Genomic DNA, 123,922 nt, shown 5'->3' with positions numbered 1-123,922 from the left:
TAGGAAAAATATGTGGTTGGTATCCTCAAAAGCATTTTGGCAGACGGAGCAACTGTTGTCATCAATGTTAAAGCGTAGCCTGAATAATTCTTTGGAGGCATAGATATTATTCATAATTTTAAAATGTGTTTCTTATGCTTTTGGGGCAATAGAAAGTTTTTTAGCTCTAATCTTAGTTTTAACTAAGATTCATATAATCTTAGTTGTTATGCTTTCGGATCTTTAATTGTTGGTCTAGAGTGAATAGGAGAGTCAGGGATTAACCAGAATACCAGAATGATGGCGCATACTGACCTCCATCATTTGTAGATGAATGATTAACACTAATTGTAGCAGTGAATAAAGTGATTGTACACAAATTAAACACCAAATCAACTTAAGATATTAAAACACAGTGTTGTGAGATTTTTTGTTCAAAAGTAGTTTGTTAAATTACATATAAACATGTATGTGATTAAGGTAATAATCAGAGTAAGATAAAATGAAGTCTAACACAACAAGGTTACAAATGATGTCTCATAAAGATACGCTTTGTCCTGTTGAACAGTAGCGTTAGACTGTTTCCTACGTGTGTTGACATATTGACAGTTCATTGGGGTTCTTCAGGTTGTGATCAGCGGATCACAGAGACACTTGGGATTTGTTATCACCGCCAGGTTTCCTCCCAATGTCGCCTGAGTCACTGTCACTCCTGTGATGTGAAGAGTCTACACGTTGCCCAGCGTCAGCTACTCAAGGCTGCTTGTGTGTGTGTTTTCTCAGGAGCATGTGTGTAGATGTATGTTCTGATAGTGTGATTCACCGGCGCAGCAAACTCCAGGTTTGCCAACTCAGTGTAAGTCAACTCAGAGTTTAGTTTAAACTCAGAGTTTGTTAAACCTCCTTCTTGAAACGGGCCCCTGGTCTCAGATCAGAGACGCGAACTCAAACACCTCAAACAGTGCGTGCAAACCCCGCCCACATCTGACCTGGAAACTTTTGAATTTAGCATAATTGACCTTACAGCAGCTGGAAAGAAATCTTACTATAGCAGATGTTTATCTGACAACACTGTTGCCAGATACAACCAGATGATTCAATCATCTTTTGCCTCATTGTCTTGTAGCTACACAGAGGAGAACAGTCAACTTAATCCTTATGAACAGGTTGACTGTCTTGTAGATGATGCTGCAGCTTCTCTACGTACAATGTTAGACACAGTGGCTCTTCTGAAGAAGAAGGCAGTGAATCAGAGGAGGTTAGCTCCATGGTATAACTCAGAGATCCACAGCCTAAAGCACAGGATCCAACAATTAGAAAGGCAGTGGCGTTCCAACAAAATAAATGTAAACTCCATTGCATGGAAGGACAGTCTAATAATATTTAAAAAAGCACTTTGTGCTGCTAGGAAAACATATTATTCCTCCTTAATTGAGGAAAATAAAAACAACCCCAGGTTTCTTTTCAGCACTAAGTTTTGGGACATCCAGGATTTGATGAACAACTTTGAATTTTGACTAATTGATCCGTTTCTTTTAGTTCCAAAGACATATATAGCTGAGTATCATCTGCAGAACAATGAAAATGTATAGAATGCTACCTAATAATCTCACCTAGAGGAGACATGTATAGGCTGAACAGAATTGGACCAAGCACAGAACCCTGTGGTACTCCATATCTAGACCTTGTGCATATGGAAGATTTGTCGTTAACATGAACAAACTGGAATCTGTTCAACAAATAGGATTTAAACCATTCCAGTGCTGTTCCTTTAATTTTGATGCTATGTTCTAGTCTCTGTAATAGATTGTAGATAGAATGTTATGATTGTCACGATCTGGTTTCTTGTCTCTTGTTTCTCAGGTCATTTCCTGTTTTATGTTAAAAGGACTTCCTGTTTTTTCCTCAGCTGTTTTCCGTTATCCCGGTTCACCACGCACACCTGTCACTAATCAGTAATCACACCCAGGATTTAAGCACCACCTCAGCCAGCAGTCAGACGCCAGATTGTCGACTCATTATACCACTATCCAGCGTTCTAGTTGATTGTCTCATGTTGTTGATCCTGCCTGCTTCTGACCGCCGATTCCTGCCTGACCCGTTTCTCTACCTTCGCTTGGATCTCGACTTTTGCACGACCGTCTGACCAGTGAGTTTGTCTAGCCCTTACCTGTACCGTCACTGAGTTTCTCCGTGTATCGAACCATTGCCTGCCTCCTGGACCTGATCTTGTCTGTTCCTTTCCTGTACCTAATACTGAGCCATCCTGTGTATGACCTGGACTGATTGACAACGTGTGTGTAATAAAACCGTGATTCACTCCTCAATACTCCGGTGCGCTGTGCATTTGGGTCCTCAGCCGTGTGTTCCTGACAATGATCAATTGTATCAAATGCAGCACTAAGATCTTACAGGAAAAGGACAGAAACTAGACTGAAGCTAAGAGAAGATCATTAGTGACTCTGACCAGAGCTGTTTCTGTGCTATGATGTTTTCTAAATCCTATTATATATTATTATAGTTATTCCTACTTAGGTGGTCAGATAAGTGTTTAGCCACAATTTCTTCAAGAATCTTTTAAAAATAAAGGGTAAAGTTGAAATGGGCCAATAGTTGGCTAGTTCTCCAGGGTCCAAAGTTTGACTACAGCCATCTTGAAGTATTGTGATTATGTAAAATAATGCATAGGTGTATGTGTATTTATATGTATATGATATATGTGTATATATGTGTTTGTATGAGTGTGTTCACATACCCTAACACTATTACTAATATTAACTTAACAGTTAAACCACAGTACAGCAGTTATTTAGTTATGATTGTGTCTGCCTAAGGTAGATCCTTATTTATTTATTTTGTTGCTTCATTGATTAAAATAAAACAAAAGATAACCTTTTATTGAAGATGAGTATATTTCTTATATACTCCTCGTAAAAGTAAAACTGTCCATCACAATACGACATTTAGCCTAATACATGCACACTGGAGTCCATTGAGGAGGTGCTGACCTCCTCTGTTCATTACATGTATCAATGGCATGTGTTTGAACTTATTATCAGTATAAAAGACACCTGTCCACAACCTCACACAGTCACACTCCAAACTCTACTATGGTCAAGACAAAGCTGCTGCTGAAGGACAGAGGAAACAAAGTTGTCGACCAGCACCAGGCTGGGAAGACTGCTTCTGGAATAGGCAAGCAGCTTGGTGTGAAGAAATCAACCGTGGGAGCAACTATTAGAAAATGGAAGAAATACGGGACCACTGATAATCCTCCTCGATGCAAGATCTCACCCTATGGGGTCAAAATGGTGAGAATCCCAGAACCACAGGGAGAAACCTAGTGAATGACCCGCAGAGAGCTGGGACCAAAGGGGTAACAAAGGCTACCATCAGCAAAACACTACACCACCAAGCCCTGCCTGACTGCAAACTTTATTAAATCATCTGAAGGAGGTCAACTCAAGTCCTGCCTCTGTGCTGTGCATGTGGGTCTGTCACCTTGTCGTTTGTGACAGTCATGACAAATGGGTATATAACAAAGTATTGAGATGAACCTTTGGTATTGGTATATACCAAATACCTATTTTCCACCATAGCTTGCAAATAAATTCTTTCAAATTCAGACAATGTGATTTTCTGGATTTTTCATTTCATTTTGTTTTAGTAGAGGTATACCTATGATTAAAATTACAGGCCTCTCTTATCCTTTTAAGTGGGAGAACTAGCACAATTTGTGGCTGACTAAATACTTCTTTTGCCCTACTTTATCTAATTTTTCCACTATGTACTTTATATTTTATGCTGTGCAATACCTTGTACTTCACTTTGATTCTTCAACCATCCACCAGTCAACCCATAACACTGTAAATATGCACATGCACTCTTTCTAAACTTAAAATTATTAATAATTTACTTAAATTTATCCTATACCTTGTACTTTTTTCACCGTTAATACTTGTTTTTGTTCTTTCTTTTTTTTGTTTGATTTGTTTTTGTCTACTGTCTTTTGCTGGTGTAAATGAAAGAATTTCCTCATTGTGAGATTAATAAAGTCCTATCCTATCTTTTAAACATTAGGAAATAAACCAGAGTCCCACCAGAGGTTGTACTTCCTACGACAGTAAGTTTAATTAATTCCCCAGAAGCTGCTGACCATTTTCTACACTGCCACCATCCAATCTGTCCTCTGCACCTCCATCACTGAGTGCTTTGGTTCAAACACTGAGCAGGACAGACACATACTGCAGCGGTTGGTCCAGTCAGCAGAGAAGATCATTGAGACTGGGCTTCCTTCCATCAAACATCTGTATTGGTCCACACTCAGGAAATGGGCTGTCACTATCACTGCTGACCCCCAAACACCCGCACACAAACTATTTAAGTTCCTCCCATCTGCCAGGCGGCATAGAGCTATAGCCACCAGAACCATCAAGACCACCAGACACAGAGTCAGCTTCATCTCTGAGGCGCATGCGTGCAGGGGCTTCCCAGCGGAGGCTGACGTGTCATTCTTATTTTGGCGGTCGACGGGCATGTGATCTGGAGTCGTCATCAGCGGAGAGAAACAAACATGGCGGCAGATTCTGTTTACAAGGTAAAAACGTCGGACAAGTTACTGGTTAATGTTTACTTTCAAATTACTTAGGCTTGTTAACCACCTGTGGTCCATTAACCAGACGTTAGCCCGGCTTCACAGCACACATGTAGCGTTAGTGAGAGTTTAGCAGGTGCTAACTGAAGCTACAGCATCAGAGCCCGAGGATGCACAGGCCCTGCGGTCAGCGGTCAGCTCCGCTCTTATTAGCCGGTTGGTCGGACGGAGCGAACAACGACCAGATGAACACATTGAACCGGAGAGGGGGCGGGAATGAATTGGACACAAAGCGTGTAATTTTAGACAAGCGAGGGAAGAAAACACCAAACGCAGAGGCTGAAGTCTCAAAACGTTTTAATTCTACTACATGTGGAACGTACAGACCTCCTAACATTAGTTCTACCTGTTGTGACGCTGTCGCCAACGTTAAGGATAGGATAGAACTTTATTGATCCCACACCTAGGAAATTTCCTCAGGCAGCTGCGCTAGCGGCTCCATCCGACAGTGGCAGCAAGTTGCAATAATATAGAGAAACAGTAGAAGTGGAAACCTTGTTGGGATGTATTTTTCATGAATACATCAGGATGAAGTTCTGAGAGCACTGTAAGGCGGGTAGGGACAGAGTGTATCTACGTCAGTATAGTGAATGTTTATAGATACGTGACCAAGGCCGACCAAGATGTTTACAGGTCAGTCCAACAGTTGTCCTTGAAGGGAGACAAAATAAGGGAAAGAAGACAGAGGCACAGCTGGTAAGATAGATTGGACCCAGAAAGAGAGAAGGGACAGAACATTACACAGCCAATTCAGTAACATTTGAAAACGATCCATGACAAATTTGTTTAGTTCAGTAGTACACTTGATCAATACTCGGGGCTTCTTCCCCCCCTGTGGGTCTATGGGAAACCTGCGACATCTCCTCAAGCCTATCAGATAAGGCTGTTCACCAAGCATTCAGTCTGTCTGCACACAGCGTGCACTTGACGTGCCTCATAGAAACAATTTTGCTTTGAAACAGTGAATGGTCATTATGCATAACTGTAAAGATGTGTTTACCCCAACCCCTGCATGATGACCTAAACTAAGTTTACTACAACATCGTCATATATGTCACAGTTTTGAACTCGCATACAGCAACCCGTGAGAAGAACCTTACTGGTCTCAGAGGGAATTCACACAATTCACCAGCAGAAATTGCCAAAATATAAAAGCCAATAAATGAATGGGTAATAAATTTTGGGGTGTAATAGAAAATACAGCAACAGTAGACAAATAGAATAAAAGACTAATTGTGAATCATTTTATATTTTTAAAGAAAGGGCAAATGTTACTTCCAGAGAGTTGGATTATTTAATTGAAGCCTGTTGGCCGTGTGATGGGCTGCTAACTACTGACTGGACAGAAGAGCTACCATTTTAGCATTAGCTTTTACTTTAACCTAGCAGATATTGAAATGGTCATGGTCAGCTGTAATCATTTTTAGTCATAGCTCACCACTCTTAAACAGGGTTTGTAATGTGCTGGCAAGCAAAATGTAGGCCAGCCATGATGCAGGGGCACATTGTTCATTGGTCACTCAAAGTAAAAAATTCCCCAAAATAAACAGTGGCAGAAAAAATGAAGATTTTGTAATATAACAAGTATAACAATGCATTTTCATTTGAGGTTTGAAAGAGTTTCCTCTTTTGCTTAGACATACACTGAGATAGTGTAAATATCTATGTTTCTGACAACAAAACAGCGTTAAAATATTTAGACAGAGCTGATGGCACAGTGATCTGGCTCTGTGGTTCTGTCTTTCAGGATCATATACTTTGAGTCTTTAGACACAGAATAATGTGATGTAAAAAAAAGCTGACTTTAATGTCACATCCTTGCTGCAGGTCATATTTGAACATGAAGGAGTCTTCATACATCCGAGCAGTGATGAAGACGGCATCGAGCAGGATTTACTGGTCTCAGGGTCACTTCGGATCATTGATAAGGTCTGCTACTTATGTAGAGTGTGGTATTGTTATCATTATTCACACACTGTGGTGCAGCTTTTTAAAAGTCAGATATACTGGTAAGCTAAATGAAGCATCAATTTATTTTTGTCATGTTTCAACTAATAATAATTTGTCATCCACAATTTCTCTGTTCATGGTTTCTGATGTGGTCCCTGGTTTGCTGTGTATAAATACTAATATTTCGTACATCCCGTGCTAGGATGGTGAGATCTTTGTGGAGTACAAACCTCTGGAAGACGCTGTTGACCCATCCAACATGCTATGTGCTGGAAAGGTGGGTCCTTAAGTTCACCTAAACAAACTGCTTTATATTATCATTTGAGTAAGTGTGTGTTTTTTTTTAATTGGAGGTATAGAGTGAAATTAGGATCAGATTAGATTTATTCGTGCGTAACCAGATATGCGTCTGTGTAACCACATTTGTAACTGCAGACTTAGTGAGGCTATTCCATGCTTACACACATAAATTGGGATGTTAAATTTACGCACAAATCGTGGCTAAAAATTAAAACCATGTCACCCTAATAAACCGCTCTGATTGGCTAATGAACAAGGAAGTTGTCGCAGTCCTTTGTTGTGGCACAGCAGATTCTGAAAGCTCCACAAGCAGTACACAGAGACATGCTAGTCCACTGACTGATGACTTTAATCACAGTGAATGCTGCAAAGCGTTCGTAGTCATACTTTTCTTTTTTCTAATGATGTGTCTGGTCAAGCCCTCAGACCTATACTTTAATCTGTAGCTGCCAAAAAATAACCGAATTCCACACAGAGTCTAATGCATTTCAGACTTTTTTAGAGAAAAACAGAAGAATAACATAATAACAAATCGAGACTATGGCCGAAATGTTTAGTCTCCAAACCCACACCAGTTAATCATTAGTTAATGAGACTAGTTAATGAGACTCTATACAGTTTAGCTATTAAGCACACGCAGAACTCTTCCAAATCCTTTCAAAATAAAAGTCCCAATCCTGATCTTGAGCTAAAAATAGCAATATTTCTGCTAATTAGACTATTTTACTGTTTACCAATTACCTGGACAGGCTTCCTCCATATCCTTTCAAAATAAAAGCACCAATCCAGATCTTTAGCTTTAATTGCACTATTTTAATGGGTTATGACTAGTTCATGAAACTATTTTAGTTTTAAACACACACCCCTCCTCCAAATCATTAAAAAAAAGCACCAATGTAAAAAAAAAATTGTATTTTTAGCTAATGTCCACACACCTTGGTGTGTCAGTAAGTCTGCTTCATCTAAAGCAAAATGTTTAGCCTGGTGAAAGCATTAATTTTCAAAAAAACAAATCAAAATAATCAACCCACAGACATACAAAGATAACACCCAAACATTTTCTAACTGATCTTGACATAGTAGGAGCCACAAATTGGAGGAAAAGGTCTAAACAGGTTCCAAAACAGTCATTTGGTAGGCTATGCTAACCTAGCTAACTTAGCTCTCTTATACACCCAACTCACTTTCAAGACGAATGCAATACATTTGCCAGTGAAACAACCGGGGGAATACACATCATTACCAACCAGAAATTATTTTCACATGTACATCTCTGCTTTTTCGTACTTTTACAGACCTGTAAATGAATGTACATACACCATGGCCACACGACACAGTGCATCAAACTAACATGTAATGTCATAAGAACTAATTAAAGAAAACATAAACATAAGGAACATTAAAACACCAGAGCACAATGTAATGACAAGTTACCAAATTAGCTGTCATTTAATTAACTAGCTAATTAAATATTTAGCAGTTTCCTACACAATAGGAAAAAATACATATACCTGTACGAATAAATAGCGCCATACCTGTTGGCCTCATTAACCCATAGGGAGGAGACCCAAACACTGAAAGTACTTGCTTTTAGCCTTACCATTTTTTTGCTGAAGGCTCCGCCCCAACGGTTTCGACATAAAATGATCTAATGAAGGTCCCGTCACAATACACCAGCTTGATTGCAGTTACATATGTATTTAACAATAACGTCCTTGGCATAGTAAAGTACAACAGGTCAAAAATAAATGTTTCCCTTCCACACAAGGAAGTGCAGGAGAGACCCAGCTGGACGATAACTCTGTGTAACTTCAACATCAGTGCTGAACAGCTGTTTGACTACAGTCGAACATTGTAATTAGCTGTTTTAACACAGAGCCTGTTTCAGGTCTCTATCCAAGCACCAACCGTGTTGTTCGATCTCCAAGCAGCTGTAAATGGCAGCGCCGTTTCTACAAGACCCGTCTCCGATAAAATTCTTTGTTAAATAGCCCTTAATATTTTAATTGGCGCAGGATAGCCACGCTTTTGGCTCCCAGGGAAAAACAGGAAATGAAAATTAGACTGACTTAACTTGTGACCAATCGGAAACAAAACCTGGTCCCTACCCTTTCCGTAATGTTGAAATGTTGTCGTGTTTCCTGTTAATGTCGTTGTGTTTCATGTTAATGTCGTTGTATTTCGTCTTTTTGTTTGTTTGTGACTTGCACTTCAGGGCCGCCGTAATTTTTGCTTTTGAATGGGTAATTAAGACTAGATAATGAGACTATTTTGCAGTTTAGCTATAAAGCACACACGTCCTCTAAATAATTTAAAAATAAAAGCACCAAACCCAATTTTTAGCTTTTAATAGCATAACTTATTTTGGATGGTTAGTTGTGATATAGTGTTTAGCAATTACCTGCACAGGCTTCTTCCACATCCTTTCAAAATAGAAGCACAGATTTAATTAATAGCTTCTTTTTGACCATTTTCTGCCTCTGAATGGATAATGACTGTTAATTAATAAGCATGTTTTACAGTCTAGCAAAATTGCCCGAACCGCCAGATCATTTCAAAATAAAAGCAGCAATGTAAAACTTTAACTTTAAGATTTCTGATTTTAACTGGTTAAATATGACTACTTAATGAGACTAATTTATTCCCACACATACTTATAAACCAAATATTTTTAAAATAAAAGCAAAAATCCAAATCTTTAGCCTAAATAGCCTTTTTTGACTGGTTAATTATGATTAGCAATTTAGGACACATACCTCCTCAACACCCTTTCAAAACAAAAACACCAATCCAAATCTTTAGCTTTAATAGTACTATTTCTACTTATGACTCGTTAATTATGACTAACTAATGAGACTATTTTACTGTTTAGCAATTTCCTGCACACGTTTCCTCCAAAGCGCCAACTTTTCTCAATTTAAAATTCACTACTTCCTCTGACTATATTCAGCTATATTTAATATTTCCACAACTTTGAGCTATTGAACTTAAAACTATTTAATTATAATATTTTTTTGATATCTTAAGCTATATTCCATCAAATTAAGCAAACCTTTACACACTTCTTTCATTTTCAGCAATTCCTTAATTTCAGCAAATCTTAAGTTTCCTCCATTTGAAATTCAACTACTTTAGCTTCTTTTGCAAATATTCAGCTCTGTTTAAACAACTTCTAATTTTCTTCAGATACATTTATCTATGCTTTACATGCTTCAGCTATTTTCAGCTGTTTTAAACGTTACATATCAGGCTGCATTGTTAAAGTAAACGTGCTCACCTAAAGCAAACGTGTTCATTGTGGTCTGATAAGCAATCACACAAAGTTACAGCGGCAGCATCACTGGAACGTACACACCTCAATTCCAGCTGCACCAAAACATAGGATGGCATTGCTAATAGCCTGTCGGCTACCATACTGCATTAACGTATGATTGAAACACCAGTTTAACGTTTGCATAGCTGCATTGTCTCCGCCAATCACGAGAGTAACATCACACTTCATACAGAATCTTACCGTTCCTATTTATGTGTAAGCATGGTATCTCCACTAAGTGTACAGGTACAAATTTGGTTATGCACACATCTGTTTACGCACACAAAAATCTGGTTACACCACGCATGGATCGGTTTTTGCACACACAAATCTCATTTGACACTGGGCTGACGGTCCGCTGTGAGGCAAGCTGCTGTCTGTCCTCCTTCACTCCTCCCTCCCAGGCTCCAGTCTAGCTCACCAGCTGTGCCTCTTTCTTCTTTCCCTCATTGTGTCTCCCTTCAAGATCAAGTGTTGGAGTGACTTGTAAATATCTTGGTCGGCCTCGGTCATACATCTACAAACAACACTTCACTATACTGATGCAGATACAACCCCCCCCCCCCCCCTCCCCACCTTACAGTCTCACCGTCTGCTCTCCTACCTTATCTAACTGTCTTGATGTATCCAAGAAAAAGTTCCAGCAAGGTTTCCACTTGTACTTTGTGTTCCACTTGTACTGCAACATGCTTCCACTGTCAGAGGGGACGTGGCGCCGCATATGGCTGCCTGCGTGTGCTCTATAGAGGTACCTTTCTGGTAAAAGAGGTAGTTTTATGGGGTCTGTGTCAACAAAATGAGAATTTTAACTGCCATCCATTTATAAACAGAGCAATTGAGCACAGTTTAACTGTATGTGTTTTCCAACAGGATTCCAGTTCAGTAGTGGAGTGGACTCAGTGCCCTGGGGACAAGTCTCATCAGATGATAGAGACTCAGCAGAGCTATGAAACAGAGTGGGACATGATCAACACTGTATCATTCAGGAAGAGACCCTGCCCAAATGGAGAGGGTGAGTTGGTCTGGGGTTGAGGTGAAGTGAGAGGACGTGATTAGCTGACGTCTTACTTACTGCTCTCATTCACTTCAGTCAGTCCACTTTTCTGCATTTCTTTGAATCCTAATGTTGTATAAACAAAGAAAACCAGATAAAGCATTTCCAGAGAAAAATCCACAGTGAATGCTTCCTAGCTGAATGTATTTAAGAATTACTGAACATAGCTGAAACATTTAAGACATAGCTTAACCTAGCTGAAGCATTCAAAGCATAGATGAATTTATCTAAAGAGAATTAGGAGTTTTTTAAAGTTGAATATTTGCCGTCAAAGCTAAACCAGTTGAATTTAATATTGAGGAATCTCAAAAAGGATTTGCTAAAATTAAAGAACTGCTAAAAATGAAGACTGCTGAAAATGAAGGAAGTGTGTAAAGGTTTGCGTAATTTGATGAAATATAGATAAATATAAATATAAATCTATCAAAACGGCTAAATATTGTAGTTAAATAGTTTTAAATTCAACAGCTGAACAAATAGCTCAAACTTGTGGAAATATTTAACACAGGTGAATTTTTTTTGCAGAAGAAATGAATTGAATTTTAAATTGAGAAAAGTTGGAGCTTTAAAGGAAGCCTGTGCAGGTGACTGTTAGACAGTAAAATAGTCTCATGAACTAGTCATAATTACCTAGTCAAAAGCAGAAAAAGTGCTATTTAGGCTAAGGATTTGGATTGGTGTTTTTATTTGAAAGCATATCTAGGAATTGTGTGTTGGTAATTAGTAAACTATAAAATAGTCTCATTACGTAGTCATTTTTATCCAGTCAAAACCAAAAATCTTGCTATAAAATTAGTTTTAGATTGGTGCTTTTATTTTGAAAGTAGTTGGAGAAGGTGTGCGGACAATTGCTAAATTGTAAAACCGTCTACTAAAAAATTAGTAGTGATTACCTATTCAGAGGCATAAAAATGACTAAAAAGCTGATAAATTGAATTGATGCTTTTTATTTTGAAAGGAGTTGGAAGAACGCACTGTAGGTAATTATAAAATAGTCTCATAATATTAGAAAAGAACTCATAATAAACCAGTTATACAAATATTGCTATTTTTAGATAGCTAAGATCTGGATTGGTGCTTTCATTTTGAAAGGCTTTGGAGGACGCCTGTGTAGGTAATTGCTAAACAGTAAAATATTCTTATTAACTAGTCATAATAAACCAGTTAAAAGCAGAGATCTGAATTGGTGCTTTTTTTTTAACGGACTTCAATATTAATAATATTAACAATATTAAAAAAGCGAGAGTTAAAATCTTGATAGATATTGTTGTAAATGCAGTCCTATAACATTAGTAATTACGATAAAAGATAAACGTTTTAACAGTATACAAGGTGCAGACCTGATGTAAAGGTGCTTATTTGCTAATCTGTAAATATGTCTCTAACTATTAACTAGTTATAATACACTAGTCTGTTACGGTTCACCATCCAGGATGTTAGATCAAGGCTGTGGGAGTCCATTTGGACCGAGTCAGAGTCAGTGCGGGCCATGAATAAAAAAAACAGTTTATTCAGTCACAACTAACAACACAAAACAGTCCTTCAAAACTAAACAAAATACTCTAGAAGAAAAACACACAACAGAACAATGAATAGAGAACTAACAAACTAGCAAAAACGTTAAGGCATAGGACCGTTGAACATGAAACTTGGGCTCGGCCCCCTGTCTTGGGGGCCGCTTGGACCCAACGAGGCTAATGTCGTCTGAGGCGGGACCACGGAGGCGGCCAACGTCGTCTGAGGCGGGACCACCAGAAATCGAGGCGTCCGAACATGCATAGTACCCTCTGAACCACCAGGAATCGAGGCGGCCAAACGTGCATGGTCCCCTCTGGACCACCAGGAATTGAGGCGGCCAAACATGCATGGTCCCCTCTGGACCTCCAGGAATCGAGGCGTGCGTGGTCCCCTACGGACCATCAAAAGGCATGCGAAAAGTCTGGGCAAGCATAGACGGTAGCAGGGTTGTAGTCCAACAGTCCAGAGGAGTTGGATAGAAGGATGGCCACCTCACATTGCCACTTAGCCGCTGCCACCAATTCCCTCCTGCAGTGTCAGCGGGGTTGAGCAGGGGCCACCACACACATCGAATTGGATGATGCCATGGCAAACAATGAAGCTGGTGTGGTGGCTGGGCAGGACATGGATCCAATGCAGCGGCAAGCCGTTCAGCTGATGTTAACTGGAAGGCAGATGCAGGGACCAACTGAGGGAAGGGACGTCAAGCCGAGGTTGCCGAAGCCAGGCGTGAAGCCGAATGGGTGAGCTGTGTGGGGGCAGTGTCAGGAGCTGAGTGGCTGAAGAAAGGTAAGTAGTGTGGGGAGCCTTGGGCCTTCAACTTCTTACAGATAGCCCGAGCCTCTGAAGGGGACTGGGGTCTGCATCAGGGGAACAAGTCAGCCCTGGGGAACATTCCAGCCGTAACGACCCCCAACGTAGACCAACTGGAGACATGGATGGGTCCTGACGCAACCTATACAGAGTGTCTAAACATTGAGTCTGAGGGGGTCCATTTGCACAGAGTCAGAGCCAGTGTGGGCCATGAATCAAAGAAAACAGTTTATTCACACCTAATTCCTTCGAAACTAAACAAAATACTTCAGAAGGAAAAACACTTAATGAACGGAAAACTAAGAAAACTACCAAAAAACGACTGGAGCATGGCCTGGCATGAACAACGTAGCCAGAGCATGGCATGAACAGCGCGGCTAGAGCATGGCATGAACAACGTGGCTAAACAGAAAGCGAGGGGTGCCAATGCACATCTTAAATGCAACGTGTTGCTAACATAAGCAACCTGACTCAACAAACGATGGCTATGGCATATGAGGAGGCAAAACATGAACTAAAGATGGATGCCTTTGCACGTCTGACAGGCAAAGCAGCGCATGACTGACACTGATTTACTGCAGCTGCAATGTTGTCATGGAGAAACCTGCACAGTTCGGCTCAATCAGTTGTAGTGAAGTTGATTTGCACCTCTGCTTATCAGGCGTGTTACAGCAAAACCATAATGGCTATCACAAAAATAATTTTACTTCACGAATGCCAAGGCTTCAGTGTGAAAATGGTGTGAGTTGTTAGTATGTTTGAGGAGTGCAAAGTGTGGTCACAGTCGTGATTTAAAAATGCCAGCCCTGTGCGTTTCTCCCCAAAGTCAGCAAAACATTTCCTTTGGAGTCTAAAGGGGGAAATACTGCAACTCTCGCAACGCTTTGATGCAGCTACAGACTAAAGTAAAGGTGTGAGGGCTTAACCAGACACATCATTAGAAAGAAGAAGTAAAAGAAATATGTTCATAGAGTGAAATCTGTGGCTGTAATGACAAGAAAAAGAAAAAAGTTCTGTCTTAAAAAAAGAACATGTCCTCACACTCTAGCTGTGACATCCCGCACTCTAGCTCACACTATAATGGAATATAATACACACTAATGGAAAAGCTGGAAATTTCTTTAAAAGCCACTGTATACTTGTATTGCTATAAATATTAAAAGGCTGAACAATAGATTGATAGTTGAATAGTTGATAGTTGATTGTTTTGTCGTTTAAATGGTGTCTGTAGTATGCTGCAGTAGTTAAAGCTGAAATTAGACAATGCTAAAGAGTAGTTAAAAAATGTTTTTTTTTGGGGGGGAAAAAAAGTTGTAAAAAGCTTAAAGGTCCATGCACACACTTTTTTCATGCTACATAATGCTATAGAATTGGACATTGATGTCTCAATTAGGTGTCTGTAACTTTTCATACTAAAAAAACCCTGTAGATTGCCCACACGGACCGCCTGAAAACGTGTGTTTTAAGCTCTCGTTCACAACGCTCTGTTTTAGGGATGTGTCTCAAGCGAAACTATCGCCACACCCCTTTTGAGAAAGCGCATATCCGTGATCTGCCGCGGGGATCAAATTCAAATCCATTGTAACAGCGAAACTGGCTACCTCGTCCTCATAGTGGAATTCAACCATATGTTTGATCAAAAATCTGACTCTTAAGTCGAATGGGAGGCTGTTGAAGTGGTTGCACTTTGACTCGCGCAAGGTACATCTAACTGGCAATTTTCACGTTTAATTATATTTATTGATTTATATATTACACAACTTGATTAGCGGCTGCTAACGCTAATACTAATGGTTGCCAATATGCAGCCTGAATTAATTAACAGAATATTTAAAACACGACTACAGCTTGTTTGGGAGCATAGCTCGATAAGCTATAAACTATTTTTCTACGTTTTTTTCTTTCTTGTGCTGCTGCTGTGTCAAAATAATTTCTCCATAATGGGGTCTTTAGCTGCAGCTTATATTTTAATGTATTTGTCTGCAATTAAGTGCCAATGTGGGAACAGTGAATGCCTACAGTGGCATGTTGTGTGACAGCAACTGTTGCTGTCAAGATATTGCATGTGTTTATTACTTTTATTAATGTGACATGGTATTTGAAATTAAAATTTCAATAAACTTTACCTCAAGACGCCTTGACAACGAGTTGCCAAACCTACTGTCATGTATGGTTGATGATCCAGGACTGCAGTCAGTATGTTTGAATGTGTATTCATTACAGAACACATTCAATATACAGTATATCCGACAAACTATGGACAATTACGCATGCATGGAATAAATAGCGTGAAGAGTCCAAGTTGTCTTCCCATCTTCCCTGGTCTTGTGGATTAGGGCAGTGTTACCTGAGGGACAAGGCACCTATGTTGGACTTAGACCACCTGTGAAATAACCAAATTACTGTTTTCACTGCAAAACCTGAATAAAAGTTGAAATATTATAAAACATTGGTCTGTTTTCCCTCATAAAAAATAGTTCAGTGAAACAGCAATAGTCAAAGCCAACTTTATTGTCAACCAATGCACCAGCACTATAATGCTGGATAAGTTACCTTCAAAGCTCAATGTGCAGACCACAAAATGAATGGGTAGGATTCATAGTTATGTTGAAAGCATAGTTTCTGGACTGGAACAGGTACAGTCATGGGCAGTTGGCTGGGGAGATGTGAGATGCGAAAGCAGTGCAGCTGCTGTACAGATGGAGGATGCAGCTGTTTTTTTGACACCACTCTAGAAGGTATAGAGAATAGTAGATGTATGTATCTATGTATCCCACAACCTTCACAAATGTAATCAATATGTAGAGGTAGATGGATCAGTTCTAATGGCGTTTGGAGCAAACACGTTTTTAACTTAGCTTTTATAGTAATGGTTTGTTAAATCTTTGCCTGGCATTAATGACCTCCTTTCTGTCAGGCTGCTCAAATTCTGCTCAGAGGGCCAGTGGGACAGGGATGTTCACAAGGTCCTCCATATAATATATATATTATATATATAATATATAGAAAATAATATAGATCAGATTATGAATACTACAACTACTCAAATGTGAAATCCAAAATCTCAAATAAAACTGCCTATTGGCCAACAAATGATCATACTGCTGTTAAATGTACCTACCTTTGCTCCTGAGGTGAGCAACAACTCTTCAACAAGGTAGAACACTTACTAGAAGACAGCAACAATTTACTATTACTATTGCAGCCAAACCCAAGTTGTACTTAACGTCATGTGGAGGGCTAGCGCTAGCATCGCGCTAGCAGCTAAAATGTGAGCTGAGTGAATAAAAATTATTCCATAAAGTTCTCCTTTCTTGCTCCGCTGGCAAAATGAAAAGGCTGCGATGCTGGTTGGAACAACCAACAACGGAGCGTCTTGTTCTTCTTGTCTTTTAAATGTCAGGTAGCAACCAACTGAAAGGTGCATTACTGCCACCTGCTAGAGTGACTGAAACACAATGTTGCAGGTACATTTAGGGGTCCAAGTTTGTCTGGGCAGGCCAAGCTGGTTCCTTGAGTGGTTAATAGAATGCATACGTACATAGTCTTGGAAATTTGAAACCGATTGTTCCTGAACCAGATTGGATAAACTCACAAATTGTGAAATAAGTAGGGAGTGTACTTCTAACACACCAGGAGTGTCTTAACATGAACCAGGGAGTCATATAAATGTATCAAAATGTTCTAAAAGTGAATTTTGCATGTGCAGGGACCTTTAATAGCTTAAAAATATGAAAGATATGAATGAGGAAAAATAATAGCAGTCGCCCCCTCAAAAAGCTGAATATTTTGATATTCAAATGTGTTCTGTAGCTTAAAGCATGCGGGACTGGTTACGCGCTGCAAAACAAACGGAATAAAAATAATAAAGAAAGATGGCAGACAAGAAAAACTAGTGATAAAGATTACAACAACTAAACGGTGAAGGCTGGAAGCCGTAGGTCGTTTCTACTTGATGCTGTAAGACTTTAAATCTCTGTTATTATAATTGTTGCTACAATTGTCAACTCATACTGCAGTCAAATTTTACCTTGTGCAATATCCGGTCAATCCATGGTGGAATTACACATCACCTTGGTGTGCATGTGTGTAAATATAGGATACATTTTTTATTTATACAGCCTTTCTCCTGCTCCCTCTTGGTTTGTTTTCTCTACACTATTTTGCCGTTGCACTGTGCTGTAAAATGAGCAGCCCGACTAATCGATAATGGAAAATTATTATCGATAAATTTCTGTCATCGATTATTATCTATTCGTTGTTGCAGCCCTAGTTTAAAGAATGTGTCTGCAAATGCAGGAAATGTTTTGTTCAAAGTTGTGTTCAATTTTGAGTTTTTTGTCCAGGCTATAGAAATGTATGTTTTCATTTTACATCCACAGTGGTTAGATTTACAGAACTACAGAAACATTTCACGTGTCTGTCCGAGCATCAAACCTCTGACTTGTGTTTTCTGATTCTTGCTCATGTCTGTCAGGCTTCCTGAACCACAGTCACGAGAGGAGCAGGTGGACACTGACCTTCAGTGTCTGTGAGCTCAAGTCCATCACAGTGAAGGAAGAAGGCTGGACCTTCCTGCTCTGTAAGCTGAAGGAGGCTACCACCACTATCCCGGCACTGCACTTTCACCATGGGGGCAGCAACGAGTTCCTGGATAGCCTGAGGCATTTTGTGCTGCTCACAGAGTCAGTATCCACAGCAGCAGCTTCATGATGCAGCAATATTTTTATTTTATTTCCCAAATGTGCGAGTCTTTGCTGTGAGGCAGAGTAACCAAAAAGATTCACTCGAAACTAAGACATTTACATGAGCAGCTGAAGAAACAACTGAAGTTAGTGTGGATTTGAGTATTTTAACAGTGCTCTGCATATGTCATTACTATGGTAATATCTGTGTTCCAGCTCAAAGCCTTTTCCTCTCGACGCGCTGCTCCATCTCAGATAGCTGTTATTAAAGTTCTTATCAAAGCCTTTCATAATGAAATTGTCCAAACTAAGTGCCGGATATTTTCAGTCGCTCAGAAACAGCAGCTCCAGTGATGTACAGTCAACTCCTGATTAGGCCTGTTGACTTTTATTAGTCAGTGCAAAGCAACAAAGCAAAAAAAGAAGAACTGGAAATAGTCTTGATGTAAAAGGCTAATGGAAACACAGGCCACCATTTGTAACGACACCTGTAAGTAATTAGTGTAATTAATGTTTGCAGGTCTCCAGATGACACAACCTGTCTCTTGGTTACCTCCCCCAACAAAGCTCTGTCCCAGTCCTTCGAGAATCTCCTGGACGACAACAGCTTTGGCCTCGTTCATGTGAGATACCAGCATTGAGCAGTTAATATCTGATCAAATAAATTGAAATTTTGCAGAGTTCAGGTTTTAAACCCGCTTTTACTGTGAAGCCAAATGAACACTGTTGCTAAGTCCAACGATTTATAGACTTTATTTTTTCTTCAACAGAAATTCAAGAAGGACCCGTACGTGACCACTCTGGGTGGCTTCTCCAAAGTCACCAACTACATATATGATGCTTTGCGGGGGACAGAGGAGCAGCACCAGCGTCCCCCACAGGAGGTGGCCGACCTACTGGGGGAAATTATCCCGGGCCTGGAGATCAACCAGCAAGAAGAGCCGGGCTTCGAAGTCATCACCAGGGTGAGGCCTCCCTGCAGTGCGTAGAGTTAATAATACCTGGTGTAGCTGTACGAGTATGAGTCACAATTAACACTTCAGTGGTTACAGGGAACTATAGCATTACTCAGAATCACTTCTCCACTCTAAGCTCTCTGCCTGTTCCTCTGTTGTTTTTAGATCGACCTAGGGATGAGGCCTCAGGTTACGAGGAGGCATCCTCTGTCTGCAGAGGACTGGACCAAACACCAGCATCCAGAGGGGAGGATGGTCAACGTCCCACACCTGAAACACAGCATCTTTAAAGGGGCAGGTTTAAAGGAGTTTATTTTTACTGGTACAGAGGAATCAGCAGCACGGAGCACAGGCTATAAAACCTCAGCTTCTGTTCAGCCTCTAAAAGAGGTTCACTCCGTTAGCCACATTCTCATGTACTGTAGAAGTGAGACATTAGTCTTGTGAGACTATAGGCGCATCAGTTTATTTGAAGGGAAGAGAAGAGTTTGGGTGTTATAGTCATTGTGAAAAGAGAATGAATCTGGTTCCTCATGATCGAAGTTCATTTTATGTTGTAAATATTGCTCTGATTGTCATGTTCTCATCTGCAGGGACTGTGTCATGCTGTGAGAAAGGAGGCCTGGAAGTTTTTGCTGGGCTATTTCCCTTGGGAGAGCACATTGGAGGAGAGGAAAGCTCTGCAGAGGAATAAAACGTAGGACAGCTGACACACAGCACCTACATGTAATATCATCATATCAGTTCATATGTGCATACGTGAAAGGAAGACGTGAAGAGTTTAATAAATGCAAGGAGGCTGAAAGGTGCCGTTTTCCTTTAACGACGCTCCAGCTAATGCAGGTTTGACAATCTTTTATGCTGTCTGTGACTGTACGGACAGTGATGAGTACTTCAGGATGAAGCTGCAGTGGAAATCAGTGAGTGAGGAGCAGGAGAGAAGAAACTCCCGCCTCAGAGACTACAGGAGTCTGATCGGTGAGACAAGACGCTATCAGGGTTTATGATGATGATTCCCTGCTATATCTTTCTTCTCCTGTATCACACTCTGTGTTGTTGTGAGACGAAATTTCCCCATTGTGTGACTATTAAAGGTTTTCTTATTCTTATTCTTATGTCTGCAAACTGGCTAAAATCCTTTTAGTGCAAGTCTATGTCCATCCTTTGACCACACACAAGCCAGTGACAAACATCCTTCATTACACAACCTGAGCTTCATATCGTGTGTCCTTAGAGAAAGACGTAAACCGAACGGACAGGACAAACAGGTTCTACGAAGGCATTGACAACCCCGGCCTGGCTCTGTTGCATGACATCCTGATGACCTACTGCATGTACGACTTCGACCTGGGTGAGCATAGAGCACCACTATTACCTGAACCTGCAGAATGAATAGAAATGTTAACATTATGAACAGCAGGTTACAACTCTGAACAAAATCTGCTGTGTGTCACACATTAGTAACTTTATGCCCTGCGCAGGTTATGTCCAGGGGATGAGTGACCTGCTGTCGCCAATCCTCTACGTGATGGAGAACGAGGTGGACGCTTTTTGGTGTTTCGTCTCCTTCATGGACCAAATGGTGGGAAGGACATTTGAGTTTAATTAGATGAATTGAAAACAGATTAGCTTACACTGAGTTCCTCTGCTGTGGTCCAGTCTGGATTTAAACCTGTAGCTCTATAGTTATAATGAAATCTGAGCTAATCTTGTGTGTGTCTTGTTATTAGCACCAGAACTTTGAGGAGCAAATGCAGGGCATGAAGACTCAGCTGATCCAGCTCAGTACTCTGTTGCGACTGCTGGACCTGGCCTTCTGGAACTACCTTGGTAAATGAAGGTCACCTGGAGGTTCTTCCTCAAACCTTTGCAAAGCCCTGCTCACAGCATGTGTCTGTGTACAGGTTTCTAGCTGTCACAGTGATATTAGCTGCCCTTCTGTGTCTATTTGACTTTCAGAGTCTCAGGATTCGGGTTATCTGTATTTCTGCTTCCGCTGGCTGTTGATCAGATTTAAGAGAGAACTGAGTTTCCAGGACGTTCTGCGACTGTGGGAGGTCAGTGTTTTCAGCAGCACCAATACAATGTACTGACTTGTTAATCTACGAAGATATCACACCCCGCTCTGCCATTCTCCTTAGGTCATGTGGACCGGTCTGCCCTGTCAGAACTTCCACCTGCTGGTCTGCTGCGCCATCCTGGACTCAGAAAAACAGAAAATCGTGGAGGAAAATTACGGCTTCAATGAAATCCTAAAGGTGGAGACAGTTGTGTCCTACAGTTCAACAGCAAAAACTAGAAGAAACAGTTCAGACCTTGAACCTGTGCTGTGACCCTTCCATACTTAATTGACACATCTTTTTGTTTCAGCACATTAATGAGCTTTCCATGAAACTGGACATTGAAGAGATCCTTCAGAAAGCAGAGAGCCTTTGTCTGCAGATAAAGACCTGTAAGGTACTGTTTTCTTCACTTTAATCCTTTCATTACAGGGTTTGTCTCTGAACCATGAGGCTAGTCTAAGAACTGAGACTAAAACTGCCTCAAAGTGAACTGCTCATTCATACTGTTCTTCTTTAGGACCTGCCTCATTCTGTCAGTGTCATTCTGGGCTTAGACACCCTTGATCCCTGTGGCTCCCCTGCTCCTAGACCCACTCAGTGCTTGGACACCTGCTGCAAAGGACACCTCAGAGAAACCAGCCACAACTCCTGCAAAGTTGCCTTCATGTCCTAGGGAACAGCAGAAAAAGACTGGGCCTCTCCTCACAAAGAGAAGAATGTAAAAAGGATTTCACATGATTCAGAATCTTATTTTTGTAATTTTTTTGCTGCATATAGTCTCTGATTTCTGATCTCTCGCTAATATGAACTGTGTGGATGGGATGGAACTAAGGACAGCTCATGGTTGTTTGTACATGTGTCCACAACGTTGTGGTTCAACTGCACATATGAGAATTTGACCTGGAGTACGTTCCTTCAGTGATGGTCTAAACCTCTGTGACTTGCTGCTGTAATGGGACACTTAGACTGAGCAGAAGAATGAAGCATGATCAGTCGTCTACAGACAGAATCCAGTGTGAAAAGACTGCAGGCTCCGACCTCTGACTTGTTACCTCAGGTTCCTGTAATGAAGCTGCCCGAACCAAAGCTTCTACTCTGGCTCTTCTCAGTATTTATAGTCTAATATGAAACGGCTGCTAAAGGAACTGGTTTCCACTGGTGTTGATCGGTGCTTTTCTATTGCTAGTTTGGTAGGTGAAGGCTTTCATGTACAATGTATGAAATGTACAGACCACTGAAATTAAAGGATGCTTTTGGTTTCCTGCTTCCTCTGCCTCCCTACACTGTGTCTATTGGGAGAACTTGTGTTTCCATAGCTCCACATTACTGTCACACCTCTAATTCCAGGATTCACCTTCTTCACCACATCGGGTTCACAGTCTGACCAGAGCTCGCACACTGGTGTGGAACCTGTTGCTCGATAATGAGCTACATTCTGGCTACAGTCTGGCAGATGAGATCCCATCAGCTGCCTTAACATTGTTTTGTGTTCAATGTTTTGTGATGTTTTGAGACTCATTCACCTCAGTTCTACAATGTGCCCAAACAGTTCCTCCATTTGTCACAGCTCATCATCACGGTCTCATTGTGTCTTGTTACAGAGCACCTGTGGTAAAATCTGCAGTAGAACATGCATGGCCAGTTAACATATTGATGTCTGGTCTAGTCATTGTCCCCTGAAGCAAACCGGTGGTTGTCTGACTTGTCGGCTTTGGAGCAGGACTGAGACGCATCTTGTCTTATGACAGACCGTGGGAAGCTTGCGGGCAGCGGCTAGTCTCTGCATGGGAGAGGCACCCAGTATTGTGCCTTTCAGTAACTATCACACAATAAACATAACATGTTGAAAGTATTTGTCTAAATTTTAATGCTGCGTTTGCTTGAATTCTTGGTTTATTTTAGCCTAACAACGACTCTCCACAGCTTCACAGGTAGGTGGTATAATGGGAAGATCCGACGCACCATCCGGGGAGCAATCCAACCATCAGACAACAGTCGGTTTCCAGATGATGGGTTAGACCCAATGAGGACGTGACCATGGTACTTCCAGCCTGTCCTGTTCCCTTCAGATGTCACTTAAGCTGCTTTCATGTGTGTGATGGACATCCGCTTCCCCCTTCCTCCCTGGCTTCCTTTGATGGGAGACATTTGGGAGACGGGGGGAGGTATCACCTGGGATCAGCTCATAAAGCAGCGTCAGAGTCAGAACAAAGCTGCTGCCACATCTCTGCTCTTTCATTTCCTGTGCTGCAGGAAATTACGGAGCAGGCAGCTGATATCGGCTCGGGGCTTATCGCTGTGCGTCTCAGGGTTTATTGGCCAGAGGCCTGGCTGTCATTCACTGCTCCAGCTGTACTCAGACAGACACAGCTGCTCACAGCTGTGGAGACAGCGAGTCTGAACCAGATTTAATCGTGTATCCATCCTTCAGGTCACCACGTGTTTGTTCCTCTGTGGGGGTAGCTGCAGCTGGAGGAGGAGCACCGGGAGCCTCCCTCCCCTGCTGCTCTGCTATATGAGTGGAGGCGTGCTGGCTGCGAGCAGACGGACCTGCTCAGTGACAGTGATCTGGAGTGGCACAGCAGAGAAGCAGGCTGGACACCTGGTACTCCTACACCCACTGGTTCCCCATGGCCTCCCCCCACATCCTGAAGGAGCCAGTTCCCCGGATGCAGCCAGCCATGATGATGTTCTCCAGCAAGTACTGGGCTCGGAGGGGTTTGTCGCTGGACTCGGCCATGTTTGACCACCACCACCAGCAACAGCGCCACACAGGGGGACAGATGGTGAGAACTCTTCCTCACCATCCTCTTACTGCAGTGGGGTATATTTAAGGAGCCCGGGACAGAAACCAGGCTAGTAAGGTTCCTGTTGGAGCTTACTATAAAGGAGAGTGTAATCCATGTACAATGCTAAAATGGACCCAGCACTGGGTCACTGGTCCAACTCTGTTGCAGTCTCGGCGTCCGTCCTTCTGCCCCATCTCGGAGAAGCCGGACACAGAGAGCAGTGAGGATTTCGGGAAAACAGCTGTGGTGTTTTCTCTTAAGAACGAGGTCGGCTGCTTGGTCAAAGCTCTCAGACTGTTCCAGGTAAGATTATCCTCCTTACGCCCCATCACATCAGGCCCTTTTCTCTCCTTAGTTACTTTCCTCATCCTCTTCTTCCTGCAGGAGAGGCGAGTGAACCTGAATCACATTGAGTCCAGGATTTCCAAGCGGGTCCCTAACGAGGTTGAGATCTTTGCCGACTGCAGCTGTAGTAAGAAGGAGTTTAACGAGCTGCTGCAGCATCTCAAGGACCACGTCAACATCCTGTCCTTCAACACGCCTGCTCACGTGTGGTCCACAGAGGCAGGTACAGGTGTTAGAGTTAAACCCAGAACCACATCAGAACAGAACCAGCTTCCCCTTAAAGCTAACATTAGTCCAGAATCAGCTGTGACATCCTAAAGGCCTGATTCCTTTTTATTATACATATAAAATTTTTCCCCCGCTGTGGGACTAATAAAGGCATTCTAATTTATATTAAGTGAAGTCATGAACTAGTGAAGTACAGTACCACCAGTCAAACATAGAAGTCGTAGTAGCTGCAGTCAGTCTTTGGGTGGGTGGGTTCCTGGCTCCGCTGGACTCCTGCTGAGGCATAGCCTGGCAGACCTCTGACCACCGCCATTTTACAGGAGTGAGTGTGACAAAGAACCTTTAGTTTAATCCCTTACACATAAACAACAAAACAAATGTGGGCCCTTCAAAGTAAAAAAACAAAAGCGAAACAGGTAGAAGAGACACATCTTAATGTGAAGTAAGTGTTTTTTTAATTAATTTTTCTACCACATTCCACAGAACGCGGTTCTCACTCGCTCTCTTGAGCCTAATGTTCCATTTGTAACGTTACTATTTATTTGTTTGCAAAGCAGAGAAGTGCAATGCATGCTGGGTATTTCTGCATACTTTTAACATAAATCAAATTGTTCAATTCATCTGTGACAAGTAAATAAACTAGACACGTATTCTAAGCTGATAGAACACAGTGGAGTCACCTGTTTCCTGATACAAGGACAAAGCTGCAGCTTGTTCTCCTTAGATGAAGAAGACGTTCCCTGGTTTCCCATGAAGATCTCAGAGCTTGACCAGTGTTCTCACCGGGTGCTGATGTATGGATCCGAGTTGGACGCCGACCATCCTGTGAGTGTCTAAAGGTGACTGTCTGCACCCTAGGAACCTGGCCTCACTCAGGAACCTGCTTTCTTCTCCTCAGGGGTTTAAAGACAACGTCTATCGGCAGCGGAGGAAGTACTTTGTGGAGGTGGCCATGAGCTACAAGTAGTAAGTGTTACTGTGTCATCTAACGGCAGCTGCTGCACTGAACCACTGAGAGGTAAAGTGTGACCCCCCACCCCCCCGCAGCGGGCAGCCCATCCCCCGGGTGCAGTACACGGTGGAGGAGGTCCAGACGTGGGGAGTGGTGTTCCGAGAGCTGAGCAAACTGTACCCGAGCCACGCCTGCAGGGAATACCTGAAGAACTGGCCCCTGCTCATCCGACACTGCGGCTACAGGGAGGACAACATCCCCCAGCTGGAGGACGTCGCGCTCTTCCTCAGAGGTTTGACTGACAGTTCTGCCCAGCTGGAAAATCAGCACCGGCTGGTTGTTTAGTGCGGGCTCCGGGTCATATCCTGAACCAGTGTGTGTATGTCTTTCAGAGCGCTCCGGCTTCACGGTCCGGCCCGTAGCAGGTTACCTGTCTCCCAGAGACTTTCTGGCAGGACTGGCCTACAGAGTGTTTAACTGCACGCAGTATGTTCGACACAGCACCGACCCGCTCTACACACCTGAGCCGTGAGTCCGACATAAACCTTGAGCTCTGTCGTAGTCCGACTCTGCGAACCCCTCATAAAGCAGTTGGTGTCGCTCTTTGATTTCAGAGACACTTGCCATGAGCTGCTGGGCCATGTTCCCCTGCTGGCAGACCCCAAGTTTGCCCAGTTCTCCCAGGAGATTGGCCTGGCGTCTCTGGGAGCTTCTGATGAGGACGTGCAGAAACTGGCCACAGTGAGTGTGAAACTAGCTTCACCATAATCCAAAAGCACAGAACCAAAACATTGTACCAGCTGTAAGAAACCGTTTAAGGTTCTGCCAGATTTACTCTAAAAGCAGAAACTGGGATTCTGTTAATATTTAAGCTCATTTCCTTCCTCTCCTCCCCTCTTTTCTCTTTTCCTCTCGCCTCCTACGCTCTCGTCTCCTACCCTCTCATCTCCTCTCCTAAAATGGTGTCAAATCTAAAGAGTTTTTTGGGGGGGATACAAGGGTGGTATGTGTTCAGTGACTCATGGCCTTCTTGTCCTTAATTTTTGAGTGTGTATGAATGAGTAAGCAAGTGTTTATTATTGTTATTATTTTTGTTTTATTTTATTCTTATTACATTTTAACCTTTTAACGTTTTCCTGTAAATATTTTGTGTGAATTAAACGTCCACAATATAGGTCAAGGTTTCCTTCCCTCTTCTCACTAACTGTGCTGTGTCCATTTCGACAGTGTTATTTCTTCACTATTGAGTTTGGGCTGTGCAAACAGGACGGTCAGCTGAGAGCATATGGAGCTGGTTTACTGTCATCAATCGGAGAGTTGAGGGTAAAACTGAAACTTGTCTGTAAAATGTGAAAGTGAAAAGAAGATTTTTTGTTTTTATTGTAGACAAAGTTAATTCAAAGTAAGATTGAGCGATGATTCTGAGGTCCAGTCTGTTTTCCAGCACGCCCTGTCTAATGTAGCCTGCGTGAAGATGTTTGACCCAAAGACCACCTGTAACCAGGAGTGTCTCATCACCACCTTCCAGGAGGTTTATTTTGTGTCTGAGAGCTTTGAAGATGCCAAAGAAAAGATGAGGTAATGCGCAGACTATACACAACAAAATCTGGATGACCCGGTCTCTGAGGGTGGTGGGGATGATGGGTCCAGCCCAGACCATTGACCTGGATTCTACGTTTCTCACAGGGAATTTGCAAAGACGATAAAAAGGCCATTCTCGGTGTATTACAACCCGTACACCCAGAGTGTTGACCTGCTCAAAGACACGCGCAGCATCGAGAACGTGGTGCAGGATCTGCGGAGTGACCTCACCACAGTCTGTGACGCTCTGGGCAAGATGAACACCTACATGGGGATCTGAACCGCTAACAACTAGCCCATCACATTCGTGGACTCAGTCATCACTATTATCACCATGCAGAAAACACAACACCGGAAATTATTAAAGAAAAGGTTATAAGTGGTTTTATACATTGAGGTTGCTGGTTCAGTCAGAAACTCACTATCATTATGTCCAAACAGACAAACAAAAACATCATTGGGTTTCATTCCCTGAGCACAGATGTAGTAGAGTAGATTAACATCATCATATATCTAGTTCATTAAAAAAAGCAACCACATCATTTACAGGTCTGATGTTTAATAATTACAAGAGGGAAACAAACACCAGCTCATACTTTTAACAGTGTTGCCTTGGACACAAGCAACACGTCCATTTCAGGGATCAGTGTAAGGGACAAAGCCACAAAACGGAAATAAAAAGGGTACAATCAGGTTGAAAGAATCATTTAAAGCACGTCTGATCAGCAAAGCTCTGAAACAAATGAACTTGTCTTTGTGTAACTAACCATCATCTTTCTGTAGTGTAGTGTTTTTGCTTCTGTGTAGTGCAGAAATATCAGAATAAAATAAAAGCAGCATAAAAACCTGTGAATCGGTGTTTGTCACTAAAGCTGACAAGACTAAAAAACTGCCTAACAACGGAACACTTGTTTTTTTCTGAATGCATATCTTGTTACTGCTGCTGTTGGGTAATTTACAACAGGTTCTGATAGAAACCAGCTGTACCAGCAGCTCGGGTCAGATCTGTAGGACCGGTAGACATCCAGAGCATGAACACCGTCAGCTGAAGCTGAGCTGTCCATGCCAGCGGCTGCTCTGCAGGACGGGGTCAAAAGAGCACATTGTGACAAATGTGACATATGACGATAAAAAAGATGTGGTGTAATAAAAGGGTTGGTTTCCTGGAGGTGAGGAAGTTAAACTTCCACCGCCTGCTGGTTCAGTCCCGCACTTCTGTCTACAGATGCACAGCCCCAGCAAGACAGGAAGAACAGGCCTCACAGTGAGGTTCGGAGCAACTGAATGGACAGGACCAGCTACTCCCCCCAGGGTTTTGGTTCACATCATGACAGAAGCAGGTTCTGCTTGATGCTGCAGTAAGGCACATGGAAACACTGGACTGGACAAAGTGATCAGGAGGGCTGGTTCTGTTCTGGGGTGGAGCTGAACCCCCTACATGCTGTATGTGAGAGGAGGATGCGGGTCCAACTACTCTCTATTCTAGACCCAACCTTTATGTGTGTACCTCTACGTCTGGACCTCTACATCTTGAATCTTAAAACTAAGTTTAAGTGATTTCGATGCTCATCTGCAGAACGATTTATTTTGAAGGTGCAGGCTTCCGGGACGTTTTCGCTTCGTCTTCGTGAGCTTGACGCCATCTTGTGTCCCACCTCACCCCGTGTCTGTTCCGTTCAGTCCGGTCCTGCCGCGAGTTTGACCGTTCTCTTCTGCTGCTCCCTGATTCGCAGCCTCCTCGGAAGCAGGTAAAATCGACGCGTAAACTCACGTGGTCGTGTCGCTCCCTGTTCGTTAACGTGGAAAACCGGGGCTGAACAGAATCTAGAGTGTTTTGCGTATCGGTGAACTCCGCCGACATCCTCCATGTTGAGCGGGGCGCAGGTGAGCGGGAGCGGGCCGGAGCTCGCGCTTGGCTGCGCGTCAGATGCTGGTTTAACACCGCTACGAAAATAGTTCAGCTCCAGCGTAACTTGCTCTTTTAAATTTCACAACAGTTTGTTAACGTTAAGTGCCTCGTGGTGCTTTCAGCTAAATTTACCACCACGGACAGTGTAAGAAAGTTCTAAGGAAAGGCATTCTGACAAGATAAATAATCAAAGGTTTCATCGTAACATTGATGGTTAAAAATCCGGGCTAAAAGACTTTGTAGCGCATTTACACACGAAGCGGATGTTTTAGGTCAGATTTTCATTAAAATAGCCCAAAGATCATAATATCACATCACATAATAAGTTTTAAACTAAGTTTGAATTTGTGCGCAACATTTATCAGATGTGAATTCAGATGTAGTTCTTCAGACACTGAAGCACATACAGGCAAAGTTCAGATAGAGGCTGGTGATGGTTGAATGGCTGCAGGGAAGGTGACCTGCGGTGCAGTAACACAAACTCAGACACTCACTGTTTGTGTTTCCATTAGAAATTACCTTTGGAAACATTGCAGCCAAGTCCTCGTTCGCTCAGTGAGACACATGCATGGATCAGCAGTCAGCGACCCACATCTCTAGGGCTGGGTGTAGACGCATATGCAGAACCACTTCTACAGAGCTCCAGCTGTCTCCTCATCATCAGCTCAGGTTGTGCTACAGCATGTGATAAGCATTCCAAGTGGGTCAGTACTTTACAGACACGATACATGTCTAAAGGAACTTGCACTGACAGTTGCAGCGCATTAACAAAGGCTGTTCTCTCTTTTCATCTTCCTGCTGTATTTAACTGAAGGTTCTGTTGATGTCTGGGCTGGGTGCAGATCTCTGACCAGTCTGTCGTACTGAGCAGCAGCAGCAGCAGGAGGATTAACTCATCGAGCTGCTCTGTGATAGCTCTGAATTATTTCTCTCCTCACTGCCAAAAATAGACAAAAACCTGAGAACCTCAAACACGCAGCATGTACCCGGCAGAACCCTCAGGGACGTTATCCACTCCCCAAAACATAGGCCTGGTTCCTGTAACACTAAAAGGATAAAATCAGATTTGTTTATTACCCTGAGCCTCTGAATCATGCAAACACATGAGTAAAGACACACACAGTTTTGGTTGAGTCTAGTAACATGAAGTTACTAATTAACACACACTGAAAGATAATAAGCTGTGTTTTTTTATAATTCAGTGTTCTTGTCCTGGGTTTAAGAAACATTCGAAGGTACGAGAAGATGGGCAGCGGAGCAGAGATTCTGGCTCAGTGATGTTAGCTGTTAGCTGCTGTAATAATTAAAGGTCCATGCACACGCTTTTTTCATGCTCCACATTGCTATAGAATTGGACCTTGATGTCTCAGTAAGGTGTCTGTAACTTTTCATGCCAAAAAGCGCTGTAGATCGCCCACACGGCCCGTCTGAAAATGTGTGTTTTAAGCTCTCGTCCACAACACTCTATTTTCGGAGTGTGTCGGAAGCTAAACTGATCGCCGCACCCCTTTGAGGAAGCGCTTAGCCGTGATCCGCCGTGGGAATCAAACGTCACGGTCACTGAATCCAACAGCGAAACTGGCTAACTCGCACTCGTAGTGGAGTTCAACCGTATGTTTGATCCAAAATCTGACTCTGAAGTCGAATGGGAGGCTGTCGAAGTGGTTACACTTTGACTGGCGCAAGGTACAGTACGTCTAACTGGCAGATTCACGTTTAATTTAATTTGATTTATATAATACTCAACTTGATTAGCTGCTAACGCTAATACTAATGGTTGCAAATTAGCAGCCTGAATTAATACAACAGAATGGTTGTATTAATTACACGACTACAGCTTGTTTGGGAGCATAGCTTGATAAACTAATATAAACTCATTTTTACATGTTTTTTATTTCTCGTTCTGCTGCTGTGTAAAAACAATTTTTCTATAATGGGATCTTCAGCTGCAGCTTATATTTTGCCGTATTTGTCTGTAATTAAGTGCCAATGTAGGAACATTGAATGCCTACAGAGGCGTGGTGTGACAGCAACTATTGCTTTCAAGATATTGCATATGTTTATTACTTATTAATAAATTAAAATTTCCATAAATCTTACTTCAAGACGCCTGAACTAGTTGCAAAACCTACTGTCATGTATGGTTGATGATCCAGGACTGGGGCCAGTATGATTGAATGTGTATTCATAACAGAACACATTTAATATACAGTATATCAGACAATTACACATGCATGGAATAAATCAGTATCTCAGAAATTCATAAACTTTAGAACATTTTACTATTTACAGATTAATCATAATGTACCTGGGAACTCTGGTTTACAAACATAGTTTTGTTTCTAAATATATATTGACCTAATATTTTTTAATTGCTTTTAGTAAGGTGTATGATATATCAAGTGCTAATATATAACTAATAGAAATGTAGTTATTGTTTTTTTCAGTACTATGTCTGTGTGTATCTCAAGTTGTTGCAGGTATCTAGCCTAGAAGTCTTGTCAGCTGGTGCTGGGGACTTCTAGGGCGAAGAGTCCAAGTCATCCTACCTTCCCTGGTCTGGATCAGGGCAGTGTTTCCTGAGGGACAAGGCACCTATGTTGGACTCAGACCACCTGTGAAATACCTAAATTTTTCTTTTTTTGGCAATACCTCAATAAAATCTGAAATATTATAAAACATTTGTCTGTTTTCCCTCATTAGGTATATACATACAAAAATAGTTCAGTGAAACAGCAATAGTCAAAGCCAACTTTATTTTTAACCAAATTACCGTCACAGTTCACTTTGCAGACCACAAAATGAATGGGTAGGATTCATAGTTATGTTGAAAGCATAGTTTCTGAAGTGGAACAGGTACAGTCATGGGCAGTTGGCTGGGGAGATGTGAGGATCTTTTTTGTCTTCACGTGTTGGAAGACATCGGAAGCAGTGCAGCTGCTGTACAGATGGAGGATGCAGCTGTTTTCCTTCACACCACTCTAGAAGGTATAAAGAATAGAATAGCAGATTAATGAAATGACCAGTATTTCCTATGTATCTCACAACCTTTACAGATCTAAACAATAAATAGAGGTAGTTAGATCATAATCTGCACCATAACACTAGAGTTACAAATTACCCGTCAACAGACTAAAATATCAAAATAAGTTGACCAACTGCATACAGAGTAAATACATAGACAATAATATAGATCATTTGCTCCTGAGGTGAGCAACAACTCTTCTACAAGGTAGCCGCGTGTCCACAGCCTGCAGTGGAGTCAGTTTGAGAAGGAACCTCCTCACATTTCGGTAGCTGGCATGCGTCAGCCTGTATAAAAAAACACGTCACGTTTACAGCTAAAGTAGCTGACTAGATAAGCAACAACACACATGTTAGACTTAGTTCCGGGACCGACTTAATTCACGGGTCTACTCGGGCTACAACATACACACGACAGGCTCGGTAGTAATTATAAAACACAGCTGACTCTCACATCTTACTAGCGCTAGCCGCTAACGCTGCACTACCATCACGGTAGCAGCTAAAATTTGAGCTGAGTGAATGACCTCAGTACCATATATCACACGATTCGAACCGGACAAATGCTAAAGAGGCTTGGATTCATCCAAATTGCGTGTCAGCACCTTGCAACACTGTCTCTCTCTCTGTCGTTGTAGCTGTTAGATTCAACTGTTCTAGCAATTAGCATTCCTTACACAGGAGGGAAGCTACATTATAAACAGAGAAACTTCTGGAGTACATACATCAAATAAGACTCAAGCATGTACTTACGTTTAGGGAAGCAGCAGGTGGATAACGTCTTAAGGAACAGGGCTTCTTCAACCTGAGTGACTTCTTCTTTTGTCTTTTAAATGGCGGGTGGCAACCAACTGAAAAGTGCATTAGCGCCACCTCCTATAGTAGACTGCGCAGTGAGTGACTTCTTCTTTTGTCTGTGTCTGGAGTGACTGAAACGAAATGTTTCAGGTACATTTAGGGGTCCAGGTTTGTCTGGGGGGGCGAAGCTGGTTCTGTGATTGGTCAGCGTGAATGCGTATCCAGTCCGTCAAATTTGAAATGATGGTTCTTAAACCGGATTGGATAAACTCTCAAAAATGTGAAATAAGTAGGGGGCGTACACACCAGGAGTGTCTTAACGTGACCCAGGGAGTCAAATAAACATACCAGAATACCCAAAAAGTGAATTTTGCATGTGTAGGCACCTTTAAATGTCAGATCTAGGATTTCTGTGGGACGTTCAGAACAAGCTGCGAACGGTGGAGCTGTTATTTCAGGGGGTGGGACAAAGCTGTGATGTCAGATTCTCCACAGTATAAAGGGAAGGAGCTGCTTACTAAATTTTGTCATATGTGCAAAAGTGAGCATGACACGCTTTCTGGTTATTATTATTGTGAAAAGAAGCACTTAATAGCAATAGCTGATCAATCATTGCATATGAGCAAGGAATCGTACCTTCTCACTGGGATGAAATGAACAGGAGGAGTCTCACACAGCAGCTGCCACGGTAAAGATGAACTCATGATAATATGACGTGAAATGGATCAGAGACCCTCTCGGCACCAGTGATGTGGATCTGTCCTTGCATTTAACTGAAGGAAATGAATCAGCCTGAGTGAAGCGGTATCACCTTACTGACCCATTTGTCTTTTCTTGAGTGCATGGTTCACATTCTGGACAAGTAGAAAAGTGTGCTTAAGTGTCAAAAATAAGATGTGTGTAATAAGTATGAGGCGTGTGGTGCTGAGTAGCATCTGTCTGAACTCAGGATTTAATTGTCGTAAGCATCTTTAATTCAAACACGGCCTTTCAGAGGGAACACTATCCCCCAGATCAACCACACATACACAAAGGCAGTTATTTCTGGGATTGGACACATTAATGATACATTAAGACACCTGTGCTCAGCGCAACCAGCTGTTTCTGTATGGGTTTTGTCTGCTGATGCATGTTTGTATCTCTGTTTCACTAATGGATGCTGAGCTTCATCAGAGCAGAACTTCCACACACCGGTTTGGTCACCTGGAGTTAATTACCTGGAGGAGCAAACCACGCGGTATAGGGTTCCCTACCAAAAGTTGTTGGAACCCTCCACCAAAAACATAGTGGATGTGATGAGTTCCAACATTCCAGAGTCTGCTCATCTTGGAAAATGGCTGCAGATATGGGTACAGCATGGCCCCCGAAACCTTTAAGTGGCCCCTTCAGATGCTTTCAAGAACGCTGGGCTCCATCTCAGGACCAACCCTACTCCAGGGCTCCTTATATTTGTAGACACAGAGTTCATGTTTAGCTGGTGTGAAATAAAGATTAGCAGCGGACTGTGTCTGTTTCCTTCTCCTCAGTCTGAAGCCCGCCGCTGTGAGCAGACAACAAGTATTGATTGAGGTGGATGTAATTAGGTGATTGAATATGAATTTAAAAAAGTAGATCAAATATTAACTTGCAGCAGTCTCAACCACTAATGTAAAAAATATTGCACTGATCAAACACTGCTCAAAATAATTTCAAGGCACAGGTATGGCGTTAGGTAATGTCATGATGATCTGGTCAGATAAGAGAGCTTTTAGTTGGTGTCAGCCTCCGAAAGCAGGAGAGGTTCACTGTCATGGCCCCACCTCTGAGGATGCTGCCAGGTTGCACCTGATCCATGCCCTGCTCCATATCTGGGAGGAGATGCTCAGGACGCCATGCGTGGTCTCTTGAGGGGCATTGGAGTGTTCTGATCTCTGCCCTTTTGCTCCAAAACACATTACCCGTTTATTCTATTCACTGTGCAGCAATAAATAGTATGGTATGAGGAAGAACAATGGTTCCATTCGCTGCAGACGTCATTTGAGGGATTCAAGTGGAGGCCAAGTACGCTTTCTTTGAAGCCTGAGGAGCCAACAGGACGACTGCTTCCAAGCTCAGTAATGAGTCCTTGCTCATGGACACAAACATCATTGTCCCTGATTGAAGGTGACCTAAGCTTAACTTTGAAGCTTAATGCCTCTTATTCCAAACCACATATTAATACTGTGAGCTTGGTGTTTTAGTGCCTTTCCTAAAGAGAACTTTGTAATTTTGTTAACAAAGTAATGAGGTACTTCTTGGCACAGTTCAATTTTCAATTCAATTCCATTTTATTTATATAGCGCCAAATCAAAACAAAGTTATCTCAAGGCACTTTATAAAGTAAGGTTTAAGACCTTACACAACTAAACCCAACAGATCCCACATACAGCAAGCATTTAATTTGACAGCAACAGTGGAGAGGAAAAACTCCCTCTCTAACGAGGAAGAAACCTCCAGCAGAACCAGACTGGATGTGGGCGGCCATCTGCCTCGACCGGTTGGGGTGAGAGGATAGAGAGATAGAAAAGCACAGCAACAGCAACAAGCAACAACAAGCAACAACAGAGCACAGGCAGGATGGTAGGACCAGGGACTGGATGCAGGCAGGATGGTTGGATCCGCAGCTGCCCATCACAGACACCAAACTTTGAGTCCAATGATACCTGTGGGTGAGGACAGAGAGGGAGAAAGAGTGGGGGTGGGGGGGGAGAGAGGAGAGAAGCACAACTACTGGGCAGAAAGAGACAAGGTTAGTTAAACATGGGACAATGATGGGAGGTTATGGGACAGGGGAGGTAGAAGGAAACAGAGGAGCTCAGTGTATAAATTAAGTCCCCCAGCAGTCTATGTCTATTGCAGCTTAACTAAGAGATGGTTCCTGTGACTAACAATAATTGCCAGTGACCTGAACCATCTCTAACTATAAGCTTTATCAAAAAGGAAGGTTTTAAGCCTAATCTTAAAGGTGGAGAGTGTGTCAGCTTCTCGAACCTGAAGAGGGAGCTGGTTCCAGAGGAGAGGAGCTTGGTAGCTAAAAGCTCTGCCCCCTGTTCTACATTTAAACACTCTAGGAACCGCAAGTAGCCCAGCGCTCTGAGAACGAAGTGTTCTGCTGGGAGCATAAGGAACTATAAGGTCTTTAAGATAAGAAGGAGCTTTATCATTGAGTACTTTGTATGTGAGTAGGAGAATTTTAAATTCTATCCTACATTTTACAGGCAGCCAGTGCAGAGAAGCTAATGTAGGAGAAATGTGATCTCTCTTTCTAAGTCCTGTCAGAACTCTGGCTGCAGCATTTTGAATGAGCTGTAGGCTTTTTAAGGAGCTGTTAGGACATCCTATGAGTAAGGAGTTACAGTAGTCCAGCCTAGAGGTAACAAATGCATGGATCAGTTTCTCTGCATCGCTCTGAGAGAGGATGCTTCTGATTTTAACTATATTTCTAAGGTGGAAGTAGGCGGTTCTGGAGATTTGTTTAATGTATGATGTAAAAGAGAGATCCTGGTCAAACATGACACCAAGGTTCCTCACAGTAGAATCTGAAGCTAATGTTATGCCATCCAGGGTGGCTATCTGACTCAATAGTGTCTCTCTCAGATTTTTAGGCCCAACAATAAGAATCTCGGTTTTATCTGAGTTTAGTTGAAGGAAGTTTTGGGACATCCAGGATTTGATGTCTTTTAAACAACCCTGAATTTTGACTAGTTGATCTGTTTCATTTGGTTCCAAGGACATGTATAGCTGAGTATCATCTGCGTAAAAATGAAAATTAATAGAATGCTTTCTAATAATCTCACCTAGAGGAGACATGTATAAGCTAAACAGAATTGGACCCAGCACAGAACCCTGTGGAACTCCATAGCTAATCCTTGTGCGTGTGGAGAATTTATCATTAACATGAACAAACTGGAATCTGTTCAACAAATAGGATTTAAACCATCCCAATGCTGTTCCATTAATCCCGATTATATGTTCTAGTGTCTGTAATAGAATGTGATGATCAATTGTATCAAATGCAGCACTAAGATCTAACAGGACAAGGACAGAAACTAGACCATTGTCCGAAGCTAATAGAAGATCATTAGTGACTCTAACCACAGCTGTTTCTGTGCTATGATGTTTTCTAAATCCTGACTGAAAATCTTCATACAGGTTATTCCCACTAAGGTGGTCAGATAATTGTTTAGCCACGATTTTTTCCAGAATCTTGGAAATAAAGGGTAAATTTGAAATGGGCCTACAGTTGGCTAGTTGTCCAGGGTCAAGGGTTGGTTTTTTCAATAGAGGTTTGACCACAGCCACCTTAAAAGCCTGTGGTACATAGCCTAGTTGTAAAGATTGGTTGATTTGATTTAATATGGATGAGCTGATTAAAGGTAGATCTTCTTTGAGTAATCTGGTTGGGATTGGATCTAAAAGACAAGTGGACGACTTGGAAGAGTTAATTATTGAGGTTCACTCCATATGAGTTATGGGGGAGAAGCTGTCTAGGTAAGACAGAGGATTTAATAAATTTAAAGTTGATGGATCTAGACAGTGCTTTCTGTCATTTGGAAGAAGTCGCTGCTGAATGTTTTTTCTAATGATGATAATTTTATTAGTAAAGTAGTTCATAAAGTCATTACTGCTGAGATTTAAGGGGATAGTAGACTCAATACAGCTATGACTCTTTGTCAGCCTGGCTACAGTGCTGAAAAGAAACCTGGGGTTGTTTTTGTTTTCCTCAATTAGGGAGGAATAATATGTTTTTCTAGCAGCACAAAGTGCTTTTTTATATTTCATTAGACTGTCCTTCCATGCAATGCAGTTTACATTTATTTTGTTGGAACGCCACTGTCTTTCTAGTTGTCTGGTCCTGTGCTTTAGGCTGCGGATCTCTTGAGTTATACCATGGAGTTAACCCCCTCTTTTAATTCACTGCCTTCTTCTTCAGAGGAGCCACTGTGTCTAACATTGTACGTAGAGAAGCTGCAGCATCATCTACAAGACAGTCAACCTGTTCATAAGGATTAAGGTGACTGTTCTCTGTGTATCTGCAAGACATTGAGGCAAAAGATGATGGAATCATCTGCTTGAATCTGGCAACAGCATTGTCAGATAAACATCTGCTATAGTAACATTTCTTTCCAGCTGTTATAGGGTCAGTTGTGCTAAATTCAAAAGTTAATAAGAAATGGTCAGATAACAGAGGGTTTTGGGAAGAACTATTAAATTATCAGTTTCAACTCCATATGTCAGGACAAGATCTAGGGTGTGGTTAAAACGATGAGTGGGTTCATTTACCTGCTGTGTAAAACCAATAGTGTCTATTAAGGAGTTAAAAGCAGTGCTGAGACAGTTGCTGTCAACATCTACATGAATGTTAAAGTCTCCCACTACAATGACTTTATCTGTGCTAAGAACTAAGTCAGATAAGAATTCAGAGAATTCAGTTAAGAACTCAGAATATGGAGCAGGAGGACGGTAAACAATACAAAACACAACTGGTTTCTGAGTTTTAGAGTCTGGGTGAGAAAGGCTCAGAGTGAGGCTCTCAAATGAGTTATAACTATGTTTAGGTTTAGGAGTAATTAATAAATCTGATTTATAAATTGCTGCTACTCCTCCACCTCTACCTGTACTTCTTGGAACATGATAGTTGATGTGACTCATTGGAGTCGACTCATTTAAAGTAACATATTCATCCTGCTGCAGCCAGGTTTCAGTGAGACAGAACAGATCTATGTGATGGTCACTTATCAAGTCATTTATTAAAAAGGATTTAGATGAGAGAGATCTGATATTTAATAAACCACACTTTATTAGCTTACTATTACTTTGTTCCGTAAGAGGAACTGTTTTGATGTTTATTAAATTCTGGTAAGTCACTCCTCTTTGATTTGTTTGTGACTTGTATAGTTTAGGTGGTCGAGAAGCAGACACAGTCTCTATGCGATAACTAAGACTAAGAGTGGGTCGCGGCTGTAGAGAACATGCAGAGAGGCGTGTAAGACTGCGACTCTGCGTCCTGGGCTCCACTCTGAGTTGTCAAGCAGTGGGGGGACTAAGCAAATGGCCATGTTACTAGAGAGCAGAGAGGCTCCGTTCAACGTGGGATGGACGCCGTCTCTTCTAATCAGCCCAGGTTTTCCCCAAAAAGTGCTCCAATTAGCCACAAAGCCCACATCGTTTGCAGGACACCACCTAGACAACCAGCGGTGGAGCGATGACAGCCGGCTATACATGTCATCGCTGGTCACATTGGGGAGGGGTCCAGAGAAAACTACGGAGTCCGACATTGTTTTGGCGAATGAACACACCGACTCAATGTTAGTTTTAGTGACTTCCGATTGGCGTAACCGGGCGTCATTAGCTCCTGCGTGTATTACGATCTTAGCGTACTTACGTTTATCCTTAGACAGGAGCTTAAGATAAGACTCAATGTCGCCCGCTCTGGCCCCAGGCAAACACCTAACTATGACCGCTGGATTCTCTAACTTCACGTTTCGGACTATGGAGTCACCAATGATCAGAGTGGGTTTCTCAGCGGGTGTGTCGCTGAGTGGGGAAAATCTGTTTGAAACGTGAAGCGGTTGGTGGTGCACCGTGGGCGCCTGCCTAAAGCTACGTTTCTTACGAGCCGTGACCCAGTCGTTGCCCAGCTGCCTGGGACCTGCCGGGGGACTGGTAGCAGCTAAGCTAGGAGGCTCCGCACCGGCTAAAGGGACCTGGCTAGCTGGCCTGTTTTCTAAAGTGCGAAGCCGAGACTCTAAGTCTAACAACCTCGCCTCCAACCCTGCAACTAGCGTACACCTATTACAGATACCATTACCATCACTAAAGGAGGCGGAGGATAAGCTAAACATAAGACACACCGAGCACCGAACAGAGCGAGAGGGAGAGGAAAAGGGGGAAGCCATAGCAGGATTCAATTCATAGTTCAATTCAATGTTATTTATATAGCGCCAAATCACAACAAAGTTATCTTAAGGCACTTTACAAGGTAAGGTTTAAGACCTTACGTAACTAAACCCATCAGATCCCACATACAGCAAGCCTTTAATTGTAATAATTACAATTTAACAGTAATAGTGGAGAGAAAAGACTCCCTGTCTAACGAGGACGAAACCTCCAGCAGAACCAGGAGACTGGTCACAGGCAGGATGGTTGGATCCGCAGCTGCCCATCACAGACACAAATCTCTGAGTCCGATGACACCTGTAGGTAAGGACAAAGGTGGTGGTGGTGGTGGGGGGGGGGATGCAGCTGTCTATCTAAACAAAACAATGTCATGAAACGGAAGATGTAACTTCACAAACAGTTCACATTTCTCACAAATCTCAGTAACCAGAAGTGCATTGCTGCTTTAAATTTGCATATGTTGCTTAATGCTGAAATGTTGAATTTATACAAGTTTAAAAAATAGCTGAAAGTGGTTAATACAATACATTTACAGCATGAGGAGTTTGACGTGTCAGTCAAACTGTTCTGAGCTCAATTACTCATCTACTGCAGCTGTGCCGTTGTCATGGAGATGGTTCTCCAAAGGCAGAAACCTCCACAGATCAGCTCAATCAGTCGTAGTGAAGCTGATTTGCACCCCTGCTTAACAGGGTTGTTACAGCAAAATCATAAGGGTTATCACAAAAATAACTTCTCTTTATGAATCCCAAGGCTTCAATAAACAAGTGGTTTGACTTTTATGTTTGAGGAGTGAAAACTGTACAGTCGCGTTTTAAAAATACCAGTCCTCTGCAACTCTCGCCAGAAGTCAGCGAAACATTTCCATTAAAGTCTATGGGAGGATTTCTGGAACTCTCTGCGCTTTGAGGCAGATACAGACTAACGTAAAGGTGTGAGGGCTTAACCAAACACATCATTAGAAAGAAGACAGTGTGACTACGACTAAGTGAAAGAAACATGTTCATAGAGTAAAAGTTGTGGCTACTGTGCGAGTTAAAGAGAAAAGTTCTGGCTTAAAAAACGTGTCTTCACACTCTCTAAACCATAGATTAATAGTTGAATAGATTATAGTACAAATAGTCTCTGTACTGTAGCTTAAAGTATGGTGAAGTAGTTAAAGCTGGAAGAAGACAAAGCTAAATTTGAAAACACATTTCAGTGTCTAAAAAAGTTGAAGAAAATTGAAAATTATCAATAGTGGGAGAGCTGTTGCTAGCTCCCATACTAATGAGACTATTTTAAAGTTTAGTAATTAGGCACTTGTGCTTCCTCCAAGTCCTTTCAAAGTAAAAGCACCAATTCAGATATTCAGCTTTAATAGCACTACATAAAACGACTATTGTACAATATCCACACACCTCCTCCAAATCCTTTTCAAAATAATAGCCGCAACGCAATTAATTACCTAGCAAAATTTCTGGTTCTAACTAAATAATTTCAAATAGGTAGTAAGACCTTTTTACAATTTAGTAAACAAACACATAATCCTTCCACATTCTTTCAAAATAAAAGCACACATTCAATTTATTAGCGCCATTAGCAAAGTTTTTGCTCCCGACTGGTTAATTGTGACTTGCTAGCTAGCTAGTGTTAAGACTATTTTATAGTTTAGCAATTTACCACACATACGTCCTGTAAATCCTTTCAAAATAAAAGCTTAGTCAGCTTTTTGTGATTGTCAATGATGTCTCTTGGTCAATTTTGTAATTTAGTATTAGAGTGGCTGCCAGCCAAGCTAATACACAGGCTAACATTAGCAACCTAAGCTAACGCTATCTCCGACAGTCCAAAACACGCAGCTCATAACTTCAGTCAAACTTCACAGTGTAGGCTATAACAATAAACAGTAGAATATATTACTTATTCAGTGTCCCCACCCCTGCCTAAGTCATCTGGGCTGAATCATACAAGTAACCCTGAATATCAGACTGTTCAAGGCACTTTCAAGGTAAGGTTTAAGACTGTCAGACTTGGGCAGGTGTCGGACCCACATGCACGGCGCAGAAGCACGATGGTGATTAGACACAGGTTTATTAGACAAAGCAGGGTCAGACGATCCAGGTCATACACAAGGCGTTCAATGAAGTAGTACACAAGGGAGCAGGCAATCTCTGATCCAATGTCCAGGCAGGGTTCGGTACACAAACAGGCTCGGCAAAAGTACAGGCAAGGATAAGACAAACTCACGGTCAGATTATCAGGCACGGTTCTCTCACAGGTAGCGGGATACACAGGGTTCAGGCAAGGAGCAAGGGTCAAGGCGATCAGGGTCAAAACACGAGTAGCTAAACAAGAGATGCTGGAAAGAGTACGGAAACTAACAATCTGGCAACTGGAGTCTGTGAGAGGTGGAGGCTATATACAGGTACTGATTACTGATGGGTAACAGGTGTGGATACTGGGAACCGGAGAGTGACAGGAAGTTAACAAAATAAAACAGGATGTGACAGATGGCGTGAAACATGACAGTACCCCCCCCCCATGGCGTCTTCCACGGCGCCAACGAGCCCCTCCCCCCTCCGCCCAGGGCGGGTGGAGGGAGGTCGTAGGAGGAGGGCTTGAATCCCCTCCCTCGGCCGGATGACGAAGCAGGGTGGGCGGAGGGAGGACATCAGGAGGAGGGACCAGCGCCGGAGTCCTCCTCGTCTGCTGAGCCTCGGTCGCGTTGCCCCATCCCGTCCGGGGACGGGGCCTCAGGATGCGCTGCATGGAAGTCTCTGATGAGGGCCTTGTCTAATATGTCCCGGGCCGGTACCCAAGAGCGTTCATCCGGCCTGTAGCCCTCCCAGTCAACCAGGTACTGGAAGCCCCGACCCCGGCGTCTGCAGTCGCGGAGATCCCGAACCGTGTAGGCAGGACCTCCGTCCACGATCCGAGGAGGGGGAGGCGGTTGGTGAGGAGGGATCATGGGACATGATCTATAGGGCTTGAGACGGCTGATGTGAAAGGTGGAGTGTATCTTCATCGTCCTGGGCAATGAGAGCCTCACAGAAACAGGGTTAATGATGCGTGATATTGTGTATGGACCAATGAATTTAGGAGTTAACTTACGGGTCTGGGCCTGTAACCTGAGGTCCCTGGTGGATAACCAGACCTGGTCGCCCACCTTGTACTCCGGGCCCGGTGTCCGCTTACGGTCGGCCGCCCGCTTGTATCGGTCCCGTGCCTGCAGCATGGTGCGCCGTGCCTGCAACCACGTGAGGCGGCAGCGCCGAACCAGAGCGTGTGCCGACGGGACGTGGACCTCCTCCTCCAAGGCCGGAAACAACGGTGGCTGGAACCCATAGGCGCACTGAAACGGGGTTAGTCCGGTGGAGGCGCAGGGCAGTGTGTTATGGGCAAACTCTACCCATACTAGTTTGCTGGCCCATGACCCCGGGTTTCTGGAGGCGAGGAGCCGCAGTCCCACCTCCAGCTGCTGATTGGCCCGTTCGGCCTGTCCATTGGACTCGGGGTGGTACCCTGACGATAAACTGACCTCTGCCCCTAGGAGAGTACAGAACTCCCGCCAAAATCGCGAAACGAATTGGGGCCCCCGGTCTGATACAATGTCGGTAGGGAAGCCATGGAGCCTAAATACATATTCGAGCATGGCTTGGGCCGTAGCCTTGGCTGACGGCAACTTGGGTAATGAGATAAAATGCGCTAACCTGGAGAAGCGATCTACCACCGTCATGACGACTGTCTTCCCCTGGGAGGGTGGTAAACCGGTGACGAAGTCTAGGGCTATGTGCGACCATGGGCGGTGGGGTACCGGCAGGGGATGCAGCAGGCCGGCCGGTTGCTGGTGCGAAGCCTTGCCCATGGCGCATGTGGGGCAGGCCGCGACGTACTCCTGGACGTCCTTCTTCATCGTCGGCCACCAGAACCGTTCTCCCAGCCTAAACAGGGTGCTAGAGACTCCTGGATGCCCACTTACCAGTGAGGCGTGAGCCCACTGGATCACCTCCCCCCTGAGGTCGGGTGGCACGAACAGCCGGTTGGGCGGGACGCCGCGTGGAGCTGGACGGTCACGGGTGGCCTCCCGTACTCGACGCTCCACAGACCATGCGACTGCCCCCACCAGGCATCCGGGTGGTAGGATGGACTCTGGTTCCGCTGGATCCTGCTGCGCGTCATGCAGGCGAGACAGAACGTCAGGTTTCACATTTTTTGACCCAGGGCGATATGACAAATGAAAATTAAAACGACTGAAGAACAGTGCCCATCGGGCCTGGCGTGAATTCAGCCGCTTCGCCGTTCTGAGGTACTCGAGGTTTTTATGGTCCGTGTACACTAGGAAGGGCTGGTCTGCCCCCTCCAGCCAGTGTCTCCATTCCTCTAGGGACACTTTCACAGCGAGCAGTTCTCGGTCCCCGATGTCGTAATTACGTTCGGCCGGGGATAGCTTGTGGGACATGAACGCGCATGGGTGGATCCTACCGTCTGTGGAATCCCTCTGGGATAGCACGGCCCCTACTCCTGAGTTGGACGCGTCGACCTCCACCACGAACTGCTGCTGTGGGTCGGGCATCCGTAACACGGGTGCTGTGATGAAACTGCGTTTCAGACGCTGAAACGCCTCCTCTGCTTCGTCCGTCCACTGAAAAGCAGTCTTACACGAGGTTAGTGCATGCAGTGGGGCGGCAATACTGCTGAACCTCCTAATGAATTTCCGATAAAAGTTGGCGAATCCTAAAAAGCGTTGCACCTCCCTGCGGCTCTGGGGGACCGGCCACTCCTGGACTGCCTGGGTCTTGGCCGGATCCATCTCGATCCTGTCCCTGCTAACAATGAATCCTAGGAAGGAGACCTGGTCTGCGTGAAATTCACACTTCTCTGCCTTTACGTACAACCGGTGTTCTAGTAATTTCCTGAGGACCTGGCGGACATGTGCAATGTGCTCCTCCTTGGAGCGAGAAAAGACCAGGATGTCATCAAGGTACACGAAAACAAAGTCATTAATCATGGGGCCGAGTACCTCGTTTACGAAGGCCTGGAAGACGGCTGGCGCGTTGGTAAGGTCAAAGGGCATGACGAGGTACTCGTAGTGTCCATTCGGGGTATTGAAGGCCGTCTTCCATTCGTCCCCCTCTCGGATCCGTACCAGATGGTAGGCGTTACGGAGATCCAATTTTGTGAAATGAGTGGCTCCTGCTAGCAACTCAAAGGCGGAGGAAAGAAATGGAAGAGGGTAGGAGTCTCTAATGGTAATGTCATTGAGGCCCCGGTAGTCAATGCAGGGACGCAGTGAGCCATCCTTCTTCCCTACGAAGAAGAACCCTGCGCCCGCAGGCGAGGATGAAGGGCGAATAATACCTGAGGCCAACGCAGAGTCCAGATACTCCCTCATAGCCCGGTTCTCCTTGGGGGAGAGCTGATACAACCTCCCCTTGGGTGGTGTGGTCCCTGGACGCAGGTTGACCGCGCAGTCGTGTTTCCGATGGGGGGGTAGAGAGGTCGCTCGAGCCTTGCTGAACACCGTGCGAAGGTCATGGTAACAATCAGGAACTCCAGTTACATCGACGTCCGTCCAGCGCTGCCGTCTCCACGGGAGAAGCCAAGGGGAGCGCTACGATGCCCAGCCGTTCCGCGAGTCCCGCGTCCATCAGGCTAGCATCGGCTCCGGAATCGATGAGAACCGCCTGCTGGATGGACCGGGTGCTGGAAACTAAGGTCACTGTTGGTAGTGAACGAGCGGAGGCGCTACCTAAAACCATTCGGCTCACCGCTACCCTCCGTGCTAGCGATGAGCCATGTCTTTTAGCGGGCAGTGCAAGGCGAAATGTCCAGCCTGGCCGCAATACATGCACAGTTTCTGGGAGCGTCGACGCCGTTTCTCCTCCTCCGTAAGCCGAGCGCGTCCGATCTGCATCGGCTCCTCTGGCGTCGGTCCAACTTCCGGGTTCCGGGAGACGGTCTGGCCGCCGGGCTCACGATACCCCCTCCTGGGGCTCGTAGTGCGGTGTCGACGATCCTCCCGCAGCCTCTCCTCTCGATGGTGCTCCCGTTCGGTGCTCCCCAGTCTGCGGTCAATTTGGATCGCCAGGGCGATCATGGCGTCCAAATCGCTGGGCAGATCCCTCGCCGCTAAACAGTCCTTGACCCGCCGAGAGAGTCCGCGGATGAATACGTCACCCAATGCGGTGGCGTCCCAGCCGGCCTCCGCCGCTAGCGTACGGAACTCGATCGCGTATTTCGCCGTCGGTCTCCCGCCCTGACGGATGTTCACCAGCCGCTGAGCCGCCTCGCGTCCCGGGGTGACTTCCTGGAAGATCTGTTTCAGCGCTGTAGCGAAAGCAGCGAATGTGCACACGCAGGGAGAGCCGTTTTGCCACTCCGCTGTCGCCCATGCTTCCGCGTCCCCTCAGATGTGAAATAGCGTACGCCACTCGAGCTCGTTCCGATGGGAACGCGGGTGAATGTAACTCAAAGTGAATCTCACACTGCGTGAGAAATGCTCGACAGTCTCCTGACTCACCCAAGAACCGTATCGGGGCGCCCAGCCTGGCGTCCGGAGCGACGGCCAAGGGAACCGCTGCGGCCAAGGGTGCAGTCGCGGCAGCGGCGCTCGGAGTCAGCCTCGTCTCTCCCGCCGAGCTCTGAGTCAGGCGATTCATCGCCTCAGTCAATCCTGCCATCGCCGTCTCCTGTCGAAGGACACACTCGGCCAATCTCTGGAGAGCGGCGTTGGTTTTCTCCTCCTGTTCTGCTGCTCGTTGCTCCTGAGCCATGAGCTGTGCTCGGAAGCTCTCTGCACCGGCGGAGTCCATTTCTGGCCAGATTGTTCTGTCAGACTTGGGCAGGTGTCGGACCCACATGCACGGCGCAGAAGCACGATGGTGATTAGACACAGGTTTATTAGACAAAGCAGGGTCAGACGATCCAGGTCATACACAAGGCGTTCAATGAAGTAGTACACAAGGGAGCAGGCAATCTCTGATCCAATGTCCAGGCAGGGTTCGGTACACAAACAGGCTCGGCAAAAGTACAGGCAAGGATAAGACAAACTCACGGTCAGATTATCAGGCACGGTTCTCTCACAGGCAGCGGGATACACAGGGTTCAGGCAAGAAGCAAGGGTCAAGGCGATCAGGGTCAAAACACGAGTAGCTAAACAAGAGATGCTGGAAAGAGTACGGAAACTAACAATCTGGCAACTGGAGTCTGTGAGAGGTGGAGGCTATATACAGGTACTGATTACTGATGGGTAACAGGTGTGGATACTGGGAACCGGAGAGTGACAGGAAGTTAACAAAATAAAACAGGATGTGACAGATGGCGTGAAACATGACAAAGACCTTACACAACTAAACCTAACAAATCTCACATACAGCAAGCTTTTAGTTACAGGTTGACAGTGGAGAGGAAAAACTCCCTCTCTAACGAGGAAGAAACCTCCAGCAGAACCAGGCTGGATGTGGGCGACCATCTGCCTTGACTGATTGGGCTGAGGGGAGAGGGAGAGAAAAGCAAAGCAACAACAACAAGCAACAGCAGAACGCAGACAGGATGGTTGGACCAGAGACTGAACACAGACAGGATGGTCGGACCAGAGACTGGACACAGGCAGGATGGTCGGACCAGGGAATGGACACAGGCAGGACGGTTGGACCTGCAGCTGCTCTGATATCTGTAGGTATCATTGGACATATGCGAGAAAAGACAATGGTGGACAGAGCAGTATCATTCAGCGGGCTGGCTCCGCTCCCTCTTAGTCTGACTGTAGTTGTAGTAGTGTCTTAGAGGAGAAATGAATTTCACTGCATAGAAATTATGGAGGAATCTAAGCGTCCCTTCATTCTTAAATATTACCCTAGGTCGTTTTGGTCAACCAAAAATAGGTGTATTGTCCATTCAAAAAAATCAAGCTTTACTGGTGGTCTGAAGCCTTTCTTTATTGTGGAGGTCCCTTCAAACCTGCCGTAAGAGCTAGGCAATAACACAATACAATAAATGAAATACGACAACCATAAAGCTAGCTTAGCAGACACCAAATATTTTAAACTTATAATTTCAATAATGAACTTCACCTCGTTGCCACTTTGACCGGAGCTAAACAAACCAAACCAAAAAATACCGTCTCCGTAATTTGCCTCTTCCTTCCCCCAGGCTGCATCTGTATTGACCCTCATCTGTCATGTTAATCCACGCCGCCACTGATCAGAAATTCAGTCAGTGTGAGATATGTTTGACCTAGTGAGGATCAAATCGTTACTGCTGTCCCTCAGTAACGACAGTACAGTAATGTGCAGCAATAGATGACTTTTGTTTGCAGTAATCCAGTTGTAGTAGGTTACACCGTTCTACACTGATGAGACAAGACCTCATTAAAAAGGTATTTTATTGAAGCAGCTCATGCACCTGCTGTTGGTTCAACCTGTGAACTCACCACTTTGGTCTGTGAGCTGGGCTGGATTGCTGCTTCCTATGTTGAAGTGTCCCTGAGCATAACACTGGATGAGAAACCTGGGCTTCGCGGCTCATCCAGAAGTGTGACTTGTTGGTGAATTTAATATTAAAATGTGCTGTAGTCCTGCATTTACCATTAGTGCAGAGAGTGAGTCAGTTTTTATTTCCTGCACGTAGGTGAAGAGCATCGCTGCAGCAGCTGGAGTTCTGCTCTGCCCTTGGTGCCGACTCATCAAAAGTCAGCAGAAGATTCTCATTTAGAAAAATGACTCTGGGCTGTTTTCATACCGCATTTGTTGTCTGGACCTGTGCAGGTCATATGACATGTTAATGCAGAATCAGGTTTTCTGGCTTAACGCGGTCTGTTTCTGAGGGGTGACATGAATGTGCTGAGAGAGCTGACCTTTTAGGATTTTATTCAGGTGGAAGGAGACTCGAGTAGCGTGTTGAGAATCTGCATCTCAATAGTTAATTTAATTTAAATAGGGACAAACTGTCAGAGTTTAGTTTGAGAGGTGGACACACATTCAAGGTTCAAAACAAACTCTGCTTGGAGCCTGCACCTAAAGGAGCTACAGGTGGAGGAACGCTGGGAGCAGTTACCTCGAGGTGTGAGCTGATACTTCGTCCTTGTTCTGACGTCCACCCAGATGAACCAGCTGACTTTTGATTTTAAATGTATTGAGTTAAGTTTAGGAGAAGCGTCTGTCAGACAGAGGGGACTGTCTGAATCGACTGGGTCAGTCACTAAACCAGGGTCTGCTGGTTTAGTGACTGTCCGGTTTGGGTCGGGAGTTGATGCAGAGAAGTGATTGCTCAGTGAGGTAAATCAGACCTAATGTTCTTCTAATGGTGTTTATTTTAGAAGTGCTAGATTGCAGACAGCAGAACCAGGCAGGGTTACTGGTTTGTTATCATTGATGGAGATCTAATTAAATCAATGTCTCAAACTGAAGTTCCCTCCTAAAGCCTTCATATAAAAGAAACAAAAAAACAGCCCTTCAGGTGCCAGGACCCAGCTTCCAGACTGCTACTGGATCAGAACCTTTACTGCTATGGTCATAAAAAATGTGTCCTCTGAGCTCCAGTTGTTGATAGATTTGTAAGGTTGACCTGTGATCTCTATGAAATGCTTGGCTTGGTCCTGACTCTTGCTGTGATTAGGTTGTGTGGTCATGGCTGATGTGGGCTGAGCCTGGATTTCAGGCTGCTGGACGTGGGTCATCATGAAGTTTCCCTGCTCTCTCTGCTGCTCCCTGTGGTTCCTGCTGCTGATTGGAGTCGGATCCCTGCTGCTGCTCGCTTGCCTTCAGAACCTCACAGAGATGCTCCTGCAGCAGACACCAGGTCAGTGAATGCTTCAGGTTAAAAACTGTTCTGACCATAGACTAACATCACACTGGAGGCTGCATTTAAAGTGTAAAAGCTGCAAACAGATCCTCACACGCAAAGTATTCTCAAGTAAAAGAATAACGTGAATGAAACCCCTGCTGCTGGGCAGATTCTGCTCCTTCATTGATTCTTTGCAGCAGCTCTGCGGTTTAGTGTAGACTTGACTAGTCACCAGGTTTTAATTCCTGAAGTGTCTTGTGTAGCTGAGCTTGATAAGTAGAAGGAGCAGCTGCCAACAGTGACTGTGTTGTCTCAGCTGACAGGAGGCGAAGACCTGATCTGCAGAGTGACGCACGCAATCTGTGGCATCCACAGACCTGCTCTGTGGTTCTTTAACAATTCTCCAGAAGAATACAGAGAAAAATGTCTGAATGTAAAAATGTGTCAAAACAGAAGAACAGAGCTCTTAATGTCAGGATGTTAACAGAGGCATAAACAAGCAGTCGCTGCCGGTTCTCCCAGAGAACCTAAATTAATTAACTAATAAGTCTGTGCATGGACAGAAATGGGCCACACGTTAGTTCACAGTTCAATTCAATTCAATTCAATTTTATTTATATAGCGCCAAATCACAACAAAGTTATTTCAAGACACTTTACAAAGTAAGGTTTAAAACCTCACACAACTAAACCCAACAAATCCCACATACAGCAAGCATTTAATTTGACAGCAACAGTGGAGAGGAAAAACTCCCTCTCTAACGAGGAAGAAACCTCCAGCAGAACCAGACTGGATGTGGGCGGCCATCTGCCTTGACCGGTTGGGGTGAGAGGATAGAGAGATAGAAAAGCACAGCAACAGCAACAACAAGCAACAACAGAGCACAGGCAGGATGGTTGGATCCGCAGCTGCCCATCACAGACACCAAACTTTGAGTCCAATGATACCTGTAGGTCAGTCAGTTAACAAGGGAGCGAGTAAAGTTCCATTCACTGATCTGAGTTTGTGGAGGTTTTAAAACAAACAGCAAGCCAGTAAAGGACAAACAGGAGTCTTGCCTGGTTCCACTCAGAACCGGTCACACTGAACAAGGACGCCACCTTCAGCAGCAGTTTGTAAAGTCACGGTTTCATTTAGTGGGAGCTGTTGGCGGTTTAACTCTTTCAGGTTTTCTTCATTGTGAATTGAGAAAGGTTGGCCTTTATACACGCTCCACTCTGATCATTTGATTAATGATCGTCTAAGCTTACTTCACAGGGTCTTATTTTTGCCTTCATTCTCATCACTAATATTAAAATTATTTCCTTATCTTACCATTACTGCCATGCGACAGTCACAGTTAACCATGTAGTATTGTACAACACAGTTTAGCTAGTGCTGGTCTGGTGACCTGGAAACCAGAGCAGAGCTGGACATGATTAGTTCATCACATCTTGGTTTAACTACCCAGGAAACACTGTGATCTGACTGTCCAGTAATGGGTGAGCTGCTAATCATCGTCAAGTGTTTGAGGAGATGTCCATCTGGAGTTTTAGCTTCTGGAGATGAAGCTGAAGATGACATTGGTGTGATATCTAACATATTTATAAGAAAAGCCAATAGCTGGAAAGACACTGGATTCACATCCTGCAAACAAATGCTCTTTGTCAATTTCATTCGTGAGGTCGTCTGTCCAACTCCTCACAGTAGGCTCCCACTGGCAAATTTATTGGCTACACCTGTACAGTCTAGTGCAGTTATAAAGTCAGATATGTATAGGTCTGTCAGGAAGGTACTGTTTAGGTGTAAATAAATGTTATGAGTCAAACCTGAGACTCGATAAAGGTGGAGAGTCCATAAAGGTTGATCCAATGTAAGAAAGCGTCAGCTCATCTTGTCTCTCAGATGGCGCAGGACCATGTCTTTCTGACCTCATTTGGATGAGGTGGACGTGATGGAACAGGGACACGTCCTGCTGAATCACAAGTACCAAACAGAATGTGAATCATCTAACTCTGTTATCATGGAAAGATGTAAAGACGCTGCAGGTCACAGACACAAGAGCTAAAGCCTCGACATAAGAGGAGCCCTGGTGCTCAGCAGCTGCTAACCAGACACAAATCATTGAATGTTAGACATAAAAGCAGACAGCAGACTCGAAGCTAAGGATGCTAACCAGCCTCCACGTTGGGTCTCCAGGTCCAGAACAGCAGTAGCTGCTTTTTCATGGCTCCACATCAATGAAGGAGGAGTTGGATGCCTACAGTAGCTAATGAGGAAGCAGCAGGGTTTATTTTAATGACTGAATCTGAAATCTGAATCTCACATGTACAGGGAGATGAGGTTAAGGAGGTTCTATGCAGGATTCGGGGAGCTGGTGAGGAAGAAACAGGATTTCTCAACTGATTCTAGTCAGATGCTGGTGTTTAGCAATGAGGCCGAGGCCACGCAGAGTGGAACCTCAAGCTACATTAAGTCGTCTAGAGATTTTTGGGCCCAGTTCTAATAACCTCCATGTAATCTGAGTGAAGAATTTTACAGGCCATTCTGGCATGATTTGTTTCGTATGGTTTCATGGATGTATGTTTCCTAAAGCCTATTCAAGCTAGTTAATTTTAACATGACCAAAAAATGGAATTTCTTCAATAAATAAGATAGGATTTAAAGCATCCACGTGCTTTTCCTTCAGTCCTGATCTCCGTAATAGGATGCCAATTTAGGGCCAGTCTAGAACCTGCGTGTTTCACAAGTTATTAAACCTGCATGGTGTTTTCAGTTGGACCTCAGGCCTGTGGCTCAGGCTTCGCTCTCTGCAGTTGTTACGCTAACCTCTGCATATTCACATTGAGTCACGGCTGCCAGGCACTGACACACTGAGACACTGTCAGACTGAATGTGGGGGGGTTTTATGTCAGCACCAGGCTGAGATGACAGGGCATCAGTGGAGCCACTCACTTACATGTAGTGTGTTATGTTCTGAGGTTTAGCTGGATTCTGTCATATGTCAATAAAACACACATAACAGGAAAAATGTCTGATGTGTCTGACAAAAAACCTGTTGGAAGAAAGGCCAGACCAAATCACAACATACTTATAAATCAGAGGAGTTATGTCTGGATGAAGAACCGGATCTCACCTGGTGCTGGCTGAACCATGACCTGATTAGAGCCATGGGACCAGCTAAAGTAAAGAAGAGGTATAGTTTTTTGCTGCTGAGACAGGAACCTCTGACCCAGGACCAGATTCACCAGCTCAACCATTAAAGCTGTAATGTTTGGAATAAAAGAAAGCAGGAGCTGTTTGTAGCATCGACTCGGGGAGAGATAAAACTCTGTCCTGGGTAGGAGAATTGCCATATGCAGGTTTGACATACTCACTATCTGTATTGTGAGCAAGGGAGCTGCTGAGGTGCAAGCTAGGTAATAAATAACCAGGAGTTGCTGAGATGCCACGTGGACCGTCAATCATCAGGAATAGCGTGCTGTCACCCCCACAGAGCATGAACCGAGTGAGTCTAGCATTGATGTGCACACTCAGACAAGCTCCACTGAGAACTAGCAGCTGTGTGTATTGTTCTGGATGCTGATCAGACAAACTGCTTTGTGTTTCACACATCTGATCAGACTTGTTTTGCTTGTTTCTGTGCAGGTGCTAATGTGCTGGTGGCTCCCAGGTGGCCTCTGGACAAGGTATGCTCAACTGAATGTCCGCCACCTAGTGGGCAATAGCTGTAACTGGACCGGGATTACTCACCAATTCAATTTCAATTTAATTTTATTTATATAGCACCAAATCACAACAAGGTTATCTCAAAGCACTTACAATGTAAGTTTTAAGACCTTACATAACTAAACCTAACAAATCCCACATACAGCAAGCCTTTAATTGTAATAATTACAATTTAACAGCATCAGTGGAGAGGAAAAACTCCAGCAGAACCAGGCTGGATGTGGGCGGCCATCTGCCTTGAACAGTTGAGGTGAGGGGATAGAGAGAGAAAAAAGCACAGCAACAACAAACAAGCAACAACAGAGCACAGGCAGGATGGTTGGACCAGAGACTGGACATGGGCAGGATGGTTGGACCAGAGACCGGATACAGCTAGGATGGTTTGATCGGCAGCTGCCCATCACAGACACAGCTCCAATGATACCTGTAGGTGAGGACAGAGTGGGAGAAAGAGAGGGAAAGAGAGAGCACAACTACTGTAAAGAAAAAACAAGGTTAGTTAAACATGGAACAATGAGGTTATTGGAGAGAAGAGTTAGAAGGAAACAGAGGAGCTCAGAGTATAAATTAAGTCCCCCAGCAGTCTATGTCTATTGCAGCTTAACTAAGAAATCGTTCCTGTGACTAACAATCACTGCCAGTGACTGGAACCATCTCTAACTATAAGCTTTATCAAAAAGGAAGGGTTTAAGCCTAATCTTAAAGGTGGAGAGTGTGTCAGCTTCGCGAACCTGAAGAGGGAGCTGGTTCCAGAGGAGAGGCGCTTGGTAGCTAAAAGCTCTGCCTCCTGTTCTACATTTAAAGACTCTAGGAACCACAAGTAGCCCAGCGCTCTGAGAACGAAGTGTTCTGCTGGGAGCATTAAGAACTATGAGGTCTTTAAGATAAGAAGAAGCTTTATCATTGAGTACTTTGAAGGTGGGGAGAATTTTAAATTCTATCCTGTGTTTTACAGGCAGCCAGTGCTGAAAAAATAATGCAGGAGAAATTTGATCTCTCTTTCTAAGTCCCATCAGAACTCTGGCTGCAGCATTTTGAATAAGCTGTAGGCTTTTTAAGAGCTGTTAGGACATCCTATGAGTAAGCAGTTACAGTAGTCCATCCTAGATGTAACAAATGCATGGATCAGTTTCTCTGCATCGCTCTGAGAGAGGATGCTTCTAATTTTAGCTGTATTTCTGAGATGAAAGTAGGTGGTTTTGGAGATTTGTTTAATATACGATGTAAAAGAGTCTGACTCAACATTGTCTCTCTGATTTTAGGGCCAATAATAAGAACCTAAATTTTATCTAAATTTAGTTAAAGTTAAAGTTTTGGGACATCCAGGATTTGGTGTCTTTTAAACAGCTTTAAATTTTGACTAGTTCATCTGTTTCATTTGGTTCCAAAGACATATATAGCTGAGTATCATCTGCAGAAAAATAAAACTTTTTAGAATGCTTCCTAATAATCTCATCTAGAGGAGACATCTATAGACTGAATAGTATTAAACCACGCACAGAACCCTGTGGTACTCCAAAGCTAATCCTTGTGCATATGGAGCGTTTGTCGTTAACATGAAGAAACTAGAATCTGTTTAACAAATAGGATTTGAACTATCCTAGTGCCGTGCCTTTAATTGCAATGTTATCTTCTAATCTCTTTAATAGAATGCTATGATCAATTGTATCAAATGCAGCACTAAGATCTAACAGGACAAAGACAGAAACTAGACCGTTGTCTAAATGAGCCTATAGTTGGCTAGTTCTCCAGGGTCCAGAGTAGGTTTTTTCAATAGAGGTTTGACCATAGCCACCTTAAAAGCCTGTGGTACATGGCCTATATGTAAAGATTGGTTGATTTGATTTAATATGGATGAGCTGATTAAATGTAAAACTTTTTTGAGTAATCTGGTTGGGATTGGGTCTAAAAGACAGGTGGACAACTTGGAAGGCCACTGCCTTTCTAGTTGTCGGGTCCTGTGCTTTAGGCTGCGGATGTCTGAGTTATACCACGGAGCTAACCTCCTCTGATTCACTGACTTCTTCAGAGGAGCCACTGTGTCTAACATTGTACGTAATGAAGCTGCAGCATCATCTACAAGACAATCAAACTGTTCGTAAGTATTAAGGTGACTGTTCTCCTCTGCGTAGCTAATCAGATATTAAAGAAAACCACAGCTGGATATTTCCTTTTTTTACTCTTATGATCATGTGACATCCCTCCCAGGTTCTGACCCAGTAGGGACCCTGAAGGCTTCCGTCCACACTGGAACTGACTCGATGGTCTGTGTTTGTGTCTGTGCTGCAGGAGCCGGTGACAGACAGCCCCATCCTGTTCATGATTGCTCACCCTCTAGTCGGCTCCAGCCGTCTGTTCACTAAACGCCAGCGGAAGCTGCTGCTGAGGAGCAGCTTGGCCCCTGGGACCGAGGTGGAGCGGCGGGTGGAGCAGCGGGTGGAGCTAAGGAGGACGCAAGCGACCCGCCTGCACCTGCTTAGAGAGGTCTGTGCCAAATACCAGGCAGGCTCCTCGGAGCAGCCCTTGTCTCAGCAGCAGGTGTCGCGGGTTTACGTGGAGGATAGGTTTGGCCTTCTGTACTGTGAGGTTCCTAAAGCCGGCTGCTCCAACTGGAAGCGAGTACTGATGGTGTTGGGCGGCAGCGCCACGTCCACACAAGATATTCCTCATGACGCAGCACATTACACTAATCACCTGCGGCGCTTGGACAGTTACGACCGTGCCGGCATCACCAAGAGGCTCCGCTCCTATAGCAAGGTTCTGTTTGTCAGGGAGCCGTTTGAGCGCCTGGTGTCGGCCTTTCGGGACAAGTTTGAGAGTCCAAACTCGTACTACCACCCGGTGTTCGGACGCCCCATCATCTCCAAGTACCGTGTGAATGCCACACGGCGTGCGCTGCGCACTGGCACTGGCGTAACCTTCAGGGAGTTCGTCCAGTACTTGCTAGACGTGCATCGGCCCGTGGGCATGGACATCCACTGGCAGCCGGTCAGCCAGCTGTGCAACCCCTGCCTCTTCCGTTACAACTTCATCGGAAAGTTTGAGAACCTGGAGGAAGAGGCCAACTTCTTACTCCAGAGAATCAGGGCTCCTACAAACCTCACCTTCCCTCGTTTCAAGGACAGGAACCCACTGGCGGAACGAACTTCCTCCTCCATCACCCAGATGTATTTCTCCCAGCTGAACTCCACAGAGAGGCAGAAGGCCTTTGACTTTTACTACATGGACTACCAGATGTTTAACTACCCAAAACCCTTTAAAGAGCTGCACTGAGGGTCTCAGTGCCAGAGGGAGGCGCTGGGAACCTGACGTACAGAACCTTACAGCTGTTGTTCCCCTTCCTTCATTCCCTGGTCACTTTATTATGAACATGTAGCTCAAACCGTGAGAGCAGGTGTCTCTAACAAACTGACCCCAGGTGACAAGAGGCATCTGTGCCTCGATCTCACTGCCTTTCCTCATTGTTCTGACTTCCAATGGCTTCTGTGAAGTTTCTACTGAACCACTCTGTCGCTGTAAAGGCTTTTTAGTCATATTTGTGTAGGCCCACGGCACCACAGACTGGACCCACCTGTATTGTGCTGCTGTCTGACAGGTGTGTGGCGGACAGAGGTTCAGACAGGCTAATGAATAATATTGTGTTGTCAGTAGTGTTGTGTTTGTCAGATCAGACACACCACTCTCAGTTTTAACACTGCCCTTTCCCATGATGCATCACAGGAGCTGACTAATAAATGTGGTAGCTTGTTAATGTGTGCATCTGCAGGTTCCTGTGGCCACTTTATTAGGAACAGCTGTCGCTGGCCGTGGATGATCAGCAGGCCTGTGTCTACAGGACTGGATCTACTTTCATTTGTGTTTCAGTGCCTCACGTTTGTCTTTTTATGAATCATTTACCAAATAAGGTGTTAAGAAATGGAGCCAGGTCCAGAGGACTGTTGCACAAAAGTAGCATTAATAAAGCCGGGATAAAAGAGGCGTGTCCTGTCTTAATCCGTTGCACGTTTGCTGAGCCAGGATGAGAAACCGCAGCTAGATCAAGCCAGGTGTAGATAATTGGGATAACTGTGCGCTCATGGCAGTCTTAAAAAGAACACAAGATCAATCACAGAATTATGTATCCGAAAGCGGAAAAAGCTGTGCGACATACTTCTCGCAAGCTGAGCAACAGCTGCTAATGGAAGCCTACAATCAAGTCGAAGACATCATTTGTAAGAAGGGAACTACCACTGCCATAATGAAACAAAGAGAAAAAGCATGGCAAACTATATCAGCCCAATTAAATGCGCAAGGATTCCAAATTACTAATTCTACAGTCATAAGTAAAATCAGTATGTTGCTAGTCATTTGCACAAATTAACAGTTGAACTCTGTAATTTTTCTTGTTTGTCTAAGAACAAACGTGTGACCAAAAGCAAACCTGGCAGCAAGTAAAAATCAAGTACAACATTTTGCAGGCTGGTAAGTGACTCCTCAAATAACAAATTAGGTGATTAGTGTTTGCTGATGTATTTTATTGTGTATGTGTCATCTGATTTTAGCATGTAAAAAAAAAGTGTGTATCTGGTACGGGGGGTTGCCCTAGATCCCAGGACTTCACCACAGCAGAAGAGCTGGCCCTGCAGTTGAACAAAGGGAAGCCGGTAATGGAAGGGCTCCAGGGAGGGACACCTACCGATTCCTGCCAGCAAGAGAAAGTGGCCTCTTCATACGAGGTACATTATTATCATACTGCACATGGAAAAATAGGACCATTTAAACTTCATGTGGATTGTCTGACTTTGCCTTGCAGCATTCATCCAGCTTTTCTAATTAATGTTTTACAGAATTCACAAACAGATGTCTCTATGCCACACATCTGAAGAGATAGATACAGCCGACTGAACTGCAGATCAGGGAGAAGAAGAGAAAGCTGGAAGAAATGGACCTTGATGTGTCAATTGACACTAACCATGACTGTAACACAATGCATTTACTCACTGTTATTGTTTTCTCTCCAAAGCTCAAAGATGAAAAGTCACCACAAATGCAACTAGAAAAAGTAATTTCTTGAGAAATTACGTGGGAGAGCTGATCTGCTGCCGCAAAGATGCCAAACGCTGATTAAGCTGCTTACGTCAAAAAGTTGACTACGTCCAAAAGTTGACTACGGCAAAACGATGAAAACAAGAAAATGTTGACAAAGATTAAAACAATGACAAAAGATGGCGATTAAAAAGATGATGATTAAAACGATGACCAAGCTCATACTAAGACAAGATTAAAAATATGACAATGATTCAAAAGTTGACCAAAGTAAAAAGATGTCAAAGATTAAAAAGTTGACCAAGGTGCATTGTTGACAATCATAAATAAGCTGACTAGCTTTTTGATTTGAAGAAAGTATTTGTAAGTAAATACCTAAATGTGTAATCGTTTAATAGCTAGTAAAAATTTACCAGTCAGAAACAAAAATCTTGCCATTTAAGATAATAAATAACATTGGTGCTTTTATTTTGAAAGGATTTGGAGTCGTGTGTGAGTGATTGCTAAACTATAAATAGTCATTAGATAGTCATAATTTATCATTAAATAGCAAGAATAGACCTATTAAAGCAAAAGATTTAGATTAAGCCCTTTCAGAATAAAATCACCCTAATAAGTGTGAGTGGTTATTTACTGAACTCTAAAATAGTCTCATTAACGATTGGTAAGTATTCAGAACCAGAAAATTTCTAATCAATCTTGCCATTAAAGGTAATAAATTGTAATTGGTGCTTTCATTTTGAAAGGATTTAGAGGAAATGTGTGGGGGTAATAGCGTAACTGTCATTTAGTCTTTAAATAATCATAATTACCCATTAAAAGGCAAAAACAGTGCAGGTATAGCTAATAAATTGCATTGGTGCTTTTATTTTGAAAGGATGTAGAGAAGCATGTGTGGGTATTTACTAAACTGTTAATCTATCTTTAAATAATCATAATTACCCATCTAAAAGCAGAAATATTGCTATTAAAGCTAATCATTTGGCTTGGTGCTTTTATTTTGAAAGGATTTAGAGGAAGTGTGTGCTTAATTACTACACAATCCAATAGTGTACTGGACTAATCAGTAATAAGGATGGAACTGCTCTGTACACTGAGCATCAGCAGTTTGACCTGTCAGTCAAATCTGCAGCTGCACGGTCACCATGGAGACGAAAGGCGGGAAAATCAGGCTCACTCTGCTCTGTGGAAGCAGACTTTCAACCTTGATAAATAGGCTTATTCCAGCAAAACCATAATAGTTATTACAAAAATATTTTCATTTTATGAATCCCAAGGCTTCCCTGAACATGTGGAGTTAATTTTATGTTTGAGGGCTAAAGTTTGTAGCCACAGTCGCAATTTCAAAATACGTCTACTCTTGTTTTTCTCGCCAGACGTCTGCCATAAATTATCATTAGAGTCTATGGGAGAATTTCTGGATCTCTCTGCGCTTTGAGGTTGATAGCGACTGAAGTATAGGTTTGACGGTATAGCCAGACACATCATTAGAAAGAAGACAAGTATGACTACGATTTAGTGAAATAATTACGTTGATAGAGTAAAAATTGTGGCTGTAGTGACGAGTTAAAGACAGAAGTTCTGTCTTAAAAAAGCGCACCTTCTCACTGTAGCTGTGACATCACGCACTCTAGCAGACGCAATACACACTAATGGAAAAGCTGAAAATGTAACAAAAAACACACTAAATTTAAACGCTCACAAGTTGAAAAGTATAGAAGATACGAAGACGCTGATTTACACTGATAAAGTTGAAAGACGATAGACGGTTTTGAAGTTGAAATGACGTTTCTACGCCAAAGTATGACGATGATAGACGCTGATGAAAAGAGGGAAGTTGACAAAAAGTTGAACGATGATTCCCATAGACGACCATTATAAAAAAAATGACGGAAAAAGCTGAAAACGTGAAAGGTAATAGCCCCCATCTCCTAAAGACGACACTGTCAGGTTCTGGTTTTGTTTTCAGTTTTATTTTGAAAGAACTTAGTTGTCATGTTGTTGGTTCCAGTATCATTTCCTGTTTTAGTTTGAAAGGACTTCCTGTTTACCGTAGGTCACAGCTGTCCCCGTTTCCACCGGTCATTATCCACACCTGCACTTCATTAGTAATCAGTTCACCAGGCATTTAAGCATCACCTCTCACCCCAGTACATCGCCAGATTGTCGAGTCCTAGTACCCCATTCCAGCGTTCGTGTCGAGTTGTCTTGTTTTCTGATTGCGCCTGTCTTTGACCCCCGATTCCTGCCTGAACCTCGTCTGTACCTTCGCTGTGGATTTTGTGGTAAACCGTACGACTCTCTGACATGGAGTTCTGTCTAGCCCTTGCCTGTACCTCTGCCGAGTTTATCCGTGTAGCGAACTCCTGCATGTTTCCCGGACCTGATCTTGCCTGCTCCCTTTGTACCTGAAGAACTGAGACACCCCGTGTACGACCTGGGCTGTTTAACTACGCCGATACAATAAACACAGTTTATTTCATCAAGCTCTCGAGTGCGCTGTGCATTTGAGTCCTCCTCCGTGTGTTCCTGACAGACACACGTTTAGAAAGTTGAACGACGATTCTACGATGAAGCGTTGAGACGATGAAAGCGACCGAAAAACGGGTGAAATAAAAAGAATAATAAAGATCGAAGATATCAATAGTGTGAGAGCTGTTCAGCTCTCACACTAATAAATGATTGAAACCTGAAACTGATGTGCTCTGTCTTTTATTATGGATGTATTGTACACTAGTGTATATACATATTGATTTAAAGTGAAAAAAGTGTTTTCAGTCTAACATTTCTGTCATCTGGATAAATGGCTACATTTCAGGAGCACAAAGGTCATTTGGATCCGACCCTTGTTCTGGCGTGGGCATGGTTATAGGCCTGTTGTGCTGGGGTTCAGGGATCTGCCAGGCGTGTCAGCAGGAATGTGTCACAGGCATAGCCTTTGTCACCTTGCAGCACACCAGAGAACTCACCTGTGAATATGAAATCATTCTTAGAACTAGCTGGGAAAATCTTCTGACACACTTCTGATGTGTGCTTAAAAATTGGAGGTGGCGGATTACCTAGTGAGTCTCTGGTAGAGTCTATTTGACCGAAAGATTCTGGAGTCATGGACTGAGACACTTTGCCTCAAAATTTGTAATGAGGCAATCCGCATCACAGATTATCTGTACAACATGTAGGCAATTATTAAAGCCATAAAATGCACAGATTTAATTTATGTAGAGCTGAGACTAACCATCATTTGTTCTTACCTGAACATTGATACTATGGAAGGGTTTCCTGTTGATGTAATCTCCCTCATGTGCCCTGTGGTGGAAATTTTCCATAAAGAAGCAGATGAGAGAGTTGTCCTTTTGTGCGATTTATTGAAATAATAAAGAAAATAAAAATAATGGGGAAAGCAAACAAAAAGCATGGATGTTGATCGTGCACATCAACAAACCAAAAACCAGCTGAGATCAGTGCACACACCACGAAGGTGTGATGCAAAGAGCCCACGATCCTCACGTTGCTTCTGCCTTTTAACCCCTTTCTCTGGCTCTGGTATAAATGTCTCTCTGCAGCAATGGAATTGTTTGCGCCACCTTATCTCGCTGTGAGTGAGAATGTTTGCTTTCTCACTTCTGCATCGTCATGTCTTGTTATCCAAAGGAAGGAACACCGAGCTTCCAAGACAAGATGCATTGGCTTTAACAGCCTTGGGTCTGGTGGGGAGTCAGATAGGATGGAGCCAGAGTCCGGGTGTAAAAGACAAACACATATCATAAATTATTAGTCAGTCAAATGGAACATCAGATGTTTAGACTTGATGTACGACAGCACAAGAGATTAGTTGTTTGTGTGAGAATGTTTAGTGTTGCACCTAACCAGCACATGACGACTGTGTTGGATAAGAAACAGCACAAAGGCAAAATCTTTCCATTACAGCCCCTAAAGGCCGTGTTATAAGGACATGGGTGCAATCTAATGCACCAATGACATTAGGGAAAGCTGTAACAGAATAACGAGTGTCCAACTGTGTAACTTTAATGTAATATGTATTCATGACATTTACCTGCAATCTTGTGGAACTCCTATTGCCTTTATTAAGTTCTCTGTGTCTCCAACTGAATGAAGAAACATGCCACTTGCAAAGAATCCCAGTGCTACACACACCATCTGTGTGACAGTTTGGGGCATGCTAGTAAATGATGTACAATATTTACAGAAGTGCATGGAATTGTGACACACATTGATTTCTAGTAGAATTAACAGCGGAGCTGACTGATCAGCTCTAGGATTAATCTTAGCCTGGTTGTCAGCCTGCCCCGCAGCAGGCCCGTCACAAAGCATAAATTTCCATGGTAACTTTACTTGTCTTAATTTAGCCTGCTTTCATGCAACTGAGTCAGGGCTAAATTCAACCAGAATAACTCTGAGAGAATAAATCCTAGCTTAATCTCTTATCCTACTTTTGTGCAACAGCTCCCAGGAGTTTTACTCCTGTGTAAACATTTTGGTAAACTGTTGTGTCCGACCACCGGTCTGCAGTCCGATGAAATACAGCTCGCCAGCGCCCCCTCGTGGCAGCGACCGCTACAATAGGTGAGATGTGTTTAAATGTTCTCAGCTAAAACTATCTGCTTCACCTGCTAGAATCTATCAAAACTAAGCTCAAACTAGTTTTGACCTGACTTGAGTTTAAGGACTGTAACGTCCACATCCTGAGGTCTCAGAGGACCCAGCTGGGGTCAGAAACAAGTTCACATGCTAAGAATCCCTTTGAGGTGAAGGGAGTCCCAAGCTCTTCCTGGATGTGGTTTGTCTCCCAGAACCTGATGAGCCCCAATAACCGTCACAGCTTTAAATCCCCCAGTGTCACGATTGCTGTTGATTCTGTATTTCAGAACAAAGAGAGGCGTCTGCCACCTCTTTACCTCCAGGGTGTGGAGGAGGGGCAGTCTGAACCCCCCCCCCCATCCAAATTAGGCCCTAGGGTCAGAACAACCATCACCGCGATCTCTGCACCCACAAAGCTGCGCTGGTTCAGGTTGGGTCCGTTCAGGTCTGTTCATGACCCCAACTTGACGCCTCAACAAACCTGAATGTAGTGAAACGTGTTAGACAGACTGACCTCCGTCCTCCTCGTCTCCTAATCACAACAATGACATTATCAGATAAAATCTGGAGGAGCCCTCAGAGGAGTCAAGTGCGCTGGTTGCTCAGAGCATCCAGGAAACGGTCGGTTCTGACATGAAGGGCTGTGCAGGCCTTACCCAGACCATTACCGAGCCGCCCCTGGATCTCCTGCAAGCTGCAGTAAAGCTTGGGGTGACTGGAAGCGCCAACCTAGAGAAACTGCAAACTATTTAATTCACTAACAAATATTAACTGTCCTGAAAATATGAAATACTTGTAGTCATTTATATTTGCATGAACTTCATTGTAATTGTTGATCATGTGATGGATGTTATCGTCATCAGCCACTTGTCTGCGTAAAACCGCGCGCACAGAAACAAAATGGTTTCTGCCGGTGCTGCAGACAAATCAGGGCTCGGTTCGGAGCTCGGCATCAAGCTTTTTCTATTTCTGAACCCGAAGCTGCGTGAAGCTTTTAATTCTTCACCAAGGCAAACGAGGAAAATAACGCAGATCTGTATGCGCAGCCTTCCGGCGCTCGTCTCCATCCACCAGTGCGCAATAATTGAAATGGCGCATTTGGCCGCGGGCAGCTGCAGCCGAATAATGCGTGACGACCCACGTCATTTGACTCCAGAGCCATGGGGATGTTTGATGTTGGTAAAACACCAAAGCTGTGGACGTGGAGGAGGCTGAAAGCAGCGGTTCTGCAACAACGAACGGCACCGACCGGTTTTCAATGGACGCACCAGGATCCGCTCCGTTCGGTTGAGTCTAATCTCCCATGACAGACCGAGGCTCGGTTCACGAACGGGGTGAGGGAAAAGCAGAACAACCCCCCGAGTCACTGCCTGTCGCCTAATCCCGGCCCCGGGGCGTGTGGGGCCGCGGGCGGAACTGAGCCTCCTCCTCTTTCTTCTTCTTGGTTCGCTCAGCTCCGTGAGAACAGACACAGAGACGCAGACGAAGCGGAGCGCAGCCGCGACCCGACGTGACGAACCCGGACGGAGCAGACAGACGCCGTTCTTCATGTCCTCTGTGTCGGTGTCGTCCCAGGTAAGAGCGGAACCCGCAGCCTTTGCCCTCAACTTTCTAAGTTTCCAAGTGGAAAGTCTGCGTTTCGTCAACACGCGCTGTGATTCACACGAAAGCTCGTTTCATCTGTGCTTTTAAATTAGCGACACCAGAACTCGTCGATTTCCTGTCTGCGTAGAACCGGCGGCTCAGTTCGGTCCCGTGGAATTGTTCAAAAACTAAACTGGAGCTTTGCCTTCATTTAGCGCATTTCACTGCGTGAAGTGTGCCACGAGCAAAGCTGGCCGAACCGGACCGAACCGGGTCACTGTGGCAGACGTTAGTGATATGCAGGTTGTGAACACGGCAGAGAATATGATCCAGTTCATTATTGACTCGATTGTTTTTTGGCCTCTTCAAACTTCAACGCACCGAGTCCCGCCCAGCAGCCAGATAGCGGGGGGAGCTGTCAGTTTGGCCCCGGGCCGCGCGTCCGCCGCGGGCCTACACCTTTCATGCTCCACGGCTCCTGTGGGGCTGTGGGGGCGGAGGCTGCAGCCACAGGCTCCAGGGCGTCTCCATCCCTCCGCCCCCGTGGACCTTCCATCCAGTGGTACCGAGGAAAAAGCTGAGAACAGCTTCAGCCACGTCCTGGGACAGAAGGGTTCTTTAATGTACAGACGTGTCAGGTTTACAATAAAGTACCTGAATGTGATGTGTAACAGCATCAAAAACAGTAAACTTTTAAAGTCAGTAGGAACAGCGTGCAGCTATTGAGCGCCCAGCAGACCCTCAGCCTGGGAAGAAGGTGGTCCCTGGTTCAAATCTCACCGCTGGCACTAGATGTGTCCTTGAGCAAGACACTAGCTCCCCAGGTGCTGCACTGTGACGGCCCACTGCTCCCCAGGGGATGGGTTCGAGGCGCAGATAGCTGTCTGTACAGTACTTGTCTAATGAAATAAGGAGGAGGTTTGTGTAACACTCAAAAACGGAGTCAAACCTGACTGTCCCAGGTGTGTCTGACCTGCTGTCCTCTTACAGGAGGGGCGGAGCATGTCCAGGATGTCGCTGAGCCACTCACCTGTGTCCCCGCTGACGGCCCAGGGCATCCCATCTGCCGCCCAGCTCACCAAGGCAAACGCCCCCGTGCACATCGACGTGGGCGGGCACATGTACACCAGCAGCCTGGCCACGCTCACCAAATTCCCAGAGTCCAGGTGAGGACGTGCGTGTGATGGCACCAGGGACGAGTTGCACTTTGATACCTCTAATCGTTCTGTTGGTATCACAGGATCGGTCGTCTGTTCAACGGAACCGAGCCCATCGTGCTGGACAGTCTGAAACAGCACTACTTCATTGACAGGGATGGAGACATCTTCCGCTACATCCTGAGCTTCTTGCGCACTTGCAGACTGCTGCTGCCTGAAGACTTCCAGGTACTGGAACAACACAACCATCAGAATCAACCTAAATGGGCCAGATAGTACACTGACTGGACACAGGAACAAAGCAGCGACTGAACCTCTGATACCAGTATTGTCGTTTTCTGGTCCAGTGCTGGAGAGTATGAGAAAATGATTACGGGGTGGTTCTGGTCTGGGTTGGTTGTTCTACTGCTGTCTTAGGTCTTGGTTCTTGGATTTAGCCTTAGTCCTCTTGTCTTGTGTTGGTTCTGATCCGGTCTTGTGGGATACATGTTGGATCATCTGCGGGTCAGGAACAGTGAGCAAACGGTTTAGAATGCAAAAATGGATCCAGGAGCCCCTCGTTATCTGGGCCGTCAGAGCAAATAGCATTTTTACGCTAGTTGGCGTCGAGCCGCCGGCTGCACACACCACTGTGTGTTTTACTGAAGCGCTGTTTGTCAGCAGCCATATTGAATCTGTGCAGTGAGCAAGTGCTGCCTGCGTTTCTGCTGCTCTGCTCAGATCGACGAAAACGCCTCGCGGACACGACCCGCTTTCTAAAACACATCTATCCCAGGGAGGGGGGAGGAGGGGAGGAGGCTTTGATGCAGCAAGGCCTGGGGCCAACAGCAGCTTCTCATCAGCCGTCTGTGTATCTCAGCAGGTTCTACAGAACTTGCAGGCCATGAACCATTAAAACAGACACAGATTGGATCTACCTGAACCTGTGGTTTTCAGCAGGAATCGTTACAGCTGTGCTTACTTTGGTCCCGTTTCCCTACAGGATTTCCCCCAGCTCTACGAGGAGGCCCGGTACTACCAGCTGACCCCTATGATCCGGGAGTTGGAGCGTTGGCAGGTGGAGCGTGAGGCCCAGCGGGTGGCACCTTGTGAGTGTCTGGTGGTTCGAGTCACACCCGACCTGGGCGAGAGGATCGCTCTGAGCGGGGAGAAAGTGCTAATCGAGGAGATCTTCCCTGAGACTGGAGACATCATGTGTAACTCTATGAATGCCGGGTGGAACCAGGACCCAACCCACGTCATTCGCTTCCCCCTCAACGGATACTGCAGACTCAACTCGGTGCAGGTCAGTGCCATCTTTACTCCTGCTGTGGCACAGATCAGATTCTATCGTGAACAGACAGATCCATCGTCTGCGTCTGCAGGTTCTGGAGCGTCTGTTCCAGAAGGGCTTCTGCATCAAGGCATCCAGTGGAGGCGGAGTCGACTCATCGCAGTTCAGCGAGTACGTCCTGGGCCGCGACCTCAGGCACAGCCAGTCTATCACCAGCACCCCGATCCGAATCAAACAAGAGCCTCTGGACTAAGAAGCACAAACTTTATCGAGGACCTGGAAACTTTCCACTAACTCTCTAGGTCCTTGACGCGCAGACGGACACAGAGCTTCTCATTTGGAGCCTGACAATGATGCACCTGAAAACCCCTCAGAGCTGGACACGAGGGGCAGATCGTCATTAATTAGCGTGTGGAACGCCACCACTTTTTTATATGAAGCTGCCATCTTGAAAATGTTTATTTAACAATTTGTTACTTTGTGTTACCCTTGGGTTTTTTTTGTTGACGCAGATGATCAAATTAGTTACATGATAAAATCACATCAAAACCACTTCACTTTATTTCTTGCATTTTTTTAGCAAAGGTACAAACAACTGTAAAATTGCATTTCCTGAAAGGCTTCAGGATTAATACAGAATGTAGGAAATATAAATAATCGCAAAAATTGTCCTTTTAACCGATGAGACCTAGCTGGGCGCTGAGGACCCAGATGGACTGAATATACAGTACGAACACCACAGCTTCAGTGAGCAGGTACCGCTATAGACTAGAGAAACCAAATGCCCGGTACCAGGGAGAAAATATTTCAAGCCTTAAAAAGCTCCATTTCCCAACTTGTCGACACCAAACTGCATCTTAACTACTGACAATGGTTCATGAGTACGGCTGAGCTGAAAGTGAAAGCACATAATGGAGATGAGAAGAAACTGCGGGAATGTTAGCGTTCATGAAGTAGCCTGAGTGAGTACATTGTCTGTAGGAGAACCAGCTCCTGTGGCGAGAAGGTTGTGTTAAAAGGAACAGTTCAACATTTAGGGAAAGTCTAAGAAGACAATATGAACCTACAGCTGTTAGCTTAGCATGAAGACAGTGATAGTATGGAGCTATGGCCGCTTAGCATAAAGACTCTGAGACAGTATGAAGCTACAGCTGTTTAGCAAGAACATAAAACAGCTGATTTACAGGAGCTAAGTCCAGCTACATTAAAAACAGAAGAATAAAAGCCCTAAAATGATTTTATTTATGGGCAAACTTAATAAAAATGAACTCCTGGTTTGAGATCTGCACATTTTTCTGTTTAGGAGGTTCAACTCCACCTCAGTGTTTCTGGTGGACCACGCCGTCAGAGTCCAGCTGAACTATAAATGCCATTTGCTTTGGACTCTTCTCAGTTTAAAAAAGCTTTAGTGAGTGTCAGCGTGATGGCTCGGTAACACCAAAGGGGCCCATTAAAGCTACCACCAACCTGTCAGAGCAGCACCGAGAACCGCGCCACATAGTTCCTCTGTGTAAAACGTTAAGCATTAGGCTTCCCTCTGCTGGAGCAGCAGGAGCCACACGTCCTACGAGCCGAAGCCAATGAAGCTGTATTCAATCAGCAATAATCAACAGAATTAAAATGAGTTGAAAGAGCAGCTGAACCCTTTGTGTCCAAGACCAAACGTGAACGCCACAAATTATTTAAATCATCATTAGCGGAAACGGCTTCACGACGTGACCACATACCATCACACAGTGTTTAAAAACATGATTCCAGCTTAGAGAAGCCGAGTTAACTCATCGTTCTTATGCGACCAGGGTCGTTAGAGGGAAATTGGGTCAGAGGAGTTGTCTTAAATGTGGAGCAGCTGAAACGGAGTCTCTGTTTCAAAGACGTGAAAGAGTCCAAAAGACAAACAGCAGGTTAAAGGTGCTGCAGAGACTGAAGAGGGGAACCCAGTCTGTGATTTGGACCCTCACTTCAGCAGAGCCTTGTAGAGCATGAGAGAGCGGGTTGTGGTGTGGTCCTGCTCCAGACAGAAGATGAAGTCCCTGAGGTTAACTCGTGTGATCCGCTGGCGGAGCTGCTGGCGAGAGGAGGTCGGCATGACCGAACCCGATCCCGAACCCGACGGAACCTGAAGGGGACAGAGAAGACAGTTAGATACAACCATAAACCTTCATAGACGACCCAGCAGCCACTGCATGGAACCGTTCACACCCGCAGCTGCAGTCTGATGGACAGTTGGACAAACTCAGAACCAGGTTCTTTGCTGAGCACGGACGGGTCACAACAAAAACAAACAAACACACAGAAGGATACTTGATTAAACCGGGCCAGAACTTCAATAAAGGGCAGGATGTATTTGAACTGTGAAGCTGTCTATCAGAACTTCATGTTTTCAATAGTGGGAACTTGTATCACCATGGCAACATTGTCATTATGTTACATCTCTCCCAGAGTAGCTCCAGGCCTGCAGGGGCATTGCCACACCTGTGGAACAGCGGTGCTGCAGGGTTGGGCGGCGCCGCTGCTGCTGCTCCGGCACGAGTATACACACAGTTCAGAGCAGGTTCACTGACCCCGGAACGGGACGTTACTTGGACTCTGGTGTGGATCGTGTCCACCTACTGTGAAAAAACAGCTCACAGGACAGTGAATGAGTCCTGGTTCCAGGAGCCGAGCAGATACAGACAGATGAGAGGCACAGCTGTGATTCTGCCAGTTCCTCCTATTCGTCCTCCAACTGCTGTGCAACTGTGGGTTTTACTGAATGCAGCACCGACCAGGCGTATGGTGATCCTGCACAGGAGGGAACCTGACCCCAAGGTAGCTGGAGCTGAGCTGGTTCCCTCACACTATGACACTGAACCAGGAACCAGTGACTTCCTCTGTCTTGACCCTGTAGAACCCTGCTAGTCTCCCCCAGCGTTACTGGTTGTTCTTGGAGTCTTTAAAAAGCTCTTGGTTGTGTTTCTACATAACAAGGCGAGGCCTGTGACCGCGGGGGAGGACGCGACTCTGAGCCTGATCAGGCCTGTAGTCAGGAGCCAGAAGGCAGATTAGACAAAAAAGGAGCCACTGAAGTTAGTAGGAGGGATGTTTGTAGCATCTGACTGTGGCAGCGCTAGGTTCACACTAGGACACTGCCCTTGTTAGCTTAGCATGTCCCTAACCTGAGTGTTTGTGGCGATCTGTGCACTTAGTAGTTGTTACACTTGTACTGTTTGAGATGGACCTGCAGCAGCTGGATCAGCTCCAGATACACTGAAATCCCTTTGGTGCTGATGCAGCACAATTTAAGTGTTCCCCTTCATTTGACGTCCTGACCAATCCAGTGCATCTGCAGGTTCTGCTGATTGACTCTGGCTAATTATTTGTGCCGATAGGGAGGGGCTGAACACTAAAAAGCAGCCCTTACCTCAGCACCAGCTGCAGATCCTCCCAGTGACTCCAGCTTGCGTTTCTTGCGAGGCCCAATGGCTGCAAGGGCTGTGAGGTTTGCGTCTCGTTGTCTCATCTGAGCCAGCTCCTGTTGCTGCATCTGTGCAGGAGGAACAGTGTTGAACAGGATCAATGGTGGGTCACCGGGACTAGTTTTCCGCTCATTATAACATGCACTTGAAAACCAGTGTTTCATTCATCGTTTCAGAACCCACACACCACAGTAGAACTTGCCCTGGGGTTCAGGCTCAGCTGGTGGAGTTCATACACAGCGATATGACGCCCACGTTTCCTATTTCAGCATACTGGCACTGGTTACACTCTCCTGGTGTCTCAGTCTGTCTTAATCCGTGTGGCTCCACACAGAAAAACACTTTAAGCCTGTAACTGTTAATTGTCACATTCTAGTTAAACAGCTAACTGGACCCAATGAGGAGACAGGTCCTAAACAGGAAGGAGACAGACAGTAGTGGCACCTCAGCTGTGAAACCTGTGCAGAGCCTCAGAGTCTTGTTCATATTGGAGCTGCATGTGGAGGTAACATTTATACCAAAGCCAAACAGGAACAATGGACTCGACAGAATGAAAAATTCTCCAGTGTGTTTGTAGGCAGGCTGTCACTACCACCTTTAACCCAGAGAACAAGGCTACTCCACTACTGGGGCGGTCTGGAACCTCACCTCCTTGGCCTTCTGCTTCAGACGAGCCTGTTCTGGATCTTCTTGTCTAGCACGACTCTGGAAGACAAAGGTTCTTGTGTGAGAACCTTCGGTTAATTAAGTTCACCTAACAAAATAATGATGTCTTTCAATAAATACGGGTTTTGGCACCTTGGCCGCCTTCAGCAGGATCTCTCTTTCTTGCTCATCTTTCCTTTGCTTCTCCATTCGCTCGAGCTGCTCGAAGAAACGAAGCTGAGAGCGAACGTCTGACGACTGTTCATAATGTTCTTCATCCTGCAGCAGAACAGTTTGATAGTAAAATCCAGCTGCATTTGCATCAGCCCCAGACTTCATGAATGGATCATGGGATGCTTGGCCCTACCCTCCCGCCGTCTGTCCGATGCTGGGCCACAGCTGAAACCTTCTCCAGTAGGGAGCGCAACCTGGACTGGGTTGCGTGAGAAATGAAGTTCACCACATCCAGCGGCACCTCAGTCACACCATACTTCTTAGCTGAGGAAAGAAACAAGCAGCTCAAGTGTCAAACCAAGTCGTTCATGCCATAAGGATGTGGTTCTGGGAGCATTGCTCAGCGTGAGCCGCTACCTGTGTCCAGGACACGGCGGTGCAGCAGGCCAGGGGGCAGAAAGGACTCGTCTTTACATGAGCGAATCTTTGTGCCAACAAGCTCTGAACTGGTTGCAAGGATTCTGGCGTTTTCTTCATTGAGGTTGACACCAGCCATGGACGCTACATCATTAATGTCGTCGTCGTCTCTGAGGTCAACACAAACAGGCATTCATTCATTTCACACATAAAGAACACCAAAAACATCATTATGCACTGAGCTTCATCATTTTGTATTTTTCCCCAATTTCACTCATGATTTAGGCTAAAACGCAGAGCTGTGAGCCTGTGCTGCCCCCTGGTGGCTTGTTGCACAAACCACATGTTCCCAATTGAGGCAAAATGGAATAGTGTGACATGTCAGAATATTATTGAGGTTGCTTAAGTAATAATGACTTTAAAGTCATCTAGTCATGTTTACAGGAACAGTGTGAGCTGCAGCTCATAGTATTACCTTTTATGACTGTAGCTTTACAGCTTTACAAGAGAGTCTTAAATAGTCAGAAAGTTCAGACCATAAAACAGAATAAAGTGTGAATATTTTGAGACTGTTAAATAAATGAATGCAGAATTTATTTACCCATCTGCTTATATTTAAAGTAATATTATGGCTGCATAATTTAAAAAGCTGAACAATAAGTAAAAGGACAGTCACATTGTGGTTTTGTTCTACATAGTGTGGTCACTTTTAAATGAGCAGATGGATGAAAAAGTTACAAAAACCGCATTAAAAGTTCTATATTGGATCTTTGGATCTTGTAACAAAGGAATTTGCATTTTTAGTGTGTATTTCTAATTAATGTTTGTAGCACTAGAGCATTTATTCATATTTACTAAACAAAAATTGTGGTTTTATGAGGTGATACGTCACCTGAATGTCCCGCCCCCCGGGTCACTGAGTTTCTTCTGATTGGCTGAAGCTGCCAGGTGAAGTGGAGTTTTGCTAATAATGGTTGTGGGTGCCCTCACCAGTGTGGCTGGGGAAAAAAAAGATTTATCAGAAATTAACTAGATTCAGATCAGTGTGTCAAAATTCATATTTCAAACTGAGATAAGCTCATCCTAATCACAACCGACAGTTTGAGTTGAAGCAACTCTCAAAAATGAGAATAGGATTTATTTTATTTATTTTGGGAAATCAAAGACATTTTGCATGTTTTATAACTGGAGCTGTGTTTCAGACACATTGTAATAAACTAATACTACAGAAGCAGGACAGGTATAAGTGCGGAAACACCTGGACTCACCTTGAGCTCTGACAGCTGGGCCGATCACAACAGGGGTACGAGGCTGCACAGTCTGAAGCCCAGTTCTGCCCACAGCCTGGAGGAGAGAAGACACGAACAGAACCCAGAGTTCACCTTTAAGACTGCTGCTGTTTCACGTTTTGGTTCTGAGTACCTGATCAACTGTCATTTACATAAAGAGTAGATTACTCTTTATTTTTCTTTGAGATATTATGTGGTTACATTTTTTTGCTGAAACTTACCAGAGCCGTTGTGTTGGTGACTGGAGCAGTCAGTCTGACGGCGCCACCAGCTGGACTGACCGGCAGTCGTTGTCTGATGGTGGTGGTGACAGAGCCGGGGGCAGCAGGGGGAGGCACAGAGGTGCTGGGGGCAGGTGTGACCAGAGACTGCTGGCTGCTTAGGAGAGACTGGCGCAGGGCGGGGAGGCTTTTCTGTGGAGAAGAAACGTCTGTGAGTGTTCATGGGTCCACCTGTCAGGATTCCAGGGGCCGTGATGGTTTGACAGTGCAGGTGGTACCTTGAGGAAGGGAATGAGGTAGGGCTGTGGAGAAGACTTAAGCTCAGCCTGCAGCCGTGTGGTGAACTCCTCTGGCTCGATCTTAGCATCCTGGACACAAAGAGGCACACGGCTCATGACACTGACTGTTAAATAGCGTTTGCAGGGAAACTCACTAGGGCAGCTCACTCACGAGCAGGTCTTGCACCAGGGCCTTCACGTTCTTGGAGGTTTCTGGTGAGGGGGAGTTGTGGGATGCCAGCTTGATAAGCGTGGAAAGGAAGTTCTTGCATTTCTTCACATTTTCCTGCATTTCCTGTCAGGACCAACAATTCACAAAGTTAAAACCACGAGAGACAGAGATCCAACCACCTCAACTGTGCAGTGTGTCCGACGGTCTCTCCACCTGCGACACCACGGTGACTCTGGCAGGTGGCGTGGCGGCCAGAGTGGGGGTCGTGCTGTTCACCGGTGTGGACGGGACCCCCGCCGGTTTGGCTGCAGATGTCCCCCCAGCTGTTATCACAGTCTGGGCATTCTGAGGGGTGGTCATCTTGACAGCTGCTCCACTTGGAGCCACGGTGATGGCCTTCAGAAACCACAAAACAGGCCAGATTAAAATATGAGTAAACTTTATTTTACAAGCCAGGCAACAGAAACTTACCTGTACAGTGGTGGTGGCGGGAGCCTGAACCATCCTGGTCTGAGCTGGGGAGGCCAGGCGAATGGTCTGAGGTGTCCCAGGAGCCTGCAGATGGAACACAGCTTTGAGGATCACTTTTAGCGTTTACTGTTTACCAGGACCAGATGCTGAGGTGACTGCTGGGATTTGGACACGGTTGGGTTCTGCTCACAATGTGGTCTTAGCTCCTGTCCTAATGGACTGTGGCTCTGAAACATTCCTTTACTGTTTACTGTGTGAAAGATGAACAGCTGCATTTTAAACATCAGTAATTAAAATAAATTAATTAGAAAATAAAAAAAGTAAAAACAAACCCCATTGAAAGAGGTCAAGTTATGATTCCAGTGTTCCATGTGACTGTGTCACCAACATGATATAGTCAGAGGCCATTATTATGGCTGCCGGCTTGATTTTGGCTAAACCACCTGCTTAACATCTCACACATCAAACTTCATGCAGCACAAAACTGGACCTGTTTACATCTGTCAGTGTTCTGACTAGTTCTACACCACACCCACCGTGGTGGCGGTGCTGACCCTTATGGTGGCTCCGGCCGTGGGTGTTGCTGGTCTCTGGGTGACCACTGCTTGGGCCTGCTGTGTTTTGGCCTGGGCCTGGGCCAGGACCTGATGAGGGACCATCACTAGCTGACCCGTCTCTGTACGGACCAGAACCATTCCTGGAGGAGAAGGAAATGTTTGTCAGTTCATTCCTATGACAGAACTGAAGAGAAATGAGCTGCTGAACCCTAACAAGGCTGACAGCGTTACCCTGACCACAGAGCAGCGAAGTTACAGGTGAAATGAGAAGCTTCCGTTTGCGTCTGCTATGCAGGTCTGTGTTTCATTTAGAGTTTTTTTTTTTAATTTTGTTTACCACTAAGTGACAAGAAGACGGGTCCCTAGGCTTAGTCTCCATCATCTACATTGGCCCAACCCAAGCCTGGTTCCAAATGGGTTTTGTGCTTCAATGTTTCCTGGTGCTGCTCAGTGAGATTTGCTGGGTTTGTTTTGTCAGTTTATGGATTTCCTTTGTGATTCTAGTGTCTAAAACCTCTCTTTGTCATACTTCAGACCATAAAGACACACCAGACAGATCAGTGACTATAGATATCAACAGGTAAGCCCTCAGGTGCATCTATGTTCCATGTGCGATCTTACCAGGAGGCATGGTGAAGCCGGGGGGCAGCTGGATGGTGGTCTGCTGCTGCGGCCGAACAGCCAGCGGAGGCTGAGGGGCAGCCGCCCGTGTGGGGTTCCCCACCAGTCCAGGTCTCTGCTGCTGGATGGAGGTGGCCACGGTAGCAGTCCCGGGCGGCCTGACCACAGCCAGTGTAGGCTGGGCCACGCCGTTGACCGAGAGCTTCACCCCAGCAGTACTGGTACCAGTCTGAGCCTGGCTGATGGAGGACTGGACTGATGGAGGAGGGGTGCTGGTCAGGATGACAGAGCTCCCAGACACGGGCAGGCTGGGCACCAGCATCTTGGTGTGCATCAGAGGGTTGCTGTGGTTCAGGACCTGAGAGGTGGAGACGGATGGGGCACCCTGGGTCACCAATGGGCCGGCCTTGGGGTCCACCCCGTTCTGGGCTACACTGGCACCCGGGCTGGGGTGCTTCTGCAAACCCACAGCGGAAGATGCCGCTGAAGACGGAGGTACCGAGAAACCAAGCTGTGAAGCCATGGGCGCGAGAATCGCGGCCCCCCCCGGAGTCACAGAACTTATAACCGTGCTGGTCCCGGCGGGCGAGTTCACCAACTTCACAGCTCCGCCGTTTAAACTTTGCAGTCCAGGAGAAACGGTCCCGAGAGGCTCCACCACCGGAGCCACAGTGGAGCTGGGAGCCACGCTCGGACCCACGGCAGGCGCCCGGTGGAAGCTAGCAGCTCCGGGCTGATTGGGCAAAGTTACGGGTCCCGGTCCTGAAGGAGCTGCTCCAACTATCTGCAGCCCGGCTCCGACGGGAATCGCGGCAGTGACAGAGGAGGTAGAGACGGAGAGGCTTTTACCGGAGAGGGACTCATTGGCGCCCGGCTCCTGGGTTAACCCCACGGCTGGATGCCCTTGTTGCGGCTGCTCTAGAGACCCCACTGGATCGCGCACTTTCTCAGAGAACTGCACTGCGGAGGCTGGAGCTGCCTCCCGTTTTCCGTCGGAATATGGAGCAGCGGGAGACTTTCGGTCGCCCAGTTGTGACTCCAGGGAACCGACCAGGTCGCTAACCGCCTTCTCATCCACCTCAGTGAAGAGCATGTCCTCCAGTGGGTCGGAGGCTCCCGCCATCTTTGATGCTCGACCGTTGTGCAAATCGTATCATAGAATGTACGCATGCGCCGAGGATCCGGCTGATTTTTGAGCACAGAAACAGAACAAATAGATTATCTATAATATAACGCCATTAAATGGAAGTGAAACAAAACAGTACACATAAACCGACAAGTGCATACTGTAAAATATTAGTTTATATATATATATATATATATATATATATATATATATATATATATATATATATATATATATATATATATATATATATATATATATATATATATATATATATGTGTGTGTGTGTGTGTGTGTGTGTATATGTACATGTATATATGTGTGTGTGTGTGTGTGTGTATGTATGAAATATATTAAATATTAGCCACGTTATATGTATACACACACACATATATATATATATATGCGTACATGCATGTAGAGTAGCGCAGTGTTTTTCTGTTGTGCAAAGCGCTACAGTTGACTGAGGACTGTGACCTCGCGATACTGTGTGTTCGCGTTAGCCCCCGCGCTTACAGCTCTTCGATGGAGGAGGTGGTAGCCATGTTGTAGCAGGGAGAACAGTGCGTAAACAAACCGTGGACGTCTTACCAACAATTAGTTGGTCTTAATCGACGCAAAGTTTGTTCAACGCGTCAGTTTTGTTGTCTAGTAACTCTTCTAAGTTTTAGGAGACACCATGAGCGGTGGGACGCCTTATCTTGGCAGCAAAATCAGCCTAATTTCGAAGGCCGAGATTCGCTATGAAGGAATCCTGTACACCATCGACACCGAGAACTCCACCGTCGCTCTAGCGAAAGGTAACGTGGCTAATGTTGCTACATCGGCGGTCGATTATTGTTGTCGTAATCGTCGTCTGTGTGTTGCACATATTCACGTTGAAATGAACCTACCGGGCTGAGTTTGTAATTTCCGAGTCAAATGGCGTCAGACATGGCTAAGGTTAGCCCACGAACAAAAACAAGTCAGAGTGACAGATGCTGCGTTCCAATTTGAGGCAGCAACTTTGCGAGCATACTAATCTTAATACAATATTTACCACGAACAGTCAATTAACATATTACCTTGTAGACTATAACTAAAACTGTGCAAAGTCAGTATTGGCAGCATTCTAATGCAGTTCTTCCCAGATTTAGTGGAAACGGTGTACGTAACATGAGTCAGCTTTTCAACTTTTAGCTAACCTTAGCATGAGGGTGTTAAGCGGCAACATGGACGGTTAAGATTATGAAAACGTCGGGACATACACGCTCAGTTTTCAGACTACTTCTCTTTCAGCCAAACGTCACAGTTCGCTCACCTGTTCCTCATCTACGGATAGCGGCCAAGAATTAACGAATGTGCTTTTGTTTTGGCCAATTGACAGTAGGGCTGCAACTAACGATTATTTTGATAATCGATTAATCTGTCGATTTGTTTTTGATTGATCGCATAAAAAAATAAAAAGTATTTTGATGTTTTGCTAATTTTTTTATCAGGGTTTTTTTAACAGAATTTTGATTTTGACTCTTTAAATCTAAAAGAAAACACAACATCCAGCATTTGAATAATAAAACTTTAATATACAAAATATAAATAAACAAAGCAAGCACAGAGTTTTGTTCCAATGTGAAGGTCTGCAGCAGCTCAAGGCAATGTGACAGGAGAACGTGTAAACTCCACAGAGACTCCTGGGCTCCTTCTGGCTCCGAGGCAACAGTGACAACCACTAAAACCATGTCGTCATATTTTAACACTGCTGTTACTTTTAGTGTCTGCACCGTTGAAAGGAAAACCTCAACGATTTTCAATAGGGTTGACCTAAAGTACCTCGGGTAATATTTTTAAGAACGAAGGGACAGATTGCTCCATAAGTTCTATGCAAGTTATGATTTATTCCTGCCATAAGACGCCTTCGGCAGATGGTTTGCCGTGGGCTCAAAAAGTACAACTAGTGCTTCCTGGTTTCTTCTATACCTGCCCCAACAATGGTCAAACTGAGAGGAGGGCGAGGCCAACCTGCTGGAGTGCAACTGCTCGGTCCACCATTGTTTTTCTCGCATACCCGTACAGCTCTAATATTCAGTGGTCAAAGGTCCCGCTGTAGATTATTTAGACAGCGAGTTCTACAGTACAGTCTGATATTCGTGGTTAGTTGTATGAGCCAGAGTACAGCGCCGATGAGTTACGCCGTGTGGAGGAGGGCGAGGCTGCACTGGCATCCTGAAGCAGAGAGCCCAGACCTGGCGTTGGGCAGAGCCAAAGGCCGAATGCATTGCGTCTCCGAACTGCTGGACAGACCAAATAAAGGAGCTGCGAAAGGTCAAATGAGCATCGAGTAAGTAATATATTCAACCTTTTATTGTTACTTGCGCTGTGAAGTTTGAGTAAAGTTGCGAGCTGCTGTTTATGGTGTTTTAGACTGTCTGAAGAAGTGTTAGCTTATGTTGCTCACACTAGCTTGTATATTAGCTCTGACTGGCTGGCAGCAACTAATTAAATATTACTACTTCATTTTGTAGGCAATTATGGCTTCACCACTGCCGATTTCTCTGGGATGAAGTGCCAGTACTGCTGACGGGGGAACGTGTGTTAGGGACCATTTGTTTTGTACTTCTTGTAAACATAGTAGTAGTCCAAACAAGGCCAAGGACAAACTAGAAAAAAACAACCGGGACAGAACGGTGGAATGAGCACTGAGTAAGTAATATATTCGACCGTTTATTGTTTTAGCTTGCGCTGTAAAGTTTGAGTACAGTTAAGAGCTGCTGCTTGTGTTTTGGACTGTCAGGAGTAGCGATAGCTTACATTGCTAACGTTAGCCTGTGCATTAGCCTGGCTGGTAGCAACTCGAATACTAATTTATTTCATCCTTTTGTAGGCAATATGGACTGGTCGTGTATCGTCACAGGCTCTTGGAAGGGACAAGCGTCTTGTTTTTTCCAGCCACTAACAGCAGATAAAGAAAAGAAGAGGGTTTCTGCTAAATGAAGAATCTGTGGCTTTCTAACAACTTTGTGCTTTGAGTCATAATAAAAAGCTGCGACTTACAATGTCTTTTATTCAAACACACACTCAAATATATAATTTTGTTAAAAATGTAACGCAGTGTCTGAATGTTTGTCTGTTAAATTCATTTGTGCTTCTTTCAGCGCAGAGACATGGTGCATCTGGCTCTCGGCTGTCTTTTACAGGGCAGCTTCGTCCTCCTCCAAATGGTGTAACTCGTCACGCTGTACTCTGGCTCATACAACTAACCACGAATATCAGACTGTGCTGTAGAATTCGCTGTCTAAATAATCTACAGCGGGACCTTTGACCACTGAATATTAGTGCTGTACGGGTATGCGAAAAAAACAATGGCGGACCGAGCAGTTGCGCTCCAGCAGGCTGGCTCCGCCCCTCTCAGTCTGACCATTGTTGGGACGCAGGTGCAGAGGAAACCATGAAAGCACAAGTTGTAGGCTGTGAGCCCGATGCAAAAAGTCTTCTGAGGTGTGTCAGAAGACTTTGGCAGGGGAATGAATGATAATTTCTGTGCATAGATAATATGGAGGAATCTGAGTGTCTCTTCATTCTTACATACTACCCAAAATCGTTTTGGTCAGCCCCCATTAAAAATCTGTGACATTTTTCTTTGTTGCGCTGTTTTGTGGTTGACAGGTTAACGTTGTCTTTTGTTTGATATTCAATGCTCATATGAAGAAATTGGGGCACAGCCTTTCTCCTGGTTCTGCTTGGTTTGTTTTTTACGGCATTTCACCAGCCGGTATGTTATTTTACAGTCGCGCTGCACCAGATAATTAACAGCCCGACTAATAACAGCAAATCATTATCGACAAAATTCCGTCATCAATTATTATTGATTCATTGTTGCAGCCCTAGTTGAAAGGCAAGAAATTTATTCCAGTCACATGTCAGAAGTTTGTCTTGGTAACCATTTGATTTACAAAATTAAATCCAACAAAATTGGAAAAAAGTTTGCATATAAACAGTAAGAGAGACAACTTTCTAACAGAGGGGCATTTGTTTTCACACTAAGAAGAAAGTGAGTTTTTAGGAAAAGCTACTGTGATCTAGAAATTATTGGGTTAATAAATGCTAAATTAACTTCGTTCTTCAGTGATTTAAAGTTATATTTTAATCTGTGGTTGTGACATCAAACAAAAAATTCTGTAAAAAAGTTGGGCAATAAATTCTATATGATGTAAAGCAGATCTTCAGTAAAATTAAATGACCATTTGAAGCGAACGAGAGTAGTAAACATGTGGTGTATAACGTTGGTTGCATCAGTAACACTTTACTCATTCAAAGTATTTACATTGTAATGCTTGATAATACAGTGTGTAAATGCAGAATGTGAAAAATCACCTCCAATAATTTCAGTTTTACTCAAAATAGCACTTGAACTGAACTAAAGCCTGTTCCCTCAGTTCGTTCTTTTGGCACTGAGGACCGACCCACTGACAGACCCATCCCTCCCCGAGATGACACGTTTGAGTACATCATCTTCAGAGGCAGTGACATCAAGGATCTGACTGTGTGTGAGCCACCAAAACCAACATGCTCCCTGCCTCAGGACCCTGCTATTGTCCAGGTACTTTTCCATCTGGGAAGCGAGTAAAACTGTTGATTCTGTACAGAACCAATAACCATCTTGTTTCCTTCTCAGTCGTCCATGGGCTCCAGTTCTTCTGCTGCCCCTACCCCCTTTCAGTCTGCTGGCTCATATGGACTCTTTAACCGTGCTGCAGCTCCTGCCTACAACCAGTTCACCACCAGTCCCCTGGTTTCCCCTCAGTTTGGAGCTGTTAGTATCGGTAAGCACATTGACTTTCTAATAAAACTGCTTCTGTTTTTGTGGTTCATAACTATGAAAGCGAAAGTATTTCAGTGTTTTATGGGGCAGTGGTGCCACAGAAAACAGGGGTAGATGTTGTCAGTGTGATTTTAACCAGTTGAGGCTTTGCCTTTCTACTGCTAGTCTATAAATGGTTGTGAATGTGGTTGTGTCTTTTTATTTTTACATCTGCTAAATCTCTGTCACTTAACACAACTTTTGCTCTTGTTTGTACGTTTGTTGTGGGTCTGAATGCCTGCAGTTTTATGTTTGTGTTTTTTTTTGTTTTTTTTTTTGAGTAATGATACTCATCACAGCTTGGTTCCCAGCTAGTTTGTTGCAATGAAAGGCAAAATGGTGCCTTTAAAGGACCTGGTGTGGCTGTTGCCCTCTCTGCTCTCTCTCCCTGATGTGCCTCCCCATGCAGGACGATCAGCTTCCTTGTTGGTGAATAACACAAACGCTGCCTAGTGTCACAGCAGTGCCATAGGTCCTGGTCTTCCCTCTGATTCATGGTCTCTAGTTACCCTTGTAACCAAAGGCTAAAGTGTCTACTCACCACACTTGGTGGGACCAAATTACATTTGACACAGCCATGTACACACAATGTTGTCCACCTGTGTAAATGATACTATAAAAAATTACTTTGTTCAAATAGATGGGTTATTGATTGTAACCTGAGGTTTTTATAAGAATATTTCTGCCAAAGATGTCTGCTATAAATAATGCATACACAGTTCTGTAGACCTACTAGGCACAGCTGCCAGCAGACTGACTGCATGGTGGTTAAAGCTTTAAGTTAATAGTCTGGATGTTCTGATTCAAACCGTTAATTTCATTTAAGCAGCACAGGTGTGAAAGCATCTCACTGTTTTGCTTCTCATAAAATAAGATAAAGTTTATTCATCCCACAGAGGGGAAATTAAATTGCCAGAGCAGCCACGATGAAACGGCAAGATACAAAACAGCAGGCAATACAAAATGTGCAGAATTAAAAAATAACATGTATCAAATCAAAGTTTATTTATATAGCACTTTCCAATAACCAACAGGTTAACCAAAGTACTTCCCAGTTAAAATAGAAGGTTTGAAATAATTTAAATGCAAAAGTAATCAACACGATACCTAGCTTAGGAAACCAATTTAAAACCAATACATTGAATAAATCATATTGTTAAAATACTGTAAAACAGTGCAACATAAACCAAATAACATCTATTTTTCTAAATAGAATCTATTCAGTTTTAGCTTCATTTAATAAAAGAAAAGTTTGAGTCATCCAGGATTTGATGTCACTCAAATAGAGAAGTGATTTAAATGAACCATGTTTCGTGCCAAGTGGGAGAGATATTTGAATAACATCTGCATAACAATGATACGAAAGCCCATGCTTATCCAGAATAGAGCCCAGCGGAAGAAGGTATCGCAAAAATAACATTGGAACTAGTACTAGAACCTTGAGGCACGCCATATTTCAATGGAGAGTAAGAGAGTAAGATGATGAGCTATCTCCCATTGTAACAGAAATGGATCTACCAGTCAGGTAAGATTCAAACCATTTAAGTACACTTCCCTGGAAGCCCATCGTCTGAGCAAAGCGAGAAATCAGAATTCTATGATCAACTGTATCGAATGCAGCAATGAGGTCCAGCAATACTAAAATAACTGAATTTTTGTTGTCCAGGGATAACATGATATCATTGTGGACTTTCAAAAGGGCAGATTCAGTGCTGTGCCTTGATCTAAACCCTAACTGAAATTTTTCAAGGATATTACTCACAAATTACACAACTTTCTCAAGAACCTTACATAAAAAGGTCTAAAATTTGACGTTTCTATAGGACTAAGATTTGGTTTCTTGAGAAGTGGACGAAATAGTAGCATGATTAAGAGAGACTGGGCATACCCCTAAATCTAGACAAGAGTTAAAAATATGGTTAGCCAGGGGCCGATAGCACTGAGCACTTTCATAAGTAGCGTGGTCAGAAGGACATCCAGGGAGAAGACATTTTTGATTTAAGCCTGTGAATATCAGATGTGAAGGTCCATGCGCAAACTGAGAAGATAAATGAATCAAGTAAATCCTTAAAATCTTTGGCCAGGTTATTATCTGAGCAGAAGACATGGATATTAAGGTCCCCAAAAAATTAAAAGGCAGTCATATTTTGTTTTGATTGTTGGTAAGAATTCAGAAAATTCAGTTAAAAAGTCCATATTATATACATGCAGCTCTAATATACAGTACTTAACTGAAGTTTAAAGCTGCAAAACGTATGCGAAGATTTGGCGGCAGCGGACAGTTTTTTGTGATCACAGCCAATCCTCCACCACGGCCCAATTGTCTGGGAGAATTAAGGTATGAACAGCCAGGTGGAAGGAGTTCAGAGAACGCGTCATCGCCTACTCTCGCCCAGTTCTCTGTCAGCAGCAGAATGTCCAGATAACGTGACAAGAAGAAGTCATTCAATAAAAGCGTCTTCTTGGACAGAGATCTTGTGTTTAGCAGTGCCAAATGTCGCCAATTATTATGCGGTGAGTAAACTGTAGAAATCAGGCGAAGATTCTGTCGATTATATCCACTCTGACACAACTTCGACAGCAAGCAGACTATCATAAATAATGTAACAAATCTACATCTCGCACATTGTACAGTACTTGGTGTCCGTCAGACTGTTGAGCTGATGCACTGGGTCATGGATCTGTTTGGTGGAGTTATATCTCTCTTCATTTGAATGATGTCACTCATATTTCTTGAACTGAACCTGCATGAATACTAATCTGTGTTGTTTTCCTGCAGGTCGTTCAAGCCCCATCCTGGACACTTTAAGCAAGAGTCCCACTCTAGAGCAAGTGCTGCAGACTGCTCCGTCCACCACCACAACCGCCACAGCTCCAGCTCCCGGCTTGGGACGCAGGAGCCCCGCACAGAGCCGCCTGGCCACCTCCAGCACCAATCACAGCAGCCAGAAAACCCAGAACCAAGATGGCATGGACACGCGGAGGGGTGAGACTGTCAGGGGAGGCCGCAGCAGCAGCCAGGGCTGGTCTGCACCCCGAACCATCACTGCTATCGATAGGGCTTCTGCCGCAGGTCTTCCCCACTCTGTCTTTAGTCACTCAGGTGAGACCTGTGCTACTGTTGCTGATGAGGTTACACCACGACCCTCATTCCCGAGCAGGCAGAGCTTCTGAGCCCAGAAAAGAATGAAAATCCTGTGATTGTTTATAATGCAAATAGAGAACATGTGATAATCACATGACTAAAAAGGTTGTAAAGCTTTATTGTCGTTTTGCTGTTGTCAATAAAAGACGACAGCATGAAAATATGCATTCATTTGAGAACCCTGAACTTTTCTGTCTGGGTCTGACTCCTGGCATCTGGACTTGCTGTAAAGTCAAAGGGTTTCGCTACTTGTTGAATGTAGCTGGACATTGGGGGATCCGGTCTGCTTGCCTCCAGTTTGCTTAATAACAATAAAATGTGGTTAATGAAGAAATCTTTTCCCATGTAGATGAACTTAGTCAAACTTAATGAATGTCATTCATTCAAACATTTCTGCGCTCACGGTCTCATTGTCATCTCAAGAATGAGGCACCAGTCAAGCTTCATATTCCTCTATAGTAGAAGCTGTGTAAGTTTTAAACCTTTCAAAGCGTGGGCCTAATGCTACTGTTTGCTCGTCACCTATGATTTTGTCTTGGAAGACTCAATAAATCTGCTGTTCCAGGCACGGATGTCCAGAAAGTCCCCAAACCAGAGTCTGAACAGACACGATGTGAAGGCAGGGATACCAGTAAACGTTCCACAGGTTAAGACCCCACCCAGTCGCTCAGAAACCATCTGCACCAGCCCATTAAAACTCTGCATGCCTGTCAAACTTCCCTGCCAAACAGTGGGGCCCACAGCTTCTGGTCGTTGTCTTGGATGTGTTTTTCTTTGCTAGTGAACATTTGAAGTTTGACACGTTGTACACTTTTTACTGATTTAATTTCAGTGACTGTGTTGAATCTAACGTGAAGCCAAGCTTGTTTTACAGCTTTGCTTACTCTGTCATACACGTCTGCTTTGTTTTTTTTTTCTCATGTGTTGCTGTGTAACTTGTTTTCTAGTTGTCTTCTCTTTGCTTTGTAACATGACCAATAACCTCTCATTGTGTAATCAGTCATTGCAGGTGTGCCAGCTAATCGGCGTGGTCGAGGGGGAGGACACCGTGGCAGAGGGCGCTTCAACATGCGCAGAGATGGACCCATGAAGTTTGAGAAAGATTTTGACTTTGAGAGCGCCAATGCCCAGTTCAACAAGGATGAGATTGACAAAGAGTTTCAGAGCAAGTTGAAATTGAAAGGTAGCATTCAAAAAACCTAGATCTGAAGGAAATGATGAATTTCAATATTTCTTTTTAGTATAAATCATTTTGTCTACTTGAGTGAAGCATCTACTTTTAAGATTTTCAATTGATTCCAGTCAATAATTTAAAACTTCCTCACTTTCTACTTCCTTGCACCTTGCATCTGTCTGTCCACAGACTAAACACAAATAACGCCCTCAATGATAAATCAATAACTGGTGAAAGTCAGACTTGGGTGTATAGAAAGTAGAGATTGGATCAGAGCCTGTCTTCATGACAAGCATGACTCTTCATTCCCCTCCTACAGATGAGAAGTCTGACAAAGTGGTGAATGGAGAGGATAAAGGCGACTCTGGGGTGGAAACTCAGAACAGTGAGGGCAACGCCGAAGACGAATGTGACCCACTTGGCCCCAACTGCTATTATGACAAGTCCAAGTCCTTCTTTGACAACATCTCCTGTGACGACTCCAGGTACAAGAGCACAGATGAACAGTAGTAGAAGGTCTGAGGTAATTACCAACCCCTGAAAAAACCAAGCTGCACAGCAGATGAAAGGTTGAATAATAATCACATAACAGTAAACTTGTGTAGTCCCAAAAAGCAAAGACAAACGACTTGGCAAAGAGTAGCAATAATAGTATTTCTGAAAGTAATGAACATTATATATGCGTTTCCACATATGTGCAAAAGTGTTGGTTCCCTCAGTTAATGAAGGAAGCCCCAGAGTCGCCATGGAAAAAACGTGAAACTGACAAGTTACTGAAAATGTAAGAAAGAGAACCAGGCATTACTTTTGAATCTTTGTGGTTTGTTTGTTTCTGTTTTTCTTATGATTTTGTTGAGCCGCAATTCAAAAGCAATGTTGATTTTCATTGGGTAATTTTTAGTAACTTTTGTCAATGTCAAGTTGTTTCCATGACTGTGGGTGTTTCTGTCCTTAAGGCGGAACCAACACCTTTGTCCAATTAGATTTGTGTAATTTGTGTAATTAGATAGATGGTAAGGCGTTAACCAGGACCAGTGAGCCAAACGGACAGCCGGTGGCTCAGTGGGTCGAGTATCAGACACTAGGTGGAGGAGCCCTGCTGTCTGTCAACTGTTTGACTCTTTCTTTTCTTTAGGAAAGCAAATGACAAGTCTGGTGTCTCCGGCTTCCCACAGTAAGTACGTCTTATGTATGGGTCATAAGGTTTTTTTGTCAGCATGTTCTGGTTTAGAGAATCTGTGTCGGTTTACTTAGATACAAGTGATCTTCTCTTCACCTCCTCTATTGTTTGTCCTGCAGGGACCGGAGGCAGACCTGGGCCGAGGAAAGGAGGATGAACGCGGAAACGTTCGGCATCCCCCTGCGCCAGGGCAGAGGTCGTGGAGGTTACCGTGGACGGGGTGGGATGGGCTACCGTGGCGGTCGGGGCCGTGCTGCTAGCAGAGGGTCCTTTGGGCCTCCGCAAGGCTTCAGAGGAGGTTACAGAGGAAACCACGCTGGCAGAGAGTTCTCAGACTTATCAGTTTACAGGGTAAAAGGTTTTTCATGTGTAAATACGCTGTGAACAGACTCTCTAATACTCTAACCAAAACGGGCACACATGGTCTTGTAGTGGGCATCTCTTCAGACTTGCTTCCATTAAACCTTCCTAGAAGAGTTGATATTATGTGAAGGAATAAAGCCTTTCACATATTGAAGTCCATTTAGGTCTGCTTTGGTTTATAGGTTGGCAAGTAAATACTTTTCGTTTTTATCATATTTAAATCATCCAAATCTGTCTGCACCGAGGATATGGGGGGATTCAAGTAGTAGACAAAGACGTGTAGGACCCAACCTTGTTTGGTTAGGAAATGATTTTCTGACTGAATGTTTAGGACACAATTGATGATTAGAAGCTAGGTCAGACGCTGGAAATCTCAAACTGGTTCATTACCTGAAACTTAGAGGCTGAAGGTCAAGCCTTTGGTCAAATGAAGTCACTGAGTTCATGTCCCAGTGAATGGAAGCCCCTGGCCAGTTTAAAGTTCAGTGCTTCTGAGGTTGGTAAAGATGCATTCATTTGGTTGCTGCTGTTTAAGAATGTATTGATCTGCTTTTGTTCTTTCAGAAGGACAACAAAGTGGCAGCGTAGCTTCAAAGGATGACGATTCTGCAGAACGGAGGAACAGCTTCACAGTGGGAACCAAACAGTTCTGACTGAAACTAATGAAGACGTCTACTACTTGTCTATTTGTCACCAGCACTGGTAGACTGCTTGAACGCTACTTACGTTTCCTTTCCCTGGTTGAGACGACAACACAGTTTATCAGAACAACATTTAAAAGTACAAAATAATTTCCAGGTGGCTTGAAATAATGTGTAAATGTTGTATTCTAGAGGGATGTTTTTGTTTTGCCATGAATTCTCTGCCTCGCCCTGTATCTGACTTACTGTGATGTCACTGACGTAGCTTTATGGGCGAGGTGGGCTAAGTCGCACTGTTTTCACTTGTATTTTTCTACAACACTTGCTCTCTGCAGTGTTCTCTCAGTTTCTGCTTGTGTGTAGATTTGATGCTGTCGAACCCATTTCTTCTAATGCTGAAAGAAAATTTACAGCTATTATAAATAGGGTTTCATCTGTTGCTGCTCAAGAAAAAATGCCCTAAATTTGGTTGTTCTCCGTTCAAAGGAAACTCCGTAATCCTAAAGATTCATGGAAAGGCAACTGGTGGATGAAGTGAATAGAATCGGTCTACCCTTTCATTCTAACGGCGTTGGAGCATGTGTACGGACTCAGAACTAGGATCTGTCTCAACAAAGTGCAATTGAGTTTTGTGGTTGTTTGGTTTAACTACAGTGTAACCAACACGGATTTAAAAGTCAGTGAAAAATATATGAACTGGTTTCAGGTTTCAGCATGTGGGAGGTTTGAAATGCCTAAACTACTACAGACTCATGTAAAATCTTAGACTAAGGAGAAACGTTCAATATATTTGTCCTTTAAACTTTGCAAATTCATGACGTGCATCTAAATTGCGCGTTACTGATCATCTGTGACACAGTGTCTGTGAAAGCAGACGTCTGCAGGAAGCAGGTTGACTCCAGTCCCAGATGCTACAAGTGTGACAGATTTGATCTAAGCAGTTTGTCTGTAGACGGATCATTGAACTCTTTATTATTTGGACATTTGAAATCCGCTGTAGTTGATAACTGCACTTTTGTAAGAAGCTGTTTAAGGTAGTATTCGTCAGGCTATCATTTGGCTTCTCTCCACCTGTTACAAACTCCACATTAAAACCATCTGACCTTTGCTGACAAATGTTTGTGTCTGGACTCCGAACCTCTGTTCTCGCCTGACCTCATGTTCTGCTCAGAGATGATGTTGCAGGTGATAAACACATACTGTTTATGAAAGGAGAATATAACTGATTCCCCATTAGAGACAGTGGAACCACGGGAACCTTGGCTTGGAATTACTCGCTTTTCTTTTCATCGCTTCTCAGATCTCTTTTATCTTGTCTCACTCTTTGTTTTAATGTCTAAAATTGAATTAAAATAGAAGCAAAGCTCCCTTTAAAGTACAGAACAGCTCTCAGGACGTACTTCATTTTCTTTGATCAAAGCAAACGGATTGCACACACCTGTTGAACTCAAGAGAACCAAGTCATTTTGAGTTGCATTCATTTCCTTGTGAAATGTTTGGTTGCTTTGACGACATCTTTTGGACGAGAAGCTACTGTGGTGCAGCGTGTGGCCTGGTCATGTAAAGGCTGAAAGACATCATTGAAGCAAAAGTATGAAGTTAGAAGCAATGAATAAAAATCATTTGATTCTAAACTATTGGACAAATGGATCTAATGAAGTAGTTTTAAGACAGAGATACATGATTATCATGAAACCGTGTTGTGGAGTTGGGTTGCGTTAATGTACTTGTTTTTTTGCAGGCTCCTGTTTCCAGGCAGAATAATCTAGAACATGCAAACAGTTATGAATTTGCTGCTGTTTCGTCTTGCTGTGTCCAAATCTGATTCCAGGTAGACAAGGACGGTGCGTTCACAGTGGTCCCAGTTCCCTGATCTGTAACCGATTATCTTCCACAATCCAGATTTTCAAAGAAGCAAATTCTTCTGTGGCAATTATAAGTTAAGCACTAATAAAGCACATTAGAAATAAATAAAGTCCTTTGATGTTTTATTGCTGTGCTTTGCGCAGACTAATTTGGAGTTAGCTTAGCATTGTCTCAGTACTAGCACTCACTGGTCAACAGCTGCTTTACTTTATTAACATGAATGCATCATCATAACTTGTGATTATGACCAAATTTATGGCAGTAAACCAAACTGAAGTATTTCAGCTATAAACTGGATCAAACTAGCAGCAGACTGGGACAGATGTTCGTCAGGCAATGACAAAATGGAAAACGTGCCCAGAGGTTCTGTTTAGTGGCAACTGGACATTTTACCTTCCAGCCAACTAGAACTGCAGAAGCAGTTTTGGTTGAAAGGTGAAAATCATCAAGTCCAGCTGGTCGTTGAAAATATTTTTCTAATAAAAATAAAGTTTGGTTTAAAGTGTTTAAAATTACAAAATGCTGTAATTTGATCCTTTTGTTTTTTACACTTGAGCTCCTCTTCACAAAAATGCTCTGTTCCAATTTAAGTTGTAAAAAATATTATGCATTAATATTTTCATATTTTTTAAATTCTATCTTTCAGCCAACGCACTTATTTAAAGGGAATTGTAAGACAAAGGCCCAGAACTAGAGTTTTACAGGGTCTAAATAGCATTTTTTCTTAAGATTTTAAAAAGATTTTAAATGTACCAACTGGGAAGTCAAACTCGGGTCACTCTCTGGTTTTCCACCTCTCCCTGCCCCAGCTCCTACTGATTACGTAGATCAGGTGTGTTCAAAGCAACCCACCTGATCAAAGTAATCAACAGAGAGTTGTAGAACCAGCAGGAGGACTGGAGTTTGAAGCATGTGAATTACCATCGCACGTAAAATGCACCTCATTGCAAATGAGGTCCAGGGCCCAATAATAGCACAGGGTTTGAAACATAAGCCAACCATTGCTGATACAATTAACACATTTTCCCTTTGTTAGAAGTTATTTCCTACAGACATCAGACATCACATGTTTGGTTTTCCTGAGCGGTGCACAAAGCACACAATACTTGTCGCCACTGAACTGAAGGAGCAAACAGAAGTAGTGATAGGAGCATAATAGGCAGCTATTGATGCAATAACTGAAACGTTTTGCTTCAGTCAGAGCCACAGCTTTGGTTTGAGTGCTCAACATCTTGTAGCTGCTGTTTGTTTACATGTAAGATCAATCTATTTAATTCGCTGCTCCAGTGTTTCTCTTTTTATTTTTATTTATTATTTTATTTTTGCTAAAGGCTCAGTTGTGGATGTCCCTGGCCTTTCACAGTAAATGCTTGGAAATCGGTTATTAAACTGGTGAACTGAACGTGCTCCATTTGTGCAGGAACCTGATTCATGTGGTACTTCTGGACCAGCCTGCGCGTGTACTACCGCTTACGTAATCACTGGTTTCACGTCAATGGGGGTGGGGCTAACGCGGGGCTGGGCCTAAAGCTGTGCTGTCATTGGTGCAGCTCCTCTAAAACCATCTTTGCTGAAGCTGTGACAGCTTATTCCTTCGTGTGGGGCACCGCGCTAAAAGCTGAGTTCGGACCAAACAGCAGGACCAGAATTAGCATCGCCACCATCATGGCTCTGATCAACGACCCCAACTATCTGAAGCTGGAGCAGTGGTACAAAGCTAACGCCGGGAGCCTCAGTATGAGGAAGATGTTCGACGAAGACCAGGATCGGTTCAACAAGTTCAGGTGGGGCAAGACACGGAGCCCCGGAACCAGACGTACTTTAGAGTCAGAGTCCTGGCCCGGTGGTGGAGGTGGGCGTGATGAATCTGAAGGTCAACGTGTCCTCGGTTTGCTGTGGCCGCCTGTGTGGCACCGACTGTGAGCGTCCCGGTAGCAGCTCGGTAGTTGGTTAGAAGTGTCAGGCCTCGGTTTAACGATACCAACAACCTAGTGGTTATTAGCTGCCATGCTAGCATGGCTGTACCCATTATCGGACAACTAGCTGTGTGCCGATAGCAGCGATGACATTTCCGCATGAACGCATCAAAGTCGCTTTGAAACCCTCTGTAAAGGACAAGGAACCTCTAGTTTTGATTGTGCGAGGTTATATGTCATTATACTAACTAGTACTACTAGCGCTAGCTCCTATACATTTTATTGTTCATTTGTGGAGCTGGGTTACTTAAAAAATAACTGGGTTGAATATAAATTTTACAGATTTAAATTTTCCCTCACGTGTTCGCACCGAGCAGAGGCAAACCTTACGACAGCTGACAGCTGTGAAAAGCTAGTTAACAGCTGGTTAACTGATGCTAGCGTTAACCTGTTAGTTTGACCGTGAAGAGGATAAGATAATGGAGGCATTGCGTTCTGCTAGTTGCCCAGCCAGACGAGTCATCTGAATTCGAACGCTTTTCAAACCACATTATGCCGTTTCCTTTGATCAAACCCTCAAGGTTTTTGTCAGTTGGGCTCACATATATTTGTAACTATGTTTTGTGTTTAAATGGCGCTGATGCGGTTTCAGTCCCGGTGACTACGTGCGATGCTGCACAGCTTCATCCGGCAGCAGCGACAATACAAATATACTACAATACTAATATTATACTTCTACTACACACACACACACACACACACACACACACACACACACACACACACGTGTACTGTACCTTTGTTGTGATTTGGCGCTATACAATAAAAATTGAAGAATAAAAATTGACTTGTAACACTACACATTCTATAGTACTACAGATACTACTATACACGCGGCAATTTCCCCATTGTAGGACAAATAAAGGTTTATCTATTCTCTAGTACTACACATACTATGGATACTACCACACATTGTAGTACTACCTCTAATACTACTACAGATACTTCAGTTCCTGTTGCTCAGTGCCTCCTATGCTCTGATTCTGTTCCACAGCTCAGTTCTGCACACGAATGATGGAGACCTTCTGCTGGACTACTCCAAGAACCTGGTGGACCAGGACGTCATGTCCATGCTGCTGGCGCTGGTAAAGCTCACAATCGTCACGTTGGGAGCAGTTTATTTGTTTCTTCACTACTCTGGTTCTTTGTTTCTTAATCAGCTTATCAGGTAGTGACTTGGTACTTGCAGAGGTTTACACAAACACCACTAGTTATATTAGTGTATTTATTATTATGGCTGGAGGCCGCACTGATGTTGAAGACGTGTCGCCAACATCAGAATGGCGTTACTGCTCATCAAACCTCGACCAACTGCTCAGACCTCGCACTGAGCGACGGTTCTGGCTTTGACAACCGGTGTCGTTGAGTCTGAGCCCACAGAGCTCAGGGATGTGGAAACAGGAAGCAACGGTGAAGAAACGCTGTCGCTGAAATAACTGCATCACTGCTCAAACTGCCATTTGTTCCCAGGCCAAGTCGAGGGGCGTCGAGGAGGCCAGAGAGAAGATGTTCTCTGGAGAGAAGATCAACTTCACAGAGGTAGCTGAAGAACGCAACGTCTGGCATCAGCACAATCCTGCAGGCGTGAATCGTTCAGTCAACTAGAATGAGCTCAGGGTTAGAACTGAAGGTCTGCGCGTGAACTCGTCACCCACTGCTGATGTTTGACGTTGGCAGGGCCGCGCTGTGCTCCACGTGGCTCTGAGGAACCGTTCCAACACAGCCATACACGTGGACGGCAAAGACGTGATGCCAGAGGTCAACAGGGTCCTGGACAAGATGAAGGCCTTCTGCCACGTAAGCGGCGTGCTGCTGCCTCTCACCAGGCAGAGACAGGAAGCTTGTGACGCTTGTGTTCTGTCCACAGAAAGTTCGCAGTGGAGAGTGGAAAGGATTCAGTGGGAAGAGCATCACAGATGTGGTGAACATCGGCATCGGCGGCTCGGACCTGGTGAGGCGCAGACACACACACACACACACACACACACACACACACACCATGAGTACTGGCCGGGGGCCGCAGCCAGGTCCTTAGGCTGCAACTGCAACGTTGCGTTCAGGGACCTCTGATGGTGACGGAGGCTCTGAAGCCGTACTCTGCTGGAGGCCCCAACGTCTGGTTTGTCTCCAACATCGATGGCACCCATTTGGCCAAAACTGTCGCTCAGCTTAACGCGGACACCACGCTGTTCATCATCGCGTCAAAGGTGAAGACACAGACATGCATGGAGCCACATCTGGACCAGTGTTTGTGCTTCTGCTCTCACTTTGTCTGCTTTGTCCTCAGACGTTCACCACCCAGGAGACCATCACCAACGCAGAGTCTGCCAGGGACTGGCTGCTCCAGACGGCCAACGACGTGAGTGGAATGAAATGAAGTGACCAATAATGTTACGGGCTCCGTACGATGAATGCGAGCAGGCGGCGAGCGGCGGTCTCACCACATCTCCTTCTTCCTCCACAGAAATCTGCTGTGGCCAAACATTTTGTGGCTCTGTCCACCAACGCAGTAAGTGATGCACCACTGAGGCCGTGTGGTTCGGTTGAAAACTCTTAATGATTTCAGCTAAGTGACTCCACTTTGTTGATGACTGGCTCCTCCTCAGGTTAAGGTCAAGGACTTTGGCATCGACACAGCGAACATGTTTGAGTTCTGGGACGTAAGTGACGTTGGCTTCTCTGCATGCGCTTAATGTGACGTGGTGCTGATGCTGTGACATCTGATGCTTTCAGTGGGTCGGAGGTCGTTACTCGCTGTGGTCGGCCATCGGTCTGTCCATCGCCCTGCACATCGGTACTGAGCCCACTGCTCCTGTTTAGTCAGGACAGCTGTGTAAATGCATCAGCTGCTGTTACAGCATTTTGAGTTTCCTCCACTTACAGGAGGAAAGCGAGCATCAGTGTCATTCTCTGCTGACCACTTTGATCTTGTGCCTCCAGGCTTTGAAAACTTCGAGCAGCTTCTGGCAGGAGCTCACTGGATGGTAGGAGGATTGTGTGTGTGTGTGTGTGTGTGTGTGTGTGTGTGTGTGGATGTGCTGTGTTTGTGTGATCTTGTTGTGTGTGTGTGTAGATCTGGTGTGGGTGTGTGATGTGGGTGTGTGTGTGTGATGTGTGTGTGTGGTGTGTGGTGTGTGGTGTGTGTGTGTGGTGTGTGTGTGTGTGTGTGTTTGTGTGTGTGTGTGTGTGTGTGTGTGTGTGTGTGTGGTGTGTGTGTGTTGTGTGTGTGTGTGTGTGTGTGTGTGTGTTGTGTGTGTGTGTGGTGTGTGTGTGTGTGTGTGTGTGTGTGTGTGTGTGTGCGTGCGTGCGAGACTGGATGCCGCTGATGGCTCCTATTCTGGGCTTCCTCCCTGCAGGACCAACATTTCTGCAGCGCCCCTCTGCAGCACAATGTGCCGGTGCTGCTCGCTGTTCTGGGAATCTGGTACATCAACTTCTTCCAGGCTGAGACTCACGCCATGCTGCCCTACGACCAGTACATGCACCGCTTCGCTGCCTACTTCCAGCAGGTCGGGGGGCAGGCAGGCTTTAGCGTCACCTTAATGAGTAGGACATGTATGAAGGTGCTCACAGTGTGACGTGTCCTCGCGACATGGAGTCCAACGGGAAGTACATCACCAAAGACGGAACCCGTGTCAGCTATCACACCGGGCCCATCGTGTGGGGGGAGCCGGGGACCAACGGGCAGCACGCCTTCTACCAGCTCATCCACCAAGGTCAAGCCCATGCTGTGCACTCGGTGTCCTCTAGGACCTGGACCCAGTTTGAGCAGCTCTGAGTCCTGTAATGTCCAGAACTGGACCGCTGGTTGACCTGGACAGTGCAGCTTAAATTACTTATTCTCTCCGGCAGGTACTCGAATGATTCCTGCTGACTTCCTCATTCCTGCTCAGTCTCAGCATCCAATCAGAGACAACCTCCACCACAAGGTACCTGCACCACCAAATGGGTCCTTGAGCAGGTTCCACGCCTGTGGTTTGGACACGGATACTAACCACCCAACATTAGTTCTGGCTATGAATGTCCCTCTGGACAGTTACTGAATCTGTGTCTCCCTCTCTAGATCCTGGTGGCGAACTTCCTGGCTCAGACAGAAGCTCTGATGAAGGGAAAAACCCCTGACGAGGCTCGCGAAGAGCTGGAGGCCAGCGGTCTGAAGGGAGAAGCTCTGGAGAAGCTGCTGCCGCACAAAGTAAAGCAAAGACACACACACACACACACACGGACAAGAGTGTCGGTTACCTCTGTCAATGATGGAAAAGCACAGTGGCAACGACACTTCTGTTTCTCCCAGACGTCTCTGGGTCTTTGTTTCCTCTCTGTTTGAAGCTGGTCACAGCTTTGTGGGTCTGAATCTGAGGGTGAGATTAACTCTTTTTGGATCCTCCAGGTTTTCCAAGGAAACAAGCCGAGCAACTCCATCGTTTTCAAGAAGCTGAGCCCCTTCATACTGGGAGCTCTGGTTGGTGAGTGCTGGGAACAATTAGTTGGATGACCACAACACAAGCGTCCTAGAAAAGAACACCAGTGTAAAAGTACTGACCAGCTGTTATGTGTTTTTAGCTATGTATGAGCACAAGATCTTTGTTCAAGGCGTCATGTGGGGCATTAACAGCTACGACCAGTGGGGGTGAGTTGAGTTGGTGCTAAGAGGCCTCTAACCAGCAGGGGGCGTCACAGACACGCTGATCCTGCTTCAAACAGCTGAGGCAGGAGCTTCCTAACACTGACCCCGCGATCTTTCCTGTCCAGTGTGGAGCTGGGGAAACAGCTGGCGAAGAAGATCGAACCGGAGCTGAAGGACGGCGCCGAGGTGTCATCCCATGACTCGTCCACCAACGGCCTCATCAACTTCCTGAAGAAGAATTTTGCCTAAGTCTGCGTCCAATTGTCTTGTTATGTTGTGTGTTGGTCTGAGTTAATGTTGCTTTTATGTAAAATGTGCAGATGTTACTGTTAGTGACCCCCCATAGTCAGTACTGCCTCCAAAATAAAAGTCCTGATCATAAGAGTCAACGTCTACTTTTTGGTTTTAACAGTACACGAACAATCTCAAGTTGATGTTGATTTTGAATCAAACAGAAAACAATGAAACAGTGACTTCCTGAGGAACTATTTGAACTTCACTTTTTAACTCCTGGGTGAGTTTAATGAACGTCAGTTTCTACTGCATTCCTATTATTCACTGGAAAAGCTTCTGTTAATCAGGATCGTAATCTGTAAACGGATCCGCCCGTTATGTAAATCCCCCCACCTTTTAACGTGAAGTTGAAGGTGGAGCGGCTTCACTGACTGCTTGGGCTTGGGTCGCCGTCTCCATGCGCTTGCTGACGCTCTGAGCTCATAAAGGTCAGGTGAAGACAAGCAGGTGGAGTCTGCCGCGTGGTCCAAGCCAGCTTTAACTTGGCGCCGTGTTTGGAGAAGGGGAGGAGGAGACGTGCACGTCCTGCCTCTGACAATGAAAACTATTTGACCTCCTCCCAACTGACGAGCAACAGGTTTGCATTAAAAACAAGTGCTGGCAGGAGTCCCGCATACCTGCATGCAGGTGTCTGACAGGGCAGGACCGGATCATTGTGGGGACACGAGCTTGACGCCGTGAAGATGGAGGCCGGGTCCTGGTTCTGTGCGGCAGCTGCGGCTCTTTTCACCATCGTCTTGCTGCACAAACTGAGACGCCGCTTGGATGCTGGATTGTGGCTCATGGCACCACTCGGGACCTCTGTGTGTTTGGCTGTGGCTCCGGCTTGGTATGGAGCCATTCTCCTGGGCTGCAGCCTCGCTCTGGTCTGGGACACTATGAGGACATTGGAGCTGTTGCCGGTGCAGAACAGAACCGTGTTAATTACAGGTGAGACCGGAGACACGTCGACACACACACACACAGGGACTCAATGGTTCTAAACAGTAAAAGCTACAGCGATTCATGAATGAATCACACCATCTGTCCTCATCAGGGCCCCGGGCCTTAGCTTGGGAACCACCGGACTGCTTAACTGCATTTTAGGAACTGTCCAATAAAATCTCAGTGTACCTGTAGATGAGGTTAGATGAGGGTCCAGATGTTTTGGCTTTAATGTGGAACACAGAACCCACCCAGCACCAGAGCTCCCTCAAGTTCCTGCTTCAATAGGAGCACGGTTCTGTTGGGCTCAGCATCCTCAGAACCTCCTGTGGTGGATGCCACAAACTCCACATCCTTGGCAGCTTCCCCATCAGCATCAACAGCAGTCACACTGGACCAGAACGTTGGGAGGAGCTTATACAGTAGGTGGAGAGAGCCAAGCAGAACCAGGTAGAACCAAGGACCCGGTGACTGAGGATTGCCTGTAGGTTGCGTTTGTCACAGGAAATACTAGGTCCTGGCCGCCTGAGCCGACTGACTATGCAGCTTTGTTTGAATTTGGTTCCACTTGCTAACCCACAGAACCAGTGGCTCCAAACCCAAAACCACAAAAGGAGTCAATTGTAATTGGTATATTGACGGGTCATTGACTCAGAATACCAGCAGCCTTTCCGGTTCTTCTGACAGAGGTGGTAATGATAATTACCGGAATGAAATATCAGCATGTTTATATCCAACAGTCCTTCATCAGGCGCAGCTGCTGCCGCCCGCGGCGCTCGGCCCGGCATCGGGTGAATGGCGTTTGGGATGAGAGAACCAGGACTCCAACCTGGACCGGACTCACTGACTGACACACCGCTGCTGAATGCAAAGGAAGAACAAACTACACACAGATCACATCTGACAGGACTGCTGAGTCTGGCAAACACCAAGTCCAAAAGAACCAAAGCTGCTCTCAAGTGTCCAGGCACAGGGTTGTTTAAACCTGTACAGATATTTGTGGCATGTTTGATAAAAAACTGTCTGACTGGAAAAACCAGACAGAGAAGCGACATTAGGACTAAAGTTCAGTCTGTGGGTCTGATGTCGAATGAACAGATAAGATAGAATAGAACAGAATAGAACTTTATTTGTCATTGTGCAGTTACAACAAAATTACAGGTTCAGCCAGCAACAGTTCACAGTAAGGAATGAAAGGTCTTTATAAAAATATCGAATAAATAAATCAAGGAGAGATGAAATAAGATCAAATAATATAAACATAAGTAAGAAGTAACCAGCATTTCAAATAGATCCTACAGCCTGATCAATCGATGAGTGAGTGAGGTATCAATAATGACACAATGAATTACACAGTGGTATTGCACAGTGTATGGTAATATTGCACATCTGGATTGTATAGGTGAATTTATGTTTGTTTGCCGTTCAAATGGCCCAGGGGTAGAAACTGTTAGTCTGGTGGTGTAGTCTGGTATTTTGACCTGAAACGCCGTCTTGATGGCAGGAGGTCAAAGGTCATGAGCAGGGTGTGACAGCCTTGACTCTGCTTTGACACCGGGACCTGGCTAAGTTGTCCAGGGAGGGGAAGAGGACAACCCATGATTTTCTGAGCTATGTTTATCACGCTCTGTACAGCTTTCTTGTCCTCAGCAGTGGACCCTGCGTACCACACTCCCAGACAGTAAGTCCGAGTGTTCACCACAGAGGCGTTGTAGAAGGAAAATAGTAACTTCTTATCCAAGTTGTTTATCCCGAGGATCCACAGGAAGTGCAGCTGCTGCTGAGCTTTTTTTCCAAAATGATCTTGATGTTTAGGGACCAGGACATCAGCATCAGCTAAGATCTGGGTGTAGAATCAAATAGTGGGGACAGCTTCCACACGTTCACCATTTGTAATGAGTGAGGCATGGACCATGATGATCATCATGATCAGTTCTTTAGTTTTAAGGACATTCAGTGACAGATTGTTCTGTGAGCACAGGCAGGTTCTCTACATCAGACCTGTCCACTGTCTCGTCCGCTCCAGAGATGAGGCCAACCACCATCGTATCATCCACAAACTTTATGATAGTGTTTGTTGCGTGGTATGGTGTGCAGACAGAGGTGTACATATAGCAGGGGGCTCAGGACACAGCCCTGAGGAGAACCAGTGCTGAGTGTGAGCGTGGAGGAGAGGTGGGGCCAAGTCTGACGGTCTGTGGTCTGCTTGTCAGAAGGTTTTTAATCCAGGTGCAGGTGGGGACCTGTTGATTAAACAGTTTGGTGATAGGTATGTCTGGGATGATGGTGTTAAATGCAGAGCTGTAGTCCATGAAGAGCATCCTCACATAGCTCTGTTTGTTCTCCTGGTGACTCAGTGCTCTGTGGACTGTGATGGCCACGGCGTCCTCTGTGGATCGGTTCGTTCTGTAGACAAACTGGTGATGATTTAAAGAGGGCGGGAGGCAGATTGTGATGCGCCGTGAGACACGTTGCTCGAAAACCTTCATGATGATGGATGTTAGCGCCACAGGTCTGTAGGTCTGCGAGCGGCACCGGAGGAAAGCGTAGCCTGGACACATGACGCAGAACTCAAACATGGAGAAGCCAGGTACCGGGAGGTTCTCTGGGTCGGTACCACCTGGAGCTCACAGGAACCACATTGCTGCTGTGACGGGTAAACCCCAGTCAAACCAGTAACTCTTGCCTCTCCCAATCACTCCTCACCAGTTTATTGGGATCTGAAATCTGTATATAATTACAGTAAGCAGTGTCTGTTTATACAGCGCCTGTAACCAGGCATCAGATGCTGACTCAGCTCATAAGGCAACGCCTGTAAAAGCAGCAATGTATCATTAAATCCAAGTGTTTGCTGTGAAACGAGCCTCGAGTGCGTTTCTTAACTTCTCCCTCTTTTAGGCTGCGACTCTGGGTTCGGTCACAAACTGGCCAAGCTGCTCAGCGAGATGGGAGCACAGGTGTTCGCAGGGGTGCTGGACCTTAATGGAGCTGGAGCTCAGCAGCTCAGAGAGCATGGGTCCGAAGGCCTGCAGGTCCTGCAGCTGGATGTCACCGACCGGTCCCAGGTCCAAATGGCCCACCAGCACATCTGTGCTCAGGTGGGAGACGCAGGTAAACATCACTTAACAGCCAAGCACAAGTAATACAGCAGCACAGAGGACTGGTTCTGGAGAGCTCTGGAGTCGGGTTCAAAAATTGACTCCACAAAAAAAAAGAAATCCACAGAGGAGTCTAAACGTTTGGGCTCCACCAGCTGTCAGCTGTACAGAGGGTGACCATTCAGAACCAAAAGCAGGTCCAGGAACCAGTGGCTGGTACCAGAGTCCACAAGTCAGGAGAACCTTAGAACAGTAGGAGCGTTCGTGGCAGAGCTGCAGCTCATTTCTGAAGCTCCAAAGATACGTCCTTGCTTCTAACCGGGTCCTGGTGCTGTGTCCTGCAGGTCTGTGGGCTCTGGTGAATAACGCAGGGATCCTTCACTGCCCTGTGGACGTGGAGCTCCACCCCATGTCTGTGTACCGGCGCTGCATGGAGGTCAACTTCCTGGCAGCCGTCAACATGTGTCAGGTCTTTCTCCCTCTGCTCAGGAGGTCCAGAGGCCGCGTTGTTAACGTCTGCAGCTTGGCAGGTAGGCTCCCGATCAGAACCTTGATGCTTAGACAATAAGGATCAACAGAACCTTTATTTCTGTGGGACTGATTCCCTGCAGGCGACGTGCCGATACCCACGTACGCTGCGTATGGCGCGTCAAAGGCCGCTCTCAGCATCTTCTCCAAAGTGATGAGGTTGGAGCTGTCAGCGTGGGGAGTCCGAGTGGCCGTGGTCCAACCGACGGGCTTCAGGACAAGTACGTGTTCACTAACCTTAACATTAAATGGGACAAGCCTCATGGCAGGCTAAACAGTTCTGAACAGTTAGAACCTTGTAGAAGGTTCTTGTAGCTGTGAATCCTGCACAATGTTCAGTTGCTTCCAAACCAACTAAGACACCTGACACCTCCTCCACTGGACCCTGGGGCTTCACTGGCTGCCATCGTTAGTGAGTCTCTAATTTATCACCATGACAACGTGTTTTCTGCACAGACATCTTCGGAAACAGTGACAACTTAAATCGCTACAGAGACGAGATCCTCTCTGGGATTTCGTCTGAGGCCAGAGAGGACTACGGGGAGCCCTACATCTCATCCCTCCTGGGCCGTCTGTCCCAGATGCCGGGGCTGGTGTCAGAGGACCTGGGGCCCGTGGTGGATGACATGTGCCACGCTCTGCTGGCCGTGCGGCCCAGGGCCGTGTACGGCCCCGGAGCGCTGGGGTGGCTGCTGCCCTTCCTGCACCGCTGGTGCCCCACGGCCGCGTTCGACGCCATCATCAGCAAAGCCTTCAAACATGACTGTGAACCAGCGGGACTCAGGAGAACCCCCTGATTGATTGGCAGCATCTTTGCCCCCTCCACGGCTGAATATTAAATTATTAAAGGTCTGAGGGTTTGATTTTAATGACTGTACATATGTATTTTTGTGTCAACAGCAGCTAAGCATCAGATAGATGACAGAGGCACGATTACGGAGCAACTGCTTTAATCGTCTTCTGTGCTCACAACTTCGCATTAATAAAAATCTGAACGCATGACATCCGCTCAGCCTTAAAACACAGTTCATGCTGCTTCAGCAAACACAGCAATTTAAAAAGTCTCTTTAGTCCTTTACATAAAAATAAACATCATTCTCAGTCTTCACTCATGAGGTTTCAGAAAAACTCTCTTTGAGTTCGTGTCATTGTGGTTCAGGTCTTCCATCGCTGCTCTCTCACGTTTCTTTGCAAACTTCTTCCTCATGCTTCCAACTAAACTCTCGTACCTGAAATGCAGGAAAAGCAGCTTGAAGGACATGAAGTAAACAAATCAGAACCAACAGGGACCCAGAGGATCCACATGTACCAACCTCAGAGCCATTTCCTCGTCCGTGACGTCCGTCTGCATTCGGCCAATCTGCTGCTCCTCTTCATTTGCTCCTTCCTCTTTGGGGTTGATCAGAACCATCAGCTTCTGTTGCATCAACAGGTGCGAGTGTTTACATTAGGCTCAGTGTGTGTTGTGTAGGTGAAGCCGTGTACTCATGTCAGTGGTGACAAGCAGTTTAATTATTGATACTTGACTAGCAAACACACAAACCACAAAGCTCAGATTTCAGGAACTTTACATTAAAATAAATCTTCCGGTAATAAGTTCTCAGATAAACTTGAAACCAACCTCCACCTCTGGGTTGAAACCTTTGAAGGAAATGCGGCCGTAGTTCAGGTTCTCACAGGGAACAAAACTCGGCTCTTCTATGATCAGGTTCCTGGGAGAAGCCGGGGAAGTTTAAGCAGTAGAACACCAGACAGACAAAAATACGCCCGACTTATTACCGAACAGTAAGTACTTTGTGCACATGCTTCTTATTGTACATCGTTCTGAGCTCGGATGCTAAGGGTTCGGGGTTCGGAACCTACTCGTTGGCCTTCAGCTCAGGCAGGTCCAGGTGCCAGTGTTCATCACTGATGATTCTTCTCTCCTCGTCTTCCAGTTGCTTCTTGGTCTCCGCGTCCAGGCCCCTCTGCATGAACTGAAGACACGAGGTGACGTAGAACCGACTCAGACACAACAGCGCCTTCCAAATGTTCAATCGACGTAATATGCACAGTGAAACTTAAACCCTTATGTGGCAATGTTGCAAACCGAACTGACTACTCAAGTTCAAATGGATAATAACTTAAATGACGCATGACTCTATTGTGATTCGTGACCGAGGTTACACGTGTAGCTAATGCTAGCTGCCGTAGCTCAGTCCTCTCACTTACCTTCATCCGCAGAAGGTTTTTGGACAGTTTCACCGAGTCGTTCGCCATCATTTATCGGTTTTGGGACGTTCCAGGCATTTGGTCCCTTATGAATCGTTTAGTTAAAACCACTAGCATGAGCACAACGCAGGCAGGAGCAGCCGAATGTAGCGCAGCAATCAGCATTTAGCAGTCCGGCTAATCGATCCCCGATGAGGTTGATCTTAAAAAACATTCATTTGACTTTTCTTGAAACAGATTTAACTTTATTGTAACCATGTTCTATGACGTTTACAATAGTTTTTATTCTGCTAGTGTAAAAAACAAGGGCCGTCTTAGTGTCTCCATGCCAACAAATACAGAGGAGCTCATGGTAAACCAGAGGAATGAAGAAAAGTTGAGTCAAATCTAGTTCATCAAACTGAATGAATACTCAGGATATTATATCAACGATATGATTTGTTGATTTGATGTCAACTACAGACATTTACAAGAACCGGGTTCGTCTTTGGGCTCAGGCTGAACCAGACCCAGGGCAACTGCTCGAATTGGTGCGGGAGGCTGGGACTGGGATGAAGCTGGTCCTCAGACAAACTCCTGGACCACCAGCTCCTTGAGAGAGTGATGAGATGCCTCCCCCCTCTCAGCGTCCCTCAGCACTGTCAGCTCCTCCTGTAATTGGGCCACAGGACGACCCAGCTGGTAACCCAGGTCCACCAACAAGTCTAGCAGCGCTGCTCGGTAGCGGTTTAACCCATACCGTCGGACTGCAGGCAGCGCTTTGTGAGCGGCAGCAAACGCCTGCTCTGGCTCGTCCAGGTCCCGGTGGCAGGTGGCGAGGGCCGACAGGGTGGGTACGGTCAGGGTGGGGTTCTGCCACGGCAGGAACTTCTCCTGGATCTCTAGAACCACTTGCAGCTGATCCAAGGCCAGTTTGAACTGCCCCGCTCTCACCAAGCCGTGCGCCTGCCTCTGCTCCGGCTCGGTGAGGAACCGCGCCAAGTGGGGGGAGTGCCGGATGCAGCGCACAGCGTTCAGCTTGGCCAGGTAGGCCTGCAACGCCAGACGGCGCTCAGAGATGACGTCAGCGCTGAGGTTCCTGGTCAGGTGCTTGCGTGGGAGAACCAGCTCCTCCAGCTCCTCTCGGAACTCATCCAGCAGACGCTGGTGGAAACGAAAGAAGTCGCGGTAGCGGCGCTCCACGGAAACACGGCGGGATTCGAAGCTGCCTGAGCACATGACCACGACGTCGTACACCTGGAGAAACGGGAAGCAGCGGACGTCACGGGGAGTCAGAGACCAGTGACTGTGGAGTTAGGATCCATCTAATTGGCTGCTTTGCTCCTTTATGCTAACAATATTTAGATCAGACATTACTTTTACTGCACTAGAGACTTTTCATAAGGTCGGTTCTGTGAGACTCACCACATATTTAGACAGAGTGTGTTCAACAATCCGAGCTGATGGGATCTCAAACAGCAACCTGACGGGTCGCTCCCTCTGTTTCTCCGCCCTTAGGTTCTCCTGCAGCTCCTTGGTGGTTAAACTGGAACAACTGGGAGCTTCAGCTGCGCGCGCACACACATAGTCTAAGTTTCAGGTTATGATGCCTTTCAGGCTGGTGGATATTGGATAGTCCCTGTTTGTGGTGTCAGTATAACGCCTAAACCCTGTAGATCTGCAGGACAAGTCCCCTGACAGAGTGAGCTTCCGTGTAAACGACCACCCGGTTTGCGCAGGGTGGGCGTGGCTGCTCATTGGGCGTCTGCTCAGCTAGGCACACTATGGAGCATGTACAGTCATGGCCAAAACTTTGGCACCCCAGAAATATTTCCAGCCCATATTTGGAGTTTTGTGTGACATTAGATTACATGTCAAATTAGTTTTTTCTATTTTTATTGTTTTGTTCCAATACACACAAGGGAATAAACGTGTATAGCAAAACATGTGTTAAGAAATATTTGATTTTCTAGAACTATTTCTGGGGTGCCAACAATTTTGGCCATGATTTATGTTAGCGAAACATTGTTAGAAAGGTTCTCGTCATGTAAGTCTTGGTTCAATGTTTAGTTTCATATTGTTTGCGCAGCAGCTATCTGGTTGCTTTACTTAAACAATGTCTGTCCCTCCATTGTGGGAGACAGAGCAGTAAGCTGTTAGCTGTTGCTCCCTTGGTGAGCAGAGTGAGGTACGTGCTAATTCTGCAGTGTTTAACATGCTGTAATATGGATTTAATTTCATGTTTTAGATTCACGTTGTCAGTGGGCCCAACAATGCACATTGTGCAATAGTTTCTCTGATGTTTATTTTAGTCGATGGTAAGATTTCCTACTCTCGGGTCGGTCGGTATCTTCTGTAACTTCGAATACAAAGAGAAATGAATTATCGCTGCCTCCTTGTTGCCTCAGCACCTCACCTGTAGCTCAATGTCTTCTCTGGCTTTAAAGTGTTCTAGCCGAAGCTCTGGGACAGTGACAGTAGAAAATCATGATCCAGTGCTGTACAGTCTTTATCGGCTGATTTGTCTCCCCCACACATGTTTACTGGACTGTCTAAGGATGTCAGCAAAAATAAAACCTTCCTGCACCCCTCAAGAGACTGCCTATTACTTGAACCAAGGGCTCCTCCTCCCATCTCATTTGCATACCTGGGTGTAGTGCATGTGCAATGCATGTGTCAATTGGCAATTCAATATGGATTATAGATTTGAGTTTCAATTTGAAAATGCATTTGGTAGGGGCACGCACTGCCTCCTTAAGGCGTAGTGCTCAGTCTATCTGCTTACTCTAACCCTCAGCAGAGCCAATTCATTTACCCACTGTCTGTACCTGTCTGAGACCATTTTAACCAGTGAAATGCGTTGATTAAAGCTAATATCTCTTTGCTGAAGGTCTTTTTCCGCCTCAGTTTAACTTTACTGCAACTGCGAAACTGCTATAATGAGTCCTGTGTCATAACATGAGACAGTTGCGATTGATACGGTATGACTTCATCCCACAATGGGGAAGTTGTTCTTCTTTTTACAGATCGATGAGTGCTGTAAAGCGATTGCATTACTGTAGAGGTAGCATCGCTACAAACACTGGAAACTTGTAGCGGATGGCATTTGCAAGTTCTGGCAGTTTAATACCGACATTAGTAGCTGTACATCTGTATAAGGTGGTGCACGCTCCCGCGTACGGCAATCATCGTACACACCGGTGACCCGGCTGCGCACAGGCCTGTCTGATGGTGAAGGAATAATGCTATTTCTACCCTGTTCATCAAAACGCTGTTTTTTTTCTGTCTGTCTGCTAAAGGACCAATAGTGGACTCCGATTGGTTACTATCGGCCAAAAGGTTGTGAGGGACGGCCGCACCTGGGGTCCCGGAACTGACAGTATGAAGCCAGAAATATTTATTGTAGACAATATATATTTATTATTATAAATGTATATTGTCTTATAGAGCATGTTGACAAGCTCATGCAATGCATTATGGCGGTTTGCTGTCGCATTTGAATTAAGAAACCCCCAAACCATGAGAAAATGAAAGGCAAATCATTGTTTTTATTTACCCTTTAAACCTTGAAATACATGACTAAATTGCATATTACCAATTGACAAATGCATTGCCATTAGACTTCTGGGACTGATGAACTTCCACAGCTACACCGAGGGTGTGGCTTAGTATGCAAATGAGACAGGGGCAGGAGCCATAGTAGAGCTCAGGTCACAGCGTCAGTCCTGTCATTGGGTAACAACCATCATAGGCCCAACTCAGTTAATAACCACGGTTGGTACTTTGCATGTTTTTTGGTCCCATTTGGGTTTGTGATAGCTGTAACTGATGAGCTCAGTGAAGTCTATGTCAACAAGGTGCAGACAATAGGAAAGAACTGGACTAATTAGCAAAATGTTACAAAAGGAGGAAGTGCACTTCTAACATCCTCAATGTACATTGAAGCACAGAGTCACAGAATGTGCCCGGGCTAAAAATCTTTTTTTAGGGACCTGAACTAACATGATCAGAACTGGATGCACCAACAGCTTCACGATGAAAGAAGAGGAAACAAGTGACATTGACAATTAAAGGAGTTTCAGTTGTTGACTTGCCTGGGGCCACAGTTGGACCTGGTTCTGCCATGTGATGATTCCCAAACAGCTGAGCTACAAAACATCAAGGACAGAGTTGCTGACATGACGCGTTCACTGACTCCGACTGCGGTCCGATATACGGGTCTTACCGTCCTCGTGTGCCTCAGTTTGTCTAGAACGTGCAGCGTGACCCACAGCGAACAGACACACAGAGGAGGAAGTTGGTTCCAGCAAACAGGAGTGAAGAACAGAACTGGTGAACAGGGAAGTGAAACTGTCAGAGCGGATTACAATTGAGGACTGGTGCGCTTCATTAAAGGCTGCAGTCACACCAGGCGGGTGGAGTCAAGTTCAGGACATCACGAAAATGAAAAGTCCCGAAGAGATGGATTTCTGATCTGGTTCGGTTTAACTCACTGGTCAAAACACATTTCAAATGAACACCTTGGTTTGTGGTGTCTAAAGTTGCTTTAGACCGAAGCAAAACCACAGACGTGATGATAGGTGCGTTTACTCAACCGGTACGGAGCGTTTATTATCGTAACATTAATGACAGAACTCACTGAAACACGTGAAATGGTTTACTGGAAACACCAGCGTTTCGGCTGATGGTCTAACTACAGTGTTATTATAGAATAAGGTTAAATTCAACAACAAATAATCAAAGTGACCCTTAATGGACGCAGGAGTATAAATGAAGGCACTTAAACAACAGGTGTAAAACAGGCTCTTGTCTTGTATCGACAGTCACGTGATTTGAAATGTTTTAAACTTTACTGCAGTGGATACATTACAAACATCTGGGATCAGATTTCATAAATAAGTTGTTTTAGAAATGAAACACCCAATAACAAAACAAGGATACTATCAGACTTGTTAATGATTGTATAGAATCAGAAGCAGTAAATAGTAGTAAATTATGAAGAATTAAGAACAAAATAAATCCAGAGGAACAAACTAATGCAGGACGAGAACAGCCGACTTTCAGCTCCACTAACAAGCCTGTGATAGAAAAAGTAAAATCCTGAATCCACTGTCGTTGCTCCTCGTCCTGAGGAAACTCCACATTCAACACCTTTTATAATGGGACTGTGTGGATGCCTGTGTATCAAATCCCACCTAGTCAGTGCTCACAGCTGTTTGAAAGACTGACTCTGATTTCCAGATGAACTTCCTCAGGCAGCGCTGACCCACACAGAACAGCCCAAAATCTCTGTTTCAAAGCAAGAACACTGACGAGCATCAGGATCCACTCAGAGTTTAAGACATTTTATAGAACTTAAAGAACCTTACATTTTAAAGGTAAATGTTGTTTTAGTCCAAATTAGCAGAGACAAAACCTGTTTCCTGCTATAAACATCATAAAACGCTGAACTGCTCTGCGAGACGGGACGGTGAAGGTCACGCGGTGTGAGATGAGCTGCGGTCATTGGCCACGTCCTGCAGGCGGCGCAGCAGAGCCGAGTGGTTGTCAGGACAGACCCTCTTAGGGAACGACTCCTCCTCCAGGGCCATGCTGCGCTTCCTGGTAGGAGTCTCTCCTGTCCGGATCATACTGTTGATCTCTCGCAGACGCTGAAGGGTCACAGGTCACAGAACAGAGGTCAAAGATCAGACTAGATTTCCAACCAAGCAGCGTATATGTTATTAAACCCAGCGGACACGGTCAGATCCATGCATCGGTGGTGGTGCAGATCTTACGTTGGGGGGGCTGCTGCAGATGTAGTAAAATATCTTGTCTCTGGGGCTGAAGGAAGCGGGGGCCGAGCTGCTCTTGTGAGGTGAGATATAAATGGAGTGTTTGCTGGACAGAAGCATCCGACGAGGAGACCCAGTCCTCAGGGTGGGGTACGGGCACAGTGGGGGGGTCTCCACCTGCACACAGTCAAACAATCACAGCACCAGAATGAACTAATGAACTAAATTAAGATAAGAATCACAGATCACTTCCTGCTTCCTCCGAACATGTGAACGCACCCCTGCAGATGGAGGACTGGGGGAGTATCTCAGAGCGAAGTGTCTCATCTGTTTAATGTAAACGTTGTTGTAGAAGTGAATCAGGTCTCCTCGCTCCTCACCGTCACCCACGGTGGGGCAGGATGGTGTGGAGTTCTTGTTGGGTGTGGAGGGGGCACTGCTTGGCTGGGGACCCGGCAGGGTGCTGCTGGAGCGAATGGGAACCGGACTCATGTCCTCACCTGCTGGGAGGAGAAACGCATCAGAGCTGCAGAGAGACGCCAATGTCCCAGGAATAGATCCAGACACAACAATTGAACCTGGATCCTGCTCTGCAGATGAGTGATGCTCGTTGCTGCCGGGGAGTCGTCTCCTCCGCTCTAAGAGCAACACACTCCTGTAAACCTGGAGCACACAAACACTGGTGTCACAGCGCAGTTTTATCCAGCTGTCATTTTCCACGTGGCTGCGTCTTACGTGGCTGCTGGCCTGAGGCTGAGAGCGGTAGCACTTCATAATGTTCTGGAACGAACGGTCGTCATTGGTCACCTGGCGACAACATTCAAGACACTTACTGCAGGGATGGACAACAGGCCACACACACACACACACACACACACACACACACACACACACACACACACACACACACACACACACACACACCTTGGCCATGACGTAGACGGCACACATGAGGAGCTGGTCCAGGTGCCGGTCCATCATCAGATCTGTACAGTGGACCAGCGAGTATTCAAAACAAGTCCAGACCTTCCTCCTCAGCTCAGAGGAAATGTCCAGTTTGGCACACAAGTCTCTGAGACGCACGCTGGCCAGGTGGTACACCTGAGAGCAGGAAGACACACACGTTCATCACTGCCTCACTGTGACCACATGCACTGGTTCAGCTTATTACACAGACACGCTACCTCTAAGCTACTAAAGTTCACGTCTCTGTTTATTCTAGTTCGCCTGCAGGGTTTGCCTGATGTAGGTCCAACACAACCTGAGCATGGATTACAGATTTCCTCTAACTCTAACTTCACAGCGTGAGGACAGCAGAGTGATAAAAGACCTTTCTGAAGAACAGGGACAGGGAGCCTTTCCTCAGCGAACCTCCGGCTGCTTTGGCAGCAGGTGACTGGATGGCGATGGTGCTGGTCAGCGGCTGCAGTGCAGCCCCTCCTTGGCCGGTGACGCTCACCTGGACGGGGATGAAGGTGATTCCTCCGCTCTCATTGGCTATACCTGCAGAGGCAGGAGTTAATTCTGGTGACTTGTTACTTCTTCGTCACAGATCAGCTCTGTGATTTCAGCACCTCACCCTGCACAGGTATAGTGACCCTCTGCCCGTTGTTTGCAGTGACTGTGGCAGTCGCCATGGTGACCACAGTCTGTCCTGCCGGGATGGCGGCGACCAGGCTGGCCTGGCCCACCTTGCTCACGATGGGTGTGGCACAGGTAGACCGGGTGGAGCTGGTGGAGTTGACTGCAGCATCGCCGTCCACTGGGTCAACAAACAGGCGGCGGCAGGCCAGGCCGGTGGGCGGGGAGCTGTAGCGGTCCAGCAAAGTGGTGGGGGAGGGAGACATGCCTGAGAAAGAGCAGCAGAACCCCACTGAAAACCGTCCTGACAAAGGATGAGTGTGACGAGTGGACGGAGAACAATAAACTCACCTTTGAAGGAGCTGCTGGCGTGAAGGTCTGCTCCGGGGCCGACGGGGGTCAGGGGGACGCTGCCTGGGCCCCTCTCATCGTTTGGTTCCAGATACTGAGGTGGCATTACCTAAAAAACAAGGAGCCGCACTGAAGACCATGTACAGTAGAACCAGTGCTCGATGGTTTAGTGTAGCATCGTTCCTAGGCATCTGGGCCTGGGCCACACAAACTCAACCATCACTCACACATGCACAATGTGTGCCTCACTGAACCCAAACCCACCTCCTGGCAGGTGGGGACGTGGTCTTTGGCCACACGGAGACTCTCCCACAAAGGCGAGTCGCTGGTCCAGACCAGACTCTCCAGAACCTGCTCCTCCACCTGGTTCAGGTGTTTCACCACCTCACGGAACAGACCTTGCTCTGACCGCACCAACACCTCAATCACCTGCAAAGATTTCAGAAGAACGTTTTTCTAAACTTTTATTCTGACATTTCCATCTCTCTGTCTCCATTAAGCTTCTATTAAAAAACAAATTATTTCTCATCCAGTTTTCCTGAAAACCACTGCTGATTTAAAGGAAATGTAAAGAATTGAACAAATGCAAGTCATAGTATTTTAACAACTAGGGTACAGTATCTGACAGAATCTGCTAAAACCTCACAACACAAAATGTCACCTTGTAAAAGTGATAGGCAGGAAGCTGGAAAACGCTGATGATGTGTGGAAAGTCTCCTGGAGGCCTGTAGGAGAAGAGTATGATCTCCAGACAGCATGCGAGCAGAGAGCGGTGGAAGACGTCCTGCTCCAGAATACACTGCAACACAGGTGTTGAAGGCTTACAGCCATGAAGTCACCGTGATCCACAGGCTGTCGAACAGAACTCACAGACAGGTCGGCGTCTCCCAGGATCATCTTTTCTCTCTCTATGATGGACTCCAGGATCCTGTAGTAGAGCGCCTCCGCCAGATGGAAATACTTCACCGCCATGTCTGAAACAAAACTTTTTCAAGCCGTGGGAAAAAAATAAAGCTCATTCTAGAAGCTGCGGAGTCGTTACCTTTCCCCATCCCACTGTCCTCATGACGCTCAGAGAACTGGTCCAACATGTCCTTCAGCCGCTGACTGATCCCTTCACTCGGGTCTCTGGAACAGTTCCTGGAACAAAACAGTCTGTGAGTGAGTAACCCAACCAACACCAGTCAGTAAGCACTGGTACCACTGCAATCACCACCTGCTTCTCTGGCCTGAACTGGTCCCACCTTTAGATTTAGGCTTGTCTGCCTCATTACAAAAGCTGCCAGTCAGTGGATGTCTCCATACCTGAGAGTTTGTGCCAGCTTGGTGCTGGTTCCATGTTTGGTTCCTGACAGTAGAGTGTGAAGACGTCCAATGCTCTTTATGGCAGACGAGACCGGAGACATCAGGCTGTTCTCCGACATGTACCTCCTCCCTGTCAGAGGAGTGGAAACCTTCAGAGCCGAGGCCTGAGCAGGAGACGAGCAGCAGGCTGATTTTACCACACAGACACACAACAAGGCTGTTTCCATTCTGAAGTAGGTGAAGTGCCTTACAGCCAGGCTGCTGTCAAGCCTGAAGGTGGCACTGCCCTGGGTCTCTGCTCCATCCCACAGGCAAGGTCCAGGAGTGCCAATTTCTTCATTCGCCCCCTCCCCTGTGAAAATCCTTTCATCTAGACTACCGGTGGCCAAAACATGTTCCTCATAGAGCCGACTGAGGGACAAACTGTGGGAGAACGCAGACGAGGCTCAAACACTGTTGGTCAAAATGACTAATAAATTTACAAGATCTCACTTAAGTTTGACAGAAGTCACCTACAAACTGTCTCCGAAGTTCATGGGGTCCAGGAATCCGATCAAACTGTCCTCTTTCCCTCTGAGGATCTGTGTGAGAAGTAGGAGAGGATGTGAGCCCATGAAGCAGAACAGAGCATGTAATGGTCAACTCATGAATCCTCTGCGGAAACCGCTCATATTCAGTGTAGCCAGTGGTAAAACCATGCTTGTGTATTTGTTGGGAGGTTAAGCCCATGTTTGATTTGGAGCCTGCTCTAAAAGGAGATATGCTACTATCCACAGCGGTTCGTGTTTCCACACATGGACCGTGTCTGATCCCACGACTTTAAGGATAAACGTTAAATAACATTATTCATTTCCAGGTTCAGTTCAGGTCTTAATATCTTTAAAATAGTTTAAAATCCAATTGGAGAGCAGAACGAAGGTCTGAGGAGTGAAGACGTATCAACTTATCTATATTTTCCTAATCCTGGTGACAGAGCCACAAAGACTAACTCGTCCTACTGGTTGCAGGACTTAATCTCTCATCTTCTTACCCTCTTGTGGAAGAGTTTCTTGACAAAGGGTTTCCAGAAATGTTCCTTGACTCCTTTGGCCTCCAGCACCAGACCATCATGCAGCTCACACAGCTGCTCTATGAAGCAGTATGGCCCTGAGGACGGTCTGAAGTCTTTACTGCTGAAGTCCTCTGGTAACCCTGGAGGACAAGCAGACAGAACCAGGACAGACACAGGTGAGGTGCTTCTGCCAGGTGACGCACAAGAGTTTTGGCTTGTTGCATCCTCACACTAAACCTTTCATAGGATCGGGAGCCTGTCTGTCACCTCCTCAACCAAGGACATATATCATTTTTAATGAGAGAGATTTTTAAATCTACTTGTATAAAAGTAGAAATGTTTGCGACCTAAACAGCCTTGGTGTTGGTTGAGAGGCCTGCAGAGCAGCTTCCTGTCTCAGCCAGAGCCACAACAAACAAGAGAGCTGGAGGTAGGGAAGCAAGGCATCAACAGGAAGAGCAGGCCGAACTGACAGCTTGGGTGGGAGTTGAATCCATTCATGTCTGATTTAGTACAGTTCTGGTAAGGAGGTTTACCACATGGTTTTTCACCGAGACGCCCTTGTTGGCAGCATGTGCTATTAAGTCAGTGTAAACCATTAGAGAGCCTCTGTAATCAAGGAATAACACATCTGGTAGAATCTGACTTCAGCTCTGCATTGACCCCAAGAATCAGCTTTAAAAACCAGCCGAGGTTCACAGGACAAAGGGAAACAGGACATAAATCACTTCTGTTTAGTGTTCTGAAGATTTGGTGACAGTGTTTGCAGCATACTGCTTGTTTCATTACTTCTATAGATTTCAGTCACATCCACCCTCGACACCTGGGTTAAGTACCTGTGAAGGCTGGGTTGAGCAGGTCCTTCCTGGCATTGCACAGCAGCGCGTTTGTGAAGACCAGGTCCAGAGCACACAGCAGCAGATGATAGGAGTTCACCAGGTCATCGCTGATCATGGGGAAGTTCCCTAAGCAACAAAGATTTAACAAAATGTCATGACATGAGGGGTTCTTCAAATCTGCAGGTTGTGTTAGCAGAGGAGCAGAACAGTATCACTGACAACTCTCTACAGACAGGTTCAGACCAGCCTCCAGGTCTGTCAGACCGTTAGACACAGATGTCACAGATGTTAGACACAGATGTGCAGGATTTAAGACTCCAGAAGCAAAACGAAGCAAAAAATTAATCAACAGCGTTCACCTCGGTGAAACCACAGTGGTTTCCTGTGACTAGACTCCTTAACCTCAGTCACTGTTACATTCACTGCCAGTTTCCCACTCTCCAGGCATTAGGGTCAGTTAATTTACAAATTAATGACTCGTCCAAATACTCCTTCATCTATGAGATACTAATGAGTTCTGCAGTTCGACACGTCTTTCAGCTTCGGGCTGAATTCCTCCAGCCCAGAGATGGCCACCCTGTCCTCTGACAGCAACTCCTCTAATGTGGATGGAGGGTAAAGCTCTACCTTTGGCATGGACAAATAGGACCCAGCAGAAATTGAAGACCTCGCTCACAGTGCAGGGATGGCGCCTGGGAAAAGAAAAGATCACAAATCACTGATAGTAAAACATCATTATAGGACGAAAAGCATCCATTAATCAGTCTCGTGGTGAAAAAAATGCTAATTTACAGACATAAAATCTTTTCAGAGTGTACGACATCTTTAATTATGTCTTATTTGTTAAAAAAACATCACTGGTTAAAGGTCACAATGTTTCACCTCTGTTTGCGGCTGCGGTGAACACGCGACAGTTCCTCTGACGGGGCTTTGAAGATGGCTTTAAAGATGGGAACATACTTCTTAAAGATAACAGCCGACACGGTGAAGTTCCTCTCCAGCTTCTCTGTGCTCTGACAGAAGTCCTGGGGCAGGTTGGCCATGTTCTGCCACTTCTTCATCTTACTAAAAAACTCAATCAGGCTGCAGAAAAAGAAACTCAAAACGTAAGTTTTGCAATATGGAAAAATTATATTCTAACAGGTGCATGTGTAAATAGATTGAGGAATAAAAGTAAGTACAGACTATCATTTTTTGTGTGACTCCTCAGATATTTGTTTGTTGTCTTCGAGTCACGGATATACTGTAAGTAATTATGTTAAACATGCTGTACTGTACTGTTACCAGAAGCTATGTAGTCTTTATGTGATGGCACAGCTTAATCTGGTGCTGTAACTGGTACTGCAGGATAAAAAACTCTGTCTATGCACCTCCTCCTGTTCATATGTCAACTAGGAAACAAGCGTAACTTGTTTTATTAATCCACCATCGTGCTCGTGGACGCATGCGACTACACAGTGTTCACTGACGTGATAGACCTGCCTCATTTCAGAGCAGCGCAGGATTCTGGTCAGAGACACATAGTTTCCCTCAGCTGTGCCTTTTCCCACCGTCGGCACAGAGGACCGGCAGGCCACGTAGAGAGCACAGGCCAACCAGTGCAGCTCGCTGCCCTGAGGAGAGGAGAGGAGAGGAGAGGAGAGGAGAGGAGAGGAGCGGAGAGGAGAGGAGAGGAGAGGAGAGGAGAGGAGAGGAGAGGAGAGGAGAGGAGAGGAAACGAGAGGAGAGGAGCGGAGAGGAAACGAGAGGAGAGGAGAGGAAACGAGAGGAGAGGAAACGAGAGGAAACGAGAGGAGAGGAAACGAGAGGAGAGGAGAGGAAACAAGAGGAGAGGACGGAGGCTGGGTGAGATGACATGTGATCTGAGTCTGAACCAGACGTTCCACACATAAGGTTTGTGCATATTCAAAGAAAGAAGCTCTGAAGAAATCCCATCCTTTACTTCATAGTTACAATAAAAGGTCGCTTAAGGTAAAGGTGGAGCAGCTTGATGCAGCAGTTAGAGCTGCTGGATCAGGACACTAGATAAAGACATGCCGCACTGGATCAAACGTTACCAAGAAGTACTTCAGTACTTTGCGGGCTAATATAACCTCAGCTCAACCTAGCTAACGTTAGCTGTTAGCGCACAGCAAAGCCGCGGCGCGGTACCGGACGGGCTCCGGTCCCGGTGGGATGCGTTCACCTCCAGAGTGAAGTTCCTGCTCATGCCGTCATAGCTCCTCCACGCCTCGCTGCTCGCCTCTTCGTCCATGTTCAGAGCCCGACACAGGTCTTCAAATCCGGTTCGGGCTTTCTGCAAAAGCTCGTCCTCATCCGTCATTTTGGGTCTTTCTGATAAACACGAACAACTCGTGGTTTTAGAGAACTGAGAAGAGCACTGGTAGCAGAACCAGGTGGTGTTGGTCTTCCTGAATGTAGGAACACGATCGTAACGGTGTCCATTTAAATGTCTCTGACTGACAGGACGTTTTCAGCTTCTAGGCTGCGGGCGTACGGAGAAGAACAAACAGTACGTCAAACGTCACTTTTCTACGTGGAATGCGTGGGGAATACGAACTTACGGCGCACTTTACACCAGCCCAAACATTCTGCGTAGCTCAGTACGAGTGGGTGGGTCCACTGTCAATCAAAGGCTACTTCTTCGGGCTGTTTTTGTTGTAACGCTGTCACGGTCCAGTAGGTGGCGACATGTTTACCATTGGAAGTCTTTACCAGAGAAACCTCAACCAGCAAAGAGGTTTTTAAGACGCAGATTGATATGTTCTTAGTCTATACATATTCTATACATAATCTATACATTTTAGTCTCTCTCTCTCTCTCTCTCTTTCTTTAAGGTTGGAGGCCAAAATCAAGGCAGCTCGGAGGGAAGTGAGCCAAATGACAGAGGCCCAGAGAGGTGCAATGAAAAGACCGATGCCCAAGAGGTACAGTCAGATGCCCATACCTGAAGCACTCGAAACTGCCAAGCAAAGGCTACAAGCCTTGGCCAGCCGCCTAAAGAGATACACCAGAGATAACGAAGCCAGACGAATAAACCGGCTGTTCACAACAACACCCGCGAAAGTGTACTCTCAATGGCAGGGTAATAACAACAGAGCAGACCCACCAAGGCTGGAAACTGAACAGTACTGGAAAGGCATATGGGAAAGGGGGGCGTCACACAACAGTGATGCACAGTGGCTGGTGGATCTGAGGGAAGACCACAGCAACCTCCCTGAACAGAATCCAGTGACTATCACAGTGGCAGACATCCAACATAGAGTCTCAGGTATGAAATACAAATACAAATGAACCAGCTGCTAAGGGATGGGACCCACCCTGAATGGCTAACCGAAGGGCGTACGATCCTGATAATGAAGGATCCCTCAAAGGGCACAGTCCCATCCAACTACCGGCCAATAACCTGTCTCTCCACAACATGGAAGCTCATGTCAGTGTTGGGGGACCTCATCTGTATAATCTGTTATTAACAGAATTATTATTAAGGTCCCACATGCTCAGACAAAGGAAATACTGTGGCCTGCATGTAAAGTCCTCATCCTGATAGTAGTGAGTGAGAACAAAGAGATTTCAAATCTCAGTGCCAAAACCAGGCGCCAGGCTGGGGACCCATACCTGGCTCCCCCGCTGACATCCAACTCCCGCTGACACAAGCGACAAACGGAGGAGAAACTTGGACGTCAGCCATCCTGATTGGACCAAACAATAGGACGGGCGTGACCAAAAACACGGTTATAAAAGTCGCCGTGACCGAAGACTCGTCCCTTGTTCTTTCCGACCCTGTCCCGTTTCCCCTTGTTCTCTTCGACCCTCTCGCTGCCCCACCTGGAGCTTCCCTCTGCACGCCTGGAGCCTCCACCGCAGCCAGCAGCTGAACTAACGGAAACGTCGTCACAGAGAACGGGCCTGATCACCCATCTACGTCCAGCCACACGGCAGGAAACCGCCAGCCTGATCACCGCGACGCACACCTGGACCGGACCGGACCGGACCGCAACAGCGCAAGCACGCACGCACGCAACGCCGGAGCTTCTCACCAGGATTGAGCAGTAAGGCAGAGGCATTCTTAGGTCTGAGCAGAGTAGAACTTTTAGGGGATCAGTAATTGTTTTGTTGTTGTGTTTTCTTTTCCTGAACACGCGATCTGATCACTGTGTATTTCCGCGATCACGTGACTGTAACGCTGTTACCGATCTACGTGAATCTAAGAGGTGCACATTGAAGTGTTGTAACCTGTGATTTCGCTAGCTTAAGTGCTTTATTGTGTTACTGTTGCGGTGCTGTCTCTTCTGCGACCACGCCAAGCGCACGTTTCAACCACTGCACGCTTCCGCGATCACGTGACTATATCGCAGAATATAGCCCCACGTGTTTGTGTGACCACAAGCCTTATCCACGCTAGTCCCACTTCACACTCCTTTACACGCTTCTTTCCCTGTGAGCGCCAGACACGCGCGCTCCATTCAAAGGGCTCACCGGCACACGCGCACAGCTGTGCCACCTCACCACGCCCCTAAGGGGGGGCGCTCTCCTCCTCCTCCTCTTCTCTCTTTCTCTCTCTCTCTCTCACACACACACACACACACACACCCCTCTTATCTCAGGTAACGCGCATACACATACAGAACGCTAGACGAACACACCATAAGATTAAGTTGTGATTTGCTGAGTTATTCAAGATAGTGTTGACACTAGAGTTAATATTAACTGTTTAATAAAGCGTTCATAATTTAATTGGTCGTTGTTTGTGATTATTTGTACATGGTTTTGCAGCACTAGTGAATTGAGTCGGCTATGGTACGGAGTTCACCCTTCAACTAACTTAAATACAAATGAGACTGTATTGGCTATTCCAAATCGGTTATTGGTCCCTGGTAACAGGGTGGTGCCCCGTAAATTAAGTAATTATTAATTCAATTAATAATTATTAAATCAATAATAGTAAGTGCTTCACTTACCAAACTATAGATATTCGTCATATAGTTATATATATTTAAGCTAATAACCAAGATTTGTGAATCTAAATTATAAACATAATTGGTATCTCCAATCAGGAGCTATAAATCCAATTATTAGAATTTGTGCTCCTCGCATATCCCCAACATCAGGCATCATCGCAGCTAAGATAAGTGGGCACATGAGTCAATACATGAGCGAAGCACAGAAGGGCATTGGTAAGGATACCAGAGGAGCCCAACACCAACTCCTGGTAGACAGAACAGTCGCCCAAGACTGCAGAATGCGACACACCAACCTGTGCACACCCTGGATCGACTACAAGAAAGCCTATGACTCAATGCCACACACATGGATCACTGAATGCTTGGAGCTGTACAACATCAACAGAACTCTAAGGTCCTTCATTGCAAACTCGATGAGGTTGTGGAGAACCACCCTTGAAGCCAATGGGAAGCCACTTGCCCAAGTATCCATCAAATGTGGCATATACCAAGGAGATGCACTGTCCCCACTGCTGTTCTGCATAGGTCTGAACCCCCTCAGCCAAATAATAAACAAGACTGGCTATGGATACCGACTCCGGAACGGGGCCACCATAAGTCACCTCCTCTACATGGATGACATCAAGCTGTACGCCAAGAGTGAGCGAGACATCGACTCGCTGATCCACACCACCAGGATCTACAGCTCGGACATCGGGATGTCATTCGGACTCGAGAAATGTGGGAGGATGGTGACAAAGAGAGGCAAGGTAATCCACACAGAAGGGGTCTCACTCCCAGAAGGAACAATAGCAGACATTGAGGACAACTACAAGTACATATACATATAATACCACAGGCAAACGGCAACCTTGAACAGGCAACAAGGAATGCGGCAACAGCCAAATACCTCCAACGAGCCAAGATCCTGTGGGACGTCTAGATACAGACAGACAGAATGGTAATGGCGAACCAACCAGACATTGTGGTGGTGGATAAAGAGCAGAGGAAAGCCGTAGTGGTGGATGTGGCAATACCAAGCGATGGCAACATCAGGAAAAAGGAACATGAGAAACTAGAGAAATACCAAGGGCTCAGAGAAGAACTGGAGAAGGCTTGGAAGGTGAAGGCCACAGTGGTGCCTGTGGTGATCGGAGCACTGGGGGCAGTGACCCCCAAACTGGAGGAGTGACTACGACAGATCCCTGGAAAAACATCCGACATCTCAGTCCAGAAAAGTGCAGTCCTAGGAACAGCAAGGATACTGCGCAGAACCCTCAAGCTTCCTGGCCCCTGGTAGAGGACCCGAGCTTGGAAAGTGGATGAGACCACCCGCGGAGGGTGAGAATAGAGTGTATATATATATATATATATATATATATATATATATATATATATATATATATTGATTTAAAAGTGTCTGGTTCTTTTTTCATTGTATAAACATGTACAGAAAATGGTGGGTTAGAGCGCAAATATGGCAGCTAATTTTATCTTGTATAACCTGATTCCACATGGTTGTGGAGCGTTCAAAGCATCTCTAACATTAGGTTCACAGACTATTAATTCATTGTATGAGTGCCGCTGGTGTATTTTTATTGTAAATGTTTGCTAATGAAGGGAGAAGCTTCTTTCTATTTTTCCAGTCAGTTTCACCTGAGCCCAGTCCTTTATTGAGTAGTTTTCGTAAATCCATTGTATAAAGTATGCGATGCTCTGTGACTCACCATTATAGGCACAATATCACATAAGCAGATGTATTTAATTATTAACATTAGGGACCAACTCTCAGGCTTTATCCCTGTTTTTCCCGCTTCTGACACCAACATAACTAATAAGACTTAATAAGACTTATTGAATCAAGGTTACCAATATTGGTTAAAGGTAAATATAATGAACATGTCAGTAGTGCATAGTAACCATCCACTGAGTAAACTAGTTCAAACAGTGAACAGTAGTGTGTAAGTCTGATCTTGGAATCAGCCAAATCTGATGCTTCCCTTTTCTGATTTTTCTGATTCCCACAGCCAGGTGTACAGGACCAAATCTGTGGAGAATTTGCTCAGCTCCACAAACAAGCTGCTTGAAGTCGAAGGTTTGTATGTAAGCATCTGTGTCACAGCCAATCACTGTCCCAGGTCAGCATGATGTGATGAAAGGGGGTCTTCATTTTACAGGTGAGGCAGAAAACTGGATGTATCATATAATAGAAAAACCATTGAAAATGTAAATACAGACATAAGCAGCTTGATGTAGTTAGTGTCACAGTAAAAATCCCAAGTTGACTTTACAGTATGTACTAAAATATAGTTAGTGTTAAGTACAAAAATGTTTGTGTAGATATTTACTTTAGCTACTAAAAGAATACATTGGCATTGTTACAAACATGCCCGAGGTTAAAAATGTTTCAGATTAGAGGAAGAATTAAATTTTATGACCCAAACCTCATGAGATTCGCTGCTGTGGTCGACTTATAACTCCTCCATACTGATAAAATAAAAACATTCTGGCTTATAGGTCAATGCAGGTTTCAGCTTTAAAGATTTAAGTCCCCAATAACAATCAGGGTTCTGATGGTGCTGATCCACGCTGACCTGCAGGCCTGTAGTGTGCTGGGGTGTGGGCACTCCCAGCAGAGGTGACAGCTGAAGCTTCAGAGGAATGTTTGATCTGAAGCAGCCGCTCCTGTCTCAGTCTGGATCTTAGTCCCAGCAGGTCTTTGACAGACTCAGGTGGAGATTGAGGCACAGCCGCCTGCTCTTGCCCGGCAGGGCGCCTTTCTTCAGGCTCTGGGAACCAATCAAACAAACAGAAGAAGCAAGAGTCGCAGGTGGACCAAATGCATAAAGCAGATCCAGAGTCTGTTGTCATTCATCTCACATCAAATTGAATGATGGTTTGTTTTTTCCAAACTGCAATGAGAATGTGGGCCGTATATATTTTGCATTTTCTAATTATTATATAGTGCTCTTGTTTCTTTTATTGTGACCTGCTGCTAGGTGCATTCATATTCTTAAAAATAAACTGAAAGTACTCTAGTATTATTCTAAGACGTAGAATAATGACCGATATTACTGACACATTATCGTTACTGGTGTAGTCATGGAGCTTTACGTTGCTGCTTCATGCTCCACACATCAGCATTTACTGTTTACCAACCTGCATCAGTAACTAAAACTGTCAGACACATGTCAGGGGAAGTAAAAGTAACATGAAATGGTTATGTACCTTAAAATTTACAGCTAAAGCTTCTTCACTCCACTGAACTGTCCAATAAGTTACATCAGTTGTTTTGGTTTTTGGTAAATCTTCCTGTTGCAGTAACCAGAACATGTTGGAGAACGGAACCAGATGGACCCATCTCGGCACTACTGCAGTGACAGATGCTTGTAACAGGATGTGAGTGTGCATGTAGGTTAGCGGTGGCTAGGCTAACGGGGTGTTGCCTCATCAGACACATGGAGCAGCTTCCTGCTGTGTGATAGTCAACAGTAAGGGTCACTGGAGGTATGACTGCAAACAAATGGCACCATCTGCCTCTCAGCTCCAGACAAGGAGGAAGCTCAGCACCAGTTTCATTCACACCTCCATTCGACTGCCTACGTGCATGTTTCCACATTTTACCTGATATTGTTGATCAGTGTCGGCAGCAGCAGATGTTTGTTTGTGACTCGGTTTGTAACAGAGGTGGTTATGATGACACTGGTGGAGCAGTGGAGGGCGCTGCAGGCAAAGCAGCCTCGAGCTGTAATACTTTAAAAACTCTCTTATTCTGTAATGTAGAATAAGAGAGTACTGTAGCTCTGTCAAACTGGACAGATTAGCAAACTGGTTGAGTCCCAGTGCCTGTGCGTTGGGGTCCACTGGGACCAGTACGATGCATACATATTTAAGGGGTAGGTGGAGTTCAGGCTGACACCTGCCAGTCATGGGACATGCTGGCCATCAGCTGGTCGCTGGCTGTTCAGGTCCAGGGAGACAGGAGGTCTGAAGCAGCACATCTGACCAGGTGGGCAACGTGCAGGACTGACCAGCGGCAACGGGCGGTGTCTGAACAAACCATCAGCGGAGCTCATGATTTATTCATCACGCTTTCAAACCTTCTCTTTTTGGACATTTTATGGGTTCGATGAGGAGCTGCTGTCATTTCTCTGGCAGACACAATCAAATCCTCCGCTCAGTTTTCCGTCTCATTTTAAAGATGATGGAAGGAAACAGACATTTGACATGTGGCTATTTTATTGTGTGTTTAACTGAAATGCACTTGTCCAGGCAGAGTTTAAATTAAATTCAGAGAAATCCTCCAAATATTTTACAGTATAAAAAGTAGACATCTTTAATTTACCTGTATACAGAGGAGTTGAAAGTTCATCCAATTTAAGTCTGCTGTATCGTTTGTAATCTCATTACTTCTTCTAAACTTTAATAGAGTTAAAATAAAGTATTGTTAATGTAAAATTCTAAAGAAAATTCAATTATCCTACAATAAAATTGTGGGTTTTGTTTCAGGACTTGATGCCAAAGTGTTTTTGGCCACAACATTCCTTGCTTGATATTTACATGACAGCAACTCAGTGTTGGTACAATACTCACACGAGTCTCATCCCTGCGTTGAACTGATGACACTCATATCAGCTCTTCTCAGTTACAGCAAAACTGTCCAGAGCTCAGCAGAAACAGCAGGTTCTGATTAAACGATTAAGCGGACCGCAGTCTCTGATCCAGTCCAACAGAGTCACTGCTCTGACCTCAGCAGTTTGATCCAGGAGGTTCCCACATGGCGACAGCGACCATTGGCTGTGACTCACTCAGCAGCTGGAGCCTGTAAGCCTCTTTCTGCACATTTACCAGCTTGTGTAGTCAGTA

At 45.2% G+C, this 123,922-nt stretch overlaps 12 protein-coding genes and 3 long non-coding RNA genes across 32 annotated transcripts in view; 9 read left to right on the top strand and 6 right to left on the bottom strand.

Moving 5' to 3' along the window:
- The first annotated feature begins 4,404 nt into the window (after positions 1–4,404).
- tbc1d15 (TBC1 domain family, member 15) lies at positions 4,405–22,552 on the top strand. The gene is made up of 17 exons (XM_029153598.3): positions 4,405–4,576; positions 6,461–6,562; positions 6,786–6,860; positions 11,067–11,208; positions 18,059–18,266; positions 18,787–18,889; positions 19,037–19,231; positions 19,388–19,516; positions 19,816–19,919; positions 20,106–20,200; positions 20,457–20,573; positions 20,704–20,804; positions 20,953–21,052; positions 21,182–21,279; positions 21,364–21,480; positions 21,593–21,679; positions 21,803–22,552. The coding sequence occupies exons 1-17, from the start codon at positions 4,553–4,555 to the stop codon at positions 21,956–21,958; spliced, it is 1,953 nt and encodes a 650-aa protein (XP_029009431.1). The 5' UTR covers positions 4,405–4,552; the 3' UTR covers positions 21,959–22,552.
- A 1,044-nt stretch (positions 22,553–23,596) lies between these two features.
- On the top strand, positions 23,597–28,025 carry tph2 (tryptophan hydroxylase 2 (tryptophan 5-monooxygenase)). Its single transcript, XM_029153272.3, has 11 exons — positions 23,597–24,071; positions 24,243–24,377; positions 24,459–24,642; positions 25,372–25,472; positions 25,546–25,613; positions 25,695–25,891; positions 25,992–26,127; positions 26,214–26,340; positions 26,827–26,922; positions 27,044–27,177; positions 27,286–28,025. Exons 1-11 carry the CDS (start codon positions 23,916–23,918, stop codon positions 27,458–27,460), a joined length of 1,509 nt encoding a protein of 502 aa, XP_029009105.1. The 5' UTR covers positions 23,597–23,915; the 3' UTR covers positions 27,461–28,025.
- Positions 28,026–28,773: 748 nt separating this feature from the next.
- Positions 28,774–57,280, top strand: LOC114857111 (carbohydrate sulfotransferase 8-like). Of its 5 annotated transcripts, none has more exons than XM_029153274.3 (5): positions 28,774–28,928; positions 29,602–29,758; positions 49,427–49,609; positions 53,222–53,262; positions 55,592–57,280. In XM_029153274.3, exons 3-5 carry the CDS (start codon positions 49,489–49,491, stop codon positions 56,573–56,575), a joined length of 1,146 nt encoding a protein of 381 aa, XP_029009107.1. In that variant the 5' UTR covers positions 28,774–28,928; positions 29,602–29,758; positions 49,427–49,488; the 3' UTR covers positions 56,576–57,280. The 5 variants fall into 5 exon arrangements, with proteins under 5 accessions (XP_029009107.1, XP_029009106.1, XP_029009110.1 ...); XM_029153273.3 differs by having other exon boundaries at positions 29,602–29,793; XM_029153277.3 differs by lacking the exon at positions 29,602–29,758 and having other exon boundaries at positions 28,805–28,928.
- A 472-nt stretch (positions 57,281–57,752) lies between these two features.
- On the top strand, positions 57,753–59,052 carry LOC129604283 (uncharacterized). Of its 2 annotated transcripts, XR_008695054.1 has the most exons (3): positions 57,753–57,763; positions 57,888–58,017; positions 58,129–59,052. It is a non-coding gene; the product is annotated as an uncharacterized LOC129604283 (long non-coding RNA). The 2 variants fall into 2 exon arrangements; XR_008695053.1 differs by lacking the exon at positions 57,753–57,763 and having other exon boundaries at positions 57,844–58,017.
- A 1,810-nt stretch (positions 59,053–60,862) lies between these two features.
- LOC114857776 (uncharacterized) lies at positions 60,863–63,800 on the bottom strand. Of its 2 annotated transcripts, XR_005897838.2 has the most exons (4): positions 62,382–63,800; positions 61,579–61,633; positions 61,387–61,491; positions 60,863–61,296 (listed from the first exon to the last, which is right to left on the bottom strand). It is a non-coding gene; the product is annotated as an uncharacterized LOC114857776 (long non-coding RNA). The 2 variants fall into 2 exon arrangements; XR_003786272.3 differs by having other exon boundaries at positions 61,579–63,800.
- Positions 63,801–63,848: 48 nt separating this feature from the next.
- Positions 63,849–67,492, top strand: LOC114856915 (BTB/POZ domain-containing protein kctd15-like). Of its 2 annotated transcripts, XM_029152797.3 has the most exons (6): positions 63,849–64,260; positions 64,381–64,501; positions 65,501–65,676; positions 65,751–65,895; positions 66,650–66,952; positions 67,032–67,492. In XM_029152797.3, exons 2-6 carry the CDS (start codon positions 64,475–64,477, stop codon positions 67,191–67,193), a joined length of 813 nt encoding a protein of 270 aa, XP_029008630.1. In that variant the 5' UTR covers positions 63,849–64,260; positions 64,381–64,474; the 3' UTR covers positions 67,194–67,492. The 2 variants fall into 2 exon arrangements, with proteins under 2 accessions (XP_029008630.1, XP_055365950.1); XM_055509975.1 differs by lacking the exons at positions 63,849–64,260; positions 64,381–64,501 and adding an exon at positions 64,833–65,428.
- On the bottom strand, positions 67,479–77,402 carry LOC114856913 (transcription initiation factor TFIID subunit 4-like). 2 transcript variants are annotated; one of them, XM_029152790.3, is made up of 16 exons: positions 77,263–77,402; positions 75,244–76,428; positions 74,602–74,762; positions 74,066–74,149; positions 73,808–73,990; positions 73,595–73,717; positions 73,423–73,512; positions 73,145–73,336; positions 72,903–72,978; positions 72,527–72,632; positions 71,635–71,804; positions 71,411–71,541; positions 71,197–71,322; positions 71,047–71,103; positions 70,344–70,466; positions 67,479–69,059 (listed from the first exon to the last, which is right to left on the bottom strand). In XM_029152790.3, exons 2-16 carry the CDS (start codon positions 76,364–76,366, stop codon positions 68,898–68,900), a joined length of 2,907 nt encoding a protein of 968 aa, XP_029008623.1. In that variant the 5' UTR covers positions 76,367–76,428; positions 77,263–77,402; the 3' UTR covers positions 67,479–68,897. The 2 variants fall into 2 exon arrangements, with proteins under 2 accessions (XP_029008623.1, XP_029008624.1); XM_029152791.3 differs by having other exon boundaries at positions 74,620–74,762.
- lsm14aa (LSM14A mRNA processing body assembly factor a) lies at positions 76,877–88,825 on the top strand. 4 transcript variants are annotated; one of them, XM_055509972.1, is made up of 10 exons: positions 76,877–77,169; positions 80,782–80,945; positions 81,021–81,168; positions 83,986–84,192; positions 84,917–84,997; positions 85,352–85,534; positions 85,845–86,010; positions 86,661–86,699; positions 86,825–87,056; positions 87,633–88,825. In XM_055509972.1, the coding sequence occupies exons 1-10, from the start codon at positions 77,049–77,051 to the stop codon at positions 87,654–87,656; spliced, it is 1,365 nt and encodes a 454-aa protein (XP_055365947.1). In that variant the 5' UTR covers positions 76,877–77,048; the 3' UTR covers positions 87,657–88,825. The 4 variants fall into 4 exon arrangements, with proteins under 4 accessions (XP_055365947.1, XP_029008627.1, XP_040927213.1 ...); XM_029152794.3 differs by having other exon boundaries at positions 83,986–84,309; XM_041071279.2 differs by lacking the exon at positions 84,917–84,997 and having other exon boundaries at positions 76,878–77,169.
- LOC114856916 (uncharacterized) lies at positions 77,669–80,775 on the top strand. Its single transcript, XR_003786150.3, has 3 exons — positions 77,669–78,686; positions 78,871–79,048; positions 79,230–80,775. It is a non-coding gene; the product is annotated as an uncharacterized LOC114856916 (long non-coding RNA).
- A 2,166-nt stretch (positions 88,826–90,991) lies between the features above and the next one.
- gpia (glucose-6-phosphate isomerase a) lies at positions 90,992–96,562 on the top strand. The gene is made up of 18 exons (XM_029153055.1): positions 90,992–91,359; positions 92,546–92,636; positions 93,022–93,090; positions 93,229–93,348; positions 93,419–93,502; positions 93,612–93,758; positions 93,839–93,910; positions 94,016–94,060; positions 94,158–94,211; positions 94,285–94,345; positions 94,492–94,535; positions 94,908–95,061; positions 95,139–95,267; positions 95,404–95,480; positions 95,615–95,743; positions 95,942–96,017; positions 96,115–96,181; positions 96,304–96,562. The coding sequence occupies exons 1-18, from the start codon at positions 91,007–91,009 to the stop codon at positions 96,425–96,427; spliced, it is 1,896 nt and encodes a 631-aa protein (XP_029008888.1). The 5' UTR covers positions 90,992–91,006; the 3' UTR covers positions 96,428–96,562.
- A 423-nt stretch (positions 96,563–96,985) lies between these two features.
- hsd17b2 (hydroxysteroid (17-beta) dehydrogenase 2) lies at positions 96,986–105,806 on the top strand. 3 transcript variants are annotated; one of them, XR_008695051.1, is made up of 7 exons: positions 96,986–97,402; positions 100,295–100,507; positions 100,839–101,024; positions 101,106–101,243; positions 101,479–103,011; positions 103,696–104,617; positions 104,731–105,806. XR_008695051.1 is itself a non-coding variant. In XM_055509974.1 (6 exons), exons 2-6 carry the CDS (start codon positions 99,956–99,958, stop codon positions 101,817–101,819), a joined length of 975 nt encoding a protein of 324 aa, XP_055365949.1. In that variant the 5' UTR covers positions 97,263–97,402; positions 98,137–99,955; the 3' UTR covers positions 101,820–101,874. The 3 variants fall into 3 exon arrangements, 1 of the variants encoding a protein (XP_055365949.1); XR_008695052.1 differs by lacking the exon at positions 103,696–104,617; XM_055509974.1 differs by lacking the exons at positions 103,696–104,617; positions 104,731–105,806 and adding an exon at positions 98,137–100,052 and having other exon boundaries at positions 97,263–97,402; positions 101,479–101,874.
- On the bottom strand, positions 101,956–103,419 carry mphosph6 (M-phase phosphoprotein 6). Its single transcript, XM_029153058.3, has 5 exons — positions 103,234–103,419; positions 102,886–102,998; positions 102,644–102,734; positions 102,336–102,439; positions 101,956–102,251 (listed from the first exon to the last, which is right to left on the bottom strand). Exons 1-5 carry the CDS (start codon positions 103,282–103,284, stop codon positions 102,128–102,130), a joined length of 483 nt encoding a protein of 160 aa, XP_029008891.1. The 5' UTR covers positions 103,285–103,419; the 3' UTR covers positions 101,956–102,127.
- Positions 103,798–107,646, bottom strand: snx20 (sorting nexin 20). Its single transcript, XM_029153057.3, has 4 exons — positions 107,438–107,646; positions 107,307–107,360; positions 104,638–104,780; positions 103,798–104,469 (listed from the first exon to the last, which is right to left on the bottom strand). Exons 2-4 carry the CDS (start codon positions 107,335–107,337, stop codon positions 103,798–103,800), a joined length of 846 nt encoding a protein of 281 aa, XP_029008890.1. The 5' UTR covers positions 107,338–107,360; positions 107,438–107,646.
- A 208-nt stretch (positions 107,647–107,854) lies between these two features.
- On the bottom strand, positions 107,855–116,661 carry rbl2 (retinoblastoma-like 2 (p130)). Of its 3 annotated transcripts, none has more exons than XM_029153052.3 (21): positions 116,299–116,658; positions 115,596–115,726; positions 114,996–115,196; positions 114,741–114,805; positions 114,111–114,239; positions 113,254–113,414; positions 112,740–112,804; positions 112,224–112,646; positions 111,961–112,058; positions 111,789–111,892; positions 111,580–111,717; positions 111,183–111,347; positions 110,919–111,027; positions 110,566–110,835; positions 110,317–110,489; positions 109,911–110,087; positions 109,722–109,793; positions 109,565–109,649; positions 109,266–109,486; positions 108,990–109,163; positions 107,855–108,863 (listed from the first exon to the last, which is right to left on the bottom strand). In XM_029153052.3, exons 1-21 carry the CDS (start codon positions 116,434–116,436, stop codon positions 108,690–108,692), a joined length of 3,273 nt encoding a protein of 1,090 aa, XP_029008885.1. In that variant the 5' UTR covers positions 116,437–116,658; the 3' UTR covers positions 107,855–108,689. The 3 variants fall into 3 exon arrangements, with proteins under 3 accessions (XP_029008885.1, XP_055365946.1, XP_055365945.1); XM_055509971.1 differs by having other exon boundaries at positions 109,266–109,649; positions 112,224–112,387; positions 112,475–112,646; positions 116,299–116,656; XM_055509970.1 differs by having other exon boundaries at positions 109,266–109,649; positions 116,299–116,661.
- Positions 116,662–120,576: 3,915 nt separating this feature from the next.
- Positions 120,577–123,922, bottom strand: part of irx5b (iroquois homeobox 5b) — a 7,192-nt gene continuing 3,846 nt past the window's right edge. For 2 of the 3 annotated variants that reach the window (XM_029154570.3, XM_055509802.1), the window contains one exon: positions 120,577–123,922. This exon is cut by the window's right edge and continues 950 nt beyond it. The gene's annotated coding sequence lies outside the window, so the exon portion shown is untranslated. The other variant, XR_008694979.1, reaches the window with a different exon arrangement.

The sequence above is a fragment of the Betta splendens genome, chromosome 6 (genome assembly GCF_900634795.4).
Source record: "Betta splendens chromosome 6, fBetSpl5.4, whole genome shotgun sequence".
Classification (NCBI taxonomy): Eukaryota; Metazoa; Chordata; class Actinopteri; order Anabantiformes; family Osphronemidae; genus Betta; species Betta splendens.
This window is presented reverse-complemented; position numbering and strand designations above follow the sequence as displayed.

Coding starts and splice junctions, on each gene's coding strand:
- tbc1d15 (XM_029153598.3), top strand. CDS start 4,553: ATGGCGGCAGATTCTGTTTACAAG. Junction 19,517..19,815: donor AACACAGCATCTTTAAAGGG/GCAGGTTTAAAG, acceptor TCTCATCTGCAG/GGACTGTGTCATGCTGTGAG. Junction 21,280..21,363: donor ACGTTCTGCGACTGTGGGAG/GTCAGTGTTTTC, acceptor CATTCTCCTTAG/GTCATGTGGACCGGTCTGCC.
- tph2 (XM_029153272.3), top strand. CDS start 23,916: ATGGCCTCCCCCCACATCCTGAAGGAGCCAGTTCCCCGGATGCAGCCA. Junction 26,923..27,043: donor CATCAATCGGAGAGTTGAGG/GTAAAACTGAAA, acceptor TCTGTTTTCCAG/CACGCCCTGTCTAATGTAGC. Junction 27,178..27,285: donor GATGCCAAAGAAAAGATGAG/GTAATGCGCAGA, acceptor CGTTTCTCACAG/GGAATTTGCAAAGACGATAA.
- LOC114857111 (XM_029153274.3), top strand. CDS start 49,489: ATGAAGTTTCCCTGCTCTCTCTGCTGCTCCCTGTGGTTCCTGCTGCTG. Junction 49,610..53,221: donor GCTCCTGCAGCAGACACCAG/GTCAGTGAATGC, acceptor GTTTCTGTGCAG/GTGCTAATGTGCTGGTGGCT. Junction 53,263..55,591: donor CCAGGTGGCCTCTGGACAAG/GTATGCTCAACT, acceptor TCTGTGCTGCAG/GAGCCGGTGACAGACAGCCC.
- LOC114856915 (XM_029152797.3), top strand. CDS start 64,475: ATGTCCTCTGTGTCGGTGTCGTCCCAG. Junction 64,502..65,500: donor CTGTGTCGGTGTCGTCCCAG/GTAAGAGCGGAA, acceptor GTCCTCTTACAG/GAGGGGCGGAGCATGTCCAG. Junction 65,896..66,649: donor TGCTGCCTGAAGACTTCCAG/GTACTGGAACAA, acceptor GTTTCCCTACAG/GATTTCCCCCAGCTCTACGA.
- LOC114856913 (XM_029152790.3), bottom strand. CDS start 76,366: ATGGCGGGAGCCTCCGACCCACTGGAGGACATGCTCTTCACTGAGGTG. Junction 74,150..74,601: donor GGGTCAGCACCGCCACCACG/GTGGGTGTGGTG, acceptor TTCCATCTGCAG/GCTCCTGGGACACCTCAGAC. Junction 70,467..71,046: donor TGAAGCAGAAGGCCAAGGAG/GTGAGGTTCCAG, acceptor CCTCCTGCACAG/ATGCAGCAACAGGAGCTGGC.
- lsm14aa (XM_029152794.3), top strand. CDS start 77,049: ATGAGCGGTGGGACGCCTTATCTTGGCAGCAAAATCAGCCTAATTTCG. Junction 80,946..81,020: donor AGGACCCTGCTATTGTCCAG/GTACTTTTCCAT, acceptor TTTCCTTCTCAG/TCGTCCATGGGCTCCAGTTC. Junction 81,169..83,985: donor GTTTGGAGCTGTTAGTATCG/GTAAGCACATTG, acceptor GTTTTCCTGCAG/GTCGTTCAAGCCCCATCCTG.
- gpia (XM_029153055.1), top strand. CDS start 91,007: ATGTGGTACTTCTGGACCAGCCTGCGCGTGTACTACCGCTTACGTAAT. Junction 95,268..95,403: donor CTACCAGCTCATCCACCAAG/GTCAAGCCCATG, acceptor TCTCTCCGGCAG/GTACTCGAATGATTCCTGCT. Junction 95,481..95,614: donor GAGACAACCTCCACCACAAG/GTACCTGCACCA, acceptor CTCCCTCTCTAG/ATCCTGGTGGCGAACTTCCT.
- hsd17b2 (XM_055509974.1), top strand. CDS start 99,956: ATGACGCAGAACTCAAACATGGAGAAGCCAGGTACCGGGAGGTTCTCT. Junction 101,025..101,105: donor TAACGTCTGCAGCTTGGCAG/GTAGGCTCCCGA, acceptor GATTCCCTGCAG/GCGACGTGCCGATACCCACG. Junction 101,244..101,478: donor ACCGACGGGCTTCAGGACAA/GTACGTGTTCAC, acceptor TTTTCTGCACAG/ACATCTTCGGAAACAGTGAC.
- mphosph6 (XM_029153058.3), bottom strand. CDS start 103,284: ATGATGGCGAACGACTCGGTGAAACTGTCCAAAAACCTTCTGCGGATG. Junction 102,999..103,233: donor AAAACCTTCTGCGGATGAAG/GTAAGTGAGAGG, acceptor TCGTGTCTTCAG/TTCATGCAGAGGGGCCTGGA. Junction 102,440..102,643: donor GTTTCAACCCAGAGGTGGAG/GTTGGTTTCAAG, acceptor TTGATGCAACAG/AAGCTGATGGTTCTGATCAA.
- snx20 (XM_029153057.3), bottom strand. CDS start 107,337: ATGGCAGAACCAGGTCCAACTGTGGCCCCAG. Junction 104,781..107,306: donor AGGTCCAACTGTGGCCCCAG/GCAAGTCAACAA, acceptor GTGCGCGCGCAG/CTGAAGCTCCCAGTTGTTCC. Junction 104,470..104,637: donor ACACTCTGTCTAAATATGTG/GTGAGTCTCACA, acceptor CCGTTTCTCCAG/GTGTACGACGTCGTGGTCAT.
- rbl2 (XM_055509970.1), bottom strand. CDS start 116,436: ATGACGGATGAGGACGAGCTTTTGCAGAAAGCCCGAACCGGATTTGAA. Junction 115,197..115,595: donor CTGCGCTGCTCTGAAATGAG/GCAGGTCTATCA, acceptor CTTTTTCTGCAG/CCTGATTGAGTTTTTTAGTA. Junction 113,415..114,110: donor GCTCAACCCAGCCTTCACAG/GTACTTAACCCA, acceptor CTTGTCCTCCAG/GGTTACCAGAGGACTTCAGC.